The sequence below is a fragment of the Macaca fascicularis genome, chromosome 2 (genome assembly GCF_037993035.2).
Source record: "Macaca fascicularis isolate 582-1 chromosome 2, T2T-MFA8v1.1".
NCBI classification, from domain to species: Eukaryota; Metazoa; Chordata; class Mammalia; order Primates; family Cercopithecidae; genus Macaca; species Macaca fascicularis.
In genome coordinates this window covers 92583671-92727849 of record NC_088376.1, presented here as the reverse complement: position 1 = coordinate 92727849, position 144179 = coordinate 92583671, and the positions used below count along the sequence as shown (strand labels likewise).

General features: G+C 39.0%; 1 protein-coding gene, 1 long non-coding RNA gene and 2 pseudogenes across 4 annotated transcripts; all 4 read left to right on the top strand.

The window, feature by feature from the left end:
• Window positions 1–25231: 25231 nt before the first annotated feature.
• On the top strand, window positions 25232–95063 carry LOC135969678 (uncharacterized). 3 transcript variants are annotated; one of them, XR_010585039.1, is made up of 3 exons: window positions 25232–25865; window positions 54070–54184; window positions 94574–95063. It is a non-coding gene; the product is annotated as an uncharacterized lncRNA (long non-coding RNA). The 3 variants fall into 3 exon arrangements; XR_012430873.1 differs by lacking the exon at window positions 94574–95063 and having other exon boundaries at window positions 25232–25614; window positions 25738–25865; window positions 54070–54966; XR_010585038.1 differs by lacking the exon at window positions 94574–95063 and having other exon boundaries at window positions 54070–54966.
• Window positions 38325–50192, top strand: LOC135969677 (uncharacterized). The gene is made up of 3 exons (XM_065540242.2): window positions 38325–38434; window positions 42311–42551; window positions 47921–50192. The coding sequence occupies exons 1-3, from the start codon at window positions 38325–38327 to the stop codon at window positions 48785–48787; spliced, it is 1218 nt and encodes a 405-aa protein (XP_065396314.2). The 3' UTR covers window positions 48788–50192.
• Window positions 72632–75058, top strand: LOC102119439 (FLYWCH-type zinc finger-containing protein 1 pseudogene; annotated as a pseudogene).
• A 36161-nt stretch (window positions 95064–131224) lies between the features above and the next one.
• LOC102136283 (E3 ubiquitin-protein ligase RNF13 pseudogene) lies at window positions 131225–132568 on the top strand (annotated as a pseudogene).
• The last annotated feature ends 11611 nt before the right edge of the window (window positions 132569–144179 follow it).

Genomic DNA, 144179 nt, shown 5'->3' with positions numbered 1-144179 from the left:
TGGTTTGAGAACTTAAAAAAATTATTAATGCATCCAAGTATTCTTGATTTTTTTTTAATAATTTTGTTTTCTGGTGTCACTTATACATGTATTTTATTTCTTTTTCTGATCTTGCATTGTGAAATCTTTTTTTGCCATGGCTAGAAAATAGAAAGTTTCCCTTCTATATTAAGAGTTATAGTTTTAGGGAAAAGAATGTTACTGGTAAGATGACGTTTTTGGAGAATAATACGTAATTTACACTGACGCAAGTGATAACTCTGAATTTCATCTTTTTGATGATCTCTCAAAGACACCAGTTTTATTTTTTCTTTGTTCTTTTTGGCATTGGATTTTTAACCTATAATTTTATAACCAGCCAATCTATCAGTAAAGTATGAAGGTAAAGCAGGTATTTTCAGACTACAGTAACTTGAAATGTATACTTCTGTTAAAGAATAACTCAGAAAAGGTAAAATCATGACTCTCATACATACAGATATAAAATTAACATGTGCTAAATATCTTACTTAACTCATTGTTAATGAGGGAACCAGTAAGATTTTACAGCCAGTTTAAAGGAGAATTCAAAGAAGCACAAATTTATATGGAATAAAGGAATTTTGAAAAAAATTTCCAAATAGATATTAAGCTGTTTTTATTTTTTATTTTTTGTAGAGGTGGGTAGAGGGATGTGAATTGTTTATTGTATGTCTATAAATAAGAATTATTTTGCATTGCTATCAGTTATCCACAATTTACAGAGTTGTAAAACAGCTCAAAGGTAGCGAAACGCACTGAGCTTCTATAATCAGAATCAGGTAACTTGGAAAGGTATGCTCTAAACAATGCATAATTTTTCACTGAAGAACAAAATGCTCCAAGTATGCTCCCAAGTAACTTTTATTAGGACACGGCTAGAGAAATTCTTCATCAAAATGAAGGAGTAAATTTTTAAAAACAGAAGACAAAGAAAAAGAAGAAGAGACAGGAGATCACCCAAACAGGGTATAGGGTATACAACACCCGGGAGTGGTGAGGCTCGGGACTACAGCAGAGCAACAGACCAGAGCCCAGCCAGCCCAGGGTCCAGAAGGAAGGAGACCTCCTAAGAGGGTTCTAGGAAAATAGAAATGGAATTGATGTGCTTGAGCATATGGAAAATATAATTAAAAGGTCTTCAGTAGAGATGTCAAATCTTTTAGAGCACACTAATGATAAATAGTAAAAAAATAAGGTGAATTTAGGCCAGGCGCGGTGGCTCACGCCTATAATCCCAGCACTTTGGGAGGCCGAGGCTGCCGGATCACCTGAGGTCGGGAGTTCGAGACCAGCCTGACCAACATGGGGAAACCCCGTCTCTACTAAAAATACAAAATTAACCGGGCGTAGTGGCACATGCCTGTAATCCCAGCTACCCGGGAGGCTGAGGCAGGAGAATCGCTTGATCCCAGGAGGCGCTTGATCCCAGGAGGCGGAGGTTGCCGTGAAGCAAGATTGCGTCATTGCACTCCGGCCTGGGCAACAAGAGCGAAACTCTGCGTCAAAACAAAACAAAACAAAAAAACAACAAAAAAAGTTGAAGTTAAAAATAAAGCCAGCATTAATTTTAGGATTTCTGGCTGCACAAGAATGGATATGTAATGCTACAGATGGCTCAGGTGTGAACAATACGTGCATAGTCATGTGAAACGGCTACGTTGTCTGGGATATATACCCTGGGGTTTGATGTCTCACATGGAGAAAGAATTCAGGACATGGACACATGTGGATGGGTTAAGGAGTGGAAAGTTTAATAGACAGAAGGAAGGAGAGAGGAGAGCAGCTCTTTGAGATAGAGAGACAGGAGAGAGGAGAAAGGAGAGAGGCAAGAGAAACAGATCTGGGGGAAAAAAGGAGACTTAGTGGAACGCAGCAGATTTTATAGTCCGGTTTGAGGAGGCAGTGTCTGATGTACTTAGGGCTATGACGCTTACATAGCACAAGGGGAAGGCTGGTCCCCGCCCTAATCTTATTATGCAAACGAGCTTTTCAGTTCATGGGGGCCATCTTGTCTGCTCTTTACTGTACACGTGGCTGACAAAGACAAGGGAAGACGGAGCCACCATCTTGAACATGTCTGGTCCCTAGTTCCTGCTGGCATTCACTTGTTCAAGCTCCCAGCTTGCTTGTGTATGTCTGCAGCTAGACTTTACAGACTGCTCTTTTTTTTTTTTTTTTTTTTTTTTTTTTTTTTTGAGACAGAGTCTCTCTCTCTCTGTCATCTAGGCTGGAGTGCAGTGGCTGGAACTCAGCTCACTGCAACCTCTTCTCCCAGGTTCAAGCTATTCTCCCGCCTCAGCCTCCCAAGTAGCTGGGATTACAGGCACCCGCCATCACGCCCAGCTAATTTTTCTGTTTTTGTGGAGACGGGGTTTCACCATGTTGGCCAGGCTGGTCTTGAACTGACCTCAGGTGATCCGCCTGCCTCGGCCTCCCAAAGTGCTGGGATTACAGGCGTGAGCCACTGCGCCCAGCTAACAGGCTGCTCTTTGTTAGAAAATGATTTGGGGCTGCCTCTCATTAAAAAGAAAAGTCTGACTGAGGACTTCTGTATACTCACCATCTGCCTAAGTGATTTCTTCTTAACTCCTATATCAATTATAATGTAAATATTGACTATTCCTCCAAAAAGTGTGATAAAGCTATGTTGGGATGATGGGGGAGGGGAAATGATAGCTATACATGTGGAAAGGTTAGTCATCCATCAAAGTCATTAAGCAATATCTAAAAATGATAAGGCTAGGGCACGGAGCGGTGGCTCACGCCTATAAGCCCAGTACTTTGGGAGGCCGAGATGGGCGGATCACCTGAGGTTGGGAGTTAGAGACCAGCCTGACCAACATGGAGAAACCCCGTCTCTACTAAAAATACAAAAATTAGCTGGGCGTGGTGGCCCCTGCCTGTAATCCCAGCTACTCGGGAGGCTGAGGAGGCAAGAGAATCGTTTAAAAACCTGGGAGGTGGAGGTTGCGGTGAGCCGAGATCGCACCAGTGCACTCCAGCCTGGGCAACAAGAGCGAAACTCCGTCTCAAAAAAAAAAAAAAAAAAAAAAAAAGGCCGGTGGCAGTGGCTAACACCTATAATAATCCCAGCACTTTGGGAATCCGAAGTGGGAGGATCACTAGAGACCAGGAATTGGAGACCTGTCTCAAAATCATGTCTCTACAAACATTTTTTTTTTTTTTTTTGAGACGGGGGAGTCTCCCTCAGTCGCCCAGGCTGGAGTGCAGTGGCACGATCTCGGCTCACTGCAAGTTCTGACTCCCGGGTTCACAACATTCTCCTGCCTCAGCCTCCCGAGTAGCTGGGACTACAGGTGCCCGCCACCACGCCCGGCTAATTTTTTTGTATTTTTGGTAGAGATGGGGTTTCACGGCCGGGCGCGGTGGCTCAAGCCTGTAATCCCAGCACTTTGGGAGGCCGAGGCGGGCGGATCACAAGGTCAGGAGATCGAGACCACAGTGAAACCCCGTCTCTACTAAAAATACAAAAAATTAGCCGGGCGCGGTGGCGGGCGCCTGTAGTCCTAGCTACTCAGGAGGCTGAGGCAGGAGAATGGCGTGAACCGAGGAGGCGGAGCTTGCAGTTAGCCGAGATCGCGCCACTGCACTCCAGCCTGGGCAACAGCGTGAGACTCCGTCTCAAAAAACAACAACAAAAAAACAACAAAAAAAACAACAAAACAAAACAAAACAAACAAAAAAAAAAGAGATGGGGTTTCACTGTGTTAGCCAGGATGGTCTTGATCTCCTGACCTCATGATCCGCCCCCCTCGGCCTCCCAAAGTGCTGGGATTACAGGCGTGAGCCACCCCGCCCGGCTGTCTCTACAAACTTTTAAAAAAAATTAGCCAGCATACGCTGGGCACGGTGGCTCACGCCTGTAATCCCAGCACTTTGGGAGGTCGAGGAGGGCGGATCACTTGAGGTCAGGAGTTTGAGACCAGCTTGGCCAACATGGTGAAACCTCGTCTCTACTAAAAATACAAAAATTAGCCGGGCATGGTGGTGCATGCCTGTAATCCCAGCTACTTGGGAGGCTGAATCAGGTGCATTGCTTGAACCTGGGAGGCAGAGGCTGCAGTGAGCGGAAATGGTGCCACTGCACTGCAGCCTGGGTAACAGAGTGAGATTCTGTCTCAAAAATAAATAAATAAATAAATAAATAGCCAGGCGTGGTGATGTGTGCCTGTAGCACTAGCTAGTCAGGAGACTGAAGTGGGAGGATCACTTGAGCCCAGCAGCTAAGGCTCTAGTGAGCCACGATCATGCCACTGCACTCCAGCCTGGATGACACAGCCACAACCTATTTCAAAAAGAAAAGAGAAAAAATTCGAAAAATGATAAATTAACAAATAGCCATAGAAGCACAGTACTCACAAATGTGGAGATAAATACCAGAGAAAATAGCTAGCAGAGCTGCCAATGACTGCCTGTGGGAAACAGATACCAGTTGTGAGAAAGCTTAGGGCAGAGAATGGCTGTTTTCATTAAAAACTTATATACATAAATTCCCACATACATACCTGTATAATTATACATCTATCTATTAAAAATAAATTTGAAAAAAGGATTATACCTTAAAAATGAGTATATATTACTAAATGCCAGTGGGATATGGGCAATCTCAAACATTTACCAGTGTTTATAAATTGGCATAGCCATTGCTGAAGGTCTAACCTAATGAAATTTTATATTTATTTATTTATTTATTTGACATGGAGTCTTGCTCTGTTGCCCAGGCTGGAGTGCAGTGGGGCAATCTTGGTTCACTGCAACCTCTGTCTCCAGGGTTCAAGCAATTCTCCTGTCTCAGCCTCCCGAGTAGCTAGGATTACAGGCATGCACCACCACATCCGGTTAATTTTTGTATTTTTAGTAGAGACGAGGTTTTGCCATGTTGGTCAGACTGGTCTTGAACTCCTGACCTCAGGTGACCCACCTGTCTTGGTCTCCCAAAGTGTTGGGATTACAGGCATGAGCCACCGTGCCCAGCCTTATGTATGTATGTATTTATTTATTTAGAGACAGGGTCTCACTCTCTCTGAGACTGGACAATCCCAGCTCACTTGAACTGCCCCCCAAGTTCAAGTGATTCTCCCGCCTCAGCCTCCCAAATAGCTGGGACCACAGGCGTGTGCCATCATGCCGGGCTAATTTTTGTATTATTAGTAGAGACGGGGTTTCCCCATGTTGGCCAGGCTGATCTCGAAGTCCTGACCTCAAGCAATCCACCCGCTTGGCCTCCCAAAGTGCTGAGATTACAGGAGTGAGCCACCATATCTGGTCCCTAATGAAATTTTAAATGTATATATTGAGGACCTAACTCTGATTTTTTTTTTCCATCTTGCCCAAATTCCTATCTAAGGGGTCTGGGGAGTAATGCCCTACAAATAATACATTCTTATCAGATAGATTTTATTTAACGCTATATAGCGTGACTTACTTTCCAACCTGATGGCATAACATTACAAGACAAGGAAGAAAATCAAAGTATTTTATCCCAAAACATGTTTCTTTGCCATATTTTGAAATGGCCCTGCAAAGCTGTTCTTTGTGGGGGAAAATTTACATCTGTAAAGATACTCCATTAACATAGCTAAATCTTTTTCTTCTAGACCCTCCCAATCCTAAAGAGATTAACTGAGATCAGAATAGGTAATATTTGTCATCCATCGTCTCTAAGGGCAGCCGCTATAAGACTTCAAAACAACTTTGGTCTCCACAATCTTTATCTTAACCTGAAACTTCTCTTTCTATCACTCCCAGGTCTTTAGACAAACTCAACCAGTTGTCAACCAGAAAATGTTTAAATTCACCTAGAGCCTGGAAGCCCCTGCTTTGAGTTGTCCCGCCTTTCTGGACCAAACCAATGTAGTTCTTAGATGTATTTGATTGATGTCTCATGCCTCTCTAAAATGTATAAAACCGACTGGGCATGGTGACTCATGCCTGTAATCCCAGCACTTTGGGAGGCTGAGGCAAGTGGATCACCTGAGGTCAGGAGTTTGAGACCAGCGTGGCCTACATGATGAAACCTTGTCTCTACTAAAAATACAGAAATTAGCTGGGTGTGGTGGCAGGTGCCCGTAATCCCAGCTACTTGGGAGGTTGAGGAAGGAGAATCACTTGAACCCGGGAGGCGGAGGTTGCAGTGATCTGAGATCGTGCCACTGCACTCCAGCCTGGGTGACAGAGCAAGACTCAGTTTCAAAAAAAAAAAAGAAGTATAAAACGAAGCTGGGTTCCAACCACCTTGGGAACATGTTCTCGAGGGCTCCTGAAGGCTGTGTCGTGGGCACATCACTCATATTTGGCTCAGAATAACTCTTCAAATATTTTACAGAGTGTGACTCTTTTAGTCGACAATACCCTTTGACCCAACAGCCTTTCTTCTTGGCATTTTTCCTCAGAGAATCACTTAGAGGTTTGCTCAAAGAGGCATTCCTAGTGATGTTCCTGGAGTGTTGTTTACAAGGAAAAGAATGATAATGCTTTCCAATGAAGGGAGAATGGCAGTACAACAATAGCAAAACAAAAGTCTGTTTTTTTTTTTTTTTTTTTTTTTTGGAGACGCAGTCTCACTCTGTCACCCAGGCTGGAGTGCAGTGGCATGATCTCAGCTCACTGCAGCTTCCGCCTCCTGGGTTCAAGAGATTCTTCGGCCTCAGCCTCACAAGTAGCTGGGATTACAGGCTCCTACTACCACATCTAGCTAATGTTTGTATTTTTGGTAGAGTGGGGGGTTTTGCCATGTTGGCCAGGCTCGTCTCAAACTTTTGACCTCAAGTAATCTGCCAGCCTCAGCCTCCCAAGATGCTGGTATTACAGGTGTGAGCCACCATGGCTGTACTCACACTTTTAAGAAGAGGAAACATGTTCAGAGATGTTAAGGTATACTTGGGATTCTAACCCCTTGAGTCAATGTATGTGGAGCTCAGGCTTATTTCAAAAAATATATAAATATATAAAATTTGACATAAAAAAGCTTAAACTTGGCCTAGTGTAGTGGCTCACGCCAGTAATTCCAGCACTTTGAGAGGCCGAGTTGGGCGGATCACCTGAGGTCGGGAGTTCGAGATCAGCTTGGCCAACATGGTGAAACCCCATCTAAAAACACACAAAAAAATTCGCTGGTCATGGTGGCACACACCTGCAGTCCCAGCTACTCAGGAGGCTGAAGCAGGAGAATTGCTTGAACCTGGGAGGAGGAGGTTGCAGTGAGCCAGGATCACACCATTGCACTCCAGCCTGGGCAACAAGAGAGAAACTCCATCTCAAAAAAAAAAAAAGAAATAAAAAAGCTTAAGGTTTCTTTACATGTTAATTTAAAAAGAAGAGAACCACGTATATAAAGTGTTCAATTAATCAGAAAATCTCAAGCATACTGACTAAGGCCATGACGATGTATAGATTCATTTCACCATCACTAATCAAAATACATATCCTTTATAAATCATGAACTCCTTTAGAGCAGGGACTATAGTCACATATCTATCTTGAACACCTAACAAAATGCCTGAGATGGCACATAGTATATGATCAATTCTTTTCATTTAATTTAATGGCATTGAACAAATGGTAGTGAGTATTCCATAAATTACAAGATAAATTTTAGTTCATTTACAGACTTACTTTCAAGTAGCACTGCCTTCTTTTTTTTTAGTTGTGCAGATGTCAGGATGGTCAGTATTTTTGTTTGTTTGTTTGTTTGTTTTGAGATGGAGTCTCACTCTGTCCCCCAGGCTGGAGTGGAGTGGCACAATCTCAGCTCACTGCAATCTCTGCCTCCTGGGTTCAAGTGATTCTTCCGCCTCAGTCTTCCGAGTAGCTGGGTCTACAGGCACACGCCACTACCCCTGACTAATTTTTGTATTTTCATTAGAGACCGGGTTTCACCATATTGGCCAGGCTAGTCTTGAACTACTGACCTTGTGATCTGCCCACCTCGGCCTCCCAAAGTGCTGGGTTTATAGGTGTGAGCCACCGTGCCCAGCCGATGGTCAGTATTCATTGAATTATTATATTTTATGTGTTAGGGCTTTCAGTAATGTCTGTTCAATTGAATTGTGGAACTGTTATGCAAAAGGTAAATGAGAGAGTCCTTTCCCTCAAGCAGTATACAATGTAATTGAAAATGTAAAAGTATCATTATGGAGAAGACTAAGAACATTTTCAAAGCAACAAATAAATAAATGTGAGTAGCTCTCAAACTTTAAAAAATCTTAACCCAGAGGAAGAAATACATTTTACATGGCTACCAAGCATATATATACACATAAAAATTAAAACAGGCTGGGCTTAGTGGTCCACGCCTGTAATCCCAGCACTTTGGGAGGCTGAGGCGGGCAGATAACTTGACGTTAGGAGTTTGAGACCAACCTGGCCAACATGGAGAAACCCTGTCTCTACTAAAAATACAAAAATTAGCTGGGTATGGTGGTGGGCCCCTGTAGTCCCAGCTGCTCAGAGGCTGAGGCAGGAGAATTGCTTGAACCTGGGAAGTGGAGGTTGCAGTGAGCCGAGATCATGCCACTGCACTCCAGCCTGGAAGACAGAGCGAGACTCCTTCAAAAAAGAAAACTAAAACTAAAGTTTTATAGTTTTATGAAACAATGTATACTCTTACTACTATTGTTCTTTTCAAAAGATGGAGTCTCACTATGTTGTCCAGACTAGACTCAAACTCCTGGGTTCAAGTAGTCCTCCTGCTTAGCCTCCCGAATACTCTTATTTTATGGTTACTTTTTTTTTTTTTTTTTTTGAGATGGAGTCTCACTCTGTCACCCAAGCTGGAGTGCAGTGGCGTGATCTCGGCTCATTGCAAACTCCGCCTCCTGGGTTCAAGCGATTCTCCTGCCTCAGCGTCCTGAGTAGCTCGGATTACAAGCATTTGCCGCCACACCTGGCTAATTTTTGTATTTTTAGTAGAGATGGGGTTTCACCATGTTGGTCCAGCTGGTCTCAAACTCCTTACCTCGTGATCCGCCCACCTCGGCCTCCCAAAGTCCTGGGATCTCAGGTGTGAGCCACTGAACCCGGTTGGTTACATTCCTTTTTTTTTTTTTTTTTTTTTTTTTAATTATTCTAGTCTATTTCATTGTATTTTGTTTAGCTTAAAAAATTCTATCATCTGCCAATGAAAGTTAGTTTTTGACCTTTCAGGGTTCATTATCTGAAGTTTGGAAAACATTGGTCTTGCTAAATGACTAATAAACCTTTTTATTTATCTATAACAACATGCCTACTATACTTTCACTTTTGGATCCATGAAGGTTATAGACAGTATGGAAAATAAATGTTCACAGGCAATTATCTGTATGAGGCGTGAATTGGCAAGAATAAAGTTGATAAGGCTAAAGGTATCTAAAAAGAATAAACCAGGGCCTTAAGAATGAACTGGGCAAAGTTGACTAGAGAATTGTAGTAATAAGAATGGTGAAGAAAGCATTGTCCTCAGGAGCAGGTAAAATAGTGGCATTAAATGAAACCAGCAGAGCTGTAGACAGAGGGGGAAAGTGGCTGTTTCAGGACACTTGAGATGTGGAATCCATGAAGAGGTGCCAAGGAGAAAGCAAGTTGACCTAAGCTTTTGGTCCCATGGAATGACCCAAAAAATATTTGGCAAAGAATTGTGGAACAAGGGAAATGTAATATTCTACCTACACAGAAAGCAGATTTGATATGAGACCCCGTATTGCAAAGTTGGTTTCTCGACTGTGTTTACTTGCAATTGCTTACTTGGATGTAGTTTCTGCCCTGATGTTTCTTTTTTTTTTTTTTTGGAGACGGAGTCTCGCTCTGTCGCCCAGGCTGGAGTGCAGTGGCTGGATCTCAGCTCACTGCAAGCTCCGCCTCCCAGGTTCACGCCATTCTCCTGCCTCAGCCTCCTGAGTAGCTGGGACTACAGGCGCCCGCCACCGCGCCCAGCTAGTTTTTTGTATTTTTTAGTAGAGACGGGGTTTCACCGTGTTAGCCAGGATGGTCTCGATCTCCTGACCTCGTGATCCGCCCGTCTCGGCCTCCCAAAGTGCTGGGATTACAGGCATGAGCCAACGCGCCCGGCTGCCCTGATGTTTCTGTAAGTGATCTCAAAATCACTTTGAGTTGCTTTTCTAATACTAATTTATGTGAATAGATCTGTTTTCTTACACACAGTTTCTTTATAATAAGCCAATTTGTGTCACACAAAAAGACATTTATTTTTGAGGTAATAATAAAAGCTAAAATTTGTTCAGTGCTTGCTATGTGTTAGACATTGCTCTAATCACTTTGCATCTGTTAATATATCTAGCCCTTAGGATGACCATTTGAGGTAGATGGTACCATTATTCTCTGTTTTATAAATAGTTAATATGGGCAGAAATAATTTACCTAGTATCATAGAGTTAACAAGTAGCAGAATCTAACTTCAGAGCCCTTTAGTTTTTTTTTATTTTTGAAATGGAGTCTCACTCTTGTCGCCCAGGCTGGAGTGCAGTGGTGCGATCTTGGCTCACTGCAACCTCCATCTCCCAGGTTCAAGAGATTCTCCTGCTGCAGCCTCCCAAGTAGCTGGCGTTACAGGCGCGTGCCACCATGCCTGGCTAATTTTTTTTGTACTTTTAGTAGAGATGGGGTTTTCACCATGTTGGTTAGGCTGGTCTCGAACTTCTGACCTCAGGTGATCACCCACCTCAGCCTCCCAAAGTGCTGGGATCACAGGCGTGAGCCATTGCACCTGGCCAGAACCGTTATTTTTAAGCATTGTGAAAAAGAGGCTGCCTGAGGCTAGTAATATAGTCTGGGGACATAGCAACTCTCAACATTGTGTTTCCGAGTACCAGGGCCTAGCCATCTGACGTAGGAGACCATAGGCCTGCCTGTTTCTGTGTTCTAGGAGTGGCATACTCCTATCCACACTACAAAAACTTAGGAACAATTATAGTTGCTATAAAAGATATATGTGATAAATTAGATGCAAACAAAATAGTTAATGTTGTTGCAATTTGTGCAAGGAAGTTACCTGAATTGTGATGGGATTAATCTGAGAGTTATTTCTAATATTAGCAAAAAAGAAAGCTTTTGGGAGACAAAGAAATATCTGCAGTTGGAGTAGTTACACTGCATCTTTTCACAATTTGGGTCTTATGCTGAATATCTTGTTTACCTCTCCAGGTCTTTGTTCCATTCTTCTGCCTGCTCTGTGTTCTGGGAGGCTGACCTGCATAGACTGCATCAACAGGCTCTTTTGTCTTCTGGCCTTAAGTGGGACCAGCCAATGGAGTGCCGCAGCCAGAGATGCTGGATGGGCAGAGAGCTCTTGAAACAGTTTCCACCACCTCTTACTTGTTTGCATCCCTGGACTGGAGATCAGAGTACCTGTCAGATGGCCCCCTCTAAATACCTTTCCCTGTCTTCAGGTTCTGGAGGCCACAACTTCTCTTGGCCTCTAGAGGTGCTATCAGGCCTGTCAGTGGCGACAGAGCCCAACTGGTGCTTCACTCCATCATGTAGTTTCCCTGTGTCCCAATGACATTTTAAAAATTGTACTAGCCGGGCGAGGTGGCGGGCGCCTGTAGTCCCAGGTACTCGGGAGGCTGAGGCAGGAGAATGGCGTAAACCCGGGAGGCGGAGCTTGCAGTGAGCTGAGATGCGGCCACTGTACTCCAGCCTGGGCAGCAGAGCCAGACTCCGTCTCAAAAAAAAAAAAAAAAAAAAAAACTCTCCTGAAATTATCCAATTTGAGGATTCCTTCTATTTCCTACCACTTCTAACTGATAAGACCTTTACGACTCTGCTACTTTTGATCCTTATCCTAAAAAACCTGAAAATAAGTAAGGTAAAATATCTAGTACATCCATAACGTATTTTTCCCAATACAATGAAACAATATTTGTTGTTTTCTTGTGTTTTTCCTTTTGTATAAGAACAGGAAAGAAAGAAGGGAAAATGAGAGAAAAGAAAAAGGATGAAAGTAGAAAACAGTGGCTGGGCGCGGTGGCTAACGTCAGTAATCCCAACACTTTGGGAGACAGAGGTGGGTGGATGACGAGGTCAGGAGTTCGAGACCTGTCTGGTCAACATAGTGAAATTCCATCCCTACTAAAAATACAAAAATTAGCCGGGCATGGTGGGATGCACCTGTAGTCCCAGCTACTCAGGAGGCTGAGGCAGGAGAATCACTTGAACCCAGGAGGTGAAGGTCGCAGTGAGCCGAGATCATGCCACTGCACTCTATCCAGCCTGGGCAACAGAGCGAGACTCCGTCTCAAAAAAAAAAAAAAAAAGAAAAAGAAAACAGTGAACCAGGAGACAGAAAGGAATTAAGACAAGGCAGATGGGTAGCAGATTATAGTTGTTTCTATAATCAGGACTGAGTTTCTGAGAACGCAGATTCTAGGCTGAACCTTACTAACTGTGTGACATTGAGAAAGTTACTTTCCCTCATCTGTAAACTGTTGAAAATAACATTTTGGCCTGGTGCAGTGGCTCATGCCTATAATCCCAGCACTTTGAGAGGCTGAGGCAGGCAGATCACGAGGTCAGGAGTTCAAGACCACCTGCCTAATATGGTGAAAACCTGTCACCACTAAAAATATAAAAATCAGCTGGGCGTGGTGGTGCACACCTGTAGTCCCAGCTACTCAGGAGGCTGAGGCAGGAGAATCACTTGAACCCGGGAGGCGGAGGCTGCAGTGAGCTGAGATTGGGTACGACAGAGCAAGACTCCATCTCAAAAAAAAAAAAAAAAAAGAAAAGAAAAATAATATTTATTACCTCATGGCACTGTTGTATTAATTAAAAAGTTTGTATCAATTCTTGGCAAATGTAGGCCTTCATAATTGCTACTTTTTTTCTTTCTTCCAGCCTTTATTGAAGATTATTGAAACAACATGTAATTTTTCTTCATGTATTTACATTAACATTGAATTTAGAATTTGAAAGAGCATACATAAAAACCTCCTAAAGCCACAAAAAAGGAATTATTCAATCTGCTCCAATTAACCTGTGTTTCATAAATTTAGAGTTTTAGTCATGAATTCACTATACAAAAAATAGAAAAATTAGCCGGGTGTGTTGGTGCGTGTCTGTAGTCCCAGTTACTTAGGAGGATCACTTGAGCAGAGGAGTTTGAGGCTGCAGTGAGCTATGATTGTGCCACTGCACTTTAGTCTGGGCAATGGAGTGACATCCTGTCTCAAACACCAAAAAACGTAAAAACAAAAAAACCAAAAACAATATTAAATATACTAGAAATGTTCATTGCTTTCGATTCATTTTTAAGATATTTTTTTCTCTGCTAGTGTTAGTTCAGTTTTTTTCTTCATTCACTAGTCAAATAGAGAGAAAAATATTTTATATATATATATGTATATATATATATATATATGTGTATATATATATATATATATGTCACAGAGAACACACGTGGGCCAGGCACAGTGGCTCATGCCTGTAATCCCAGGGAGAGGTGACAATGTGCTAGCAGCCCTCACTCTGAGCACCTCCTCAGCCTCCGAGTCCACTCTGGTGGCGCTTGGGGAGCCCTTCAGCCCACCACTGCACTGTGGAAGCCCTTCTCTGGGCTGGCCGAGGCCGGAATCGGCTCCCTCTGCTTGTGGGGAGGTGTGGATGGAGAGGCGCCGGCGGGAATCGGGGCTGCGCTCCGCGCTCACAGTCCAGCGCGAGTTCTGGCGGGAGGGGGCTCCGCGGGCCTCGCACTGGGAGCAGCCGGCTGGCGCCCCCGGCCCAGGGCAACGAGGCGCTTAGCACCCGGGCCAGCAGCTGCGGAGGTTGCGTCAGGTCCCCCAGCACTGCCGGGCCACATGCACTGCGCTCGAATTCTCGCTGGGCCTCAGCTGCCTCCCCGTGGGGCAGGGCTCGGGACCTGAAGCCCGCCATGTCTGAGCCCCCACTCCGCGGTGGGCTCCTGCATGACCCGAGCCTCCCTGACGGGTGCCACCCCCTGCCAGGTTCCATCCACCGCCCAAGGGCTGAAGAGTGCAGGTGTGGCTGGGGACTGGCGGGCAGCCCCACCTGCAGCCCAGGTATGGGATCCCCTAGGTGAAGCCAGCTGGGCTGCAGTCTAGTGGGGACTTGGAGAACTTTTATGTCTAGCCAAGGAATTGTAAACACACCAATCAGCACCCTGTGTCTAGCTCAAGGTTTGTGAATACACCAATCAGTACTCTCTATCTAGCTAACCTAGTGGGGACTTGGAGAACTTTTCTGTCTAGCATTCTGTGTCTAGCTGAAGGATTGTAAACGCACCAGTCAGCACTCTGTGTCTAGCTTAAGGTTTGTAAATACACCAATCAGTACTCTGTATCTAGCTAACCTAGTGGGGACTTGGAGAACTTTTCTGTCTAGCACTCTGTCTAGCTCAGGGATTGTAAATGCACCAATCAGCACTCTGTCAAAACGGACCAATCAGCTGTCTGTAAAATGGACCAATCAGCAAGATGTGGGTGGGGCCAGATAAGGGAATAAAAGCAGGCTGCCTGAGTTTGCCAGTGGCAACGGGTCCTGGTGCTGGTCCCTATTGTGGAGGGGTTGTTGTTTGACTCTTTGCCATGCATTTTGCTGTTGCTCATTGGTTGGGTCCGCACCACCTTTATGAGCTGTAACACTCACTACGAAGGTCTGTAGCTTCGCTCTTGAAGTCACCGAGACCACGAAGTCACCAAGAAGACGGAACAACTCTGGATGCGCTACTTTTAAGAGCTGTAACACTCACTGTCAAGGATTGCAGCTTCAGTCTTGAAGTCAGTGAGATCCTGAACTCACCAGAAGAAACTGGGGACACATCTGAAGGAACAAACTCTGGACATACCATCTTTATGAACTGTAACACTCATTGCAAGGGACCGTGGTTTCATTTTTTAAGTCAGCGAGACCAAGAACCCAATTCCGGACACACTAGCACTTTGGGAGACCAAGGTGGGCGGATCACCTGAAGGTCAGGAGTGTGAGACCAGCCTGGCAAACATGGTGAAACCCATCTCTACTAAAAATACAAAATAATTAGCTGAGCGTGGTGGCAGGTGCCTGTAATTCCAGCTACTCGGGAGAATGAGGCAGAAGAATGGTTTGAACCCAGGAGACAGAGGTTGGCAGGAAGTGGAGATTGCGCCATTGCACTCCAGCTTGGGTGACAGAGCGAGATTCTGTGTCAAAAAAAAAAATGGTATATATGTATTTGTATTTTTATATATTTCAGAATCCAAGATCAGAGTAAAAGTTAAATATATGATAAAGAATTGATCTTCGTATGTGCAATAGCTCTCTGTAGCATAATTTGATGAGAATGTGATTATGTTATGGCTAAGTGCTTAGGTATTAGTTTTTCTGTCAGTATGACTACAAATGTACAAAGTATGATACAGCATTTTCAAAACTTTGTTGCAGCATTCAAAATCGTATTCATATAAAATGCATCATGCAGCAGAGAAAAATTTTAAGTATAAATTTAAAATCAATTGTAAAATTAAATTTGAAACCACATAATAAATGGTATAGCGTACATGTAAATGTCAGAAAGACATTTGAAAAATATGTATGGACCCATAAATGAAAACAAGTATCTTCTAAGAGTGAACAATGTAAGCCACCTTTTTGATAATGGAAAACGTTTAATTAGAAATAGGAGACTGTAGTAACAAAGGAATACTTTTTTTTTTTTTTTTAAAAAACAAAGTCTGACTCTCGCCTGGAGTGTAGCGGTGTGATCTCCACTCACTGCAACTTCCACCTCCCGGGTTCAACCGATTCTCCTGCCTCAGCCTCCTGAGTAGCTGGGATTACAGGTGCCCACCACTATGACTAGCTAATTTTCATATTTTTAGTAGAGATGGTGTTTCACCATGTTGGCCAGGCTGGTCTTGAACTCCTGACCTTGTGATTCGCCTGCCTTTGCCTGACGAAGTGCTGGGATTACAGGCGTGAGCCGTGGTGCCCAGCCAATACGTTTTTAATTAATGGGAGATTTTGAAGCAATCACTTGGACCCTTGGTTCATTCAGTTGCAATGCAGTAAATGCCCCTGCTCTGGAATACTTACAATACCTCCTTCATCAAATTATCTGAACCAGTTGCGTTAAGATTTAAAGGCTAAGACTGTGTTTTGCTATTCTTTCATTTCCTTCATGGGTTTCTTCTCCTTCTGTCATCCTCCTCTTTCTGCTCTAGTTACAAAAATATAAAATCTCTCTCAAATGCACTACAGAAACCATATTCTACTATACACACAAACAAAATATAAAATCTCTCTCAAATGCACTGCAGAAACCATATTCTACTATACATACAAACCATAGGCTGGGCACGGTGGCTCATGCCTGTAATCCCAGCACTTTGGAAGGCCCAGATGGGCGGATCACCGGAGGTCAGGAATTTGAGACCAGCGTGGCCAAAATGGTGAAATGCTGTCTCTACTGAAAACACAAAAATTAGTTGGGTGTGGTGGCACACACCTGTAATCCCAGCTATCTGGGAAGCTGAAGCAGGAAAATTGTTGGAACTTGGGAGACGGAGGTTGCAGTGAGCCGAGATCATGCTGCTGTACTCCAGCTGGGGTGACAGAGTGAGACTCCATCTCAAAAATAAATAAAAATAAATAAATGAATGAATAAATATGAACCATGACCTGTATTCTTGGTTTATTTTAAATTTTATGATTCATGTTGTAATTTTGTGAAATTATAAAACATGGCTACTATCAGAGACAAAAGCAGTTTATATGTTGCTAGATTATTGATGAAATCTGTTTTTGTTTTGCCTCTTTTTCTATCTTTACCTGGGATTTTTGTTCTCCCAATCATTATAAACAAAGAAACGAAGCCACCTTATTGTAACTTGTATTGAGAGAGCAGTTCCCTCTGCTAATTTTTTTCTGCTGCAGTTGTTTGAATTAAGCTTACATTACATTTTCCTCAGCCATTTAAAAAAATCCAGTATAACGAAAGCTGAATGTAATCTTTGTGGCAACAAGAACTTCTGTTTTGTTCACTGATGTATTCTAAAAACAGGGCTGGCACACTGTAGAAGTAAACGACAGACATTTCTTGACTATTATACTTTTTGACTGTAACAAATATAAACAATACAAAAATGTTTAAATTAAAAATGAGCCAGGTAGGGTGGTTCATGCCTGTAATCCCAGCACTTTGGGAGGTCAAGGCTGGTAAATTGTTTGGGTCCAGGAGTTTGAGACCAGCCTAGGTAACATAGTAAAATCCGATTTCTACAAAAGATGTAAAAATTAGCCAAGAGTGGTGGTGTGTGCCTGTGGTCCCACCTACCTGGGAGGCTGAGGTGGGAGGATCATTTGAACCCGGGAAGTTAAGGCTGCAGCGAGCCGGGATCATGCCACTGCACTCCAGCCTGGGTGATAGAGCGAGATCCTGTCTCAAAAAATAAAATAAAAATAAATAAATAAAAATATTTTCTGCCACAATCCTAATTCCCCAAAGCAACTATTATGAAGTAGTGTGTATCGTTGCACAATTTTTTTCTATGTGTATCTACTTTTTTTTAGTTCTTAGGGTGTACATATTTTTTATGTTAATTTGCCATTTATATTTCTTGTTTTGTTTCCTCTTTTTTCCTCTTAGGAAAAATGATAAATATAGCAAGCATCAACACTTCTTTTTTAAAAAAAACTTAATTTTAATAGATTTTTGGGGACAGGTGGTGTTTGGTTACATGAATAAGTTCTTTAGTAGTGATTTCTGAGATTTTGGTTCACACATCACCTGAACAGTGTACACTGCACTCACTGTGTAGTTTTTTATCCCTTACCCCTTCCCATCCTTTCCCTCAAGCCCCCAAAGTCCATTATATCATTCTTGTGCCTCTGCATCTTCATAGCTTAGCTCCCACTTATGAGTGAGAACATACGATATTTGGTTTTCCATTCCTGAGTTACTTCTCTTAGAATAATGGTCTCCAATTCCATCCAAGTTACTGCAAAAGCCATTTTTCTTTCCTTTTTATGACTGAGCAGTATTCCATGGTACATAAACCACAGCTTCTTTATCCACTTGTTGATTGATGGGCTGGTTCCATATTTGTGCTGCTATAAACACGCGTGTGCAAGTATCTTTTTTTGTATAATGATGTCTTTTTCTCTGGGTAGATACCCAGTAGTGGGATTGCTGGATCAAATGGTAGTTATACTTTTAGTTCTTTAAGAAATCTTCACACTGTTTTCCATAGTGATTACTAGTTTACATTCCCGCCAGCAGAGTAACAGTGCTCCCTTTTCACCAAATCCACGCTAACATCTATTTTTTAAAAAAATTTTTTTATTATGGCCATTAGCAAGCATCAACATTTCTGCACTATGGCCTCAACTATAATTCATTCCTATCTTCAGCCACTATATTGGTATTTTAAGACCATTTGGTAGGTTAAGTCACATCCTGAAATTTCCAGAAGACAGATTCTAATTTGTTACTAAAGTGCTCTGTGAGCTTGGGCAAATTATTCAACATCTGTATGCCTTAGATTAGATTTCTGCTCTACAAAATAGAAATAGCCAAGGGGTTGGTGTAAATACTTAGCAAATGTTGGTCACAGAAAATGAGTAATGGATGGATCTTCCACCTGTCAGGATCTGATTTCATATAACCACCGAGCAGGAATCGGATAAAATGCATTTGCTGCAACATTAAGAGCCAATAATAGTCTTTTTAAAAAACCTATTTGATTGGTTAGTAAAAACATTTTAAATACTTCAAAAATCTGAATATTGGAACACTACTTCATGATACAATCAACATATCAGAAAGCACTCATGATTTATAAATCACAAACAGTACAAAATACTTGCAACAGTTACCTAGATTACTTAGAATGAGTCAGAATTAGAATGAAAATCCCTTCTGGATTTACTAGTGCATTGAAGAAAAAAATTCTCCCTAATTTTGTAAGTGTATTTACCGATACAAGTTCAAACTTGATTCTAATTCATTACATTTTAAAAATATCTTCAAAGTATAAAGAGGTTGCTCTGAGTGTTAGTATGAAAATGCTGAGAGTATAATTTAAGATTTTTTTTTTTAAAAGACTGAACTGAAAAACTTAAGCCACTTTTAAATCCTTCTAAGAAATCTATTTACAAAGTCCCTGAAAATTTTCTTTATTCAGTATGGTTAAATTATATTTAACCTGCCAGGAAATTCTGTTTCACAAGTTTCTTAGACCCATACAAGAAATGTTATCCATTGCCTCACTTGACTGATACCTAACCTGCTAATGGATAATGAATAACTTAGTGCTCATTCCTTTGTGGGCTCTTTACTGCCAAATCAAAGAAGCCTTTTACAACTGGCTGCCTAAGAATACCAGGGCACAACAGGAAACATGTTGGAATACTATTGAAAACAATATTGGAATTAAAATTAAAAGGTATCCTTTGTTATAATTTGGGACCCATAGCAGTTTTTCATTATGCTTACTGCCTTACTGGCTTTATGAAGTTTGGAAAACTAGTTACTGAATTTTAATATGTGAAATCCACACCTAAAAAGAGCAGACCATGACCCCATAGAAGTCTAAAAATACCCTCTGATGCCTTCAGACCTTGATTCTGTTACAATATTCTTAGGTTGCCAAATTAAGAATTCCTGCTAATGCAGACTATAATATGTGAGGGAGATTTGGTTTCATTGTTCAGTTTGTCCAACCATGAACCACAGGAATATTTCATGCCTTATGTAAAACTTATCACATTTCTGCTTCCTTTCTGCTGAATGAGAACATCTATTTATAGGCTACATAACATGAAAAGCATGGGAGGGTTTTCTTTCAGGCAGTAAAAATGTAATCTGAGTCTTCCCTTGTAATGAAAAACAAACAGTTTGACAAGTGTAATTCTGTAACTGCTTAAAAGAGAATCACTTATCAAAACAGATCTTGTAGTCTTCTAACAGTGTGTAAATTTGAAACACCTCTTTGTTGTCCATACATAATAATTTTATTTTATTTATTTAGAGATGGAGTCTTGCTCTTGTCACCCAGACTGGAGTGCAATGGCAGATCTTGGCTCACTGCAACCTTTGCCTCCCAGGTTTAAATAATTCTCCTGCCTCAGCCTCCCTAGTAGCTGGGATTACAGGAGCCTGCCACCACATCCAGCTAATTTTTTGTGTTTTTAGTAGAGACGGTGTTTTGCCATGTTGGCCAGGCTGGTCTTGAACTCCTGACCTCAGGTGATCCACCTGCCTCAGCCTCCCAAAGTTCTGGGATTACAGACTTGAGCCACTGTGCCTAGTCCATACATAATAATTACACACTTATGTCTCAATGGGTAATGAGGCACCAAGACTTGAAAGGTGTATTCTAACATATTCAATAAATGGTTAGTGGCCGGGCGTGGTGGCTCACGCCTGTAATCCCAGCACTTTGGAAGGCCAAGGTGGGCGGATCACCTGAGGTTGGGAGTTCAAGACCAGCCTGACCAACATGGAGAAACCCCGTCTCTACTAAAAATACAAAATTAGCCGGGTGTGGTGGCACACGCCTCTAATCCCAGATGCTCGGGAGGCTGAGGCAGGAGACTTGCTTGAACCCAGGAGGCGGAGGTTGCGGTGAGCCGGAGATAACGGTGAGCCGGGGATCGCGCCACTGCACTCCAGCCTGGGCAACAAGAGCGAAACTCTGTCTCAAAAACTAAAAAAAATAAAAATAAATAAATAAATAAATAAATAAATAAATGGTTAGTGATAGCCTAGTGTGAGAGGAAGGAAAAAAGGAAGGATGGAAGGAGGGAAGGAAGAGAAAAAATGAAAAGAAGGGCAAAAAAAAGAATGAAGAAGGAAAGAAAGGCCGGGCGCGGTGGCTCAAGCCTGTAATCCCAGCACTTTGGGAGGCCGAGACGGGCAGATCACGAGGTCAGGAGATCGAGACCATCCTGGTTAATATGGTGAAACCCCGTCTCTACTAAAAAGTACAAAAAACTAGCCGGGCGAGGTGGCGCGCGCCTGTAGTCCCAGCTACTTGGGAGGCTGAGGCAGGAGAATGGCATGAACCCGGGAGGCGGAGCTTGCAGTGAGCTGAGATCCGGCCACTGCACTCCAGCCTGGGCCACAAAGCGAGACTCCGTCTCAAAAAAAAAAAAAAAAAAAAAAGAAGGAAAGAAAGAAGGAAGAAAGGAATAATAAATTCCACCTAAAGTTGGCTTGCATTCTCAATTAGATTGGTCATCTCATGAATTTGTCTATTGCAGTTCCATTTTGAGACACAAGTGACATTTATTAAGGATACTATTTTAGGTTATATTCATGCAGGCAGTACTGTATTTGTTTCAATGGTATATTATTACCAATTAGACCATTCTCTATATGCAACTAAAGTAAAAACTTGAAGCAAGCCTATATGCAGGAGTGGTTAAGAGGATATTATGTCATTCTAGTTGTATACTGTTTCAGTTGATTTTTTCAAATGCTATAGAAACATATGAGTAACAGAATGTTTATTACTCATGTTTATTAACAGAATAGTATTGTTTTTAATAACTAAAAATGGGAAGGAATCTAAATATCCATTAATAGATAAGATTGAATAAATAATATATACACCCTACTATTGAATATTACGCAGTTGCTAAAATGAGCTTGGTACACAGACTTGGAAAATTTTCAAAACAAATTATTAGGCCGGGCGCGGTGGCTCATGCCTGTAATCCCAGCACTTTGGGAAGCCAAGGTAGGTGGATTGCCTGAGCTCAGGAGTTTGAGACCAGCCTGGACAACGTGGTGAAACCCCATTTCTACTAAAATACAAAAATTTAGCCAGGAGTGGTGGTGTGCACCTGTAATCCCAGGTAGTCAGGAGGCTGAGTCAGGAGAATCACTTGAACCCAGGAGGCAGAGGTTGCAGTAAGCTCAGATAGTGCCATTGCACTCCAGCCTGGGCAACAGAGTGAGAGTCCGTCTTAAAAAAAACCAAACCAAAACAAAACAAAGAAACAACAACAAAAAAACCCCCAAATTTTAAAAAATGCAAGTCATAGAACAATACATTTATGATTTCATTTATGTAAAATATTCAAAGCTATGTGTATGTATGCAAATACTTATAAAAAAAGGAAAGGAACTTTCAGATTGCTTGAATCTTTTATAATAGAATATAAGTTACTTATAAATTAAATAGACATCTGAAAGTGGCAGTTACATTTAGGTTCAGATTGGATCATTTTATGTTTAGTATGTAGCTGGGTACAAAATTAGTCTCTTTGTTCTATTTCTTTTGGTTTCTTGTCAGTTTTCAAGGCAGCTATTAATATATTACAGTTACGGGCCGGGCGCGGTGGCTCAAGCCTGTAATCCCAGCACTTTGGGCGAGATGGGCGGATCACGAGGTCAGGAGATCGAGACTATCCTGGCTAACACGGTGAAACCCCGTCTCTACTAAAAAATACAAAAAAAAAGTAGCCGGGTGAGGTGGCGGGCGCCTGTAGTCCCAGCTACTCGGGAGGCTGAGGCAGGAGAATGGCGTAAACCTGGGAGGCGGAGCTTGCAGTGAGCTGAGATCCGGCCACTGCACCCCAGCCTGGGCGGCAGAGCAAGACTCCGTCTCAAAAAAAAAAAAAAAAAAATATATATATATATATATATATTACAGTTACTGCCTAAAACATACCGGCATTCCATCTAATTTCCTAAAACTCTCAGAGAAAGCTCAGTTAGGAAGGTTCAAGGAGAAAAGTCCAGGAACTCTGCCGTTTGCTGGTTTTGGGATAAGATTCTCAAGACCTTAAAAAATAATTCTTTATTATAGTTTTTATTCATAATCATAATCAATTTAACAATTTCCTCAATATTCTTCTTATATAACAAGGCTTTTCTCTGAGGCTCTGAATGAATGAAGCTTAAACCTTCTAAATTAGGACTACTGAAATTTTCTTTTTTTTTTTTTTTTTTTTGAAACAGAGTTTCGCTCTCATTGCCCAGGCTGGAGTGCAATGGCGCCATCTCGGCTCACCGCAAACTCAGCCTTCCAGGTTCAAGCAATTCTGTTCTCCTGGCTCAGCCTCCCAAGTAGCTGGGATTACAGGCATGCACCACCACGTCTGACTAATTTTGTATTTTTAGTAGAGACGCGGTTTCTCCATGTTGGTCAGGCTGGTCTCGAGCTCCCGACCTCAGGTGATCTGCCCACCTTGGCCTCCTCAAGTTCTGGGATTACAGGCGTGAGCCACCACACCTGGACAGGACCACTGAAATTTTCTAAAGAGATATAAAACACACAAACAAATAGCAACTCTCCTCCTATTAAATTAAACAGGACACCGGGAAGATAAAAAATTTATGCATGTTGCTCTACCAGTGAAAATGCCTTTGGCTGCAGATAACCTAAAACAATGACTCGATTCACTTAATGAGGAAAACACATACCTTCACTTAGCAAGAGATTTTTCTAAGATTGCCTGGGAAGACAATGGGTCCCCAACAGAGCTTCTGAGAAGTGGGCTCTTGTTTCCAGCTAAGGGTGGATCAGGAACTATAAGAAAAGAACATTTGGCCCATGTCATAGGAGTTGTAGTTGGAAGGGTCCTGCAGGATAGTGTCCAAAGAATCCATGAAACCATCTTTAAGTATGACTCAGCTTTAAACATCTGCCAAAACCAGAGAGTGCAAAGCCGTCTTAAAATAGTACCAGTCAAGGAAGAACTTTCTGCTTCCCTTTCTTCTCCTCCTTCCTCGTTTTCCAACTAAGAGGGGTCAGCTACAGCAGCTGAGAATGTGAGAAGAGGTGAACAAAAAAAACAATGATTACCACATTCCCTTTTGCAAAGACAGATGGCCTGCCACAATTACACACTAACTGGGTAAACGAGTGAGTGGAGGGAATCCTATTTTTAATGAAGGTTGCAGCTGGGTGCGGTGGCTCATGCCTGTAATCCCAGAATTTCGGGAGGCTGAGGCTGGTGGATCACCTGAGGTCAAGAGTTCAAGACCAGCCTGGCCAACATGGTGAAACCTCGTCTCTACTAAAAACACAAAATTAGCTGGGTGTGGTGCTGCATGCCTGTTATCCCAGCTACGTGGGAGGCTGAGGCAGGACAACTGCTTGAACCCAGGAGGCAGAGGTTGTAGTGAGCCGAGATTGCGCCATTGCACTCCGGCCTGGGCAACAAGAGCATAAAACTCCGTCTCAAAAAAGAAAAAAAAAAGAAGGTTGAACTATTGATTAACATAATGGCCTGTGCATTGGAGTTTCACCTTCTAGTCTGTGTTATGTGGTTTAAAGTGGTGATTCAACTTTGTATTGCCTAAGCATGAAGAGGAAAGTTAATCCTCCAAGGATCCAGAAACAAATTCCTTTATTGAATATAATTTTCTGAGGCGTAGTGGGAAATAATAATTTCGTGAGATGTATTGATTAGAAATGTTCCATTTCTTTTGTGTCTTTAACTGCTCCCTCTATATTGGCTACTCTGCACAAGCATTTAAACATGTTCAAGTCACGTCTATTCTAAAGAAAACACCTCATCTCCACACTCTAGCTATATTGATCTCTTGCTCTCTTCTTCCTTTTAAAGTCAAACTTCCAGAAAACATTAGGTGGGTGGCACGGATGTCTGTCCCAGGACCCTGAATTCCTGATTTCAGCAGTGGGCACATGATTCTGACTCCTCAAATCATAATGAGCTATCTCTATGGGAACAGTGATTGGTCTAAAGAGTAGGTCTGTAACATAAACAGTTTCAGTCAGAGTATGTACTTCCTTGAGATTGCTACTCAGAAGTTGAGAAGCCTGGAGCTCCTGGGAAACCTAGTTGCCTCCACTACCTTACTGATCATGCATTTGCAAGATTAAGTATTTCCAATATTTATTATTTTTATTATTATATTTATTATTTATTTTATTATATTATTATAAACCACATATTATATCTTTATGCTACTATCACTGTAGTATATATTACTAGACCTGGAATAGCTAGACTAAGGTATATGCATATTTTTAAAAAAATTACTTAGATATAATTCATATATCATACAGTTAACTTAAAGTACACAATTTAATAGTTGTTAGTATATTTATAGTTGTGCAACTATCACTGATACAGAACGGCTGGGCTCCCAGCTAAACCCTACCCTTAAGCCTGGAATCACGGCCTTGAAAACAGCTGACCCTGTTTTTCTGCGCAAATGTTGCTTTTTTGGCCTGCCACGCCCCTATCCTGTGGCCATAAAAAAGACTTCAGCCGGCAGATCAACACAAGCGGCTGAGCAGCGAGCAGAGAAGCAGCAACGGAGTGTTGAAGACTAGAGGTAGACGCAGCTAACTTCAGACGGTGCGGCTTCCGGGAAAGATGATCCTCTCTCACCATCTACTTTCCAGTTTCCATCCCACCAGGAGCCACCACTCAATCAAATCCTCCGCATACACTACTCTTCAATCCGTTCATGTGACTTAATTCTTCCTGGACGCCGGACAGGCACCCGGGTGCCGAGAGGGCAGGGCTTGGACGCTGCTGTGAAGCCCGTACAGAGCCTATTCCCGCCAGAGAGGGGTGACTGGCCGGTTCCAGCATTCGTTAGCTCCGGTTCCCGCACTCGCACGCTCTGCAGCCAGGTTCCCGCCCACGAAGGGGGTTAAGGTGAAGGGAACAGTCCTGTCTCATATGGGGGCCTGTCCAGGATATGAAAAAGAGTGAGTTAAAATGAGGAACTGTCGAATTTGTGTCTTTTCCAAGACCCTGCCACCTCTCTCTTTCCTTTAGGTAAAAGGAATGTTGGCTGTTTCCCTTCACCGAGGTCTAGCCGGTCTGAACCAGAGGAGGGATACAGTGATTAAAGAAACCCATTTCAACAGAGCAAGAGACCCTTCCCCCAGGTCCCCCCAACTTAGGTAATTCAAGCTTTTTTTCTTTTCTAAGCGAGAGGATTCTTTTCCTACCTCAACTTTGTTTATGACAGGGAGGCAACAGAGGAGCAACCCCTCCTGGCTGATAATTTGGCGAAGTCCCTCTTGGACTTAAATTTAAATGAATCCATGCAGCCTCTGAAATACCATTTGTGTGTGGGGGGGGGGGGCGGGGGGGAGATCTAAAACTTGTTTCTAAACTTGAGGTTGAGGCCCTAGAAAGGAAAACCAGATCTGAGGGAACAAAAGCCACGCAACAGGCCCAGTGTAAATAACTGGGCAGGACCGATTCCTGCCAATTAACCCCCTGCTTCCTGGAAGGAGGCCATGCTACACGGCATAAATGAGACCAAGGGAGCTCAAAGGTTGTCGACAGTAGGGTAGGTAGAGGCACAGATGAGTGTGGGTAATTCTTATTTTCTAGGCCCTCCCTGCTTCTGGGTGCAAGCCTCATTGGCATGCATGGGTGGCACCTGCCAAGGTTGCCGAGATTCAGACAAAAAGAAGAGAAAGGGGGAATGCCTGCTTTCTTTCTCCCTCACACCCCAAGATTTCACTGAAAGAAGAAAGGGAATGAGAGACACCAAATTCCCTCTCTTTCAGAATGGGCAACCAATAAACTTGACCACCTCCAGTTTAAACTTAGAAAGGCACCCTGGGACCAGGTAGCATTTTAGGGGACCTCCTGAAAGTGGCAGCTTGGTCATTTAGACACAAGAAAGAGGAAGAAGCTTTAATGACCACCATGCAAGCCCACAGACCCCAGAATTCCTAGGGTTCACCTGTTAACTGCCACAGACGTGACAAGAGCAGTTATCTCTCAAAGTTTAACTGCTCTCATACAAGGTTTAATTTCTTTCACCAGGGTGAGAGCTTGGGGTACAATGTTACTAGCATATTTCACTTTTTATTTCTGTAATATTTCACACTAGATTCTTTCCTTCTATAATACATGTTTGATGCATGCATATTTGGCCTTGTAAAGCTTGTTTTTTCTCTCACCTAGAGGCCATCAAAGCTCCAAACAGGCAGGCAGCCAGAGACTCGGACTATGGCTCTCTTTCGCTGGGGATCCTTGGGTGGACTTCTGGGAGGAAAGGAAAGACCGGTCGTTGTCCATATTCTAATGGCAGTTAGATGTGCCTCTTCAGAGGGGTGAAATGATACAGAATGGCTTGGCTCCTGGCTAAACCGCACCCTTAAACCTGGAACCACAGCCCTGTGTGAAAACAGCTGACTCCATTTTTGTACTCAAATGTTGCTTTTTGGCCTGCCATGCCCCTATCCTGTGCGCATATATAAAAGACTTCAGCTGGCAGAGCAACACAAACGGCTGAGCGCCGGGTATATGCGCAGCAAGCGGAGAAGCAGCAACTGAGTGTCAGAGACTACAAATAGGCAACTAACTTCAGATAGTGTGGCTTCAGGCAAAAATCACTTTCTTCCCGCACCATCCCCTTTCCAACTCCCATCCTGCTGAGAGCCATTACCCAATAAAATCTTCCACATAACTACCCTTCAATCCGGTTGGGTGACCTAATTCTTCCTGGAAGAGCTCGGGTGCCAAGAGGACAGGGGCTTGGATGCTGCTGTAGGGCCCGCACAGAGCCTGCTCCCGCCAGAGAGGAGTGACTGGCCAGTTTCAGCGTTCACTCCCTCCAGTTCCCACACTCGCTTGCTCGCGCACACTGTCTCGCAAGGAGTGGCTAGTGGCGGGCTAAGTGAAACGAGCCACTTTCATTCCCACCCACGAAGTGGGTCAAGGGAACTATCGTGTCTCATTTCTATAATCAAGTTTAGAACATTTTTATCACCCCAAAATAATATTCTATGCTCATTAGCAGTCACTCCCCATAGCAGTCAGTCCCCATTCCAACCCCAGTCCTTGGCAACCGCTAATTTACTTTGTCACTATAGATTTATCTATTCCGGACATTTCATATAAACGAAATCATATAATGTGTTTTTTTTGTGGTGGTTTCTTTCACTTAGCATAATGCTTTCAAGGTTGATCTGTGTTGAAGTGTGTATGATAATTTCATCCTTATTGCTAAATAATGTTCTACTGACTGGATCTACGACAGTTTATTAATCCATTCATCAGTTGATGGTCATTTGAATTGTTTCCTTTTTTCTGGCAGTTGTGAATAATGTTGCTCTGAACATTTGTGTACAAGTGTTTGTGTAGATTAATGTTTTCATTTGGCCTGAGTATATACCTAGGATTAGAATAACTGGATCATATAGTAACTCTATGTTTAACCTATTGAGGAAATGCCAGACTATTTTCCAAAGCTGTACCATTTTACATTCCCACCAGCAATGTACAAAAGTCCAAGTTCCTCCACATCCTCACCAACACTTGTTGTTGTCTGTCTTTATATGTATGTGTATGTATATATACACACATACATATATACATATATTGTGCAATCCTAGTAGTTTTGAAATATCTCATTGTGGTTTTGATTTTCATTTCGCTAATGGCTAATGATGTTGAGCACCTTTTCATGTGCTTCTTGGCCATTTATACTTCATGGAAATGTCTATTCAGACAATTTGCCCACTTTTAATTTGTTATTTATCTTTTTATCATTGAGTTGTAACAGTTCCTTATACATTCTGGATACTAGACCCTTACCTGACATATGATTTGCTAGTATTTTCTCCAATTCTGTGGGCTGTCTATTCATTTTCTTGGAAGTATCCTTTGATGAACACAAGTTTTTTATTTTGATGGTATGATTTGTTTAATTTCTCTTTGGTTGCTTATGCTTTTGGTGATGCATCTAAAAAACCATCATTTGAACCAAGGTAAAAATATTTACTCATTTTTCTTCTAACTTTTTTTTATAGCTTTAGCTTTTATATTTATACATATATCTTGTGTTATTTTTTGTATATGGTGTGAAAAAGGGTCTAACTTCCTACATTCTTTTACATGTAGCTATATAGTTGTCTCAGCACCATTTGTGAATATTCTATCCTTTTACTCATTGAATGGTCTTGGCAACTTCATTAAAAAATCAACTGACTGGGCCAGGTGTGGTGGCTCACACCTGTAATCCCAGCACTTTGAGGGGGCGAGGCAGGAGAATAGCTTGAGCCCAGGAGTTTGAGACCAGCCTGGGCAACATAGGGAGACTCTGTCTCTGCAAAAAATAAAAAACAGCAACAAAATAGCCAGGCATGGTGTTGTGTGCTTGTGGTACCACCTGTGGTACTTGGGAGCCTGAGGTGGGAGAATTGCTTAAGCCTGGGAGGTCGAAGCTGCAGCCATGATTGTGCCATTGCACTCCAGGCTGGGCAACAGAGTGAGACCCTGTCTTTTTTTTTTTGAGACGGAGTTTCGCTCTTTTTGCCCACGCTGGAGTGCAATGGTATGATCTCGGCTCACTGCAATCTCCACCTCCCGGGTTCAAGCGATTCTCCTGCCTCAGCCTCCTGAGTAGCTGGGATTACAGGCATGCACCACCATGCCTGGCTAATTTTGTATTTTTAGTAGAGATGGGGTTTCTCCATGTTGGTCAGGCTGGTCTTGAACTCCCGACCTTAGGTGATCCACCCGCCTTGGCCTCCCAAAGTGGTGGGATTACAGGCGTGAGCCACCGTGCCGGGCCGAGACCCTGTCTTAAAAAATAAATAAATAAATTGGCCAGGTGTGGTGACACACATCAGTAGTCCCAGCTACTCAGGAGGCTGAGGCAGGAGGATTGCTTGAGCCTAGGAGATTAAGGCAGCAGCGAGTCATGATTATGCCACTGCACCCTAGCCTGGGCAACAAAGTGAGACCCTGTTTCAAAAAAAAAAAAAAAAAAAACTCACTGTAAACTGAGTGGGATGGCATGTGCCCATAGTCCCAGCTGCTCGGGAGGCTGAGGTGGGAGGAATTCTTGAGCTCAAAGTGTGGTGTTGCAGTGAACTATGACAGTCCCTCTGTACTCCAGCCTGAGTAACAAGGCAAGACACTGTCTTAACAAAAAAATCAACAGACTGTAAATGTAAGGGATTCTTTCTACACTGTTAATTCCATTCTACTGATGTATATATCTGTTCTGTTTCATGACCATACTATCTTTATTACAGTAGCTTTGTAGTAAGTTTCAAATGAGAAAGGGTGAGTCCTCCAATTTAGTTTTTTTCCTGAGTGCTTTGGTTATTCTGAGTTACTTGAATTTCTACATTAATTTTAAGATCAGCTTGTCTATTTCTGCAAAAACTTCAGTGATATTTTGATAAGGATTGTGTTGACTCTATAGATCAGGGGAATATTGTCATCTTAATAATAGTAAATCTTTTAATCCATTATGAAATGTATCTTTATTTAGATCTTCTCTAATTTCTTTCAATAATGTTTTGTAATTTCCTGTGTATGTATCTCAGATTTTTTTTTTTTTTTTTTTTCTGAGGCGGAGTCTCGCTGTCGCCCAGGCTAGAGTGTAGTGGCGCGATCTTGGCTCCCTGCAAGCTCCGCCTCCCGGGTTCACGCCATTTTCCTGCCTCAGCCTCCCGAGTAGCTGGGACTACAGGCACCCGCCACTACGCCCGGCTAATTTTTTGTATTTTTGATAGAGACGGGGTTTCACCGTGTTAGCCAGGATGGTCTTGATATCCTGACCTCGTGATACGCCTGCCTCGGCCTCCCAAAGTGCTGGGATTACAGGCGTAAGCCACCGCGCCCAGCCATGTTGAGTCTTATTTACCTTATCCAAATCTGACAATATCTGCCTTAAAATAACTTTTTAAATTTTTATAGATTTAGCAGGTACACACGCAGTTTTGTTAAGTGGATATATTGCATAGTGATAAAGTCTGGGTTTTTAGTGTACCCATTGCCCAAATAGTGAACATTGTACCTAATAGGTAATTTTTCAACTGTCATGCCTTCTCACCTTTTGGAGTCTCCAGTGTTGATTATTCTATTCCCTATGTCCCTGTGTACCCATTATTTAGCTTCCACTTATATGTAAGAACATGCATTTATTTCAGTTAGGGTCTTGGCCTCCAGTTTTTCTATACACATTGCTGTACAATACATGATTTCATCCTTTTTTTTTATAGCAGAGTAGTATTCCATGGTGTATATATCCTACATTTTCTTTATTCAGTCATCCATTGATGGACATTTAGATTGATTCCATGACTTTGCTATTGTGAACAGTGCTGCGATAAACATTCAAGTGCTGGTGTCTTTTACGTAAGAATTTCTTTTTTTGGGGGCAGACACTAGTAGGATTTCTGGATTATAGGGTAGTTCTACTTTTAACTCTTTGAGAACTCTCCATACTGTTTTTCTTAGAGGCTGTACTGATTTACATTCTTATCAACAGTGTATAGCATTTTCTTTCTCCACCTTCTCACCAACATATATTGTTTTTGACTTTTAGTGATAGCCATTCTGAATGGTATAAGATGGTATCTCACTGTGGTTTAAATTTGCATTTCTATGATGATTAGTAATGGTGAGCATTATTTCATATGTTTGTTGGCTGCTTGTATGTCTTCTTTTGAGAACTGTCTGTCCACATCCTTTGCTCACTTTTTAATAGGGTTATTTGTTTTTTTCTTGTAGACCTGTTTGAGTTCCTTGTAGATTCTGGATATTAGCCCTTTGTTGGATGCATAGTTTATGAATATTCTCTCCCATTTTGTAGGTTGTGTACTCTGTTGATTGTTTATTTTGCTGTGCAGAAGCTTTTTAGTTCAATTAAGTCCCATTTGTCTATTTTTGTTTTTGTTTCATTTGCTTTTGAGGACATAGTCATAAATTATTTGCCTAGGTCAATGTCCAGAAGAGTTTTTCCCAGGTTTTTTTTTTTCTAGGATTTTCATAGTTTCAAGTCCTATGCTTAAGCCTTTAGTCCATCTTGAGTTAATTTTTGTATATGGTAAGATAAACGGGTTCAATTTTATTCTTCTGTATATGGCTATCCAGTTTGCAAGCACCATTTATTAAATAGTGTCATTTCCCCCCAGTGTATGTTTTTGTCAACTTTGTCAAAGATCAGTTGGTTGTAGATATGTGGGCTTATTTCTGGGTTCTCTTTTCTGTTCAATTGATCTATGTGTCTTTTTTAATACCAGTACAATGCTGTTTTGGTTACTATAGCCTTGTAGTATAATTTGAAGTCAAGTAATGTGATGTTTCCAACTTGGTTCTTTTTACTTAGGATAGCTTTGGCTACTTTGTCTTTTTTTGGGTTGCATATGAATTTTGGAATTGTGTTTTCTAAATCTGTGAAAAATGACCTTAGTAAGTTGATAGAAATTGCACTGAATCTATAGATTGCTTTGGGCAGTATGGTCATTTTAATGATACTGATTCTTTCAATCCATGAGCATAAGGTATTTTTCCATTTGTTTCTGTCCTTATGATTTCTTTCATCAATGGTTTATAGTTCTTCTTGTAGAGATGTTTCATTTCCTTGATTAAATGTATTCCTAGGGGTGTGTGTGTGTGTGTGTGTTTTGTAGCTATTGTAAATGGAATTGCCTTCTTGACTTGATTTTCAACTTGATTATTATTGGTGTATAAAAATGCTACTCATTTTTGTTCATTGATTTTTGTATCTTACAACTTTATTAATTTATCAAATCTAAGAGTGTTTTGAAGGAGTCTTTAGGGTTTTCTAGGTATAAGGTCTTATCTGCATCAAACAGATAATTTGACTTCTTCTTTTCCAACTTGAGTGTCTTTTATTTATTTCTTTCTGTTGCCTGACAGCTCTAGCTGGGACTTCCAGTACTATGTTGAATAAAAATGGTAAAAATGGGCTTCCTTGTTCTGTTTCAGTTCTTACATGGAATGCTTTAAAATTTTCCTCGTTCAGTGTAATGTTGGCTGTTGGTCTGTCATAGATGGCTTTTTATTATTTTAAGGTATGTTCTTTCAATGCCTAGTTTGTTGAATTTTTTTAACTATGAATGGATACTAAATTTGATCAAATACTTTTTCTGTACTTATTGAGATGATCATACAGTGTTGGTTTTTAATTCTGTTTAGTGATTCATATTTATTGATTTGCATATGTTGAACTATCATTGCATTCTCGGAATAAAACCCACTTGATCATGGTGTATTAAATCCACTTGATCATGGTGTATCATCTTTCCAATGTGCTGTTGGATTTCGTTTGCTAGTATTTTGGTGAGGATTTTTCCATCTAGGTTCATTAGGGATATAGGTCTGTAGTTGCCTTCCTTCCTTCCTTCCTTTATTCCTCCTCTCCTTCCTCCTCTCCTTCCTCCTCTCCTTCCTCCTCTCCTTCCTCCTCTCCTTCCTCCTCTCCTTCCTCCTCTCCTTCCTTCTCTCCTTCCTTCCTTCTCTCCTTCCTTCCTCCTCTCCTTCCTAACTTCCTTTCTCCTCTCCTTCCCTCTCCTTCCCTGCCTCCCTCTCTCCTTCCCTCTTCTTTCCGTTCTGTTCTTTCTTTCTGTTCTGTTCTTTCTTTTCTTTCTTTCTCCTTTCCTGACTTTGGTATCAGGGCAATCAATATTGTATTCATAGAATGAGCTAGGAAGGATTCTCTCCTTCTCATTTTTTTTGGAACAATTTCAGTAAGATTGGTACCAGTTCTTCTTTGTAGCTCTGGTAGAATTCAGCTATAAATCTATCTGGTCTTGGGCCTTTTTTTAAATTGGGAGATTTTTTTTTAAATTACTGATTTAATTTCATGACTTACTATTCATCTGTTTAGGACTTTTATTTCTTCCTGGTTCAATCTTGGGAGATTGTATGTTTCCAGGATTTTACCCATTTCTTCTAGGTTTTTCAGTTTATTCCTGTAGAGATGCTCATAGTACTTTCTGATGATCTTTTGTAGTTCTGTGATACCAGTTTTAACGTCATCTTTATCATTTCTGATTGTGCTTTATTTGAATTTTATCTTTTTTTCTTGGTTAATCTAATAGCAATCTATCAATTTTGTTTACCTTTTCAAATAACCAGCTTTTGTTTCATTAATCCTTTCTTTTTCTTTTTTCTTTTTTGTTTCTATTTCATTTAGTTCTGCCCTTATCGTTGTTATTTCTTCTGCCAGCTTTGGGTTTGGTTTGTTCTTGTTTTTCTAGTTCCTTGAGGTGTGACATTGGGCTGTAACTTGAGATATTTCTAATCTTTCAATCTGGTTTTGTTTGTTTGTTTGAGATGAAATCTTGGTCTGTCCCCCAGGCTGGAGAGCAGTGGCACGATCTTGGCTCACTGCAATCTCTGCCTCACCACTTCAAGCAATTCTCCTGCTTCAGGCTCCTGAATAGCTGGGATTACAGGCACCTGCCACCAGGCCCAGATAATTTTTGTATTTTTAGTATAGACGGTATTTCACCATGTTGGGCATGCTGGTCTCTAACTCCTGATCTCAAGTGATCCATCTGCCTTGGCTTCCCAAAATGCTGGGATTACAGGTGTAAGCCACTGCATCTGACTTTTCTGCTTAATGTAGGCATTTAACCCCATAAACTTCCCTTTCAGCACTGCTTTTGCTGTATCCCACAGGTTCTGATATGTTGTCTCTATTTTCACTCGTTAAAAATTTTAAAATATTTTCTGCCTTAATTTAATCATTTAACTAAAGATTATTCAAGAATAGGTGTTTTTGTTTAGTTTTGAGAGCACATCTTCATATTGATTTCTATTCTTGCTTCCACTGTTGTCCAAGAAGATATTTGTTATGATTTCAATTTTTAAAAATTTATTGAGACTTACTTTGTGGGTTAGCATATGGTATATTTTGGAGACTGTTCCATGCACAGATAATATTCTGTGGTTGTTAGGTAGACTGTTCTATAAATGTCTGTTCAGTGTATTTGATCTCTCTCTGTCGCCCGGGCTGGAGTGCAGTGGTGTGATCTCGGCTCACTACAACTTCCGCCTCCTGGGTTCAAGTGATTCTCCTACTTCAACCTCCCAAGTAGCTGGGATTACCGGCAGGTGTCACCATGTCTGGCTAGTTTTTGTGTTTTTAGTAGAGATGGAGTATCGCCATGTTGGCCAGGCTGGTCTCGAACTCCTGACCTGAGGTGATCCACCCACCTTGGCCTCCCAAAGTGCTAGTGCTAGGATTATAGGCATGAGCCCGACTAGTCTATTTGATCTTGAGTCCAGTTTAAGTCTAGTGTTACTTTATTGAATTTCTGCCTCAGTGATCTGTCTAGTGCTGTCAGGTGGGGTTTCGACATCCCCCACTGTTATTGTATCGCTATTTTCTTATGTGTAGTAGTATTTGTTTTATGAACTTGGGTGCTCTGGTGTTGGGTGCATATATATTTAGAATTGTTACATCTTGTTTAATCGGTCCCTTTATCATATAATGACTTTTTTTGGTCTTTTTTCACTGTGATTGACTGTTTTACCTGTTATAAAGTCTGTTTTATCTGAGGTACATATAGTTACTCCTGCTTGTTTTTGATTTATGTTTGCATAGAATATATTTCCCACCCCTTTACTTTGAGTCTGTGAATGTTTTTACTCATTAGGTAAGTTTCTTATAAACTGCATAAGGTTGGATTTTTTAAAAAAAATTCATTCCCCCAGACTGTATCTCTTAAGAGGAGAATTTAGTCCATTTAAGTTCAAGGTTAGTATTGATATGTAAGGTTTTGTTCCAGTTATAATGTTGCCCTGTAGTCTCAATTGTGTAATCGCTTTATAAGATCTGTGAGTTTTAAACTTTCATGTGCTTTTATGATGGTAAATGTTACCCTTTCATTTCCATCTTTAGAACTCCTTTGAACATTTCTTGTAGAACCAGTCTGGTGGTGATGGATTCCTTTAGGGTTTGCTTGTCTGGGAAATACTTTATTTCTCCTTCATTTATGAAACTTAGTTTAGCAGGACACGAAATTATTGGCTGGCAGTGTTTTTCTTAAGAAGATAGAAAATAGGGCTCCTATTTCTTCTGGCTTGTAAGGTTTCTTCTGAGAAGTCCGCTGTAAATCTGATGGGATTGTGTGTATATATACACACGTGTGTGTGTGTGTGTGTGTGTGTGTATATATATGTTATTAGATGCTTCTGTCTTGTTGCTTTTAGGATTTTTCCTTTTATAATGAGTTTGGAAAGCCTGATGATTATATACCTTGATGAAGTTCATCTTGCAAAGTATCTCTCAAGTGTTCTTTGAGTTTCTTGTATCTGGATGTCTGAATCTGTAGCAAGACCAGTGAAGGTTTCCTGAATTACTTTCTCATAGGTTTTCCAAGTGCTTTACTTTTTCTTCTTCTCCCTCAAGAATACCTATTACTTTGAGATTTGGTTGATTTACATACTCCCATATTTCTTCAAGTCTTTTTACATTTTTAAAAGTTCTTTGTTCTTTATTTTTGTCTGACAAGGTTAATTTGAAAGAACTGTCTTCAAACTCTGGAATTCTTCTGCTTGGTCTAGTCTATTGTTAAAGCTTTTCAACTGTATTTTGTAATTCCTTCAATGAATTTTTCATTTCCAGAAGTTTTTTTTTTTTTTTTTTTTTTTTTTGTTAAATCTCTTTAGTAAATTTCTCATTTATATTCTGAATTTTTTTTTAAATTTATTTGTATTGGTTTTCTTGAATTTTCTTTCTCTTTCTCTTGAATTTCTTTTCTCTTCTTTTCTTTTTCTTTTTCTTTTCTTTTTCTTTTTTCTTTTTTTCTTTTTTTTTTGAGAAGGAGTCTCACTCTGTCGCCCAGGCTGGAGTGCAGTGGCAAGATCACAGCTCACTGCAAGCTCTGCCTCCTGGGTTCATGCCATTCTCCTGCCTCAGCCTCCCAAGTAGCTGGTACCACAGGCACCCACCACCACGCCTAGCTAATTTTTTGTATTTTTAGTAGAAATGGGGTTTCACCGTGTTAGCTAGGATGGTCCCGATCTCCTGACCTCATGATCCGCCCGCCTCAGTCTCCCAAAGTGCTGGGATTACAGGCATGAGCCACCACACCTGGCCCTCTCTTGGATCTCATTACAATCTATATTTTGAATTCTTTATCTGTTATTTCAGAATTTTCATTTTGGTTAGGATTCATTGCTAGAAAGCTAGTGTGATCCTTTGGGTGGTGTTGAAGCACTCTGCTTTTTAATATTGCCAAAATACTTATGCCGGTTCCTTCTTATCTGGAGAAGCTGTCACTTCTTATTTTTTAATTTACTTTTGCTTGACTGGGACTTTTAAAAAGCATTTTCCCCACTTGAGGGTGTGACTGTAATGTATATTGTGTGGTTGTTTGGCTTTGATTCTGTGTGCTTTCAGGGGCCCAAGTCTTATGAGTTTCTTGGTTATAAATAGCCTTTTTGGCTTTCTCAGATGCTGGTTGTAGTAGTGATATACTGAGCATATAAACACGCTTACTGCACATGGTGGGACTAGAATTGCAGAGGTCTTAAGGAACTTATTTTATTTGCCAGTACTGTGCACTTCTGTCAGCACATTTGATTTTTATTTTTTATTCATCTATTCATTTCTTTTGAGACAGGGTCTCCCTCTGTCACTCAGGCTGGAGTGCAGTGGGATTATGTTGGCTCACTCCAGCCTCAACCTCTTGGGCTCAAGCAATCCTCCCACCTCAGCCTCCTGTGTAGCTGGGACTACAGGTGCGTGCCACCACACCTGGTTACTTTTTGTATTTTTAGCAGAGATGGGGTTTTTGCCATGTTGCCTAGGCTGGTCTTGAACTCCTGGGCCCAAGCAGCGCCCCCACCTTAGCCTTCCAAAGTGCTGGGATTACGGGCATGTGCCACAATGCCTGGCCTCTATCAGCACATTTTAAATAAGATTATGCAGTTCAACCTCCATATCAGTAGGTGGCACTTATGGGTAAGAGCCAATTGTGGCAGAAGCTGACTGGTATGCTTTGATCTTTGTTTTCCGGGAGGGGCACTCTGTTGTCTCAGCTGGTGGGCTGGTCTGTGGAATGCCAGGTGTTCTGAGTTCTCTGCTCACCCCTGAGATGGGGACAAAGCTGGGCAGTACTGCACTGCTAAATTCACCCACAGATACCTCAATGATCCATTCAAGTACCAGACCTAATGGGATTGATGACAGAAGCTGTGGAGGGGAGGGATTCTGCACCAACTCCGTATCCTGAGCAGTCAGGAAAACAACCCACATCCCTATCATACCCCTGTCCAGAGGCCCCTGCTTTCAGTTCAGATAGAATCTGTCATTTATCTCCAGTCTGCAATGTAGCTGAAGGCTGTGGAAGACACCAGTACAAAACCTCTCTGTGTAAATGACTTCAAGGTGGAACCTCTTCCCTCAGACCCAAGCTGACAGTTTTGCAGCTTGCCTAATCTCCACTGCAGGAATGCTGATACTCCCTATAGAGAGGAGGAGGGGTCAGCCATTCATGCAAGCCCAGGCCTGGTGGGCACATCCTCAGTGGAGGTACAGCTGCCCCTAATAACATTGGAATGGTCATCTATAGGCATACCCATGCCAATCTTTTGCCAGAATAGCTGTGGTTGCATCCAGAGCAATGGGTAAGGGGGAAGAAGTCTCCCTCTCCACATCTGTTAGCAAGCACTGGTACCATCTGGCTGCACCCACGTCTCCACTGGGAGAAGAGCAGTCACCTTCAACTCACAAGTGAGGAGCTCTTAGGCACAGGAAAACACACGCTTTGGTGTCCTTAGTCCCAAGGGGTGCTTTGGCACACTGCACTCTTTCTTCCTGTAGGAAGTTTGCACTGAGGGTTAGACCTCTGAGAATCCTGCAGCTCCCTGGGTCCTGCCAGTCCTTTGTGGTTGCCACAGTCCAAGGTGCTGGGAAATGTTTTGCAGAGGGTCCAGTGATGCAGAGACACAGGGACTGAGATGTCCAGGGCGGGACAGAGGCCCACAAAGAGGGCACAACCAGTATGGTGCCTACCATCTCAGCTAAGGTCTGGACTGAGGGCAGTGACCCTGCATGAGCTAGTAGCCTGGTGCTCAGCGCTCAAGAAGTTCCCAAATCACTGCCTACACCAGTGCTAGAGCTTGCAAGTGCAGAGTGGCTGTCCAATAATTCAGGAAAGAGTAGTTTGCTGCAGGAGTGAGGGGAGCAAACAACACCCTCACCTACCTTTTCCATAGGACTCCAAGTTCCTCCGGGTTCAACATCTGCCATAACTTTGCTTCATTTTTCTTTTCTTTCATTTTTTTCTTTTCTTTTTTGTTTTAGAGACAGGGTCTTGCTTGTCACCCAGGCTGGAGTGCCATGGAGCAATCACTGCTCACTGCAACCTTGACCTCCTGGGCTCAAGCAGTCCTCCCACTTCGTCTTCCTAAGTAGCTGGCATGCACCACCACAGCCAGGTAACTTTTTCTCTTTTAGAAGAGATGAGGTCCCTGTATGTTGTCCAGGCTGGTCTCAAACTCCTGAGCTCAAGCACTCCTCCTGCCTTTGCCTTCCAAAGGATTGGGATTACAGACATGATCCACTGCGCCCAACCTCATTTATTTTCTGCATCTCAACTTTTTCTTGTGATTTCTCTAATAGGCCCTTGCACTCTTCTCTCAGTATTTTACTGGGGCCATGATTATTCACCCGTAACCTTGGTTCATTTTTATCTGAGAACGGGCATCCATTGTCTCTAGTGAGCCATTTTGAAAAACCTCTGTTAATTGAGGTGTTTAGATCATATACATTTATATGATACTATGAGTATTGAAATGTTTGGGTTTAAATCTATCATCTTGTAATTTGTTTTGTTCGCACTACTGTTTTTCACTTTTTTTTTCTTTTTCTGCCTCATTTTAGATTAACTGAATATTTTATTCTGTTTTATCTCTGTTGTTAGCTTATCAGCTATGATTCTTCTATGGTTTTTTAGTGGTTACTTTATGGTTTACAGTATACATCTTTAACTTAGCACAGTATATCTTAAAGTGATATTAAATCACTTTTCATATAGTATAACACCTTATAACATTATATTTGCATTTGTTTCCTCCCAGGCTTTGTGCTATTATTGTCACACATTTTACTCTTTCATATGTTATAGACCCCAGAATATATCGTTATTTTTACTTTAAGCAGTCACTTATCTTTTTAAGAGATTTAAACAATAAGAGATAGTATCTCTGTAATTATTCACGTAGTTGCCATTTCTGGTGCTCTTCATTCTTTTGTGTAGATGCAGATTTCTGTCTGGTATCTGGTATCATTTTTCTTCTGATTGAAGAACTTCCTTTAACTTTTTTTTTTTTTAGATGGAGTTTCACTCTTGTTGCCCAGGCTGTAGTGCAATGGTGCGATCTCGGGTCACTGAAATCTCTGCCTTCCAGGTTCAAGTGATTCTCCTGCCTCAGACTCCTGAGTAGCTGGGATTACAGGCTTGTGCCACCAAGCCCGGCTAATTTTGTATTTTTAGTAGACGCGGGGTTTCCTCCATGTTGGTCAGGCTGGTCTCGACCTCCCAACCTCAGGTGATCCACCTGCCTCGACCTCCCAAAGTGCTGGGATTACGGGCGTGAGCCACCTCACCTGGCCCTTTAACATTTTTTATAGTGAAGTTCTGCTTGCTGGTGATGAATTCTTTTAGGTGTGAAAGAGCTTTTGTTTGCCTGCATTTTTAACAGACATTTTTTCTAAGTATAGAGTTCTAGTTCATAGTTTATTTCTTTTAGTATTTTAAATATGTTATTCCACTGTCTTCCAGCTTGGATTGTTTACAATGAAAAATCTGTGCTCTTTTTTATTTTAGTTCCTAAGTACATAGTGTGTTTTTCTCTGCTGCTTTTAAGACTTTTCTCTTTATCAATAATTTTAAGCAATTTGTTAATATGATTTGCTATATTTTTCTTCATGTTTTTTGGCTTATGGTTCATTCATATTTTTAAATATATGAGATTACAGCATTTATAAAATTTGGAAAATTCTTAGATGTTATTTCTTCTAATGTTCTTTTTTGTCTTCTCATCTCTCCACTCCTTTGGAGACCTCAATTATACTTATATTAGACTACCTGAAGCTCTTCTGCAGCTTAAAAATGTTCTGTTAATTTTTTTCATCCTCTTTTCCCCTCTAGATTTTTCATTTTGTATAGTTTCTATTTCTACATTTTTCATTCGCTAATCTTTTCTTCTGCAATGTCTTCCTGTAGTTAATTTCATTCCATATATTTTTCACCTCAGACATTATAGTTTTCACTCATGTTCAATCATTTCTGTAACTTATTGAACATATGGAATATAGTTATATGCTTAAAATATGTGTTTTAATGTCCTCTATTAATTTTATAATCTGTGTCATTTCTGGATTTTGTATTGATTCATTTTTATTCTCATTAAGGGTCATTATTCCTCTGCTTATCTGCATGCCTGGTAATTTTTGACTGTATGTAAGAGATTATAATTTTACTTTGTTGGGTAAAATAAATTACTTTTCTATACCTATGAATATTATTGAATTTTTCCTGGGATATGGTTAAGTTACATGGAAATGATTTGATCTTTCTGGATCACATTTTGTTAGGTAGTACCAGAGTAGCATTTACTCTCAGACTTATTTTACCCTCCTTCTGAGGCAAAATGCTTTCGTGTAATGTACCTTGTATTACACAAATTATGAGATTTTTCCAATCTGAGTGATGAGAACAGGAATGATTTTCAGTCTTGTTGGAGGATTGTACCTCTGAACCATTGAATGTTTCTTTTCCCTGGTGTCTTGTATTTTCCTTACATGTATACATTGATTAGTACTTGGTTGAATATGCTAAAAGCATCCTCTGCAGACGTCTGGAGTTCTCACTCAGTGCAGATTTCTCTCTCTAGCATTCTGCTTTGTGAATTCTACCTGCTTGGCTGGTCTCGAACTCCTGGCCTCATGTGATCTGCCCGCCTCGGCCTCCTAAAATGCTGGAATTACAGGTGTAAGCCACCACACTTGGCCACTTTATCTGTTTCATATTTAATTGTAAAGCTCACCTAATTTCTTTCTTTTCTCTCAGATATGAGTGTCCTTTTTTGTCTAATGTCCAGTGTATTTTAAGCTGTTGTATAAAACTAAAAAGTTTCTACACAGTACAGGAAGCAATCAACAGGATGAAGGGACCACCTATGAAATAGGGGGAAAAATTGTAATCCACATATCTGATAAGGGGCTAATATCTTATAAAACATAAGAAACTCAAAAAATTCAATAGGAAGATGTCCGGAGCTGCACGCCCTGGCCATAGCAAATAATAATTAAAGATTAAACGCCTGAGCTATATTCATTTCCACCCCACACCTTCTCCCTAGATTTACCTTCTTCCCTGTATTAATACCGCCATTAAAAGATGGCGCTCTTCCCGCTTCTTCTTCATTCATTTTTCCCGTGCCCGCGAAAAGACTACCTGACAGCGCAGGCGCAACATGACGTCCGACCGGAGAAACCGAAGCCTATCTGGCCACGCCTTCCTCTTTTAGGTCATTTCCGCCTTAGCCCAACCCCTTCCCCTCCAAATGTATATAAGGCATTGCATTACCACCATTAAACGAGACTTGATCAGAGCACTGTCTTGTCTCCATTTCTCGTGTCTCTTGTTCCCCAAATTCCCACCCCCTCCTCCAGGGCCTACACTGACTGTCCCGCGGGCCGGGATACGTGGCGCCCAACGTGGGGCCTGGAAACGAGGGACTCCGTGAGGAAGAGGACGCCAAAGGATGGTCGACCGCTAACGAAGACAAAAGGAGTCAAACTCTTCCGATCACCGCGGGAACCTGCCACGTCAGAATCGAAGGTAAGTGACGCGTCCGAAATGGGACAAGAATTAAGCCAACATCAAATATATGTAGGACAATTAAAAGAGGCTTTAAAGATACGAGGAGTAAAGGTTAAAGGTAATGATTTGTTTAAATTTTTTGATTTTGTAAAAGACACTTGCCCTTGGTTCCCACAGGAAGGAACTATTGATATTAAAAGATGGCGTAGAGTAGGGGATTGTTTTCAGGACTATTATAATACTTTTGGGCCAGAAAAAATTCCTGTAACCGCCTTCTCTTATTGGAACCTCATTAGAGATTTAATAGATAAGAAGGAGGCCAATCCGCAAGTCATGGCTGTGGTCGCTCAGACAGAGCATATTTTAAAGGTTAGCTCCCGCTCTAACCTCACAAAGCCTTCGCAAGATACGGAGGAAGATCTCATTTCCCTCGAAAGTGATCATGAGGAAATCAAGTCTCCTTCTGTAACAGATAAAGAAATACCACACGAAAACAAACCAAAAAAATACCCAATTTTACAGATGCTTCAAAAGGAGGAGGAAATTAATAAGCCTAATCAATAGGATATAAATTGGGATGATTTAGAGGAAGAGGCGGCTAAATATCACAACCCTGATTTGCCTCCCTGTTCTTCATACCCACCCCCATATAATAAGACACATAATGAGGCTTCTGCGCCCATTGTTATGGCAGCAATAGATCCCAAAGAAGAGTTAAAGCAAAAAATTGCTCAACTAGAAGAACAGATTAAACTTGAAGAGTTACATCAATCATTGATAATTAGGCTCCAAAAGCTAAAAACAGGAAATGAAAAAATACCTAACTCAGACGCTATGGAGGGTTCCTTGCGCCCACTTCAGTGGCCTGGACAACATGTTCCAAGAGGGGGGTTAGTTGCTAGCCGACATAGAGAAGACTCCTCCCCCAAAGACGTTTTTCCGGTCACTGAAACCATAGATGAACAGGGACAGGCTTGGAGGCATCATACTAGATTTGATTTTACTATTATAAAAGAGTTAAAGACTGCTGCCTCTCAGTATGGGGCTACTGCTCCATATACTCTTGCTATAGTGGAATCTGTAGCTGAGAATTGGCTCACTCCTACAGACTGGAATACCTTAGTCAGGGCAGTTCTTTCTGGGGGAGACCACTTAATTTGGAAGTCAGAGTTCTTTGAAAATTGTAGAGATACAGCTAAAAGAAATCAACAGGCAGGAAACGGTTGGGATTTTGATATGTTAACTGGTTCAGGTAATTATGCAGACACTCAGGCCCAAATGCAATATGACCCTGGACTGTTCTCACAAATCCAGGCTGCTGCTACAAAGGCCTGGAGAAAACTTCCCGTTAAAGGAGATCCAGGGGCCTCGCTCACAGCGGTTAAACAAGGACCCGATGAGCCATTTTCAGACTTTGTGCATAGACTTATGACCACGGCAGGTAGAATCTTTGGAAATGCAGAAATGGGTGTAGATTATGTTAAACAGTTAGCTTATGAAAATGCTAACCCCGCCTGCCAAGCGGCAATCAGACCTTATCGAAAGAAAACAGATTTAACAGGATACATTCGCCTTTGTTCAGATATTGGGCCCTCATATCAATAAGGCCTAGCAATGGCCGCCGCTTTTAGAGGCCAAACAGTAAGAGATTTCCTCATTAACAAAGGTAAAGATAAAGGGGGATGTTTTAGATGCGGTAAAAGGGGACACTTTGCAAAAGATTGCTGTGAAAACCAAAATAAGAGTCCAGAAGCAAAAATCCCAGGCCTTTGCCCAAGGTGTAAAAGAGGAAGGCACTGGGCAAACGAATGTAAATCTAAAACTGACAGTCAAGGAAATCTTTTACCCCCCAGGCAGGGAAACGGGATGAGGGGCCAGCCTCAGGCCCCGAAACAAGCATATGGGGCAGTCAGCTTTGTTCCAGCCAGCAACAGCAATCCATTTCAAAACTTAGTAGAGCAACCCCAGGAAGTGCAGGATTGGACCTCAGTTCCACCTCCCACACAATACTAACACCTGAAATGGGACCGCAAACCTTAAATACCGGAATATATGGACCCTTGCCACCTAACACTTTTGGGCTGCTTTTAGGAAGAAGTAGTGTCACCATGAGAGGCTTGCAAGTCCTCCCTGGAGTTATCGATAATGATTATGAAGGAGAAATTAAAATTATGGCCAGAGCTATTGATAGTATTATTACTGTCCCTCAAGGAGTTAGAATAGCTCAGTTACTCCTGCTACCTTTGGTTAAAACAGATAATAATATCCAATACTCTAATAGAAATATAAAAGGTTTCGGATCATCAGATATATATTGGGTGCAACCAATTACAAATCAAAAACCCTCTCTAACCTTATGGTTAGACGGGAAGGCATTCACTGGACTAATAGACGCAGGGGCTGATGTAACTATCCTTAAACAGGAAGATTGGCCCTCTCATTGGTCTACCACAGAAACTTTAACTCACTTGAGAGGAAGTGGACAAAGCAGTAATCCTAAACAAAGTTCTAAATACCTAACATGGACAGATAAAGAAAACAATTCAGGCCTCATTAAGCCATTTGTCATCCCTTACCTACCTGTTAACCTTTGGGGGCGAGATCTACTCTCTCAAATGAAAATTATAATGTGTAGTCCAAATGATATAGTTACTGCACAAATGTTAACTCAAGGATACACCCCTGGTAAAGGTCTTGGAAAAGGAGAGAACGGTATCCCACAGCCTATACTGGTTTCAGGACAACTTGATAAAAAGGGGTTTGGAAATTTTTAGCTCAGGCCACTGACATACCTGCACCCCAAAGGTGCGCTGACCCCATTACTTGGAAGTCAGATGAGCCCGTTTGGGTTGATCAGTGGCCTTTACTCAATGATAAACTAAGTGCTGCCCAACAGTTAGTGCAGGAACAACTAGCAGCAGGACATATTGAGGAAAGTAATTTCCCTTGGAATACACCTATTTTTGTTATTAAAAAGAAGTCTGGTAAATGGAGACTCTTACAAGATTTAAGAGCAGTAAATATCACTATGATCCTTATGGGTGCCTTACAACCAGGATTGCCTTCACCGGTTGCGATTCCTCAAAAATATTTTAAAATCATTATTGACCTTAAAGATTGCTTTTTTACAATTCCCCTTCACCCTGCTGACCAGAAAAGATTTGCCTTTAGTCTTCCATCTACAAATTTTAAACAACCAATGAAGCGCTATCAATGGAAAGTCTTACCTCAGGGTATGGCCAATAGTCCTACCTTGTGTCAAAAATATGTAGCTGCCGCTATAGAGCCAGTCAGAAAAACATGGACACAAATGTATATTATACATTATATGGATGATATTTTAATAGCAGGAGAAGTTGGCGAACAAGTCTTACAGTGCTTCGCCCAACTCAAACAAGAGTTAACAGCAGCCGGACTACAAATAGCCCCAGAAAAAGTACAATTACAAGATCCATACACTTATCTTGGTTTCCAGATTAATGGACCCAAAATCATTAATCAAAAGGCCGTTATACGTCGTGATCATTTAAATACTTTAAATGATTTCCAAAAATTACTGGGAGACATAAATTGGCTTCGACCGTATTTAAAGCTCACCACAGGAGAGTTAAAACCTCTTTTCGATATATTAAAAGGAGACTCTAATCCAAAATCCCCCAGGTCCATTACTAAAGAAGCATTAATAACACTCCAACAGGTAGAACATGCCATTGCAACACAATTTGTTACCGGTATTGATTATTCTCAGCCATTAATATTCCTTATTTTTATCACAACAATAACCCCTACTGGCCTATTTTGGCAGAACAATCCCATTATGTGGGTACACCTGCCCTCCTCCCCTAAAAAGGTTTTGTTGCCTTATTATGATGCCGTAGCTGATCTAATTATCTTGGGAAGAGAAAACAGTAGAAAATACTTTGGAATAGAACCCTCTACCATTATACAGCCCTACACTCAATCACGCATCCATTGGCTGTTACAAAATATGGAAGCCTGGCCAATTGCTTGCGCTTCTTATACTGGCGCGATTGACAACCATTACCCACCTAACAAGCTTATTCAATTTTGTAAACTTCATGCGTTTGTATTTCCCCATATTACCAGTAAAGAACCTCTCAATGACACATTACTAATTTTCACTGATGGATCTTCCACAGGACTTGCTGCTTACACTTACAATAATGTAGTCGTTAAATTCCAGACCACTTATACATCAGCTCAGCTGGTCGAATTGCAAGCTATAATTGCAGCACTATCAGCTTTTCCTTGTCAGCCACTTAACATTTATACAGACAGTGCCTACCTGCCTCATTCAGTACCCCTCTTAGAGACCGTGTCTCAAATTAAACATATTTCAGACACAGCTAACCTATTTTTACAATGTCAACAACTTATCCGAAAAAGGACTACTCCCTTTTTTCTTGGGCATATTAGAGCACATTCAGGATTACCGGGACCTCTAACACAAGGTAACGCAACAGCTGACACGGCAACAAAAACCATAGCCACAGTCACTACAGACAATTTGCAACAAGCGCAAAAAGCACATGCCTTACATCATTTAAACGCCCAAACCTTAAGACTTATGTTTAAACTTACCAGAGAACAAGCTCGACAAATAGTTAAACAATGCGCCAACTGCATAACATATTTACCTGTTCCCCATCTAGGAGTTAACCCCCGAGGACTCATCCCCAACGAAATTTGGCAAATGGACGTTACTCACCACTTAGAACTCGGTCAACTAAAATATATCCATGTATGCATAGACACCTATAGTGGATTCATCAGTGCAACTCTCCAAACAGGAGAGGCCACCAAACATGTCATAGCTCATTTATTACACTGCTTTTCTATTTTAGGAATACCCAAACAAATCAAAACAGATAATGGCCCCGGTTATATAGCCAAAACCTTCTTACAATTTTGTAATACCCTACAAATTAAACATACCACAGGCATTCCCTATAATCCCCAAGGACAAGGTATAGTAGAAAGAGCTCATCTGTCATTAACTATTATCACAAAATTAAAAGGGGGGAGCTGGTACCCCGTGAAGGGTACCCCCAGAAACATAATCATGCCCTGTTTATCCTTAATTTTTTAAATTTGGACAGTCATGGAAAATCGGCTGCTGACCGTTTCTGGCATCCTGAATCTCAAAAACAGTTTGCAATGGTAAAATGGAAAGATCCACTTGATAGTTTATGGCATGGCCCCGATCCAGTTTTAATTTGGGGAAGAGGCTCAGTATGCATCTTCTCACAAAAAAATGATGCAGCCAGATGGCTGCCTGAAAGATTGGTAAGACAAATAAATCATAACCATTGTCAGTCCAGGGAAGATAAATCTCCCTGAGAAGTTCTTTCCTTCTTGTTTTTCAGAAAATGAAGCCTAACATGAAATTCCTTTGGAGAATAATCGCTCTATATAACATAGTGACAGTCTATGCAGGTTTTGGTGACCCTCGTAAGGCAAAAGAATTATTACGAAAACAATACGGCCAGCCTTGTGACTGCAGAGGGGGACAAATATCTGAACCTCCGTCAGATAGAATCACCCAGGTGACCTGCACGGGCAAGACAGCTTACCTAATGCCAAACCAGTTATGGAAATGTAAGTCTACCCCAAGAGATACCTCACCTAGCGGGCCGCTCCTAGAATGCCCTTGTAGCTCTTTCCAATCTTCTGTACATAGTTCCTGTTATACCTCCTATCAACAATGCAAATCAGGCAATAGAACATATTATACGGCCACGTTACTAAAAACACAAACTGGAGGCATCAATGACGTACAAGTATTAGGATCCACTAATAAACTTGTACAATCTCCTTGTAACGGCCAAAAAGGAAAGCCTGTTTGTTGGAGCACTACCGCCCCCATTCACATTTCTGATGGAGGAGGCCCATTAGATATTGCAAGAATTAAAACCGTCCAGAAAAAATTAGAAGAAATTCATAAAGCTCCATATCCTGAACTTCAATATCACCCTTTAGCCCTGCCTGAGCTTAGAGATAATTTTAGGCTCGATGCCCAAACCTTTGATATCCTCAATGCTACTTACAATTTACTTCAAATGTCCAATACAAGCCTGGCCCACGATTGTTGGCTTTGTCTTAAAATGGGCCCCCCTATTCCTCTAGCCATACCTAACCTTTCATTGCCCTATGTCAATTACTCAAATGAATCCTTAGTAAATAATTCCTGTCCTATTCCCCCCCCTCTTAGTTCAACCGATGACGTTTTCTAATTCCTCTTGCCTCTTTTCACCATCATATAATAACACTAAAGAAATTGATTTAGGCTATGTTGTGTTTGGCAACTGTACTTCCATAATCCATGCCACCAACCCTTTGTGTGCTATAAATGGCTCGGTTTTCGTTTGTGGAAACAACATGGCATATACGTATCTACCTACAAATTGGACAGGGCTTTGTGTTCTGGCCACTCTTCTCCCCGACATTGATATCATCCCTGGAGATGAACCTATCCCCATCCCCGCTATTGAACATTTTATTTATAGACCGAAACGAGCCATACAATTTATTCCCTTGTTGGCTGGACTAGGAATCACCACTGCTTTTACTACAGGAGCCACAGGCCTAGGAGTCTCACTAACCCAATATACTAAATTATCCAATCAATTAATCTCAGATGTACGGACCTTATCCAGTACTATACAAGATTTACAAGACCAAGTAGACTCGTTAGCTGAGGTAGTTCTCCAAAATAGAAGAGGCCTAGATTTGTTAGCGGCAGAACAGGGAGGGATATGTTTGGCTTTACAGGAAAAGTGCTGTTTTTACGCCAACAAATCCGGAATCGTCAGAGATAAGATAAAAACTTTGCAAGAAGAACTAGAAAAGCGCAGAAAAGGCCTGGCCGCCAATCCACTATGGACTGGACTCGATGGACTTCTCCCCTATCTCCTGCCATTTCTTGGTCCTTTACTCACTCTTCTACTCTTCCTCACTCTCGGGCCTATAATCCTTAATAAGCTTATGGCATTTGTCAGACAACAAATCGAGGCCTTCCAGGCCAAACCTATACAGGTTCATTATCATCGCCTTGAGATGACTGAAAATGGTGAGTCTTATTTACCTTAATAAGACCACCTCCCCTGTGTGCTGAACTGGACAGTCAATGACGGGTAAGAGGACACTATCTCCATCGGAGCCTAAGACAGGAGGGCCGCCCTTGCTGCTGCCTTATCCCATGACGGGCCTAGAAGGTGGGGGTGAGTTGACCCAACCTAAGACAGGCGCAGTTCCCGAGGGGTTTTCTTATCATAAAAATATAAAAAGGGGGACCTGTCCGGAGCTGCACGCCCCGGCCATAGCGAATAATAATTAAAGATTAAACGCCTGAGCTATATTCATTTCCACCCCACACCTTCTCCCTAGATTTACCTTCTTCCCTGTATTAATACCGACATTAAAAGATGGCGCTCTTCCCGCTTCTTCTTCATTCATTTTTCCCGTGCCCGCGAAAAGACTACCTGACAGCGCAGGCGCAACATGACGTCCGACTGGGGAAACTGAAGCCTATCTGGCCACGCCTTCCTCTTTTAGGTCATTTCCGCCTTAGCCCAACCCCTTCCCCTCCAAATGTATATAAGGCATTGCATTACCACCATTAAACGAGACTTGATCAGAGCACTGTCTTGTCTCCATTTCTCGTGTCTCTTGTTCCCCAAATTCCCACCCCCTCCTCCAGGGCCTACACTGACTGTCCCGCGGGCCGGGATAGGAAGAAACCAAATAACCTGATTAAAACATGGGCAAAGGGTCTGAATAGAAATTTCTAAAAAAAAAAAAGACATCCAAATGGCCAACAGGTGTGTGAAAAAATGCCCAATATCTCTAATCATCAGGGAAATACAAATCAAAACTACAGAGATATTCATACCTATTAGAATAACTATTATCAAAAAGATAAAAGATAACAAGTGTTGGTGAGGATACGGAGAAAAGGAAACACTTGTACACTGTTGGTGGGAATGTAAATTTGTAGAGCCGTTTTAGAAAACAGCATGGGGGTTCCTCAAAAAACTAAAAATAAAATTATGTGATCTAACAGTACTTCTACTGACTATCTATCCAAAGGAATTGAGGCTGGGCGCGGTGGCTTACACCTGTAATCCCAGCATATAGGGAGGCTGAGGCAGGTGGATCACTTGAGCTCAAAAGTTTGAGAGCACCCTGACCATGGTGAAATCCCATCTCTACTAAAAATACAAAAATTAGCCAGGTGTGGTGGCAGGCACCTGTAATCACAGCTACTCAGGAGGCTGAGGCAGGAGAATCTCTTGAGCCCAGGAGGCGGAGGTAGCAGTGAGCCAAGATGGTGCCATTGCACTACAGCCTGGGTGACAGAGCGAAGTGAGACTCTGTCTGAAAAAAAAAAAATTGAAATCTGTATGTCATCAGATATCTGCACTCCCATGTTTGTTGCAGACAAGATGCATAATCAAGCTTAGTGTCTATCAGCACATGAATGGATAAAGAAAATGTGGTACGTGTATACAATGAAATACTACTCAGCCTTAAAAAGGAGGAAATCTTGTCATTCACAGCAACATAGGTAAACCTAGGGGACATTATGCAAAGTGAAATAAACCAGGCACAGAAAGGCAAATATAATCTCTCTCATATGTGGAGAATAAAAAAATTGAACTTGACTGGGCATGGTGGCTCACACCTGTAATCCCAGCACTTTGGGAGGCCGAGGCAGGCAGATCTCCATGTCAGGAGATCGAGACCATCCTGGCTAACACGGTGAAACCCCATGTCCACTAACAATACAAAAAATTAGCTGGGCATAGTGGCGGGTGCCTGTAGTCCCAGCTACTCGGGAGGCTGAGGCGGGAGAATGGTGTGAACCTGGGAGGCGGAGGTTGCAGTGAGCGGAGATCGTGCCTCTGCACTTCAACCTGGGCAACAGAGTGAGACTCCATCTCAAAAAAAAAAAAAAAAAAAAAATTGAACTCATGGAAGCAGTAAGTAGGATGGTGATTGCCTGGTCTGGGAGTCAGGGAGTGGGGCAGCAGAAATGAGATGTTGATCACAGGGTACAAAGTTTCAGTTAGGATGAATAAGTTCTGGGAATTTATTGTACAACATCGTAACTATAATTAATAATTATTATATAATTGAAAATTGCTAAAAGAGTAGGTTTTAAGTGTTATCACCACAAAAATGCTAAGTGAGGTGATGAATATGTTAATTAACTTGATTTAATTCACAATGTATACATATATCAACATGTTATATTATACATTGTAGATCTATATAATTTGTCAATTATACCTTAATAAAGCTGGAAGGAAATAAAAAATCATATTTTAAAACACCGTTATTTGATATATCTTATCTGATTTTTGGTTATTTCTGGTGGGGCAGTATATCTGGTCCCTGGTACTTCACATTGGCCAGAAATAGACATCCCTCATACCATTTATTTAACTGCCTATTTGCCCAATCAAGTGTAAAGCCTCAGCTTCCTACCTTTGTAAATCAGACTACTCAAAATAACTTCAACTCCAAGAATTTCTAACATCTTCCTCCCATCACCTTATTCCTGCTCATTATTTCTTTGTGTCATGTATTAACTGACTTGTTAATAAGCCAGTGTTAATGAATGAATGTTTTCTATCCTATGCATTGATTTTTAAAGAAAATTTAAAAAAATCATTCTTCTGTTTATAATAGTAAAAATGCTCAGTCTAAAGACACTGTGTCAAGAATAATTTAAAAATCACCTGTAATTACACCACTCAGAGAGAAATGCTGTAAATATTCTGTTGTTAGTTTATCTCAGAATTGTTTCTATATACAGATGCTCCTGGACTTTTGATGGGGATATGTCCCAGTAAACCCATTGTAAGTTGAAGATATTGTCAGACAAAAATGCACTAATACATCTAACCTATTGAACATCACAGCTTATCCTGGCCTACCTTAAATGTGCTCAGAACACTTACACTAGCCTACAGTTGGAGAAAATAAACAAAAAGCTTATTTTATAATAAGCTATTGAATATCTCATGTAAGTTATTGAATACTGCATTGAAAGTGAAAAACAATATGTTGTATTGGTACTTGAAGTGTGGTTTCTACTGCATGCATATTGCTTTCACACCATTGTAAAGTCAAAAATTGTAAAGTTGAACCATGGTAAGTCAGAGACCATCTGCATCTATTTTTTTAATGGAATCATATAAATATGCAATCTGCATTCTGCTTTTTTTACTCAATATTTTAATAAACTACTGTATGATTGAAACTTTTTGAGAAGTGATTTAAATGGCTGCAGAGTATTTCACTTCACTATAATCATATTCAAATAATTTCTAATACTATTATATATAACACTATACAAAAATATTTTTTGTACCTCTGATTATTTTTAGAATAGAGTCTTAAAATGGAACTACTAGATCAAACAGCATAAGCTTGTGTAAGGCTCTTAGTGAATATCATTACTTTCTTTTTCTCCTGTGATTTCATACCAATTTTTACTCCTGTCAGTTGTATGGGAAAGTGTCTATCTCATTATCTTACTTTAATTGAATATCAAAAGATCAGGGGCTTCCTAGAGAGAGGGAAAACGTTTATTCACAAGGCATTATTTAAATGTTGGGAATCTTAGGTGCCATTGTTGATAGTAGCTACCAATGCTTCTGAAAGTAGTTGTGCAGTTTGTCCACTGAACAGAAGCACCTAACTAAGGTGGCTAGGGGAGGCTAAAATCCAGCTCATGTTCTGCTTTCCAAGTTGAATTACCCACAGGGCTTTTTCTAATTGAAAAGAACTGGTGGTGGCCCTGATAGCTACTATTTATCCCTGTAATTACTATGTGTCTGATACCAGGCTAAGGATTTTAAACATATTATCACATAATCCTCATAACAACCTTATATGGAAAGTATTATTCTCATTTTAAAAAGGAAAAAACTGAGAATTAGGGAATTTATATTACCTGATTTAAGTCACAGAATTCATATGAATTGTAGTCTAAATTTAAATTTAAATTAGATTTGTCTGATTCTAAACCAACTATGTTATATTGCCAATGATAGATTTTTAGTTAAGTGTTCCTCAAGTTTCCCTATTAGGTTTTATAGCCAGATAAAATAATCATGATTTATCAGTCACTAAGAAAAAATATATAATTGTTTGAAAACCTTTGTACTCTGACTTGGAATGAGAATATCTACTTCGATTACCCAGTGAAAACTTGTTTGTGTAATATGAAGAGAAACAAATTTATAAAATTAGATAATCTTGGAAAAGAATATTGCTGCTTTCTGCCTGTTGTGTTTCATGATGAAACCACTCACAGAATAGTACTTGTTCATACCTCTCACAGAATATTATAACTATATTAATTTTAGTAAAGAGGTATGGGAGAGAGGATTGTGGACAACGTAATGACAAAGTAGGAAAATTATTTATTTAATGTCTTGCTAACCTTTTTTCGAGGATACCTGTACTAGATTATTGCAATAATTTTTTTTTTTTTTTTTGACAGAGTATCACCCCACCTAGGCTGGAGCACAGTGGTGCAACCTCAACTTACTGCAAGCTCCGCCTCCTGGGTTTGAGTGATTCATGTGCCTCAGCCTCCCAAATAGCTGGAATTACAGGTATGCGCCCCAACGCCTGGCTAATTTTTGTATTTTTAGAAGAGACAAGGTTTCACCATGTTGGTCAGGCTGGCCTCAAACTACTAACCTGAAGTGATCTGCCCGCCTCGGCCTCCTAAAGTGCTGGTATTACAGGTGTGAGCCACTGCACCTGGCCTATTGCTATAATCATTAACAAAACTAGTGACAACAAGAGTTATTCATTACAAGGAGATAATTTGGCAGGGTCTACCATGCCTATCTTGTAATTTCCATTAAATCTTGGTTCTGGCTCTTGCTCCATTCAAGAGTGTATGCCTTCCCTACTTAGAGGGAAGCAAGGTCCACCGCAGAATATCATGTTTCCTCACTTGTTATTTGTCTTTCATTAGCTCCATTCTACTCAGGGAAGTGTAACTCAGAAGGTCAGGTTGCTTCTGGCTAAATATTATATTCGTTGATATTTGACCCTTGGGAAATAGGGAGGTTATCCATAGAAGTTCCTCCACATCTAACAAGATTTGGTTATATATATTTTTCCTGCTCCCCTCAGCAATAATAATATCTACCTTTTGGAGGCTCCAAATAATTCTGAAGTAATTATTTTGTGAAAGGTAGAAATCATTGAAATTTTACTTACTAATAGAAAATTAAATATAGAGGAGATGCTAGTTATGATTTGAAAGAAAAAAAGCATGGTTATTTGCTGTAATTAGTTCAGAGAAGATGTTTGTGAATGTGTTGAATTCTGTGTTTGGACTTCTCATGAGTACTATGTCTTAGATAAACATGTTAATCAAAAATGCAGTAAAAAAAAAAAAGACAAAAATCCAATTAAGAGTGACATCACCAAGATAGGAGAGTAGAAGATACCAGTTTTAATCCACCAACTACTTCTAACAAAAACAAATATGGACAGGTATTCCCAAACCAAAAGAGCCCAGGGAGGGCTTGAGAGGCCATTAAATAATCTGCAGCAAAATGGTGGGACCAAAAAACCCCCAGAGAATATCCACATAGGAAAGATCAGTGGTGATTCTGGCATACTGAGATGCCAGAAGATGGCTAGGATCAAAGAACAGGGTGGAGGCTATTAGCCACGCAGTGGGAGCCACTATGGTCCCTGGGGGCCTGTTCCACAGAAAACATCAGGATCTTTTGCTATTTCAGTAACCAACAGCTATTCGAGGGATTCCCAAAGAGGGCAATGTGGCTCTACACCTCTCCCTTACCCAAGAAGTTACTACTGTTGAGGTACTTTAAAAAAAAAAAAAACCTTACTTCTTCCAATCCTGTGTGTGCCCCAACTGTGGAGCAGTGGCTGCTCTGAGTGCCCACACTCTGGACCCAGGCTGTATGGTTTCACTGGGCCTGTCCATATCTCAGACACTGAAGCCATCACCAGAGTAAGCTAGTTCACATTCTGGGCCCTGAAGCCAAACCCTCACTGGGCATGCCCATGTTTCAGGTACTAGAACCCTAACCCCAAAGCTGCTTTAACTCTGTGCACACCTATCTACCCATTCCCAACTTCCCTGACTGCTTCACAAATCTTCATGCCTCACATTCTGTTACCAGCATTACAGAAGAGGTGTCTGTGCTTCAGGCACCAGTGCCATTATCACTGCTGATCCTAGATCTGTAGTTCCTCCATGCATGCTCATGCTTCTGGGTTCAGCTCTGTGGCCACTCCATGGGCACCACTCATCTGATGCTGGCGCCACTATCACTCCAAGCAAGCCCATGAACCAGACCCAGTGCCAAGAGGGATTTCTTCAGACACAGTTTCCCTGGTGGGAAAAAAATGTGGGAGGATTTTAGTAGCCATTGCCACTGAAGACTTCAAAAACCCTCACTACCACTGTGGAAACCCACAGCCTTGACCACTGAGGACACCTGGAATCTTCATCAACACTCTCCCTAGCTGATAGAGCTGCACAGAGACTACACAGCTGGCACATTCATTGGTACACCCCAGTGAGCAAGTGCCCTCATACCCTTCAAAAATATTTCCAAAGTGTAACTAGCCTGTAATGTCTGCAATAGGTGACTGCTCAACCAAATACATGGACATCAATGTAAGACAACAAGAAACATGACAAACCAAGGAGACAGAAAACCACCAAAAGAACACAGCAATCTTCACAGTAGCTGACCCCAAAGAAACAGATATATAAACTGCCTGACAAAGTTGTTTTTTTGTTTTTTTTTTTTCTGTTTGCAGATGGAGTTTCGCTCTTGTTGCCCAGGCTGGAGTACAATGGCACGATTTTGTCTCATTGCAACCTCCACCTCCTGAGTTCAAGTGATTCTCCTGCCTCAGCCACCCAAGTAGCTGGGATTACAGGTACCCGCCACCATGCCCGGTTAATTGTTTTTTGTATTTTTAGTAGAGATAGTGTTTCATAATGTTGGCCAGGCTGGTCTCAAACTCCTGACCTCAGGTGATCCACCCGCTTCGGCCTTCCCAAAGTGCTGGGATTACGGGTGTGAGCCACTGTGCATGGCCAAGAATTTAAAATAAATGTCTTAAGGAAGCTCAGTTAACTTCAAGAAAATATAGAAGAACAATGGAATGATACCAGGAAAATACAAAATGACCAAAAGAAGAAATTTAAAAGAGATTAGAATTACTTTAAAAAAAAAATCCAGAAATTCTAGAGCTGAAATATACAATAAATGAAGTTTAAAATGCAATAGAGAGCATCAACAGGAAAATTGAATAAGCTGAAGAAATCTGTGAACTCAGAGACATGTTATTTAAGAAAATTATCAGAGGGCAAAAAGAATGAAAAGAAAGCTTACAGGATGTATAGGACAGCATCAAAAGAGCAAATATTTAGTTAAAGATATTAAATAAGTCAAAGAGAAAGACAGAGGGTAGAAGGCTTATCTAAAAATAGCAGAAAACTTTCCAAATCTGGGGAGAGATAATATCCATGTACCAGAAGATCACAGATTTCCAATCATATTCAATCCAAACAAGATGACACCAAGGCACATTATACTCAAACTGTCAAAAATCAAAGATAGAAGATAAGCAAGTCACATATAACAGAATTTCACCAACACTAGCAGCATATTTCTCAGAAGAAACCTTATAGGTCTGGATAAGGTGAAATGATATAGTCAAAGCACTGAAGGATATATTCAAAAATTGCAAACCAAGAACACTGTAGCTAGCAAAACTGTCCTTCAAAAATGAAGGAATGACAAAGACTTTCCCAAACAAAAGCTGAGGAAGTTTGTCACCATCAGACCTACTTTAAAATAAATGCTATAGGGACCTCTTTAAACTGAAAGAAAAAGATGCTAATTAGTAACACATATGAAGCTATAAAACTTATTGCAAAAACTAAGTACACAGAATGTTTACTACTGAAATGGTGGTGTGTAAATCGATGATATATTTAGCATGAAGGTTAAAAGACAAAACTATGAACAATAATAGCTACAATAGATTGTTGCAGGATATACAATACAAAAAATTATAAATTGGGACATCAAAAACATACAATGTGTGAGAGATGGAGTAAAGTGTAGAGTTATTTTATGTGATCAAAGTTAAGTTGTTATCAGTTTTGAATATCCCATTATAACTTTAAAATGTTTTGTGTAAGCCTCATGGTAACCACAATAATGTCGATAGTACATATACAAAAGATAAAAAGTAAGGAATCAGGCTGGGCACGGTGGGTCACACTTGTAATCCCAGCACTTTGGAAGACCTAGAAGGGTAGATCACAAGGTCAGGAGTTCGAGACCAGCCTGTTCAATAAAAAAACCCTGTCTCTACTTAAAAGTACAGAAATTAGCTGGATGTGGTGGCACACACCTGTAGTCCCAGCTACTTGGAGGCTGAGACAGGAGAATCATTTGAACCCAGGAGGTGGAGGTTGCAGTGAGCCAAGATTGCATCACTGCACTCCAGCCTGGGCAACAGAGTGAGACTGTCTCAAAAAAAAAAAAAAAAAGAATTGGCCAGGCGGCCAGGCATGGTGGCTCACGCCTGTAATCTCAGCAGCACTTTGGGAGGCCAAGGTGGGTGGATCACCTGAGGTCAGGAGTTTGAGACTAGCCTGGCCAACATGATGAAATCTCATCTCTACTAAAAAAAATTAAAAAATTAAAAAATTAGCTGGGCATGGTGGTGCATACCTGTAATCCCAGCTACATGGGAGGCGGAGGCAGGAGAATCACTTGAATTTGGGAGGCGGAGGTTGCAGTGAGCCAAAATCGTGCCATTTCACTCCAGCCTGGGCAACAAAAGTGAAACTCCCTCTTAAAGAAATCAAAGCATACCGATAAAGAAAATTAATCCCAAAGGAAGGCAGCAAGAGAGAATGAAAGAAATGATCTAAAGAACCACCACAAAATAGTTAACAAAATTGCAGTAGTAAGTCCTTACTTATCAATAATTATCTTGAATATAAATGGATTTTATTATCCAATCAAAAGACAGTGGCTGAATGGATAAAAAACAAGACCCAACTGTATCCTGCCTATAAAAGGTTCAGGTCACCTTTAAGAACACAGATAAATTGAAACTGAGTGGATGAAAATATTCTTTGCAAATGGAAAACAAGGAAAGCAGAGATAGTGATAGTTATATCAGATGAAATAGAGTGTAAGTCAAAACTATAAAATGATAGAAGGGTCATATAATGATAAAGGAGTCAACTCATCCAGAATATACAATTGTACATATACATGCACCAACTTCAGAGCACCTAAATATATAAAGCAAATATTAATAGAGCTGAAGAGAATAATAAACTGTGACCCAATAATGATAGAGGACTTAAATTCTCCACTTTCAACAATGAAAAGATTGTCCAGACTGAAAATTAATAGGGAAACATTAGACTCAAACTACACTTTAGACCAAATGAATGTAACAGACACGTGAAGAACATTTCACCCAATAGCAACAGAATACACATTCTTCTCAAGCACACATGGAACATTGTCCAGGATAAATCACGTGTTAAGACATAAAACAAGTCTTAATAAAATTAAGAAGATTGAAATCATATCAAGTATGTTTTCTAGGCACAATGGTATAAAACTAGAAATCTGTATTAGAAAGAATTTTGGAAAATTCACACATGTGGAGATAAAACAGCATGTTCCAAAACAACTAATGGGATAAAGATGAAGTTAAAAGAAAAACTGAAAGAAATCTTAAGACAAACAAAAGTAAAACACAACATGTAAAAACTTAAGAGATGTAGCAAAAGCAGTTCTAAGAGGGAAGTTTGCCTACATCAAATAAATAAATAAATGCCTACATCAAAAAAGAAGAAAGATTACAGATAAGCAACATGATGTTATACCTCAAGGAACTAGAAAAAGAAGATGGAATGAGCCCAAAGTTAGTAAGAGTAAGGAAATAATAAAGATTAAAGCAGCAATAAATGTAACGGAGACTAAAAAAATAATAGAAAAGGTCAATGAAACTAACAGTTTTGTAAAAAGACAAATTTGAAAAGCCTTTAACCAGGCTAGGAAAAAGGAGATAAGACTCAAATCAGAAATTAGAGAGAGGACGTGACCACTGACAACATGAAAATACAAAGGATCACAAGAAACTACTACATAATTATATGTCAACACATTGGATAACCTAGAAGAAATAGATACATTCCTAGACACCACCTACCAAGATTAAATCTGAAGATATAGAAAATGTGAACAGACTGATAACTGATAAGAGACTGAATCAGTAATAAAAAGTCCCCCTTCAAAGAAAAGCCCAGGACATGATGGTTTCACAGCTGAGTTCTAGTAAACATTTAAAGATAACTAATATAAATATTTCTCAAACTTTTCTAGAAAATTGAAGAGGAGGGAATACATCCAAACTCATTTTGCAAGGATTACACTGGTACCAATGCCAGACAAGGATACCTAAGAAAATAAAATTATAGGCCAGTATCCCTGAAGAACATAGATGCAAAAATCCTCAGCCAAATACTAGTAAACTGAATTCAGCAGCACATTAAAATGATCATTCACTGTAATTGAGTGTGATTTATCCCATGGGATGCAAGGATAGTTCAACATATGCCAATCTATATATGTGATACACCCTATTAACAGAATGAAGGACAAAACCACATGATGATCTCAATGATGCAGAAAAGGCATTTGAAAAAATTTAACATTCCTTTGTTATAAAAACTCTCAAAAAACTAGGTATAGAAGAAATGCATCTCAACATAAAGACCATATGTGACATACCCATCACTAAGCCTTTGTTACTACTTTATTTCTGAAGGACAGTTTTGCTGGGTGTAGTGTTCTTGGTTTATACTTTTTGAAGATACCCTTCAGTGCTTTGAATATATCATCCCTCTTTATCTTGGTCTGTAAGGTTCCTTCTGAGAAATATGCTGCCAGCCTTAATAAAGTTCTGTTACATGTGATTTGCTTATCTTCTCTTGCTGCTTTCAGAATACTCTCTGTCTTTGATTATAAAGATAAAGAAAAGACAAGGACATCCCACTTTCTACTTTTATTCAACATAGTACTAGAAGTCTTAGCCAGAACAATTAGGCAAGAGAAAGAAATAAAAGGCTTCTAGATTGGAAAGGAAGATGTTAAACTGTCTCAGTTTTCAGGCAACATGATCTTATATAGAGAGAACCCTAAAGACTCCACGAAAAATGTTAGAACTAATAAATGAATTTAATAAAGTTGCAGGCTACAAAATCAACACAAAACTAAAAAACAAATTAAGGTAACAATCCCATTTACAATAGCTACAAAAAATATAATACTGAGGAATAAATGTAAGCAAGGAAGTGAAACATTTGTATATTGAAAACTGTAAAACATGGATGAAAGAAATTGAAGATATAACAAATGGAAAGATATTCCCTGTTCATGAATTTACAAATTATTATTAAAATGTTCATATAATCTACAGATCCAATATAATCTCTATCAAAATTCCAATGTCTTTCTTCACAGAAATAGAAAAAACAATCTTAAAATTATATGGAACCCACAAGAGATTCCAAATAGCCAAAGCAATCTTGGTAAGTAGAATGAAGTAGGGGGAATCAAACTACCTGGCTTGAAAATGTACCATAAAACTACAGTACCCAAAGCAGCATAAAACAGACACATAGACCAATAGAACAGAAAGACAGTCCAGAAATAAATCCCTGTATTTATGGTCAATTGATTTTTGACAAGGGTGCCAAGAATACACAATGGGGAAATAACAATCTCTTCAACAAATAGTATTGGCAAAACTGGATATCCACATGCAGAAGAATGAAACTAGATTCTTATCCCAAACCATATACAAAAATCAACTCAAAATGGATTGAAGACTTCAATGTGAGACCAGAAATGGTAAAGCTACTAACAACAACAACAACAAACCATAGGGAAAATGCTCCATGACACTGGTTTGGGCAAAGATTTTTTTTTTTTTTTTTTGAGACGGAGTCTCGCTCTGTCGCCCAGGCTGGAGTGCAGTGGCCGGATCTCAGCTCACTGCAAGCTCCGCCTCCCGGGTTCACGCCATTCTCCTGCCTCAGCCTCCCGAGTAGCTGGGACTACAGGCGCCCGCCACCTCGCCCGGCTAGTTTTTTGTATTTCTTAATAGAGACGGGGGTTTCACGGTGTTAGCCAGGATGGTTTCGATCTCCTGACCTCGTGATCCGCCCGTCTCGGCCTCCCAAAGTGTTGGGATTACAGGCTTGAGCCACCGCGCCCGGCCTAAAGATTTTTAAAATATGATGCCAAAGCACAGGCAACAAAACCGAAAATAGACAAGTGGGATTACATCAAACTAAAAAGCTTCTGCAAAGTAAAGGAAACAATCAGAGTGAAGAAATAACGTAGAGAATGGAAGAATGTATTTGTAAACAATCTCAGAAGGGTTTAATAGCCAAAACATGTAAGGAACTGAAACAACTCAGAGGTAAGAAAACAACCCAATTAAAACATGGGCAAAGGGAACCTAAATAGAAATTTTTCAAAAGAAGATATACAAATGGCCAACAGGTCTATGAAAAAGATCCCAACATCTCTAATAATCAGGGAAACACAAATCAAAAGCACAATGAGATATTACTCCACACCTGTCAGAATGGCTATTCAAAAAGACAAAAGAGAAATACTGGCAAGAATACGGAGAAAAGGGAACCATTATATACTGTTGGTGGGAATGTAAATTTGTAGAGCTATTTTGGAAAACAATATGGAGGTTCCTCACAAAAGTAAAAATAGAATTACTATATGATCTAACCATACCACTACTGGTTATATATCCAAAGGAATTGAAATCCTTGTCAGTCAGATATCTGCACTCTCATGTTTGCTGTAACATTATGCACCATAGCAAGATATGGAACCAACCTTAGTTTTCATTGACAGATGAATAAATACAGAAAATGTATTATATATACACAATGAAATACTATTCAGCTTTAAAAAAGAGAGAAATCCTGTCATAGCAACATGGATAAACCTAGAGGACATTAAGCTAAGTGAAATAAGCCAGGCGCAGAAAGACAAATATTACATGGTCTCACTTATATGTAGAGTGTAAAAGGTTGAACTCAGAGAGAGTGCAATGGTGGTTACAAGAGGCTGGAGGTTGGGGGATTGGGAAGATGTTAGTGAAAGGACACAAAATTTCAGTTAGGAGGAATAATTTAAAGAGATCTATTTTACAGTCCAGTGACTAGAGTTAGTAATAATATATTGTATATTGAAAAGTGCTAAAAGATTTTGTGTTCTCACCACAAAAAAATGTGAAATGGTGCATGTGTTTAGTAGTTTGAATTTATCCATTCCACAGTTGTATATGTATATAAAAACATTGTGTCATATACCATAAATATATATAACTTTTACTTGTTAAGTTAAAAAATCCATTGAACATTTTGTGTGGAATCCTGGTGGAAAGTAAAACTTGGATGTAATATAAACTCAGCATCTTTTTAGTATGTGATATATGTCTTGAGACACTAGATTAATATATTTAAGAATTTGGGGCTTCCAGTTTAGAGTAAATGAAAGTTGGCTTGAAGTATGATAAATACACACACACACACACACACACACACACACACACACACTAAAAATATTTTTTAAAGACAGAATCTCACTCTATCACACAGCCAATCACAGCTCACAGCTCACTGCAGCCTCAATCTCTTAGGCTCAAGTTATCCTCCTGTCTCAGATTCTCAAGTAGCTAGGACTACAGGTACACACCAACACTCGTAGCTAGTTTTAAAATTTTTTGTAGCGACAAGGTCTTGTTATGTTGCTCAGGCTAATCTTGAACTCCTGGGCTCGTGTGATTCTCCTGCCTTGACCTTTATGGACATGAGCCACTGTGCCCATCTTGGCTCACTGCAACCTCCGCCTCCTGAGTTCAAGTGATTATCCTGCCTCAGCCTCTTGAGTAGCTGGGATTACAGGCACCCGCCAACACACCTGGCTAATTTTTGTATTTTTAGTAGAGGTGAGGATTTACCATGTTGGCCAGGCTGGCCTCGAGCTCCTTACCTTAGGTGATCCATCCACCTTGGCCTCCCAAAGTGCTAGGATTACAGGCGTGAGCCACCACGCCCACTTGTAGCGTAATACTTTTAAAGGACATTCATTATTTGGATCTCACGTAACCAGGGCTTATACTTTCATTGATTTATACATAAGTTTTAGACAATTTATAAAACTAAGCAAATTTGGAAATCTTAGAAAGTGATTATTCTTTTTTTAAATTTCCATTTTTATTTTAGATTCTGCAGTTACATGTGTAGGTTTGTTACAAGGGTATATTGTGTGATGCTGAGGTTTTGGGCTTCCATTCATCCTGTCACCTACATAGCCAACATAGTACCCAATAGGAAGTTTTATATCCCTTGTCTTCCTCCCTCCTTCCTTTCTTTCAGAGTCCCCAGTGTTTATTGTTCCTTTCTGTGTCCATGTGCACTCAATGATTAGCTCCCACTTATAAGTGAGAACATAGGGTATTTGGTTTTTGTTCCTGTGTTAATTTGCTTAGGATAATGGCTTCCAGCTGCATCCATGTTCCTGCAAAGGACATGATGTCCTTGTTTACTATGGCTGCATAATATTCCATGGTATATATGTACCACATTTTCTTTATCTCACCCACTGTTGATGGGCACCTAGGCTGATTACATGCCTTTGCTATTGTGAATAGTGCTGCAGTGAACATACAAGTGCATGTGTCTTTTTGGTAGAACAATTTATTTTGGGGGCGTATATACCCAGTAATGGGATTACTGGGTGGAATGGTAGTTCTATTTTTAATTCTTTAAGAAATCTCCAAACTGCTTTTCACAGTAGCTCAACTGTTTTGCCACTTTTAATAGTAAAAACCACAATTACTTTTGCACCAACCTAATACTTTACATTCCTACCAGTAGTGTATAAGCATTCCCTTTTCTCCACAGCCTTGCCAACGTCCGTTATTTTTTGACTTTTTAATAATAGCCATTCTAACTGGTGTGAGATGGTATCTCATGGTGGTTTTGATTTGTCTTTCTTTGATTATTAGTGATGCTGGGAATTTTTTTATGTTTGTTGGCTGCTTGTATGTCTTCTTTTGAGAAGTGCCTATCCATGTTCTTTGTCCACTTTTTAATGTGGTTGTTTGTTTTTTGCTTGTTGATTTAAGTTTTTTATAGTCTGGATATTAGTCCTTTATTGGATGCAGAGTTTGCCAATGTTTTCTCCCATTCTTTAGGTTGTCTGTTTACTCTGTTGATAGTTTATTTTGCTGTGCAGAAGCTCTTTAGTTTAATTAGGCCCTTTTTGCCAATTTTTGTTTTTGTTGCAATTGCTTTTGAGGACTTAGTCATAAATTATTTGCCAAGGCCGATGCCCAGAAAGATATTTTTAGGTTTTCTGCTAAGATTTTTAAGGTTTGAATCTTACATTTAAATCTTTTGTCTTTTTGTATATGGCGAAAGAAAGGAGTCCGGTTTTATTCTTCTGCATACTGTTAACAAGATTTTCCAGTACCATTTATTGAATAGGGAGTCTTTTCCCCATTGCTTGTTAGTGTCAACTTTGTCAAAGATCAATTGGTTGCAGGCATGTGGTTTTATTTCTGAGGTTTTTATTCTGTTCCATTGGTCTATGTGTCTATTTTTGTACTAATATTTTGTTGTTTTTGGTTACTATCATCTTCAAACTGTGTATGAAGTCAGGTAATGTGATGCCTCCGGCTTTGTTCTTTTTGCTTAGGATTGCTGTGGTTGTTTGGCCTCTTTTTTTTTTTTTTTTTTTTTTTTTTTGGTTTCATATGAATTTTAGAATAGTTTTTCAGAATTCCGTGAAAACTGATGTTGCTCATTTGATAGGAATAGTGTTGAATTTGTAGATTGCTTGTGACACTATGGACATTTTAACAATGTTGATTCTTCTAATCCATGAGTATGGAATATTTTTCTATTTGTTTGTGTCATCTATGATTTATTTAATCAGTTTTTTGTAGTTCTCCATGTAGAGATCTTTCATCTCCATGGTTAGATGTATTCCTAGGTGTTTTTTCGTGGCTATAATAAGTGGGATTACCTTCTTGAGTTGGTTGCATGTTAGTGGTATATAGAAGTGCTACTGGGTTTTGAATGTTGATTTTAATATCCTGAAACTTTACTGAAGTTGTTTATCAGGTCTAGGATTCTTTTGGTGGAGTCTTTAGGATTTTCTAGGTATAGAATTATATTGTCAGTGAAGAGAGATAATTTGATTTCCTCTTTTCCTGGTTTAATGTCTTTTTATTTTTTTCTTTCTCTTGCTTGATTGCTCTGACTAGGACTTCCAGTACTATGTTGAATAGGAGCAGTGAGAGTGGGAATCCCTGTTTAATTACAGTTTTCAAGGGGAGTGCTTCCAGCTTTTGCCCATTCAGTATGATGTTGGCTATAGATTTGTCACAGATGCCTTTATTATTTTGAAGTATTGTCTCTTGATGTGTAGTTTCTTGAGGTTTGTTTTTTTTTTCACTCATGAAAGGATTGGATTTCATTGAAATATTTCTCATCTATTGAGATGATCATATGAGTTTGTTTTAATTCTGTTTATGTAGTGAATCATGTTTGTTGATTTGTGTATTGTGAACCAACCTTACATCCCAAGAATAAAGCCCACTTGATCATGGTGAATTAACTTTTCAATGCACTGCTGGATTTGGTTTGCTAGTATTTTATTGAGGATTTTTGCAACTATGTTCATCAGGTTTAATTGGCCTTTGGTTTTATTTTTTCTTGTGTCCTTGCCAGAATTTGGTATTAGGATGATACTGGTTTTGTAAAATGAGTTAGGGAAGAGTTCCTTCTCCTCAGTTTTTTGAAATAGTTTCAGTAGGATTGGTACTAGCTCTTTTTTTTTTTTTTTTTTTTTTTTGAGACGGAGTCTCGCTCTGTCGCCCAGGCTGGAGTGCAGTGGCCGGATCTCGGCTCACTGCAAGCTCCGCCTCCCGGGTTCAGGCCATTCTCCTGCCTCAGCCTCCGGAGTAGCTGGGACTACAGGCGCCCGCCACCTCGCCCGGCTAGTTTTTTGTATTTTTTAGTAGAGATGGGGTTTCACCGTGTTAGCCAGGATGGTCTCGATCTCCTGACCTCGTGATCCACCCGTCTCGGCCTCCCAAAGTGCTGAGATTACAGGCGTGAGCCACCACGCCCGGCCGGTACTAGCTCTTTTTACGTCTGCTAGAATTCAGCTGTGAATCCATCTGGTCCACAGCTTTTTTTGGTTTGTGGATTTTTTTTTTTCAAATTACAGATTCAATTTTGGAACTTGTTATTGGACTGCTCAGGGTTTCAATTTCTTCCTGTCAATCTTGGGAAGTTATGTGTTTCCAGGAATTTATCCATTTCTTCTAGATTTTCTAATTTGTATGCATAGATGTGTTTATAGTAGTCTCTGAGGATCTTTTGTATTTCTGTTGAATCGGTTATAATGCCACCTTTGTCATTTCTGATTGTGTTTATTTGAATTTTCTCACTTTTTTCTTTGTTAATCTAGTTTGCAGTCTATTGGTCTTGTTTATCCTACCAAAGAACCCACTTTTTGTTTTGTTGATTCTTTCTATGTATTTTGGGTCTCAATTGTATTTAGCTCTACTCTGATTTTAATTATTTCTTTTCTTCTGCTTACTTTGGAATTAGTATGTTCTTGTTTTTCTAGTCCCTGTAAGTGGTAGAGTGTTAATCTGAGATCTTTCTAACCTCTTGATGTAAGTATTTAGTACAATAAATTTCCCTCTTAACACTGCGTTGTTGCATCCCAGAGATTTTGTCATGCTGTGTCTCCATTATCATTTGTTTCAAATAATGTTTTGATTTCTGCATTAATTTTACTGTTTACCAAGAAGCCATTCAGGAGCAAGTTATTTAGTTTCCATGTCATTGTGTGGTTTTGAGAGTTCCTCTTGGTTCGATTTCTATTTCCATTCCACTAAGGTCTGACAATATGCTTGGTATGATTTCACTTTTTTTGAATTTGTTGAGACTTGCCTAATGGCTGAGAATGTGGTAGATTTTAGAGTATGTACCATGTGCAGATGAGAAGATACATATCCTGTGGTTATTAGGTGGAGTATTCTGTAGATGTCTATTAGAACCAATTGGCCAAGGGCCAAATTTAAGTCCAGAATTTTTCTGTTAGTTTTCTGCCTTGATAATCTAATACTATCAGTGGGGTGTTCAAGTCTTCCAGTATTATTGTGTAGCTATGTCAAAAATGGATTAATCTTATCAGTTGGCATATCCTGACAATGTTTCTAGCATTTTAAGATTATTATTTATTGACATTATAATATCTTCTGGGGGTTTATTTTAATATTTAGTTTAATGAATAAGATAAAGTAGCTGTGATGAAGGTCTGGAACAGCATCTGCCTAAAAGGCAAATATAGTGATTACTCTTTACATATAACCTAAAATCTGGAACAATATAGCATCTAAGGATAAAAGAATTTAAATTGTAGGTGCATAAGGCTTGCATCCTGATATATCTGAAATGTGTTCCATATTGCCTTGGCTATCAATTTCTCTAATTTTTCTATTTGATTAGAAGTTACTCATTTTGGAGGAAATGATGCAATTCCAATTTGAACTGTCTCATACCTTTTAATCAGAATTTTCCCAAAGCACAAAAGTGAAAATGTAAAAGTTGCTGTGTTTCATTAGTTTCGTTCTTTTGAATGTTGCTACACTGAAAGCTCTGTGTGAAATTATTAGAAGACAAGTTTTCAAATGGTTGTAAAAGAAGATGCATATATGGGGACTCACTCAAAGGGCATTATTTAAAAAAGAAATTTCCAGCCACCCAGATCTCAGGGTAGCTATGTCCATTCAAGGATAGAGAATCCACCATCTGTATGATTATTTTTACTTCTGAACTTTTTTATACACCAGAGAGACTCAAAACTTTCAGGGTCATTTGCCCAGCAGGTAGTGGAATGTCCTGTGCAATAGATTCCAATTAATATGACCATGTTCAATGGCCCTTTACCACCAATGATGTATAACTGCTTTCCACTTGGCTTTATATGGTACTTCTTTGTTACAGCTGCAACCAGGTCTATCGCCCCTTTGATAAAAATTTCAGTTACCCCAGGGAGAAGCTTTCAACTTTATTAAGTATTGAAGTCTGTACATTTGTTCTTCTTTGGAAGAGCAGATCAAAAGCACGCTTTCTAAGTAAGTAATCTGATAAATTAGGATAGCATTTACAGACTTGGGCAAAATGTTTTTCCGTAATTGAAACCTGAGAACCTGTGTCAACTGACTATACTATTATAAACTTCTTAGCATTTAACAAGAGTTTCTTTTATTTTTTGAAAGTAAATAGAATTCCTTGATTTGATTTAACCAATTCTTTAGCATGCTGTTTCCTTTTTGTTGTGGTTAGGAAAACTTCAGTGTAGGTTTAGAGATAGAAAACTGATGATCAAGAAAAAAAAGCAATTAGATGATCAAGTTGTGGTATAGACAAGAGCCCATGTTGTCGTCTTATCTCTGGCATTAATTTACTGTAAAAACTTGAGGAAGCCACTTAATTTTTCTGGGTCACAGTTTCCTTATCTTTAAAAAGGGATGATTGGCTAGATTATGTGTAAGACTTCTGCTGATTCTGAAATTCTCTGATTCTAAGTCTTAGGCAGAATAAGGCTAGAAACAGAATACCTTATATTTGCATGCAGCCATTTTTACTTTGCATCTCCTCCCTGCTGCAATTCCAGGTTGGGTTTGGCAATGGAATAATATGGTGCTATTTTATCTTTGGGTAGGAATGATCACTGGTTAAAACCAGAGTAGTAATACCTTCACAAAGGAGACTAGACAGTTGTATTTCTCCCACTCTACTAGAATGTTGAAAAGGCACCAGATTTATTGAGAAAATTGGCCCTTCTTCGCGTACATTTACAATAAAAATACAAATAAATTCAGATTTCTCCATAGCTGATGGGACAAATTTTGCCTTCTGTGTTAGTCTGAATCTGAGGGTTACCCCTGTTATTAGCATTTTCAAAGACTTAGATTGAGACCTTTGAATTCCAATTTGTGGGATTTGGATGCTTAAAAAGGATAACTTGGGCTGGGCATGGTGGCTCACTCTAATCCCAGCACTTTGGGAGGCCGAGGCAGGCAGATCTTTTAGGTCAGGAGTTCTTGACCAGCCTGGCCAACGTGGTGAAATCCTATCTCTACTAAAAATATAAAAATGAACCACGTGTGGTGGCAGGCACCTGTAATCCCAGCTACTTGGGGAGGCTGATGCAGGAGAATGGCTTGAACTTGGGAGGTGGAGGTTTCAGTGAGCCAAGATCGCGCCACTGTACTGCAGCCTAGGTGACAGAGTGAGACTCCATCTCAAGCAAAAAAAGAAAGGATAACCTGAATCAAAATGTACATCATATGTTGCCAAAGACTAAATATAATTTCTTACAGTATTTTGTCAATGGATGCTTACAATATAAACACTCCATGTAGACATCCTAAAAATGTTTTAGCATTAAAAAGTTGGAAACTATTTTGTAGACCAATTCTTTCTAAATTTTAAGTTCTGATGATTGGGGATCAAGTAAGGGCTATGTTCTTCAGAATCTTAAAAAGGCTAAATACTAATACAGTTGTGATATTAGTAGAAACTTTTCCTGGGAGGTAGGGATTTAAGAGCCAAGTTTCTCATCTCAGATCCTCAGCAATTCGTTTCTGATATTGGGCTATTCACTTGTTCTGTCTGTTACTGTTTTCTCATTTTTAACATTATATCAAACCTGTGCAAGAGGTTCTTTTTCTTTCCTGTCCTGTCCTGTCTTGTCCTGTCCTGTCCTGTCTCGCTCTGTCGTCCAGGCTGGAATGCAATGGAGCGATCTTGGCTCACTGCCACCTCTGCCTCCTGGGTTCAAGCTATTCTCCTGCCTCAGCCTACTGAGTGGCTGGGATTACAGGCACCTGCCACCATGCCCAGCTGATTTTTGTATTTTTTGTAGAGACAGGGTTTCATCATGTCGGCCAGGCTGGTCTCGAACTCCTGACCTCGTGATCTGCCCGCCTCAGCCTCCCAAAGTGCTGGGATTATAGGTGAGAGCCACCATGCCCACCCAAGAGCTAGTTTCTTAAAGGTTAACTGCACTCTCCCAGCACTTTGGGAGGCCGAGACGGGCGGATCACGAGGTCAGGAGATCGAGACCATCCTGGCTAACACAGTGAAACCCCGTCTCTACTAAAAATACAAAAAAAAAACTTAGCCGGGCGAGGTGGCAGGCGCCTGTAGTCCCAGCTACTCGGGAGGCTGAGGCAGGAGAATGGCGTGAACCCGGGAGGCGGAGCTTGCAGTGAGCTGAGATCCGGCCACTGCACTCCAGCCTGGGTGACAGAGCGAGACTCCGTCTCAAAAAAAAAAAAAAAAAAAAGGTTAACTGCACTGTAGAACCTTAAATTATATAAATAAATTTTATGTATGTGGTTGTGTTTAAAATCCTCTTATTTGTTTTGAACTTAGAATGGGTATTTTACTCATGCATGACTTTGTAACATTATTCAATGATAAAAATATTGGTTCACGGACTTATTCAGATTTTCTGAATCTTGACCCATTTCATTTTACAATATCAAAAATTATTTTGTTAATATCACCACTAATCTCATCAGGAAAGCTTGTAAGTATTGAAAAACCACCAAGTTCATAGCAGTAGATTCAAGGTTTCTAAAATTTTAATTTTCTAGCTCACATTTTGATCATAGGCAATAAATACCATCTGTTGTTTTTCTTGAAGTGACAGGCTTACTTTGTCCATTAAAATTAAAATCTGCCAAATAATCTGAAAATTCATTTGTCTGTCAGTCTTCTTTTTCAAGTAAAAATGATGTTGTATGAAAATGTATGCTGGTTCCATTTGTAACTCAGTTGCATGAATTTCTTTTCCTAGAGACAACTATCATATTTCAATATGTGGTAGAAATGCTTCATATGCACTTCCCATTTTGTAATATGGAATATTAATAAGGTGTATACTCAAGGGTTTAGATTTAATAAAGTTAATCATTTTTATTGCTTTATAAAGGACATTATTAAGTGAAACTGACATTTTATTTTTATTGTGAGCATGTGGTGGTGAAGATTGTGCTAACTGCCAGTGTACTTTGGTATCACAGCCTTGATTCTTTCTAAGGAACCTACAGGTTTACCTACCATTGCCTTAGCAACACTGGCAATTACAGCATAATGAAGAAGAAAAATCACATCTTAGTTTTATCATAAAAACAGCTTTGGCCTTGTAGACTTCTTGAAATGGTCTTGGAGATCTCGGGAGTATTTGAATTGCATTTTGAAAATCTCTGAACTAAGCCTGGCCAACATGGCAAAAACCTATCTCTACTAAAAATACAAAAATTAGCTGGGTGTGGTGGCGGGTGCCTGTAATCCCAGCTACTCAGGAGGCTGAGGCAGGAGCACTGCTTGAACCTGGGAGGTGGAGGTTGCAGTGAGCCATGATTGTGCCACTAGACTCCAGCCTGAGAGTCTAGACTGGGCGCAAGAGCACAACTCTGTCAAAAAAAAAAAAAAAAAAAAGCTGACTAGAGTTCAATATTGTTACAGTCTTGAATTTCCCCTTCTGTTGTCAGAAAAATGGGCCAGCTTCTTACTGCTCCATTTCCCATGAAGTTAAAACATCAAAAGTAAGAAACTATTAACACTGAGGCCCACTCATTAAAAGCAGGGACCGGCTTCTTAATGACTAGATTGCCTTGTCTTGCTGAGACAAAATTTAATAGCAGTAGGTGAGAACTTGAACTAATGTAGTCAATACCTGGTAAGCAGTACATAGTTGCTTGCTTCTGACTATACTTGCCTCATTTTCCAAAGTGAAATAATAATAAACAGACCTTTAAGAAATTTTTGGACAGGGCTAGCTCCCAAGGGGCAGTTCGGGACGGAGAGCAGGTGCCGGGGTCGGGGTGGCAGCGGTGGCCTGAGCCTCGAAGTCCACGCCTGCTGCTGCTGCAGAGGCTGAGGGACCTGCCGAAGCGCTGTCGCCGGAGAGTGAGGGCCCTGCTGCCGTGGTGACACCAGCCCAGATAAGTTACAGGACTGTCCCCCAGGTCTCCTGCCCAGCAAGCCAGCGCCGTGACCAGGTGTGGGGGATGATGGTGGCGTCTCTCACTCACTTGTGAAGGCTGGAACCCAGGGAACGCGCGGTGATCTAAGGATTCTCCAGACATCGCCGCAGCCCCACCACGACCAGCCGAGGCAGCAACAGCAACAGCTCGGGCACATGAACGGAACCGCTGGACTCCAGGTTCCTTGCTGGGGGTTGAGCGTGGCCTGAGGGACAGGCCCTGGGTCCCGGGATGCCTCTGACCAAGCCCAGCGAACAGGAGGGTGACAGTGGGAAGGCCGGCCAGGAGCCATCCCCCGAGCCAGGCACTGAAATCGTCCTGGCAGCTCAGGAAGCCCGGGAAGTTCTCCAAACTGGTCCTGCTCACAGCATCCAACCAAGATGAGGATGGGGTGGGCTTCAAGCCCCAGGAAGTGCACTGCGTCCTGTCGCTGGAGATGACTGGCCCGGCCACCTTCGCCAGCACCTTGCAGATCCTGCCAGCTGAGGAGCAGGGAGGGGCGGTCCAGCCAGCCCCCCAGATGCCTAAACAGAAGAGCAGCAAGCTGGACACAGCACCCGCATTCCCTGGAGTTCCTGAGGACACCATTCGGGGGTCGCCTCCTGGTGCTGGAGTCCTTCCTGTACAAGCAGGAGAAGGCTGTGGGGGACAAGGTGTACTGGAAGTGCCACCAGCACCCTGAGCTGGGCTGCCGGGGCCGGGCCATCACCTAAGGTCTGCGGGCCACAGTGTTGCGGGGCCACTGCCACGCGCCCCATGATGAGCAAGGCCTGAAGGCCTGGCGCCAGTGGGAGAAGCCGCCCAGCCTGGCCCTGCCAGAGGGCTTGGGAGATCCCTGGGATCCTGAGGGCCCTGGAAGCTGAGTGCAGGAGCTGCTGGAGGGGGTGGGCCTGTGGCACTGCCCCAAGGAGCCAGAGCCAGAGCCCACCCCTGGGCTGGTGCTGAGCAAGCCAGCCCAGAGGAGGGCGACGGACCCCAAGTCCTGTCGCTGCTGAGCCTGACGCCCAAGAAGTGCTCGATCCTGGGGCTGGGACAGGCCCGGCCCCTTGAGTTCCTGAGGAGGTGCTACGGGGCAGCTTCCTGGTGCACAAGTCATTGCCCTACAAGCAGGAGAAGGCCCTGGGGGAGAAGGTGTATTGGACCTGCTGGGACCATGCGCTGCACAGCTGCCTGAGCCGGGCCATCACTCAGGAACAGCGGGTGACAGTGATGCGTGGCTACTGCTACCCACCTGACGTGGAGGGCCTGGAGGCCCGGCAGCAGCAGAAGGCCATGGAGACTCTGCAGGCTATGCAGGACGGCCCTGGAAGCCAAGTGGACACGCTCCTCCTAGGCGTGAACAGTCTTCTCTACCGCAGAGGCCCCGGACCCCTGACTGTCACCAGGCCCCAGCCTGGAAAGCGAGCGAAGGTCGAAGACCAGGAGCTGCCAACCCATCCCCAAGCCCTGGAAGGATCCCTGGATGAGGACCAGGACATGGATGCAGACCCCGGAAGCCCTGAGTTCCTGTGGTCCCTGCTGGGGGGCAGCTTCCTGGTATACGAGTCCTTCTTCTACAGGCAGATGTATTGGACCTGCTCGCAGCCGCGCCATCACCCAGGGCCAGCGGGTCATGGTCATGCACAGGCACTGCCACCCACTGGACCTGGGTGGCCTGGAGGCCCTGCGGCAGCGGGAGCACTTCTCCATCCTGTCACAGTGGGACTGCCCAGAACCCTTCTGGTCCCTGGAATTCTGAGGACTTCCCTGGGGGGCAGGTTCCTGGTGCCCAAGTCCTTCCTCTACAGGAAGGAGAAGACAGCCAGGAATAAGGTGTACTGGATGTACCAGGATTAGGCTTGGCTGGGCTGCCGCAGCTGCGCCATCACCTGGGGCCAGCGGGTCATGGTCCTTCGCAGCCACTGCCACCAGCCCGACCTGGAGGGCATAGAGGCCTTGAGGCAGTGGGAGCGGCTCCCCAGCATGACCCAGCAGGAGGACCCAGAAAAGATTCAAGTTCAACTGTGCTTCAAGACGTGTTCTCCTGAAAGCCAGCCGATTTATGGGTAATTGTATTAGTTATCTAATGGTGCGTCACCAATTACAACATAACGTAGTGGGCTTAAAACAACAATGACAAAAACAAAAATAAATTTTTGGTACAGGGGTAAGGCCAGATGTGCATCTTGCCTGAGGCCAAAGCCCATGTACTTGGCCACTACTTTATACTGATCTCTAGGCTGCTACCTAGCTCTGAAAGTCAGTGATTCTGGAAGACAAATATCTTTCTAAAGTGGCAAATAGGGCTGTTGGTAGGATTTGCGGTGGAACTGTAAGGATTTCAGCAAATACAACATATAGTTTTTAACCATATGGAATGTATACTGTGGCCTGGTAGTTAAAAGAGCAGGCTTTGAACATAAGCTGTTCAAAGCCCAAAACTATCATTTACCAGCTTTGTGATTTGGGGAAGTTGCTTGACCTCTTTTGCTTCAGAGTACTCATTTGTAAGATGAAATGATGAGGGATAATGATAATAATGCTACCTATTGAGGCTTCAATTAGTGATGGTTTGGTAGGTAGTAGAACACATGGTAAGCATTAGTAAATCTTGGCTTTTATAATTATCTGCTGTGCTGAACACGTGATAGCCATGCAGTACAAATTGGCTATTATTATTTAACACACTTCCTCCTTCTTCTCATTACTGGTGCAAACACAAGCGTCATTTGTTATTCATTTATATGTTCATTTGTCTGTTCTACAGTGATCTTCTGAACCTAGTATATAACAGTCACTGTGCCAGGCGATGACCCTGATCTAGTCCGATAGTTGGCAACTCCAACATAGCTATTATTTTCATTTTACTCTAGTTACTAGGGAAGAAAAGTAGTACATTGCTTTTTCATAGGTTTCCTCAGATCATGCAGTTCGTGTCGCGCATCCCACCATTTTCCTCTATTATTTCAGATTAAAGACAGGTGCTAATAATTGCATCTTGATCTTTAAGCCAACATTTTAAATCAAACAAACATAGATAGGAAAGTGTCTCCCATTTTCTAATATTGTTGTAAAGGTTGTAAAAATTCAAGCCAAAAAAACACTTTATATGGTATATATTTTTTTTTATGAAAGTTAAAACATAAGCTAATATTACATTGATAATTACAAATATATTCTTTGAGAGGAATATCTCTAATCTATTTTTCACCATGTGTGATGCACTTGGTGCTTGAAGATTTCTTAAGAACTGCATATATACAGATGAAAATGAAGTTCTTTACTATTATCCTTATCACAAATAAATTTCTTGAGAATGTAAAGATTCCGCGTGAGAACCCAAAAACATAACTGCTAACAATTTATTCACTGAAACTGAAACTAAGATTTGAAAATTTAAAGAAGATAATCTTTGAATGGTAGGAAAAGCTAATCATTTTCCTTTAATAGTTCTTAAGCGTCATTCTTCCTGAAAATTTAAATTCTTCCTAATCTTAGCAAATACTACAATCAGTAAAAATCATACAGGTGTACAGCAAATGTGTCTTTAAAATTTTATGTCCTACAGATTTGAAAATTAAATTGTATTTTAAATGTATTAAGAGAAATCCCCATATAAGAGAATGCTAGGATGAATCATTTCAGTAAGGAATTCTATTGTTAGCCACAGGAAAATTCTCTCTAAATTATATTTTGAGTGTCTGGATTTGTGTATTTCATGTATTTTAAGGCAAGATATGTTTATAGTAGAAGCTATTACAAAAGCATTTCTTTTCTATTTATCAAGTTAGAATCACACCTTAAGTTATTCTAGTAAAGTATCCTGAAGGAAAATAACAACAACAACAACAAAAAAAAAACAACTAGGAGTCATGAGCTGAGTCTTCTACCAGTAATAGAATTAATTTTAGTATGCATTTTCCTTGACCTCACACCATTCGATACCATTGGTTACTCCCTCTTTCTTGAATGTGCTCTTCTTTTGACTTATGCTGACACTTGTTTAAACTGTTTCTCTCTTACCTCTTTGGCTGCTGCTGCTTCCGAGCCCTTTTCTCTCTTCTCCTTTACTACCATTAGCAATCTCTACCTCTAGATATTAGAGCTATTTAGGTAACAGTCCTGGGCTGTTCTGTTTTTACACAGCTAGACTTCATGGATCCAAATCCTGGTTACAGGGCTTGAACTCACTACAGGCAAGGCTTAAACTCTGTTTGCCTCAGCTTCCTAAAATATAAAAGAGAATAATAATAGTTCCTATTTCATGGGGTTATTTTGAGGATTAAGTAAATACATTTAAAGAATTTAGGCTGGGTGCAGTAGCTAACGCCTGTAATCCCAGCACTTTGGAAGGCCTAGACATGTGGATCACTTGAGATCAGGAGTTCAAGACCAGCCTGGTCAACATGGTGAAACCTGTCTCTACTAAAAATATACAAAAATTAGCTGGGCGTGGTGGTGCATGCCTGTAATCTCAGCTACTCAGAAGGCTGAGACCAGAGAGAATCACTTGAACCTGGGAGGCGAATGTTGCAGTGAGCTGAGATTGCACCACTGCACTCCACCCTGGGCGACAGGATGAGACTCCATTTAAAAAAAAAAAAAAAAAAAAAAAAAAGACCTTAGAACACTGCATTTGGGTTGTTTATTTGGTTTTTGAGATGGAGTCTCACTCTGTCCCCCAGTCTGGAGTACAGTGGCGTGACCTTGGCTAACTACAATCTCCACCTCCTGGTTTCAAGCAATTCTCCTGCCTCAGCCCCTGGAGTAGCTGGGATTACAGGCGCCTGCCACCATGCCCGTTTAATTTTTGTATTTTTAGTGGAGATGGGGTTTCACCATGTTGGCCAGGCTGGTCTTGAACTTCTGACCTCAGATGATCCACCCACCCAGGCCTCCCAAAGGCCTGGGATTACAGGTGTGAGCCACTGCGCCCAACTGGTATTTTTAATTGTTTTTATTCTGTAGCATATTCGTTCTCTATGTAATGCATCAATTCCCATCCACATGTTGACAAATCCTAAATTTATATCTCCAGTTGAGGTCTCTCTGCTGAGGTTCAGACTGTATATATCTGACTACTAGTATCTTCACTTGGATGTCTCTCAGATACATCAAATTATGTTCAGAACTGAAAGTTAAATTATTAATCTTCCTTTTTCTAGATGTCTTCCCCACCCGCAAATTGGTCCTTCTCAAAATATTACAAAGTTAGTAAATAACATCTCTATCCCCTCGGTTCAAACAGAAATAGGACAGGTATTTAAACTTTTTTAAAAAACTTTTTAATATGAAAATTTATGATATCTATAAAAATAGAGAGAATCCCTAGCTTCAACAATTAGCATGGCGAATCTTTTTTCATTTATGTTTCCACCCACTCCACCACGTCCCAAACTAGATTATTTGGAAGTGAATTCTAAATACCATACTATTTTATGCGTATTTAGTTGTGCATGTGTCTCTGAAACAATCCTCTTAAAATATTTATGAAAATATTATAACTTGTCACAAATTTTTCCTTTTATTTCACTGTCAATTTAAATCAGAATCCACACAAAGTCCATAAACGGCAAATGTTGATATATGTCTTACATTTTTTTAATCATTCTCATTCTTATTCACCTCATCCCAAATATATTTGTTGAAGAAATGTTTGCCCTGTAGTTTTTTTTTTTTTTTTGACCCTCTAATTTCCTGTAAATTGGTAGTTTGAGCTGAAGGCTTAACTTGGTTTTGTTCAGGTTTGCTTTTTTATAGGAATAGTTTATGGAAAGTGTTGGGTACTTTCATCAGGAAGCACAGAAAGTCAGATTGTCTCTCCTTTTTGTGTTGTGAACAACTGTTGATGGTTATTGTTTAGAACAGATCCATTATATCATTAGTGGTTACAAATTTTAATATTCTATTTTTAAATCAGTGTTTCATTTATTGGTTGAAATTCTTCTATAAAGATAAACTTCCCCTTACAACTTTTGGTTATCCAGCAGTACCTTTCATATAGGAAAGACAAAATATTCTTCTCCTTTATTCATCAGCTTTCAGTGTGATTAGTTCATTCTGTATCATCTTCCATGAGTGATCAGTGAACTTTTTTTTTTTTTTTGAGACAGAGTCTTGCTCTGTTGCCCAGATTGAAGTGCAGTGGTGTGATCTTGGCTCACTGCAACCTCCACCTCCCGGGTTCAAGCAATTCTCCCACCTCAACCTCCCAAGTAGCTGGGACTACAGGCGCACACCACCACACCCGGTGAATTTTTTGTATTTTTAAGGTAGAGACAGGGTTTCACCATGTTGGCCAGGCTGGTCTGGAACTCCTGGTTCAAGTGATCTCCCCTCCTTGGCCTCCCAAAGTGCTGGTGTTACAAGCATGAGCCACTGTGCCTGGCTGATCAATGAACTTTTAAAAATGTTTTTAAGTGTTTTAGTCCACTGCATTAGTTATTTTTATTGATGCTCAACTTATGCCATCTTTAAAGAGTAGAGGCTTCTTCAGTTTGGCTCCTGAGTCCTTTTGACAAATTCAATTGTACTTAATAGCTTAATGTTTTCAATATTATAAGATATATCAAGATTATCATAGACATCTGCTGTAGTAGAGATATCATCCATTTCTCTAAGGTATTTAGTATTGGGAAATGGTATTTAGAGACCATGGTCTGGGTTTTAGGAGTGCTCATTGTTGCTTCATTGGTCATTGTTTCTACACTTGTTCAGTGAACGTAGCTAAGGAATACATACTTTTTTGTTTGTTTGTTTGTTTGTTTGTTTGTTTCGAGACGGAATCTCACCCTGTCACCCAGGCTGGAGTGCAGTGGCCTGATCTTGGCTCACTGCAAGCTCTGCCTCCTGGGTTCACGCCATTGTCCTGCCTCAGCCTCCTGAGTAGCTGGGACTACAGGTGCCTGCCACCATACCCTGCTAATTTTTTGTATTTTTAGTAGAGATGGGGTTTCACCGTGTTAGCCAGGATGGTCTTGATCTCCTGACCTCGTGATCCACCTGCCTCAGTCTTCCAAACTGCTGGGATTACAGGCTGAGCCACTGCGACCAGCTGGAATACATATATTTTTTTAAGAGAAAATCTGATTTCATAATATTTTAATTTAGTTTAATTATTATTATTTAAATTTGTTTCCTATCAATTTTCATTTTAGGTTAAGGGGGTACATATGCAGGTTTGTTATATGGATAAATTACATGTCATCAGAGTTTGTGTACAGATTATTTCATCATCCAGGTAAGAAGTATAGTACTTAATAGGTAGTTTTTCAGTTCTCACCGTCCTCCCACCCTCTGCCTTTAAGGAGGCCCTGGTGTCTATTGTTTACTTTTTTGTGTCCATATGTACTCAATGGTTAGCTCCCACTTATAAGTGAGAACATGTGATATTTGGATTTTCTGTTCTGCATTGCTTCAATTAGGATAATGGCATCATGCTCCATCCACATTGCTGTAAAGGACATGACTTCATTCTTTTTTTATAGCTGTGTAGTATTCCATGGTATATATATACCACATTTCCTCACCAGTTCACTGCTGATGGGCATCTAGGTTGATTTTGTGTCTTTGCTATTGTGAATATTGCTTTGATAAACATACATGTGCATGCCTTTTGATAGAATGATTTACATTCCTTTGGGTCTATATCCAGTAATGGGATTGCTGGGACAAATGGTAATTCTGTTTTATGTTCTTTGAGAAATCTCCAAACTGCTTTCCATGGTGGTTGAACTTGTTCACATTCCCATCAGCAGTATATGTGTTCCCTTTTCTCCACAACTTTGCCAGCATCTGTTGTTTTTGACTTCTTAATAATAGCCATTCTGACTGGTGTGAGATGGTATCTTATTGTGTTTTTTTTTGTTTCTCTAGTGATTATTGATGTTGAACATTTTTTTCATATGTTTATTATTGACATTGTATAAGTCTTCTTTTGAGAAATTTCCAGTTATATCCTTTACCCATTTTTTAAGAGTAGAGTTTTTTTTTTTAAGGTGTGTACTTTTATTGCACTGGTATCAAGTTAGTGTACAGGGAAGCCCAGGCTGCCTCCACCCTCCACCCACTCCCAGGGAGACCAAAAGCCTTCATACATCTCAAGTTGGGAGACAGAAAACAGGGGTCACAATGCCAATCATTCAAAATAAAACAAAATTAAAAAGTACTAAGGCAAAGATTTAAGAATTGTGCATTACATAATATACATGAAAGCAATGCTGTCACCTTCCTGGACTTGGAAGAGGATTGGACCATTCTCCCTAGAGAGAAATATGGAGGCTTTTTGGAGGGCAAGGGACTTCCTGTAACAATGCATCTCACAATATTTGGAATGACTATTAAAAAAAAGAACAATATACAATCAAAGTCTTCGGCCACATTGTAGAACTTTGAGGGATGCTGGCTCCAGCCGATTGCTGACACTGTCATGGTCTAGTTTTTAAATCCTGAGTCAAACCAAAGACAAAAACAAAAACAAACAAAAAACAAAAACAAACTAATGCGTGCCAGTGTCATCTTGTTTTCTGCACAGGTTTGGTTTTTGTCAAGAAAGAGTGTAACGAAACAAAGGAAACTAAGTGACAGTCTGCCTAGAGGCATCTGCAGTGGACGATGCAGGGGTGGGACTTATGGTACTCCTGCTTGCTGATCCACATCTGCTGGAAGGCTGGCAGCCAGGCCAGGATGGAGCCACGGGACCCATACAGAGTATTTGCACTCAGGAGGACCTATGATCTTTATCTGCATTGTGCTGGAAGCCAGGGTGGTGATCTTCTGCATCCTGTGGGGGATGCCAGGGTACACAGTGGTGCTACTGGACAGTACTGCGTTGGCGTACAGGTCTTTGCAGATGTCCACGTCACACTTCATGGTGGAGTTGAAGGTAGTTTCATGGATGCCACAGGGTTTCATGCCCAGGAAAGAAAGCTGGAAGAGAGCTTTGAGGCAGAGGACCTGCTCGTTGCTGATGGTGCTGACCTGGCCTTCAGGCAGCTTGCAGCTCTTCTCCAGGGAGGAGCTGGAGGCCACAGTGACCATCTCTTGCTGGAAGTCCAGGGTGAGGTAGCACAGCTTCTCCTTGATATCTCATGCTCTCTTGCTCCACGGTGGTGGTGCAGCTGTAGACATACTCCCTGGGGCTCTTCATGAGGTAGTCAGTTAGGTCCAGATGCAGGATGGCACTGGGGAGGGCGTGCCCCTTGCAGATGAGCACAGTGTGGGTGACCCTGCCAGAGTCCATCATGATGCCAGTGGTACAGCCAGAGGCTTACAGGGAAAGCACGGCCTGAATGGCCACATACATGGCTGGGGTATAGAAGGTGTCAAACATGATCTGGGTCATCTCATGGTTGGTCTTGGGGTTCGGAGGGGGGGCCCAGTCAGCAGCACAGGGTGCTCCTGAGGAGCCACATGCAGTTCATTGAAGAAGGTATGGTGCCAGATCTTCTCCATTGGTAACCGTGCCATGCTCGGTGGGGTATTTCAGGGTCAGGATGCTTCTCTTGCTCTGGGCCTCATTGCCCACACAGGACTTCTTCTGACCCATGCCCATCATCACACCCTTGCACCATGGGTGCCTCACGATGGAGGGGCATCGCTGCCTGCTAAGCTGGCCTTGCATATGCCAGAGCCATTGTCCATGATGAGCACAGCGATATCATTATCTCTGGTGAGCTGGCAGTGGGTGTGGACCCATGGCAGAGTGGCGAGGGCAAGACTCTGCTTATGGGGCAGATGCTGTCTCAGAGGTTAATGTAATCGTTCTTGGCTTGTAGATTTGTCTAAGTTGCTTATAGATTCTGAATATTAGACCTTTGTCAGAGGCATAGTTTGCAAATATTCTCTCCTATCAGTTGTCTGTTTACTTTGTTGATAGTTTTATTTGCTGTGCAGAAGCTCTTTAGGTCTCATTTGTCAATTTTTGTTTTTGTTGCAATTGCTTTTGGAGTCTTCATCATGAAATCTTTGCTAGGGTCTATGTCCAGAATGGTATTTCCTACATTTCTTCTAGGGTTTTTATAGCTTTAGGTTTTACATTTAAGTCTTTAATCCATCTTCAGTTGATTTTTGTATATGGTGAAAGGAAGGCCAGGTGGCTCAGGCAGGGCATGGTGGCTCATGCCTGTAATCCCAGCACTTTGGGAGGCTGAGGTGGGCAGATCACGAGGTCAGGAGATCAAGACCATCCTGGCTAACACAGTGAAACCCCATCTCTACTAAAAATACAAAAACATAAAAAATTAGCTGGGTGTGGTGGCGGGCACCTGTGTAGTCCCAGCTACTCGGGAGGCTGAGGTGGGAGAGTGGTGTGAACCCGGGAGGAGGAGCTTGCAGTGAACAGATTGCCACCGCACTCTAGCCTAGCCTGGGCGATGGAGTGAGACTCCGTCTCAGAAAAAAAAAAAAAAAAGCAAGTTTCATTCTTCTGCATATGGCTAGCCAGTTGTTCCAGCACCGTTGTCAACTTTGTCACAGATCAGTTGGTTGCAGTGTATGACTTTATTTCTGAGTTCTATAATCTCTTCTGTTGGTCTGTATATCTCTTTTTCTACCTGTGTCATGCTGTTTTGGTTACTGTAGCCTTGTCATATAGTTTGAAGTCAAGTAGTATGATGCCTCCAGCTTTAATCTTTTTGCTTAGGATTGCCTTGGCTATTTAGGCTCTTTTTTGATTCCATATGAATTTTAGAATAGTTTTTTCTAATTCTGTGAAATATGTCGTTGGTAATTTGATAGGAATAGCATTGAATCTGTACATTGCTTTGGGCAATATGGCCATTTTAACAATATTGATTCTTCCTACCCATGAGCTTGGAGTGTGTTTCTATTTGTTTGTATCATCTCCAATTTCTTTCAGCAGTGTTTTATAATTCCCATTGTTGAGATCTGTCACCTTCCTGGTTAGCTGTATTCCTAGGTATTTTACTCTTTTTGTGGTATTGTGAATGGGATTGCTTCCTTGATTTGGCTCTCAACTTGGATGTTGTTGGTCTATAGAAATCATGATATTTTAATTTTAAATTTAAGATTACAATAGTTTTACTTCTTTGATTTTAAATTCATATTCTCTCTACTATTGTAAAAAAAAATTGGTTCCTAAATGTGTAAATATAATTACTTATTTTCTTTATCCTTTATCTATTTTTCTTCATCCTAGTTTGTATTATAATAGTTTCAGAAAATCATAACCAATGTTGTCACTAACAATATGATTGTTGAAAATTATTCAAGATCTTTTTTTAAATACATTTTATTTATTTATTTTGAGCTTCAGGGTATATCCAAATAGACGAATGAAATTATTGTGTTTTCAATTTATTTGAAATACTTCTTCTATGTATAATTATGCCATCAGCTCATTGCTTAGATTGGTTTCATTTTGCTTAGATTTTTAGGAATTTAAAAAATTTAACTTTAAATTTTAATTACGTAAAATAGTTACAGGACTTAAATGTACCAAACAAGATCTATTGCAAAAAGTCCATCATTTATTCCTATATTCCTTATAGTTTCTTTCCTCTCCCTGTAAGTAGCCATTTAAAAACCTTTTTGCTTTAGCCTTACATTAAAAAAATGTGAAAACATATGTCTTTGTATCCTCCCTCCTTTCATGTTCTTCCTTTGTATCTCTCCTTTCTACCAATAAATGGTAACATGTTACACTCACTTTTCTTCAGCTTACTTTTTTCACTTTCCTAGAGATCACTTTTATATAAAGTATATAAAAATAGCCAGCTCTGCTAAGCTGGCCTTGCACATGCCAGAGCCATTGTCCATGATGAGCGCAGCGATATCATTATCTCTGGTGAGCTGGCAGTGGGTGTGGACTCATGGCAGAACGGTGAGGGCGAGACTCTGCTTATGGGGCAGATGCTGTCTCAGAGGTTAATGTAATCGTTCTTGGCTTGTAGTTTCCTTTTATAGTTACATATTTCTCAATTGAGTGGGTATATCATGGTTTAGTCAACCAGAACCTTTTGGTAGATATTTGCATTATTTCCAGTTGTCTGCTGGTAAATATTTAACTAGATCTCTATAGGGGAAAAAGTCCTGATTTGGAGTTTGCAAATGTCTGTAGTGTCAATACTCCTACCATGGCTGATTTTAAGCTACTAATATAATGTCACTGAATGAGAAGTGATGTACAGTAGCATATCATTATATAGTATTCCCAGCGTTTGGATACAGTACATGTAAATAATCTGAAGAACATAGTTTTGCTTGTTTTTGTTTTTTGTTTTCTAAATTTTGAGACAGGGTCATGCTCTGTTCCCTAGGCTAGATGGTAGTGATATAATCATGGCTTGCTGCAGCCTTGACTTCCCAGCCCAAACAATTCTCCCACCTCAACCCCCCAAGTAGCTGGGACCACAGGTGTGTGCCACCATACCTGGCCAATTTTGTTTGTTTTTTTGTAGAGACAAAGTCTCATTATATTACCTGGGCTGGTCTTGAACTCCTGGACCCAAGTGACCCTCCCATCTAGGCCTCCCCAAATGCTGAGATTACAGGCATGAGCCACTATGCCTGACTTACCTTTGTTTTTAATATAATTTGTTTAATTGTAAGTCTATATAACATAATTTCAACAGTGACTGTGTTTAAAAACTAGCTTGCAAAATTACTGGAAATGTAACAATCAATTTTTGCAAGTGGATACAAGCAAGTTCTAGTATATTCATTGGTTGCTATTACAAATTTTTCTGTGGTGAATAGCATTGTACCTGTGTCAATTTGGATATTTGCTGGTATAATTTTGGAACAGATTTTTAGAAGTGGGGTTATTGAGTCAAAAGATAAATGTTTCTGTTGCTCAGTTGTCTTTGAAAGAGGCTATACCATTTGGTATTTCCACCAGCATTAAATGAGGCTATACCATTTGGTATTTCCACCAGTGTTTGTTTCCCCAAGTCTCATCAACAGAGAATGCTGTCAAGATTTTGGATTTTTTCTTTTTTTCAAAAATAAAGGTGAGAAATGTATCTTGTTGTAGATCTCATTTGCATTTATCTTATTATGGGTGATGTTGACCATCTTTTTGTATCTGTTAGTCATTACTGACAGTTTCTTCCTTCCCTATTCTTCATATCTAACCAATTACCAAGTATGTTTTTCTTTCTCAGTGTTCATTGCAGCTGTATCAGATAAAACTGCAATCTCTTCATCTGGATTAATTTTTGAGGTTCCTATCTTGTCTTCCTGCATACATTTTGCCTTCTCTAATTAATTCTCTACAAATCAGCCAGCGGAATCTTTCCAAGAAAAATGGACTTGTATAACTCACCTTCTCCTGATACTTCAGTGGCTTCCCACTATACTTTAGAAGCCAAATTGCTTAGTCATACCTATAAGGCATTGGAGACAACTTTATCACAAAAGCATACATAGTTATAAAGAAGGCTGGAATTATAGTATGAAAATGAAAGAAAAGATTTTTTTCTCATATTAGCACAAATTAAATATGTAATTAATTAGATAGTGATTAAGTAAGGTTGGAGTTTATTTGAGAAGCTCTCTTAGAGCAGGTGATGAAAATAACCAGGGAAAGAAAGTAGAAGAAGACTATGTACAGGCTGGGTGTGGTGGCTCACACCTATAATCCCAGCACTTTGGGAGGCCAAGGTGGGAGGATTGCTTGAGGCCAGGAGTTCGAGACTACTTAGTCCTGGCCAACATACCAAGACCCCATCTCTATTGAAAAAAAGAAAAATAAGAAGAATGTATGCAAAGGCCATTGGGCCAAAATTAGCAAGAATTTCCTGGTAGTTGGAGGCAAATGGCAGAGGTAAGTAGAGAAGTAACAGCTAAGTAGAGTCTCTGAGAAGTTGAGAAAGACCTAAGCTATTTCCAGTTTTTGAGGCTTCTGACATATTAAAATAGAAATAAATTCCAAAGCAGGTCTGCAAAATTTATGGTATATTTAAAATACATCTATGTGATATTTGAAACACTAGAAAGTATAATGCAATATAATGGTAGCATTCACAAGATGATTACAGGATTTACGAAAAGATTTTAATTCATAATACACAGCAGGGGATGTTGAATTTTGTGTCTCCTGGATCTCTCCCACCCCTGTATTAGGGTTCTCCAGGGAAATGGAACCAATGGGGGTTGGGAGAGAGACAGAGGGAAATTTATTTATTTACTTATTTAGAGATGGAGTTTCACTCTTGTTGCCCAGGCAATGGTGCAATCTCAGCTCACTGCAACCTCTGCCTCCTGGTTTAAGTGATTTTCCTGCCTCAGTCTCCCAAGTAGTCTCCCAAGTAGCTGGGATTACGTGCCTGGCTAATTTTTTGTATTTAGTAGAGACTGGGTTTCACCATGTTAGGCTGGTCTCAAATTCCTGCCTTCAGGTGATCCACCCACCTCGGCCTCCTGAAGTGCTGGGATTACAGGTGTGTGCCACCGCACCAGGCCTGAGAGAAATTTATTATTAGGAATTGGCTCATGCAGTTATGGAGGCTGGCAAGTACACATGTGCAGTGTGGGGCCAGCAGACTGGAGACCCAGGAGAGCTGATGATGCAGATCAAGTATGAAGACAGTTTGCTGATGAATTCCCTTTTGCTAGGGAAGGCTAGTCTTACTGTTCTGTTCAGACCTTCAACTAATTTGATGACGCCAACCCTCATAATGGAGGGCAATATGATTTACACAAAATTTACTGATTTAGATGTTAATCTCATCCAAAACACCCTTCAAGATATACACAACATTAGCCTTCATATACCCAGAGAGAGATGTTGAAGTCCTAAGCCTCAATATCTCAAAATGTGAAGCAACGTTGCTGACACTTCAATTTTAGACTTCCAACCTCCCAAACTGTAAAACGATAAATTTGTATGGCTTAAGCCACGCAGTTTGTGGTACTTTGTGACAGCAGTGCCAGGAAACAAATACAGACTGTATGTATGACTTCAGTTGGAGATAACATCAAAAATGTAAATTTGAAGCCCTTCATTATAAAGTTGACAATTGGATTAAATGTCTTTAGGTCAATTCTAATTCACGATAAGTTCATTTTCTAAAACCTGTCAGGAACAGTTTAATGATAACCATTTCACCACAGTATCAGGGGAAAGACTAAGTTTTGGGAAATAGTTTAATAATTCACCAAACTGGCCTATGTTCACCACTTCAGTCCAACCATCAGTAGACTCTCGGAGCTGCACATGGTTAAGGTTCATATCTTACAAAGCAAGTGTGGTCATTTATGGGAGTGGCTGGTATAAGGTAGCTTTGCTCTACACTAGTCAACAGGCCCCCAACCAGTACCAGAGTGATTGTTGGGTTCAAGAGACCCATCAAATAGTTGAAACAAAGTTTTGGCAAGAAAGATTCTACTTTATTTAGCAAATTAAATTTCCCCTTAGAATGAAAAGAAGCCATTCTCCTAACAGTATGGTCCTAGTACTTTCTTCAGACCTAGATTCCTATGGTTGGTTTAAGTTGTAAAATTCTGTGTCTTTTCTTCTGTTTCTTGGCTGAAGGAATTGTGGCATAACAGATGTGCTTACCAGAGAGCCTGACACCAAGTTGATGCTCACTGGATTTGTTGAGAGAATAATCCACAAGTCTTGGGGTCAGACTAGTCTCCAATTCTAGCTCTGCCACTTTCTAGCTGATTGACCCAGAGTCAGCCATGGAATCTCTCTGACCTCAAATTTCTTCTTCATTAAAACCATAGGGAAAAACTCTCAACTTTCTCTCCTGTTGTTTTTCACAATATATTTGAAGAAATTTATCTTACTTTCAGAACTAGATAAAAATTAACGTGATTTTTAAAAAAAGATAATAATTATTGCTTTGTTTGCTTCACAGAATTGGTATGAAGATTGAAATGATAGTACATATAATAGCACTTGCCAAAACATAAAGTAATATATAGATGTAATAGATTATTATCTTGCTAATAGCATCACCATTCTCAAATTTCTGATTCAATATTGTCAATGCATATGCTCTTTTGAAAGCTTTAGATAAGAAAATTAATACGAATTGTAGTTTGTACAAGTGTATGCATGTGTATATTTTTGTAGGTTTAAGATGATTAATTTGTTTATTTAAAAATATAACATACACAGTATAAACACATAAAACTCCTTTCTAGCATAGTATTGCAGGTCCACAAACTGGTACACTGTATCTGTAATTTCTACATCCAAAAATATCTTAACAAAACTTTTTTTGTAAATAATTTGTAGAAAAATTGGACTTGAACTGATTATTTATAGTCTATTTCAATTAACATGACTATTCATACATTTTATTGTAGAAGTATATGAATCTTCCCTCTCATATAAAGCTTAAGAAAGCCAGACCAACAAAGATGGGGCAATTAAAGAATAGTACAAGTGACATGTTTAAGCTGCATATATTCAAGAGCTGAAGAGTATGGTACAAATAATAAGTCCTGTGTATTGTCAAAAAGGGAATAAAATAATTGTAGACTCTAGATCTACCTTCCAGAAAAGCAAAAACAATTTTATTGAATGATTCCTGGTATATTTGTTTAACATAATCCCTTTAAACAGAAAAGGTAGAGTTTCATTTCAGAAACCCTAATTTGTATTTCAAAAAAAAAAAAAAACAAAACCCTAAGTTCTATTTCAAAACCCTAATTTTTCTTGAACAAAGAAAAGTAGCCCGGATTCTTCAGAACTTTACTTTCATCAGAGTTGAACCATAGAATAACAAAGGCTGTGTGTCCTGGATGCTTACAACCCCTTATCACTCCATGAATTGGCCCCAAGAAGTGTAGGATCATTGTAAATCTTAAGAAATAGATAATTCGATTTCCAGGAGTTGGATTGAACTTAGAATAAGACTCATATAGGGTTCTTGACCTCAATATTTGCTCAGCTATCTTTCATGGCCCTGGCTTGTTCCATCTCATTTTTACAAGGCAGAGCCCTTCCAGCCCTCGGTTTCTACCCTGTCTGGTCAGTTTCACAGCAAGGTCAGAGTGCCCTGCATTAATTCCGGAAGCACAGTCCTTGCTGCCAGTCTCCTCCATAATGTTTTGCTATTTTCTCTCTCTCTCTCTCTGTCTCTAACTCGCTCGCTCGCTCGCTGTCGCTCTCTCTCTTTAAGCTGTATTTAAGCCTTAGACTACAGATATAAGCTCTTGGGTACTTATTTAAAAATCTAAAATACCTTGAATTTTCAATTCATCTGTCCTCCTTCACAAGGTCTTTTTACAATGTGCAATTTATAAAATGAAATAATATTTTTTTCAATAAAATTTATACAACTACCAGAAGATATGATCAAAAGCATTTCCACTGAACAAATGATTATTGTAGGATAGTGGCTAGAAGAAGGAAATTTAGAATGCAAGAAGCTGGATTCAAATTTCAGCTCTACCACACTTACTAGCTTTGTGACTTTGGGCTAGTAACTCAATCTCTTTGCCTCAACTTTCCCATCTGTAAAATGGAGGTAATAATACAGCAATAGACTATTCTGAGAAATAAATATAAAACACTTAGCCAAATTGTTGACATTTCAGAAACTCAAGAAATATTAACTTTTTGCCATTATCAGCAGTGAATAACCCTCCATCATTCCAAAGATTTTAGCTTGCAAAATGCTCCTAAAGGGTGTAACCCCATTTCACTATTGTCTGCTTCAGTGGCTGCCACACACCTCATGTTCTGATCCTAACACGGTCACCTACCTATGGAATCATGACATTCAAAGTCTGCAAGAACTGTGGGGAAATCTCACGCTTCATTTATTCAAATGCCACTGGCAAGTGTGACTGTGACCCAGAGTGTTAGCATCACTCTTTAGCTTATTTTACTTTATTTTTTCAGCTCTCAATTTTAACATTTCTGTTAACTACATTCATGCCGTGTCATTTCACTTGAAACTTTCTTTTTCCACCCCCTAATTAGAGACCAGAGACAGTGCTGGTAAGTTTGGACAGTTTGGACAGAACTGGCAGGAGGCCTACCTAACTACAACCCTTTAAAAACCCTATTTCTATATCTTATTAGTGGACAATGACAGAAGTAAGGCTTGTAAGCATCCAAACACTTGTGAGACAGCATGTCAGCTTTCAAATAGCATGCATTTAGACACACACTCAACTGTATGCACTGGTTCTCACATTCATTCCATTTTTGAGAATATAATACATCATCTAAAGTGAAAACTAACTTTTGAATTTCTCTTATTTACTACCTTCTGTGTGTGAGGCATTTAAAATATTTTTTATTAAGGTATTATTTATGAACAGTAATATTCACTCTGTAAGTTTTAACAAATGTATATAAACGCATCACAACTAAATCATGGAACAGTCCTATCACTCCAGAAAAATTTCCCTGGGCCCTTAAATCAACTCCTTCCCCCACTTGCAGCCCCTGGCAAACACTAGTCTGCTTTTTTCCTCTATAGTGTAGTAATTTTTCACATACGTTATCTCAGTTAATATTACTGATGATCTTCTGAGATAACAATATTACTCTATGTTATATGGCTATTTTATCATTAAAATAATATTTCTCATTTTCAATTATAAAAGTAACTGTTATTATAGAAAGTTTGTTTGGAAATTTTGATTATTTGTAACACAACTGCATACTGCTCTAAAGAATAAAAAAGGCTATTATACAGCTAAAGATATGGCCCTAGTTCCTTTTTATTAAAACTCATTCAATCTTAAAGGAGCACTTATTCAGAATCAATTTACTCTTAAATACCAAAATGGTAGCCCTAAATCCAAATATGTATCTGTGATGATAGTAAGTATAAATTACCTAAACATACCAGTTAAAAAACAGAGATTGTCAGAATGAGGAAAACAATGATATGCTGCCTATGAGAAACCCACTCTAAATATAACAATATGATAGGTTAAAAATGAAAGAATGGAAAATTATATACAATGCAGACACTATGCAACAGAAAACTGAGTAGCTACATTAGTATAAGACAAAGTAGACTTCAGAGAGAGGAAAATTACTAGGGATAAAGAAGGATACTACATAATTATAAAATGATTAATTTACTAAGTAGATTTAGGAAAGATTTATTAAGTAGATAACAATCCTAAATATATATGTGACTTATAACAGAGCTCTAGCAAATACTGATAAAACTGGACAAATAAAAATTATAGTTCGAAACTTCAGCTCAATTTTTCTTGTTCTGTCAACTCAGTAATTGACAAGGCAAGTAGAGAGAAAATTAGCAAAGATGGACTAAAAAACACCATTAACCAACTGAATTTAATTGACATTCACAGACTCTACCCAACAATAGCAGAATACACATTTTCTTCAGGTTGACCAAGAGCATTAACCAAGGTAGACAATATTAAGTATCATAAAACAAAACTCAGCAAATTAAAAAAATGAAAATCATACAAAGTATGTTTTCTGAATATAATAGAATTAAGCTAAACAAACTCAGAAATTCTAAATTTTAGCTGGTAAATGGTACAGTTTAGTAGATAAGAACTTGGGCCCTTGATTCAAATAGAAATGGATTTGATTGTATTACTCACATATTTTGGAAACGTTGACAGTTTAACTCTGGGTTGCTTTATTTTCTAAGTTATAAAATGAGCTTAGTAATTCTACACAGTTTTATAAAGACTAAAGTGATAATACATTTACATTAAGTGCTTAGGACAGTTTCATCACCTGAAGGTATTTAGTATGCATTAGCTCTTATGAGGAGGAAGGAGCCTTTGCTTGAGGCTCTCTTTTTTTTTTTTTTTTTTTTTTTTTTTGAGGTGGAATTTGGCTCTTGTTGCCCAGACTGGAGTGCAATGGTGCAATCTAGGCTCACCGCAACTTCCACCTCCCAGGTTCAAGCAATTCTCTTGCCTCAGCCTACCGAGTAGCTGGGATTACAGGCATGCACCACCATGCCCAGCTAATTTTGTATTTTTAGTAGAGACGGGGTTTCTCCATGTTGAGGCTGGTCTCGAACTCCTGACCTCAGGTGATCCACCCACCTTGGCCTCCCAAAGTGCTAGGATTACAGGTGTCAGCCACTGGGCCTGGCCGAGGCTCTTTATTTTAAAATAATGAAAAGTTTGAAAAATGCCTTTCCATTGATCCAACATAACTTATTTTACTTGAGTATCTTCACTTATCATTGTAAAAACACATACATACTGGGGACTGATTCACGTTCCAGAGACCAAATTTTGACTAACTGATAGACTGTATTTTTTTCAATTTATTCACATAGCCACCCCCTTGACAAGCCCCCTTGACTGATTAATATTTTTATAAAGAGTTAGGGTCTTGCTCTGTCATCCAGGTTGGAATGCAGTGGTGCGACCATAGCTCACTGTAGCCTCAAATTCCTGGGCTCAAGGGATCCTCCCACCTCAGCCTCCCAGGTGCTGGGATTATAGGCATTTGCCAACTTGCCTGGCTCCAATTCTGTTAATAAAAATGGAAACCAGGATTGAGAGAGATGATTCACTCGTTTAATAAGTTACTATTCAGTACCTAATTTGTAGCAGGCTCTATGTTAGATAATGGGGAAATAGCAGAACTTAGGATCCAAAGGGGAAGCAAATATAGTAAATTGTAATTAATTGAGCAATTACAATAAAAGGTACTGAATGCTGTGACTGTTGAAGTATAGTTTAATAGACAAAGAATACTTTCAGTTCAGCTTCCTTTTGCAGTTGCTAATCCATTATCCACCCTGGGAAGCATGAAGGGTAGAGAATAAGAGTACACCAAAACAGTTGGCTGAACTGGTGGATGACAGGCAGGTTGGGGAAGGGAAATACCCCTCAGATGTGTCCTAGTGTGTTCATAATGGTGTCATAAACCCAAAGAAGATTAGAATACATAGTTATAGGCTCACTACCCAGGTCATCTTTGAAGTTTAGAGATGCCAGAAGATTTTAAGATTCCAAAATTAGAATCTTCTTGCTTTCTCCAAGTGAATATGCTTACCAGTATTGCCAATGTGATTTTATGAGTATTTATCAAAAGCTGACCTAAGGGAAGGACTATGCTTGTGAAAAGTAGAAAAAAAATTTTTATAAAGAAGAGGTTTTCAATAACTAAAGATTCTAATGTCATATTACATTGCGGTTTTTCAATAATGTAAAGGAAACAGGTGTCTTAAGCCATTAAAAAAAAAAAAAGAAAAAAAAAAAAGAGCTAGAACTCAACAGGTGAAATGAGGTGAAATCAGATCTCTTGATCAGCATGTTTAAAAGTGGTTTCTCCAGATTAGGGAGGGCATGAGGAGCTAGACTGAGAAAAGAATTCCAATGACTGAAATAACAGACTTTTTGACTATACTAGGGAAAACAGTGACTTTAGTTTTGGATCTTTGGGCAAATAGCTACAGAAAAACCAGGGAGTTAAAATTAGCATGAGCATTTTCATTGGCTATTATGTTGGGCTTAGGACTGTTACAGGGACAATTAAATGCACTAAGAAGCTCGAATCAATTTCACAAAAGGTTTCAAGTAGCAACGTGAAATTCTTTCTTTATGGTAGATTGCAAAAGCTGTAAGAGCAGTGGCCAAACCCCTTAACAGAAACAATGCAACTTTCCTGGGTTGGCAGTGTCTCCCTGGATTGAGTGTGACAGAATAGTAAAGAATGACTTTGTCATCTATAAAGCTATTGGACATTCTTAAAAATTAGAAGATCCCCAAAAGGAGAACTTAAGACCTAATATCTGATCTTAGTTAAAATTGCACTGACCACTAGTATGAAGTTTATAAAGCATGCACAAGTATATTTGCTCAATCCTTATAAGAACTGCTAAGATAGGTTTTTGTTCCTTTTTTTATAGATAATCACCCTGAAGCCCAGAGAGGTTAAGTGACTCACCAAAGCTCAAATTACTGATCAGTGGCAGATTGGAAACTTCTTCCTTTTTGGATTCTTCACCTTTATTGGAATAGGATAATTTGGATATGTGAGTAATCTCTATGAAAATAGTGTTCAAAGATGCAAAAACAATTTTCAGAGATGCCACTCCTATATAAATACCAAGTTATTTTATGTTGAGTGTAGCTCATACCTTAAGATCTTGTTTCTTGGCTTGGCAAATGTAAACAAATGACTAAATTATAAATTCTTGTCAATAGCACTGTAAGATCTCATTTTTGTTTATTTGATTAAGTAATATGATCTTATTGTAGAAAAATTTGAAAATAGAGATAAACCAAAGGAAAGGTTATCCAATCTCCAAATTTTTGGCCAGAAAAATTACTGAATTAGTGTATCTCTTTCCAGTGCTTCATATAAATATATATATATACACATATATAAACTAAACATATGTACAATAAAATACATGTCTATAAAGACAGTTACACATTTAAAAATATGTATACATTTTAAATTTATATACACATATTTGTATATATTCAGTTATAAAGTAAAATAGAGACCATTTTATATATTCTGTTTATATATTGAATATTAAAAACTTGTTATGGACATCTTTATACTAAATAAATATGCTTCTATACCATCTTTTTGTGATATTGTTGGACAATTTCAATTTAGATTGTTATAAAAATACTGTGATGTGGTAAAAGGAATTTGAGGAGATACGGAAAAAAAGAAAAAAATTAGAAAAGAAAAATACTGCGATGAACATACTTGTAGTTATAACCTTGCCTAAATTCTCAGTTATCTCCTTAAGACAAATTTCTAGGAGTAATTTGATGCACATTGACAAATTGTCCTCGAGGAAGTTATACTTCCATCAGCAGTAGATAAAAGCTCTTGTTTTCATACATATTAACATGGAATATTTTCAGTTGATTCGTTGTCATTTATTAAAGTCCCTGTGTGCTTGTAGTTCTGTTCTAAATGGTTGGCGGGTCCTGAGATATATATGGGCAATGGTATGACAAGCAGACCAGTTGGGCTGTAAAGTTTAAATGAGATAATCCATGTACACCATATGTCAGAGTGTCTCTATATGCAGTAAATATTAAGGATATGGTAGCTATTTATTATTGTTGTATTTTAGCTGGGAAACTTCCTCTTCATCTCCATGAAGAAAAGTCTTTTTTTTTCAATATCCAAATAGAATATAATCACCTTTTTGATGCCTTTCTTAATTTCTCAAAGGGATGATTTAGATCCTTTTACTCTGCACTTAGCACACTCTATATATACTTCTGTTGTATGTCATATCACATTGTAACATAATTATTCTTTTATCTCTTTGACTCTCTCAGTACATTGTGAATGCCTGTGAATAAGGACCATGTCTTATCTCTGCCCACAGCACTAAGTACAGGTCCTGACAATTGATAGAAATGCAATAAATGTTTGTGACATGAGTGAACGGATGAAAAAGCAAAAGAATAAAGATTTTGCTCTTCAGATGGGTGACCTGAAACTTCCTCATGACTCCTTATCATAGGATGTAAAGTATGGAGAAAGTGGAGAAGGACTATGGTCCCAGTTCCCTTGGAAGTTGGCAATAGAATTAAGAAACTACAAGGCAGCTGTGCTGAAAACTATGGTTGAGGGTATCATTGGAGGTATCATCACAATACTTCTGATGTGCAGGTAAAAGCTCCTTCTTTTCTGCCTATGTAGTCAGAGTATGTCATTGAAGAGGAGAAGCTTGTCCAGTTCTCTGTGAAGGAGGGAAAGCTAACAAGCAGATTTTGATGAGGCTATCTACCCAGACTACATTCTCATTTCCTAATTCACATGGGTAGACCATTTCATTACTGTTATTCCCTCGCTCCCTGGCCATAACTGACAGAGTTAGGGTGGACACCTAATCCAGGAGGAACCAATCCATTCATTGTACTGAATCAACTGGATTCTGTCTCTTAGAAATTAAGACCCAGAGCCTGGCCAGACTCCATGTACTAAATGTTGGGAGATACCCTTAGATTAATTGCAAATTTTTCATTTTCACTTGTTATTTGAGCATGTTTGTTACTTCTAATTCAAGGAATTTTAACCAAGGCAGTAGGATCATTGATTTTACATGTATAGTAGTACTTTGAAAAATATTCTCTCTCATAGTAGTGCCAGGGTTCTGTCTCAAAATACATGTCAGAAGATGTCCTGCTGGTAGGGTGCCTTAAAGGCACTTCAGCCAAGGGGTTAAGATGGGCCTCAAAAATATTCTGTCTTGACTGATTTGGATGGGTCTTGGGGTATACCCTGGCCCATGCTGACCCTGGTGTAACCATGAGAATCTCAGGATTTCTGGACTAGCCTTGCATCTTAGCATATTAGTAGAGAGAAGGATTGCGATCCTTTGGATTGGAAGCAACCTGCTGATATAAGGACAAAAGTGGCACAACTTGCTAGGGGTAAAAATTTAAAAATATACATGTAGGGTGACTTATTCAGAGTTTTAGAATGAAAGGGGCATTATTCACAGTTATATCAGAACAACAGTTACAAAGTGAAATTGTCCTTGGCAGATAGGGCTATATTGTTACCATATCTCTGGGTGATTTGTAGCAATTTACATTTATTTAATTAATAAGGATAATAAGAACTGGTACTTATTTGGGAGTACTCATTTATTTTTCTTATTTTAAAATCAAATTTTTATTCATTGTGCACAAAAATTATAAAATGTACCTACATAGGAGGAAGGTAATAAAAAAATCCTATCATCCAGCTTTCAAGGATAATGACTTAATACTTTGGCATACCTCTTTCCAGATTTTTCTATTTATTCATATAATACATTTAAATAAAAAAATTAGACCATATTATTTGTATTATTGTATGTATTATTATATTATGTATTATCTCCAGTTTTACTAATTGTGCTTTAAAAGGCCACTCATTCTCCTGCAATATTTTTTCTTGTGAAATAAATGTGAGGAAGTCGGAGTGGTTTGCACACAGGATCGTGCTCTGAAAGATCTCTCAGGTTAGAAATGCGCTGTGAACTGTATACATAAGCCTATTAAAACATTTTAATTAGTCACCAAATCAAATGTCAGTTTTTTTTTCCCCTCTTCTTTCCAAATAGACAAAGGGAAACATTTGGAAGCAGGGCCTGTGCACCCCCTTGTGTCACCAGGGTGGAATGTGCTGCTAGCATTCACATTCCTTCCCTGCGTAAGAACAGACAGGCCTTCCAAATGCTAGAGAGGAAATGAGCTTTGCAAAGGGACACTGTGATGGAAATCAAAATACAAAAAAAGACAATGTAATTTGTCTTTATATCTGAAGGGATTTTCTGTACTCTCAACTGACCTTGACTTTTAAGTACATTATTAATTTTTTTTTTCTTTTGTAGCCTACCTTTGGTAAAATGCCATTTTGTATAAATAAAACAGTAGCATTCTCATTGTAGAAAATATTGAAAAGTGTATAAAAATTATTATAACAAAAGACCTAAAAATTGTTAACATTTTGATTTATTTTCTTCTAGTATTTTTTCTGCATATACACACATATACATATATCCATATATAAACCGTATAGTGGATAGTATGCTCTTATAAGGGCTTGCCTCTTGCTTTCTTTAAGTTGACGTTAAATTATCATAGGAAGGTCAGATTCCGTATCTATCTTGTTCCGGGCTGAATCTCCAGTGCCTAGCAGAATACATGGCATGTCGTAAACCTTTGATAAATGTTCATTTGATTACTGAATCTTACTGTATTTTGTAATTCACTTAACCATTTCCCTGTTGTACCTCATTTTCAGGTTGTTCATTATTATAAATCATACAGTGAGTGATGAACTTCTTTGTGCATAAAGCTTTTTCCACCTTCCTGATTTTTCCCTCAGGTTAAATTTCTTGAATGCAATGCTTAGATAAAGAAAAATTAAAAATTAATGTTCCAATCACATGATGTCAAGCTGCTTTCCAATTCACATAAACATAAGCAGGGCCTATGAGTAAATGACAGAGCTAGAAATCCAACTAAGATCTCCACTCCAGAGCCTGCTTCCTTGACACTATTCTATGCTGCCTCTCCATCTATCTGGTTAAATAATTGATTGGGCAATGATAATCTGAAGGCTCTGGTTAATAAATTGTTATTTATCAGGCCAATAATTCTAGCACAAGGCGGGAAGTTTTAGTTTGGCAGGGCTTTAATTTAGTGAAGCCATTCTGACTCCTGATAACACTGCCACCATTAGTCCAAATAGCACCTTTGTGTAATTTGGAAAAAGATAACCCTTCTCCAAGATATTTTGATGCCCTCTGCAGGAAAATTGTCTTAATAAATACATAAATCTATGAGTATAGAGGCATGAATTGCACCTTCTAGAGCCATAAGGCACAAAACCTGGACAATTCTATTTTCTAAGCTCTCGTGAATTCTGTTTAGACTGGAGTTTTGTGAGGCTATGATGTCAAGAAAAATAAACTATATTTTCAAAAGGAAGTCCCTTTTTGAAAATTATAACTTGCATCCTTCTTTTAATCTCTTGGTTCCTTTCCAGGTCTCTTTGTTTTTAAAATGTTTCCAGTGTTTCTGCAATCTCATCTACAAATTCTCTTGGATCATAAATCCTCACAGTTTAAAGTGTGATGGTGGAAAATGTTGTTTTACAATAAAATTATTTCTTTTTAAATGCTTATAAGCTATAATTTTAATATATTTAAATCCAGTTTCATGTGTATATTTGTATTTGAAATAACTTTAAAAGCATGGTTGTTAGAGAAATGTTAAAGTTTTATTTCTGTAATATATTCACCCAGATAATTTCTGTTATCCCTTCAATTATTTAGCCCTTATAAGATGTTTCCATCAATTTAAAAAGTATATTTGATATTCAAACATGACATCTTAGCCTTCAAGTGTAAATCTGTTAATATAAGCAGTGACTGTTTAAGGAAATATTGTTATAAAAAATTTCTGTAAATATCTTATTATCAGTGTCCTGACAAGATGAACAATTATGAAGACATCTGTACATTGATTTTTAATAATTGAAATACTGTTAAAGTATTTCTATAATGAAAGAAAAATTTTTAGTGGTATATTTTGTTTCTAATAACATTCTGAGATTTTTTTTTACATAGTAGACGAGGAATACATCTCAGTGAGAACAGATTTTTCTCTTCTATTTTGTTCTGCTGCTGCCATCTAGAGTGAAAGTGAAGCAAAGGAAGCAGGCTTCCACCAAGTAGTGCAGATTCTAGATTTAATCAGAAATAGGGAAGAGCTTAAATGATTTTTCTTAATTTTTAATTGATAAATAACAATTGTATATGTTTTGGGGTACAATGTGATGTATTAATGCATGTATACATTGTGGAGAAAGCAAATTAGACCAATTAGCGTATCCATCACCTCACATACTTACCACTTTTTTGTGGTGAGAACATTTAAAATCCACTTTTTTAGAAATTTTTGAAATATACAATACGTTATTACTAACTGAAGTCACCCTACTGTGCAAAACATCACCAGAACTTATTCCTCTTGTCTAACTGGAACTTTATACGCTCACACCAACGTTTCCCCTTTCTCTCTCCACCCTTTTCACCCCACTCAACTTCCGGTAACTATCATTCTACTCTGTGATTTTTTTAGATACCAAATATGAGTGAGACTACATGATATTTGTCTTTCTGTGCCTAGCTTGTTCACTTAACACAACGTCCTCTAGATTGACTCATGTTGGTGCGAACTTTTCTGCTTTTTATGGCTTAGTATTTCATTGTGTGTGTGTGTATATATGTATACATATATATACACATACATATATATATATATATATAACTTTAAATTCATTCGGCCAGGTGCTGTGGCTCACACCTGTAATCTCAGAACTTTGGGAGGCTGAGGTGGGTGAATCACAAGGTCAGGAGTTCGAGACTAGCCTGGCCAACGTGGTGAAACCCATTCTCTACTAAAGATACACAAAAATAACCAGGCGTGGTGGTGCGCACCTGTAATCCCAGCTACTCGGGAGGCTGAGGCAGGAGAATCACTTCAACCCGGGAGGCAGAAGTTGCAGTGAGCTGAGATCATGCCATTGCACTGCAGCCTGGGCAACAGGGCAAGACTCTGTCTCAAAACAAAAAAAATTATGCATCTGTTGCTGGACACTCAGATTGGTTCCATATCTTGGCTATTGTGAATAGTGTGGCAATAAACTTGGGGGTACAGGTATTTCATTTACATATTAATTTCACTTCCTTTAGATATATACCCAGTAGTAGTAATGCTGAATCATATAGTAATTCTATTTTTAGTTTTTGGAGGAACCTCCATACTGTTTCCAAAATGGCTCCATGAATTAACATTCCCACAAAATGTACAAAGGCTCCCTTTCATCCACATCTGCAGCAACACTTATCTATCATCTTTTTGATAACGTCCACTCTAACAGGTACAAGGTGATATCTCATTGTGATTTTGATTTGCATGTCCCTGGTGGTTAGAGATGTTAAGCATTTTTAAAAATTTATTTTTTATTTCAATAGATTTTTGGGGAACAGGTGGTGTTTGATTACACGAATAAGTTCTTTAGTGGCGATTTCTGAGATTTTTGTGCACCCATCACCCGAGCAGTGTACACTGTACCCAATGTGTAATCTTTTATCACTTACCCCACTCCTACCTTTTCCCCCAAGGCCTCAAAGTCCATTGTATCATTCTTATGCCTCTGCATCCTCATAGCTTAGCTCCCACTTATGAGTGAGAACATACGATGTTTGGTTTTCCATTCCTGAGTCACTTCACTTAGAATAATGGTCTCCAATTACTTCCAGGTTACTGTGAATGCCACTATTTTGTTCCTTTTATGGCTAGGCAGTATTCCATGGTACATATATACCACAATTTCTTTAACCAATCATTGACTGATGGGCAATTGGGCTGGTTCCATATTTTTGCAATTGCGAGTTGTGGTGCTATAAACATGCCTGTGCAAGTATCTTTTTTGTGTAATGACTTCTTTTCCTCTGGGTAAATATCCAAAAGTGGGATTGCTGAGTCACATGATAGTTCTACTTTTATTTCTTTGAAGAATCTCCACACTGTTTTCCATAGTGGTTGTACTAGTTTATATTCCCAGCAGCAGTGTAGAAGTGTTCCCTTTTTACCACATCCACACCAACATCTATTATATTTTAATTTTTTGAACATGGCCATTCTTGCAGGAGTAAGGTGGTATTGCACTGTGGTTTTGATTTGCTTTTCCCTGATCATTAGTGATATTGAACATTTTTTCATATGTTTGTTGCCGATTTGTATATTTTCTTTTGAGAATTGTCTATTCATGTCCTTAGCCCACTTTTTGATGGGATTTTTGTTTTGTTTTGTTTTGTTTTTTACTGCTGACTTGTTTGAGTTCCTTGTAGATTCTGGATATTAGTCCTTTGTCAGATGTATAGATTGTGAAGATTTTCTCCCACTCTGTGGGTTGTCTGTGTACTCTGCTGATCATTTCTTTTGCTGTACAAAAGCTTTTTAATTAAGTCCCATCTATTTAATTTTGTTTTTATTGCATTTGCTTTCGGGTTCTTGATCATGAAGTCTTTGCCTAAGCCAGTGTCTAGAAGGGTTTTTCCAAAGTTATCTTCTAAAATTTTTAATGGTTTCAGGTCTTAAATTTAAGTCTTTGATCCATCTTGAGTTGATTTTTGTATAAGGTGAGAGATGAGGATCCGGTTTCATTCTCTTACATGTGGCTTGCCAATTATCCCAGAACCGTTGGTTGAATAGGGTCTCCTTTCCCTATTGTATGTTTTTGTTTGCTTTGTTGAATATCAGTTGGCTGTAAGTATTTGGCTTTATTTCTGTATTCTCTATTCTATTCCGTTGGTCTATGTGCCTATTTTTATACCAGTATCATGCTGTTTTGGTGACCATGGCCTTATAGTATAAAGTCAGGTAATGTGATGCCTCCAGATTTGTTCTTTTTGCTGCTTCTTGCTTTTGCTATGCGGGCTCTTTTTTGGTTCTAAATGAATTTTAGTATGTTTTTTCTAGTTCTGTGAAAAATGATGGCGGTATTTTGATGGGCATTGCATTGAATTTGTAGATTGCTTTTGGCAGTGTGGTCATTTTCACAATATTGATTCTACCCATCATGAGCATGGGATGTGCTTTCGTTTGTTTGTGTCATCTATGATTTCTTTCAGCAGTGTTTTGTAGTTTTCCTTGTAGAGGTCTTTCACCTCCTTGGTTAGGTATTTAATATATTCCTAAGTATTTTAGCTTTTTTTTTTTTTTTTTCAGCTATTGTAAAAGGGATTGAGTTCTTGATTCTCAGCTTAGTCACCATCGGTGGATAGCAGAGCTTCTGATTTGTGTGTATTGATTTTGTATCCTGAAACTTTGCTGAATTCATTTATCAAAAAGGAGCTTTTTGGAGAAGTCTTTAGGATTTTCTAGGTATATAGTCATATCATCAGCAAACAGCAACAGTTTGACTTCCTCTTTATCAATTTGGATGCCCTTTATTTCTTTCTCTTGTCTGTTTGCTCTGGCTAGGAGTTCCGGTACTATGTTGAGTAGAAGTGGTGAGAGTGGGCATCCTTGTCTTACTCCAGTTCGTAGGGGGAATGCTTTCAACTTTTTTGGTTCCCAATGAATTTTAGGATTTTTTTTCTAGTTCTGTGAAGAATGATGGTGGCATTTTAATGGAAATTGCTTGGAATTTATAGATTGCTTTTGGCAGTATGGTCATTTTCACAATATTGGTTTTACTCATCCATGAGCATGTATGGATGAGTAGAATCAATATTCTGTATTGATTCAGGTGCAGAATCATTCAGTATTAGGTTGGCTCTGGGCTTATCATCGATGGCTTTTATTACATTAAGGTATGTCCTTCTGTGCTGACTTTGCTAAGGGTTTTAATCCTAAAGAGATGCTAGATTTTGTCAAATGCTTTTTCTGTGTCAGTTCAGATGATCATGTAATGTTTGTTTTTAATTCTATTTATGTAGTGTATCATATTTATTGACTTGTGTGTGTTAAACCATCCCTGCATCCCTGGTATGAAACCCACTTGATCATGGTAGATTATCTTTTTGATATGCTGTTTGATTCAGTTAGTATTTTGTTAAGTATTTCTGCATCTATATTCATCAGGGATGTTGGTCTGTAGTTTTAGGTGAGGCGGCATTAGGGTGAGACTGACTTCATAGAATCTCTATCTCTATCTGGTGGAATAGTGCCAATAAGACTGGTACTAATTCTTCTTTGAATATCCAGTAGAATTCAGCTGCAAATCCATCTGGTCCCAAACTTGTTTTTGTTGGTAATTTTTAAATTACCATTTCAATCTCACTGCTTATTATTGGTCTGTTCAGAGTTTCTATTTCTTCCTAGTTTAATCTAGGAGGACTGTATATTTCAGGAACTTATGTGTGTCTTCTAGGTTTTCTAGTTTATGCTTGTTCATAGTAGCCTTGAATGATCTTTTGTATTTTTGTGGTATTGGTTGTAATATCTCCCATTTTGTTTCTAATTGAGCTCATTTGGATCTTCCCTCTTCCTTCTTAATCTTGCTAATGGTCTATCAATTTTACTTATCTATTCGAAGAAGCAGCTTTTCATTTCATTTATCTTTTGTATTTATCTTTTTTTTTTTTTTTTTTTTTTTAGTTTCAATTTTATTTAGTGCTGCTCTGATCTTGGTTATTTCTTTTCTACTGCTGGATTTGGGTTTGGTTTGTTTTCGTTTCTCTAGTTGCTTGAGATGTATCCTTAGATTGTCTGTTTGTGCTCTTTCAGACTTTTTGATGTATGGCTATGAACTTTCCTCTTAGCACTGCCTTTGTTGTATCCCACGGGTTTTGATAGGTCATGTCACTATTATTGTTCTGTTGAAAGAATTTTTTATATTTCCATCTTGATTTCATTTTTGACCCAGTGATTTTTCAGGAGCAGATTATTTAAATTCCATGTGTTTGCATGGTTTTGAGGATTCCTTCTGTGGTTAATTTCCAATTTTATTCCACTGTGGTCTGAGATAATACTTCATATAATTTTTATTTTCTTAAATTTGTTGAGACTTGTTTTGTGGCCTATCATATGGCCTGTCTTGAAGAATGTCCCATGTGCTGATTAATAGAATGTATATTCTGCAGTTGTTGGGTAGAATGTTCTGTAATTACTTGTTAAGTCCATTTGTTCTAGGGTATAGTTTAAATCCATTATTTCTTTGTTGACTGTCTTAATGACCTGTCTAGTGCTGTCAGTGGAGTATTGAAGTCCCCCACTTTTCTGTGTCCCTATCTCATTTCTTAGGTCTAGTAGTAATTGTTTTATAAATTTTGGGAGCTCTAGTGTTAGGTGCATATATGTATACAGAACTGTGATATTTTCGTGTTGGACTAGTCCTTTTATCTCAGTATATAATGTCCCTCTTTGTCTTTTTTAACTGCTTTTGCTTTAAAGTTAGTTTTATCTGATGTAAGAATAGCTACTCCTGCTCATTTTTGGTGTCCATTTGCATGGAATATCTTTTCGGTTTACCTTAAGTTTATGTGAGTCCTTATATGTTAGGTGAGTCTCTTGAAGACAGCATATATTTGGTTGGTGAATTCTTATCCATTCTGCCATTTTGCATCTTTTAAGTGGGACACTTAGGCCATTTACATTCAATGTTAGGATTGAGATGTGAGGTACTATTCTATTCATCATGATATTTGTTGCTTGAATACTTTTTTTTTAAAGTTGTGGTTTTGTTTTATAGGTCCTATGAGATTTATGCTTTCAGGAGGTTCTATTTTGGTGTATTTTGAGGACTTGTTTCAAGATTTAGAGCTCCTTTTAGCAGTTCTTATAATGCTGACTTGGTAGTGGTGAATTCTTTCAGCATTTGTTTGTCTGAAAAAGACTGTATCTTTCCCTCATTTATGAAGCTTAGTTTCCCTGGATACAAAATTCTTGACTGATAATTATTTTGTTTAAGGATGCTAACAATAGGGCCTCAATCCTTTCTAGCTTATAGGGTTTCTGCTGAGAAATCTGCTGTTAATGTGATAGGCTTTCCTCTATGGGTTACTTGGTGATTTTGTCTCACAGCTCTTAAGATTCTTTCTTTCCTTCATCTTGACTTTAGATAATCTGATGACTATAAACCTAGATGATGATCATTTTGTGAAATTTCCCAGGTGTTCTTTGAGCTTCTTGTATTTGAATGTCTAGATCTCTAGCAAGGCCAGGGATGTTTTCCTCGATTATTCTCTCAAATAAATTTTCCAAACTTTTAGATTTCTCTTCTTCCTCAGGAACACTAATTATTCTTAGGTTTGGTCATTTAACATAATCCCAGACTCTTGGAGGCTTTGTTCATTTTTTAAAATTATTTTTTCTTTGTGTTTGTTCAATTGGGTTAATTTGAAAACCTGGTCTTTGAGCTCTGAAGTTATTTCTTTTGTTTGTTTGGTTCCATTACGGAGAATTAATAGTGTATTTTGCATTTCTCAAGTGTATCCTTCATTTCCAGAAACTGTGATTGTTTTTTATTGATGCCATCTAATTTCACTGAAGGGCTTTCCCTTTATATCTTGTATCATTTTCTTTCTTTTTTTTTTAATTTCATTAAGTTGAATTTCACCTTTCTCTAGTGCCTCCTTGATTAGCTTAATTAATAATCGACCTTCTGAATTCTTTTTCTGGCAATTCAGGGATTTCTTCTTGGTTTGGATCCATTGCTCATGAGCTAGTGTGATCTTTTGGGAGTAGTAAAGAATCTTGTTTTGTCATATTACCAGAATTGTTTTTCTAGTTCCTTCTCATTTGGGCGGACTATGTCAGAGGGAAGATCTGGGACTCAAGGGCTGCTATTCAGATTCTTTTGTTCCACGGGTGCTTCCTTGATGTATTGCTCCTCCCCTTCCCCTAGAGATGTGGCTTCCTGAGAGCCAAACTGCAGTGATTGTTCATACAGCAGAGCTACCAAGCTCCAGGCTAGTACAGGGGAGGGTCTGCACAGAGTCCTGTGATGAAAGTCCCATCTTCAAATCTATGAAAAACAATGATAGCTATAGCAATCTGTTGAGATAGGTAATATAAAAATAATATAAACTCAGGCAACTAAAACCAAAATGTAGGGGGATAGAGTATAGAAATTTTTCTTTTTTAAAAATTTGTTTCTATTCCTTTCTTTTGATCTAAGATAAGTTGTCATCTCTTTAAAATAACTTGTTATATACATAAGATATTTTATGTAAGCCTCATGGTAACCACAATATAAAAACCTATAATAGATTCACTAAAAATAAAAAGCAACAAATTAAAACATACTACTAGAGAAAAATCACTTAACCACAAAAGAAGACAGTTAAAATGGAAGAGACGAGTTAAAAAACAACCAAAAACCAAGCAACAAAACAGCAGTAGTAGGTACTTACTTATCAAGAATGACATTAAATGTAAATGAATTCAGTTTTCTAATTAAAAGGCATACTATGGTTGAAAAATAAACAAGTTTCAAGTATATGCTGCCTACAAAAAACCCACCTCACCTATAAAGGCATAAATAGTCTGAAAGCAAAAGGGTAGAAAAAGATATTCTATGCAACTGGAAACCAAAAAGGAGCAGAAGTAGATAGACTAAAAATCAAAGACTGTTAAAAGAAACAAGGTCATTGTAAGATGATAAAGGGGTAAACTCAGCAAAGGATATAACAATTACAAATATTTATCCATCTAACACTGGAGCTCCAAGTATATAAAGTGAACATTAATAGATATAAAGAGAGAGATTGCAAAACGGTAATTGTAGATTTCAGCATCCCACTTTCAGCAATGGACAGATCATCCAGACAGAAAAATCAGCAAAGAAACATTGGAGTGAAACTACACACTAGACCTAATAGGCCTAATTGACATATACAGAACATTTAACCCAACTGCTGTAGAATACACATTTTTCTCATCAGTTCATGGAACATTCTGCAGAATAGATCATATATTAGGCTACAAAACATTTCTCAAGGAATTCAAAAAAGTAGAACTCATATTAAGTATTTTTTTCTGAACAATAATTGAATTAAACTAGAAATCAATAACAAGAGGAATGTTGGAAACTACACAAATTAGGCAAAATGCTCCTGGGCAACCAATGGGACAATGAAGAAATTAAGAAGGAAATTTAAAAATTTATTGAAACAAAAGAAACTGGAAATACAACATACCAAAACTTATGGAGTATGACAAAAGCAGTTCTATGAGGGAAATTTATAACAATAAATGCTTAAATTTATAATAAATAACTTAACAATGTACCACAAGGAGCTAGAAAAGCAAGAACCAGCCAAACCCATAATTAGTAGAAGGAATGAAATAATAAAGATGAGAGCAGAAATAAATAAAATTGAGACTAAAACAAAAAAAGTACAGATGATCAACAAAATGAAAAGTTGGGCCTTTTTTTAAAAAAAAAAAAATGAAGATACACAAAATTAACAAACTTTTAGCTAAACTAGGGAAAAAAAGAGAAAAGACTCAAATAAATAAAACAGAAAACAACTGAGACCATAGAAATACAAAGCATGGGGTGGGTGCGGTCACTCATGCCTATAATGCCAGTACTTTAGGAAGCCGAGGCAGGTGGATCACTTGAGGTCAGGAGTTCAAGACCAGCCTTCCCAACATGGCGAAACCGTCTCTACTAAAAGTACAAAAATTAGCTGGGCATGGTGGCACATGCCTGTAGTCCCAACTGCTTGGGAGGCTGAGCCACAACAATCACCTGAACCTGGGAGATGGAGGTTGCAATGAGCCAAGATTGTGCCACTGCACTCCAGCCTGGGCAACAGAGCTAGACACTGTCCCTTGTCTCAACAACAACAACAACAACAAAATAGAAAACAGCAACAACAACAACAAAGAATGATGAGAGACTATTATTGTATTAGTTTGTTTCCATTCTGCTGATAAAGGTATACCCAAGGCTGGGTGCGGTGGCTCACACCTGTAATCCCAGCACTTTGGGAGGTTTAGGTGGGTGGATCACTTGAGGTCAGGAGTTCGAGACCAACCTGGCTAACATGGTGAAACCCCTTCTCTACAAAAAATACAAACAAACAAAAAAAAACATACTCGAGACTGGGCAATTTACGAAAGAAAGAGGTTTATTGGACTTACCACTCCACGTGGTTTGGGAGGCCTCACAATCATGGCAGCAGGTAAAAGGCCCATCTCATATGGTGGCAGACAAGACAAGAGAGCTTGTGCAGGAAACTCCCGTTTTTCAAAACCATCAGATCTCATGAGGCTTATTCACTCTCACAAGAACAGCACAGGAAATACCCACCACCATAATTCAATTGCTTCCCACCAGGTTCCTCCCATGACACATGGGAATTGTGGGTGTTACAGTTCAAGATTGTATTGGGTGGGGAAGCCAAACCATAGCAATTATGAACAACTATACACACAAAAAATTGGAAAACCTAGAAGAAATGAATAAATTTTTCGACACATACAAACTATCACCATTGAACCATAAATAAATAGAAAACTTCAACAAACCAATAATGAATAGTGAGATTAAAACCGTAACAAGAAGTCATCCACTAGTGAAAAGACAATGATCTGATGGCTACACTGCTGAATTTTATCAAATATTTAAAGAACTAATAACAATCCTTCTCAAAATCTTCCAAAAAATTGAAAAGAACACTTCCAAACTCCTTCTATGAGGCCAGCACTATTTAGATTTCAAAACCCAGCACACAACAAAAGAAAACTATAGGCCAGGACAACATCACTGATGCACACAGATGAAAAAATAATCAGCAAAACACTAACAAAGTGAATTTAACAATACATTAAAAAGATCATTCACCATGATAAAGTGGGATTCATCCCAGGGATGTGAGGATGGCTTAAAACATATGCAAATCAATAAATACGATACATCACATTAACAGAAACAAGAACAAAAAACCATATGATTATTTCAATAGATGAGAGAAAAGCATTTAATAAAATTCAACATCCTGTTATGATACAAACCCTCAACAAACCATGTATAGAAGGAACATACCTCAAAATAAGAAAGACCATATTTGACAGACTCATAGCTAACATCATACTAAATAGGGAAAAAATGAAGGCCTTTCCTCTAAGATCTGGAACAAGACAAGGATGCCCACTTTCATCACTTTTATTTGACACAATACTGGAAGCCCCGGCTAGAGTAGTTAAAAGGAAGAAAAAAAATGACATTCCAATTGAAAAAGTGGAGTCAAATTAGCCTTGTTCACAGATAACATGATCTTATACTTAGAAAAACCTAAAGACTCCACCAAAAAAATGGTTAAAATTTATAAATGAGGCCGGGCGCGGTGGCTCAAGCCTGTAATCCCAGCACTTTGGGAGGCCGAGGCGGGCGGATCACGAGGTCAGGAGATCGAGACCATCCTGGCTAACACGGTGAAACCCCGTCTCTACTAAAAATACAAAAAAAAAAAACACTAGCCGGGCGCGTTGGCGGGCGCCTGTAGTCCCAGCTACTCGGGAGGCTGAGGCAGGAGAATGGCGTGAACCCGGGAGGCGGAGCTTGCAGTGAGCTGAGATCCGGCCACTGCACTCCAGCCTGGGTGACAGAGCAAGACTCCGTCTCAAAAAAAAAAAAAAAAAAATTTATAAATGAATTCAGTAAAGTTGTAGGATACAAAATCACCGTACAAATATCAGTAGCATTTATATATGCCAACAGCAAATAATCTGAAAGAGAAAGCCATCTCATTTACAATAGCTACAAAGAATATTAAAAAACTAGGAATCAATTTAACCAAAATGAAAGATCTATACAAGGAAAACTGTATTAGTCCATTCTCACATTACTATAATGAACTACCTAAGCCAGGCATGGTGGCTTATGCCAGTAATGCCAGCACTTTGGGAGGCTGAGGCGGGTGGATGAGGAGGTCAGGAGTTCGAGAGCAGCCTGGTGAAACCCTGTCTCTACTAAAAATACAAAAAAATTTAGCTTAGCATGGTGGCACACGCCTGTAATATCAGCTACTTGGGAGGCTGAGGCAAGAGAATTGCTTAAACCTGGGAGGCAGAGGTTTCAGTGAGCCGAGATCGCACCACTGCACTCCAGGCTGGGTGACAGAGCAAGACTCCGTCTCAAAAAAAACAAACAACAACAACAAAAAAGAACTACCTGAGACCATGTAATTTATAAAGAAAACAGGTTTAATTGATTCACAGTTCCACAGGCTATACAGGAAGCATGGCTTCAGGAAATTTACAATCATGGTGGAAGGTGAAGAGGAAGGAGTCATGTCCTACATGGCTGGAGAAGGAGGAAGAGAGAGTGGAGGGGAAAGTGCTAAACACTTTTAAATAACCAGATCTCGTGAGAACTCACTCACTATCACAAGAACAGCAAAGGGGAAGTCTACCCCTATGATTAAATCACCTCCCACCAGGCCCCTCCTCCAACACTAGGAATAAAAATTCAGTGAGATTTAGGTGGGGATACAGAGCTAAACTATATCAAAAACTATAAAACAATGATGGAAGAAATTGAAGAGGACATAAAAAAAAAGATACTCCATGCTCATGGATTGGAAGAATTAATATTGTTAAAATGACATTACTACTCAAATCAATTTATAGATTCAATGCAATCACTATCAAAATACCAATGAAATTCTTCATAGAAATAGAAAATAAATTCAAAAATTTATATGAAACTGCAAGAGACCCTGGATTGCCAAAGCAATCCTGAGCAAAAAGAACAAAACTGGAGGCATTACACTACCTGACTTCAAAACCTACTACTATAGTAACCAAATCAGCATGGTACTGGCATTAAAACAGACATGTAGACTAGTGAACCAGATATAAATCCATGTATTTACAGCCAATTTATCTTTGACAGAGGTGCCAAGAACATACAATGGGAAAAGGACAGTCTCTCCAGTAGACAGGATTTTATAATTTTCAAATAGACTATATATATATACATATATAAATTTGTATGCTGTCTGTCTACTTTTCAAATGTTTTGAGATTTTCTAACTGGCCTATATATGATCATGTATTTTCATTTTTGGCTGTCAAACGTTTTATATGAAACTATTAGTGCAAACTACTAGTGATATAACACAAATTTTTAAATATCTTTATTTATTTTCCATCAACCTGATCTGTAGACTTTAAGAGAATCATATTAAATGCCTCCTTGCATCTCCTTTCTCTTTTTATTACTGAATATTTCAAATATATACAATAGCACAGAGAAAAATATAAGACACCTGAGTACCCATCATCCTTCCTTTTCATATCTTAACATTTGTCACATATACTTCTGAAAGTATTGCTTTTATTTTAGCTGTTTATTATGAGTTACACTTACCAAGAGAGTAGGGAGTATGAATGTACAGTTTAAATGGTATTAGCTATTAAATGAATACATATGTAATTATGACTTTCCTGCAGAAATAGAAAATTACCAACGTCTGTGAAGCCTTTTGGGTATCCCTCCTCAATTGAGCCCTCTCTTTTTTCCCTGAGGTACAACTACCCTGGGTTTTGTCTTCATCATTACCTAACTTTTTTTGAAGGTTTATTGCACATGTATGAATAATAAACATTATACGGTTAAGTTTTGCCTGTTTTTGCACTTCATATAAATGGAGGGTACTTTTTGCACTCTTCTGACTTTTTTTTTTTTTTTTTTGAGACAGAGTCTTGCTCTGCTCTGTCACCCAGGCTGGAATGCAGTGGTGCAATCTCGGCTCACTGCCTTCTGGGTTCAAGTGATTCTGCTGCCTTAGCCTCTTGAGTAGCTGGGATTAAAGGTATGTGTCACCACACCCAACTAATTTTTGTATTTTTAGTAGAGACATGGTTTCACCATGTTGGCCAGGCTGGTATCGAACTCCTGACTTCAAGTGATCCACCCGCCTGGGCTTCCCAAAGTGCTGGGATTACAGGCATGAGCCACTGCGCCTGGCCCTGACTTGCCTTTTTCCTCATATGTTTTTGAGATTCTTCCACATCAATGTGTGTAGCTGTAATTAATTCATTTTCATTGCTGTATAATATTACAAATATTTATCATGATATATTTTCCACATAATTATTGATAAACATTGGAGTTGTTTTCTGAGTTTTTCTTTCAATTGGAGAATTTAGTCCTTTTAGATTTATTGGAATTATCAATATATTTGATTTTTTTTTTAATGGACCAAAGGGTGAGTTGGTAAGTCCTGGCAGTTTGCGCTCCAGAATTTCTCTGCCAATATACTTTCATCATTAGTGTGTATGGATCGCCATTTTCCCACATCTTTAACAACATTTGATCTTATCTGAATTTCTAATATTTGCCATTATTTTGGGTATAAAGTCATATGTTGTTTTAATTTGCATTTCTAAGATAACTGGGAAGGTTGAACACCAATATTGTACTTGTTTTAAGAAATACAGCTGATGTTGTGTGGATGTGTATATGTAGTTATTTTCTGAACTACTTGAGAGTAGGCTGCATATATATCATACCTCTTTACCATCTTAAACTGTCTGTGTATTTACTGTGAATGACAATATCTATTTATATGACAGCAGGATAGCTATCAAATTATGGGAATTTAACATTGACATAATACTTTAATCTACTGTCTATATTACAGTTTTGTCAATTGTCTCAATGTTGTTTTTTATAACATTTTTTTTTTTCCCAGGAAAGCATTCGGTCCAGGATTGCATATTGCATTTGGTTGTCACATCTCCTTGAATTTGAAATAGTTCACCAGCCTTTCTTCGTCTTTGTTGACATTAATATTTTTGAAGAATATGGGCTAGTTATTTATAGTAGAATGCCTCAATTTGAATTTGTGTGAGTCATCCCTTTTTAACTGAGTTTCCTCAGGAGAACTAAGCCCTGGAGCATACATTGTATAGAATGAATTAACCTCTCTCCTACGCATCTAGGATGAAAAATTGAGAAAACAGTCACTCAAGTCATTTTCTGTAAGGCTTACATTTGTCACGAAACACTGGGCGAGAACGTTTCATGGTTTCTTCTAAATTTAGTTCAGATTATACATCACAGACCAGACTACTGAATAAGGGGCATTGCATCCTTCTCAAAATATCACATCTGGGCCAGGCATGGTGGCTTATGCTTGTAATCCGAGCGGTTTGGGAGGCTGAATTTGGCAGGAGAATTGCTTCAGCCCAAGAGTTCGAGACAAGCCTGGGCAAGTGAGACCTCATCTCTATGAAAAAGTTAAAAAATAAAGTGGGATGATTGCTTGAGCCTGGAAGGTCAAGGCTGCAATGAGCCGTGGTTACTCCACTGCACTTCTGCCTGGGGGATGGGAGTGAGACTCTGTCTCAAAAAAATCACATCTGGTGGCACAAAATGTAATTAGTTCCTCATTGATGTTAATTTTGATCATGCAATCGAGTGTTTTCTAGTTTCTCCACAATATAGTTACTGCTTTCCCCTTTGCGACTAATACATAGACTTGAGAGAAACTTTTTGAGTTCATACAATTATTCAGTTTCCCCTCAAACTTTCCTTTTTTCTAGTCATTCATGAAGGATCCACATTCATTAATAATTGCCCAAACCAGTGATTACTGTGATGGTTGCAAAATGGCAAAATATGAAGAAATTACATGCAATACAGCACAGAAAGACAGTGATGTAGAAAATAGAAAATATCTGGAAGGTAGCATGTGATCTATCATGTATCCAGTCAGAATTCCTGAAGGAGAGAATAGGGAGGAGGAAGGAAAAGTAATACTAGGAGAGAGAATGGCTAAGAGTATTTCAAAATGCATGAAAGACACTTGTCTCAGATTTAGGAAGTCTAAGAATATCAACTAAGACAAATAAAGAGATATCCACAGCCAGACACATCATAGTTAAATTACAAACTTCAAACAGAAAGAGAGCATCTTAACAAGAGCCAGATAGGAAAGATACGTGTCAGCACCAATTCCAGGCCTATGGAGGCTCTAGAGGTAAATGCTATTCTGCTTTTTGAGATAATAAATTCTTTGCTTTCAAAAATGTACTTATAGTTTTATTATGTACATTAGTTTCCCAGGATTGTCTTAACAAATACCAGAAACAAAATAATTTTATTTTCTCATAATTTTGGGTCTGAAATTTAGGTGTTGGCCGAACCATGATATATCTGAAGCATCTAAGGATGCTTTTCTTGACTTGTGGCACTTCTTGACTTCTGGCAGCATAACTCCAATCCCTGCTTTCATCATAACCTGTTCATCTTTCTTATGTGTTTGTCTTTTCCTTTTCTAATAAAGACATAAGTTGTATGGGGTTACAGTCCACCCTGATGACCTCGTCTTAACTTGATTACATCTGCAAATGCCCCATTTCCAAATAAGGTTGCATTCACAGATGCTGCAACACATATGTTAGGGGAGCAAAATTCAACTCATAACATCATCCTAAGCACTATAGTCTGGTTTTGCCTATTTTTGAACTTTTGATTTCACATAAATAGAATCATATTTTGGACTTGTATTCTTTTGGACTTGTTTTATGTCAATATTAGGTTTTGTGATCTATTCACATGGTAGTGTGGGGTTCAGTTGTATTCATTTTCATTGTGTTGTAGTATAGTTGTATCACTATGCCACAACTTATTTAGTCATCAATATTTGATAAGATTTGGGTTGTTTTACAGTTTTTTACTCTTACAGTCAATGTTGCTAAGAATATTCTGTACCACTATGCTGGTGCACATATACAAGAATTTCTTTAAAAGATGTATGTAGAAGAAAAACTGCTGGGGCATAGAGTTTGCATACCTTTAACTTTACTAAAATGCTAAACTAACTTTCAAACTTTTGTACACAATTCACAGACCATCAGCGATGTGTAGAATTTCCTTTGTTTCACATCTTTGCCAACCTTTGATATTGTCAGAATTTTTATTTTCGTCAATTTGATGGGTACTCAAAGCTACTTCATACTGGTTTTAATTTGCATTTCCTTGATGACTACTGACCGTTAATATTTTGTCATATGTTTATTGATCATTTGGAGTTTCCACTTTGTGAAGTTCTAGACTTTTTCCCATTTTAAAAATTTGTATTTCATTTTTTTCTTACTAATTTTTAGGAGTTCCTTATGTTTTCTGAATAGAAGTACTTTTTAGTTAGTTACATGTGTTGCAAATATCTTATCCTACTCTGTAGCTTGTATTTTCACTTTTATAGTGGCAGATGATGAACTTAAGTTTTTAATTTTAACGTAGTCTTACTTATTAATACTCAAAAAATACTTAGTTCTCTTTGTGTCTTGGTTATGAAAACTTTCCCCATTCCAAAAATCATGAAGGCATTCTCCTCACTTCTTAGAGCTTTTTAGTTTGTCATTTATGATTGAGTCTTTATTACTCCTGCAGCTGGTGTTTGTGTTTGGTACAAGATAGAGATGCAATTTTACTTTTTTCCATGGTACTCAGTGGGCTCACCACCAAATATCTGTAGAGTGTGTTTTCAAATATCTGTAGAGTGTGTTTGGGCTCTGTTCTGTTAATCAATCTACTTATCCTTTCCTACACCAATACTTAACATTGCTTTAACTACAGTCATTTTGTAATAAATAAGTCCTGCTATTGGGTAAAGCAAATCTTTCCTCTTTTATAAAGTGTTTGGCTATTCTTGATCCTATATATTTTTTCATTAATTTTAGAATTAGCTTGTCAAGATTCACAAAAAATAAATTGAGATCATATATATATACATGTGTGTGTGTGTGTGTGTGTGTATATATATATATATATATATATATATATATATTTTTTTTTTTTTTTTTTTTTTTTTTTTAGACAGAGACTTACTCTGTTGCCCAGGCTGAAGTGCAGTGGCATGATCTTGGCTCACTGCAACTCTGCCTCCTAGGTTCAAGTGATTCTCCTGCCTCAGCCTCCCAAGTAGCTGGGATTACAGGTGTGTACCACCATGCCTGGCTAAGTTTTGTATTTTTAGTGGAGACAGGGTTTCGCCATGTTGGCCAGGCTGGTCTTGAACTCCTGACCTCAGGTGATCTGCCCACCTTGGCCTCTGAAAGTGCTGGGATTGCAGGTGTGAGCTGCTGCATCCCGCAGAGATTCTATATATTTTTACATTAATCTTAAAATTAACTTGTCAAGATTCACAAAAACAAGTTGAGAGTATTGGCTTTTAATTGAGTCTAAATTAAATTAATTGGAGAACATCTACGTATTTAAATATTGAGTGTTCTGCTTAATGAGATGATATTACCTTTTCATTTATTTAGGACTTATAACCATTAATAAAATAAGTTATGTATAATAAATTATTATATCCATTAATAAAATTGTATAGTTTTCTCCATCAATGTCTCAAAAATTCTTTGTAAGATTTGTTTTTAGGTATTCTGTATGCTTAATGCTATTATAAATAATTTTTTTTTTTTTTGAGACGGAATCTCGCTCTGTTGCCCAGACTGGAGTGCAGTGGCGCGATCTTGGCTCACTGCATCTCTGTCTCCTGGGTTCACGCCATTCTCCTGCCTCAGCCTCCCGAGTAGCTGGGACTACAGGTGCCCACCACCACACCTGGCTAATTTTTTTGTCTTTTTTAGTAGAGACGGGGTTTCACCATGTTAGCCAAGATGGTCTCGATCTCCTGACCTCGTGGTCCGCCTGCCTCAGCCTCCCAAAGTGCTGGGATTACAGGCATGAGCCACTGCTCCCGGCCAATAACTATTTGTTCAAGGTATATAGAAATATAGCCATTTATTTCTGTAAACTGATTTTATTTCCAGTAATTCTACTAAACTCTCCTACTTATTTTAAAATTATCTGTAGATAGTTTTAGAATTTTTACATCACAATTATATCACGTCTAGGTATCAAGTTTAGTTTCTTCCTTCCAGAACATTAACGCTTTTTTGTGCTTTATTATGCTAGCTAAAATCCTTATACAATGTGGAATTGTAGTGGTGACAGTGGGTAACTTAGTCCATTTGTGTTGCTATACAGGAATATCTGATGCTGGATAATTTATAAATAAAAGAGATTTATTTGGCTTATGGTTTTTCAGACTGTACAAGAAGCATGGTATCAGCATTTGTTTGTGGTGAGGGTCTCAGGAAGCTTCCACTCATGGAAGGCAAAGGGGAGTGGGGATCTCATGGTCAAAGAGGAATAAAGAGAGAGGGAAGGGAGGTGCTTGGCTCTTTTTAACAATCAGTTATGGTCGTAATGAATAGTGACAACTTACCCCTTCGAGAATGACATCAAGCCATTAATGAGGAATCTGCTCCCGGAATCCAAATACCCTCCACCAGGCCCCACCTCTAACATTCGAGGCCAAATTTCAACATGAGATCTGATGAGATGTCAAACATCCAAACTACATCAGTAGTCATATTTCTTTTGTTCTTGATTTCAAAGAGAAAGCTTTCAAGAGTTTTATTATGCATAATTTTGCAGCAGCTTTTTGTTTATTTATTTGTAAACATCCATTCCTAGGTGTATTAGTTAGGGTTCTCTAGAGGGACAGGACTAATAGGATAAATTCATATATGAAAGGGAGTTTAGCTGGGTGCAGTGGCTCACGTGTAATCCCAGCACTTTGAGAGGCTGAGGCGGGTGGATCACAAGGTCAGGAGATCGAGACTATCCTGGCTAACATGGTGAAACCCCGTCTCTACTAAAAATACAAAAAATTAGCCAGGTGTGGTGGTGGGCACCTGTAGTCCCAGCTTCTCGGGAGGCTGAGGCAGGAGAATGGCGTGAACCCAGGAGGCGGACCTTGCAGTGAGCGGAGATCAAGGCACTGCACTCCAGCCTGGGTGACAGAGCGAGACTCTGGCTAAAAAAAAAAACAAAAAACAAACAAACAAACAAAAAAGATAGGGAGTTTATTAAGGAGTATCGACTCACATGATCACAAGGTGAAGTCCCACAATAGGCTGTCTGCAAGCTGAGGAGCAGTCTGAGTCCAAAAAACTCAAAAGTAGGGAAGCTGACAGTGCAGTGTTTGGTCTGTTATCATAGGCCTGAGGGCTCCTGGCAAACCACTGGTGTAGGTCCAAAAACTGAAGAACTTGGAGTCTGATGTTTGAGGGCAGAAAGCATCCAGATTGGGAGAAAGATGGATGCCAGAAGACTTAGCCAGTCTAGTCCTTCCACGTTCCTCTGCCTGCTTTTATCCTAGCAGTACTGGCAACTGTGCCCACCCAGATTGAGGGTGGGTCCGCCTCTCCCAGTCCACTGATTCAAATGTTAATCTCCTTTGGAAACACCCTCATAGACACTCCCAGAAACAATAGTTTGCATCCTTCAATCCAATCAAGTTGACACTCAGTATTAACCATCACACTAGGTTAAAGAGATTCTGTTCTATTCTTAGTCAGCATGAGTATTATCATGCCTGAATGTTAGATTTTCCGAAGAGCCTTTTTTCTTCACTTAGGTAGAAGATCAAATGCTTTTTCTCTTTTAATCTGCTAATAGGGTGAATTATATTAATTGATTTCTTAAGTTAAAACAATCTTGCATTTTTGGAATTAAAGCCAACTTAGATATAATATGTTTTTCATATATTAATGGATATAGTTTGCTAATATTTAAGTTATGGCTTTTATATCTATTTTATGTTATATAAGATGTCATTATTTTATATGTCACTGTGAAAGAACAAAAATACTATCAATGAAACTATGACACAATACTTTGTCACCTTGATTTTTAATTTTATGTTTATGGAAATAATTTTTGACTTATTTCAAGATAGGTTTTATTACATATCACTCTTATACACAGAAAAATATGTAAGTAAGGAAAATTGGTTGAGATATTCCTAAAACATCTTCACAGCACCCATCATAACTATATTACATTAAATTTAAAATTACACCTTAGTCTAGGTCAACTGCTGTATTTCAACAAATTGAAGGCTCCACCAATTGCCTCAGGTGAAGACATACTCCTCTAATGGGAATTTGCTGTAGCATCTGTCATTGTGAAGACTAAAATTATTTTCTCAAATTCTTATTTTATTTTATTTTATTTTATTGAGACAGAGTCTTGCCCTGTCGCCCAGGCTGGAGTGCAATGGCGCAATCTCAGCTCACTGCAACCTCCGCCTCCTGAGTTCAAGTGATTCTCCTGCCTCAACCTCCTGAGTAGCTGGTGGTGCACACCACCACACCCGGCTAATTTTTTGTATCTTTAGTAGAGAGGGGGTTCACCATGTTGGCAAGGCTGGGCTCAAACTCCTGACCTCATGATCTGCCTGCCTCAGCCTCCCAAAGTGCTGGGATTACAGGTGTGAGCCAACGTGCCTGGCCCTCAAATTCTTAATGTACACATATTTTTAGAATCTTATTTTAGATTCTCTCTTGTTCTATGTATGAATGTGTGTATTTCTTTTTCAAACTTTAACTTACCTCTAACGATTGTTGGGGAGAGGTGGTATGGGCTCTAGAGTGAGTGAGATATTCTAGGAATGGTGGCTCATCATAACTTCAGAGAGTTTCCATCTATACTGGGCACTAACCTGTCTCGCAGGACTAAAGAGGCTTCATACTTATTGCTTTGGTTTGGGACCTAAGTCCTCTGCTGCTCAGCATTAGGTAAATGGGCTGCTCAGCATTAGATAAACTGTCTGCGCTTTCTGTGGATTCCCCAAAATCACCTTGCTCTTTTCTACAGACCTCCTCCAGCTCCCCATGTATGCTACCTTTGACTTGAAGTACCTTTCAAGCTACTTCTGCACATCTATTAATTTGGAGCTCTGATTTCCTCCTTCAGTAAGCTCCCTTGCCTCCTATATTTCAGAGATTTTTTACGCTTTTGAGACTGACACAATTCTAGGCTTTTGTGGATTTATTAATAGTATTTTTCTATTTATAGAAATCTGGGTGGGATGTGGAGTTAGAATGTACATTCATGTTTTAGTACTTCTAACAGCATTCAACAATGTTTATGTCAGGGTAATTTTAAATTTATATTTGGTGTATTTTTAAACTTTTCTATAATATATATACATTAATTAATTATATTTTTAACTATAAAAGTAAATAAAGTATTCTTGTATAAAATCAAAAATGAACCTTTCTCTTTTGACCCCTACTTGCAATCCCACTTCTCAGAGTTAACCACTGTGTAGATGATAATTTCACAATCATGGTACTATTGACATATAAGCCAGATAATTCTTTGTTATGGGGAGCTGTCCTATCCATTGTGAGATGTTTAGCATCATCCCTGACCCCACACCAACTAGATATTATTAGCAACTGCCAAGTTGTGACAAACAAACATATCTTCAGACATCATCAAGTGTCCCTGGGGGGCAAGATGATCTGTGGTTGGAAACTACTGGTCTAGATTTATTTCTATGAACTTGTAAACAAACAAACATGTACATAGAATAAAAGTTAAATAGGAAAATAACTCATTATACTGAAATAGTACATAATAAAACCTGCTGGCTTATGAGACTTTAAAGTCAGCATTTCCAAAAGTATAGTCTTTGAACACTAGCTTGATGCCAAAGTGTTACATAAAAAAACAATGTGGTCAGGTAAACTTGGGTAACACTGAGTTAACAAAATTAAGCTGTGTTCTTTCTTATATGACTACTCTGAAACTTTAACTTTCTACCTTGCCTTGTGAATCTCCAGAAGGGAGATATAGTTGTACTGTTTCCCAAGTTTATATGGCTACAGAATCTTTATTTCATGGAGCATTTCATAGGACTAATGTTTTGTGGAAATCCATTGGGCACTGGGAGACTTTACACTGATCCTTTAAATGTAAGAAAGTCCATGGCAGTTTTTAACCAAATATAAAGTTGAAACAATAAACCACCACCAACAAAAACCAGAACTATGTAAAGCAGGTTTTAAAACAAATATAAAGCTGAAACAATAAAAAACAACACAGAAGGATTTTGTGTTCCCAGTATTCTTCTATCTCCCTACTCTGTCCTAACCACACTAAGGAAAATCAAACCATATGGTTTAACAGATGAATGAGACAGAAGCAAACAGACTGGCAGGCCCACTTGTCATACAGAAGGTATATGACTGTTTTACTGGTGGGCCAGTTATTTAAGGAATGCCACAGGCTGTTGCCAAAGGATTAAAGGATACTAATAACATTTTAGAAGAGGCTTATCTCATGAGAGGCCATAATAGTTCATACTTCCCCCTCCTCAAGATTCCAGGCCACCTATCTTTTTCTCTGTCTTTGTTTGGAAGAGGTGGATAAAGTTACTATTAACATCTTCATCAAAATTATAATGGTGCAAATGGTAATTTTATAACCTTCATTGTCTTTCCAATCATTCAATGGAATTTTTTAAATATTAAAAGAAGAATCTTTATTAGAGAAAGACAAATAAATAAAAATCTTTTATAATGTTTCCATCAGAATTGTAGCCACTGTTCATTTGTGGTAGCTCTGAGGCATTTGTTGTTGTTGTTGCTAGACCAGACTCAGACTGGACTACAGGGAGTGGGGGAGAGGTGCATTGCAAATAGACGCTATGTATTCATATGAGGGTAGCCTGAGGTCAGTGGGTGTTCTGCAGTATGAAAGGAAGTAGGGATATAAATAAGCACATTTATGTCTTCCTGTCCTTTCCTTTCCTCATGAAGGAAATAAAAAGATGAAAGTAGGCTGAAAAAAACCCCAAAAGCTGAAGATATAAGATGTACAAGGGAATATTCTTGGTATTGCTGCATAATTTCCAAGCTGATTATTCAATGTTTAGAATTATGAGAAATAGAAACCAATGGAAAAGAGGCAAATATATAAATTCACATGTTTCATTCCGTGGAAGGAGGCCAGGAAGAGTGAAGTCAGTTTCATTTTTATCTAAATAATCTCAATTTCCATTTTCTAAAGAAAAGCAGCATTATGAGAAGAGGAGCCTGTGTTACACATATTTATTCTTATATATATTGTCACCAGAGGGCACTAGTAAATGTTTATGAAAGCAAAAACTCCAAAATTTACGGGAGATAGAGTGCAAAGCTGTAAGTATAAATCCTAGTTGTCTATTAGCCACTCTATACTTTTTATTTTTGTATCTATAAATTGAAATACTTACAACTATCCCTAAATGGAGGTCTACAAACTGAAAATGTTGTAACTACTCTAAATGAAGGATTCAATTTTCTAATCAAAACTATGTTTTAAATTCAGAGTAATCAAAAAGAGGAGCCAACTAGACACAGCCAGGAAGAGCTTCCCCCACTGGGGGACCAGACCAGCAAGAAAACTGGCACACTCCAAGCAGGTTATTGAAAGGAAGGCATTGAATGTGGACAGAGGACGATGCGGATGGTAGACTGAAGGATGAAGAAGCTGGGAACCCTGCATTGGGTTGCTGAGCACTAGATCTCGTTTCTGATCCCGAGTAGCTCCTGGGGAAAATGTGAGTTAAATAGGTATGGAGTTGGCCCATTCTTACCAAAGACCTCTGGAATCCTAGCTGCAGGAGACTTTATGGCCCCGTGGACATTTGAGCTGGCAGGGAGAGCTGCTTGGAGAGTTGGCAGGAACAGGAGTCCAGCCTGCATGGAGCTCACATAGTTTGGCTCAGGAATAGCTGCAGTAGAGCATGGACAGGGACACCCATCCCCCAAGGCTTGCCATGCTCCTTCAGGTAGCTTTGGCCTTTGTTGATTGTTGGACCTGGACAGAACAGGTCTATCTTGCCACATGGGACAGAGCCAGTCTGATTTGGGTGTCCCTTGTCTGCTGGTCTCTCTCAGGGTTCATGCAAGGCTGCACTCACTTATAGCACAGCCTCAGATGCCTAACTGGGGTGCTTCTCAGTGGCCACCACCATAGCTTGTTTGCTGGTAGACACTGCCTAACCATGAGAGAGCTTTTGCAGATGGACCCAGCCAGTGCGCATCTGCTTGCAGCCTTCCCCCAACACTTTGCTGGTGTATGCACATGTGTGTGTGAACTGCACTGCTGCTGTCCTACAACTAGCACATGCATGTTCACAGTCCACCACCCTGCTGCTGCTCTGCTGTTGTCTGCATGTGCTTTGACCTTATTGCCATCCCCCGATAATGAAGTGCTTTTGCAGGCACCTCCCACATCAGAGTGGTGTTGCCAGCAGCAACATTTCAGATCTTTTAGCACAGAAGGTACTCAACCTCAAGGAGCCAGGAAAAAAAGCTGTGGGCCTGGTCTCAGCCCCTAGGGTTGGAGCACACAGCCTACGAATGCTGAGCTGAGCCTTGGCCCACTGAAATTATTAAGAAATAAAGTCAGTGAACTAAACCCAACTGATACCACAGTCAAACCCTCAAAGGCATCAAAGGATATAAGAGCAAAAAGCCCCACTGGAAGAATGTCAACTTCAAAGATTAAGGAAACATCAGCTCACACAGATGAGAGGGAACCAGCACAAGATCTCTGGAAACTCAAAAAGCCAGTGTCTTCTTACCTCCAAATGACTGCACTAGCTTCCCAGCAATGGTTCTTAACCAGAATTAAATGGCTGAAATGACAGACATAGAATTCAAAATCTGGATGGCAATGAAGATCGTCGAAATTCAGGAGAAAATTGAAACCCAATCTAAGGAATCTAAGAAATACAGTAAAAGGATTCAAGAGCTGAAAGACAAAATAGCCATTTTAGGAAATAATCAAATTGATTTGATAGAGCTGAAAAACTCACTACAATAATTTCTTAATACAATTAGAAGTATTAGTTGGTGCAAAAGTAATTGCAGTTTTTGTCATTACTTTTATATGGCAAAAACCACAATTACTTTTGCACCAACCTAATACTAACAGCAGAATAGACTAAGCTGAGGGAAGAATCCCATAGCCTGAATACCAGTTCTTTGAATCAACTCAGTCATTTAAAAACACAGAAAAAATAATTTTAAGAAATGACCACAATCTCTGAGAAATATGAGATTTTGTAAAGAGACCAAACATATGACTTATTGGCATCCCTGAAAGAGAAGGAGAGAGAGCAAGCAATTTGGAAAACATACTTAAGAATATTAACCATGAAAATTTCCCCAGCCTTGCTAGATATGTTGACATTCAAATTCAGGAAATTCAGAGAACCCATCAAGATACTATCCAAGATGACGATCCCCAAGGAAATGGTCATCAGATTCTACAAGGTCAAAGTAAAAGGAAAAATATTAAAGGCAGCTAGAGAGAGGGGGCAGATCACCTTCAAAGAGAATCCCATCAGACTAACAGCAGACTTTTAGCAGAAACTCTACAAGCCATAAAAGATTGGGGATGTATATTTAGCATCCTTAAGGATAATCAATTCCAACCAAGAATTTCATATCCAGCCAAACTAAGGAGAAATAAAATAATTTTCAGACAAGCAAATGCTAAGGGAATTCATCACCCCTAAACTTGCCTTATAAGAGGTTCTTAAAGGAATGCTAAACATGGAAACAAAAAGACCATTACTGCCAGCACAAAAAGAAACTTAAGTACATAGACCATTGACACTATAAAGCAACTATAATCAAGTCTACATAGAAACCAAAACCAACATAATAGGATCAAATCCACATCATGTCAATATTAACCTTAATTGTAAACAGGACAAATGTCCCACTTAAAAGGCACAGAGTGGCAAGTTGGATGAAGCAGCACGGACCAACTGTATGCTGTCTTCAAGAGACCCATCTCACATGCAATGACACCCATAGGCTCAAAGTAAAGAGATGGAGGAAGATCTATCAAGCAAATGAAAACAGAAAAGATCAGGAGTTGCTATTTTTATTTCAGACAAATAGACTTTAAACCAATAATAAAAAAAAAGGACAAAGAAGGGCATAGCATAATGATAAAAGTTTCAACTCAACAAGAAGACTTAACTATCTTAAGTATATATGCATCCAACACTGGAGCATCCAGATTCATAAATCAAGTTCTTAGAGACCTATGAAGAGATTTAGATAACCACACAATAATAGTAGGAGACTTAATCACCTCAGTGACAGTATTAGATAAGTGAGGCAGAAAATTATCAAAGACATTTGAGATCTAAAACAGATATATTAGGACCTAAACTCATCTGTTGTAAACAGAGTTAAGAGGAAAGTTTACAGCACTAATCACCTAATCACCCACATCAAAAAAGGAAGATCCCAAATTAACAACCTAGCATCACCTAGAGGAACTAGAAAAACAAGAGCAAACCAATCCCAAAGCTAGGAGGAGAAAAGAAATAACCAAAATCAGAGCTGAACTGAATGAAATGGAGACATAAAAATCCATACAAAGACCAATGAAACCAACAGTTGGTTCTTGAAAGCATAAGATTGATAGACTACTAGCTAGAATAATGAAAAACAGGTAAGATCCAAATAAATGCAATCAGAAATGACAAAGGGAACATTACCACTGACCCTATAGAAGCAAAAAAACCCTTGGAAACTATTAGGAACACCTCTATGCACATAAACTAGAAAACCTAGAAGAAATGAATAAATTCCTAGAAATGTACAGCCTCCTAAGATTGAACCAAGAAGAAATTGAAACCCTGGACAGATCAATAAGGCATTATGAAATTGAATCAGTAATAAAAATCCTACCAACCAGAAAAGGTCCTAGACTAGAAGGATTCACAGCTGAATTCTACCAGACATAGAAAGAAGAGCTGGTACCAATTCAGCTGAAACTATTCCAAATAATTGAGGAGGAGGGTTCCCTCCCTAACGCATTCTATTAGGCCAGCATCATGCTGATACCAAAGCCTGGTAGAGACACAGCAAAAAAAGAAAACTTTAGGCCAGTATTCCTGATAAACATAGATGCAGACATTCTCAACAAAATACTAGTAAACCAAGTCCAGCAGCACATCAAAAAGCTAGTCCACCATGATCAAACAGGCTTTATTCCTGGAATGCAAGGTTGGTTTAACATACCCAAATCAATAAATGTGATTAATCACATAAACAGAACTAAAAACAAAAAAAAGATCATCTTAGTAAATGCAGAAATGGCTTTTGATAAAATTCAATATTCTTTCATGTTAAAAATCCTCAATAACTAGGTATACCTCAAAATGAGCCATCTATGACCAACCCACAACTGACATCATACTGAATGGGCAAAATCTAGAAACATTCTCTTTGAGAACTGGAACAAGGCAGAGATGCCCACTTTCACTATTCTTATTCAGCATAGTACCAGATTCCTAGCTAGAGCAATCAGGCAAGAAAAAGAAATAAAAGGCATCCAAACAGGAAGAGAGAAAGCCAAACTATTTTTGTTTACAGGTGATATGATTCTATACCTAGAAAACACCATAGCCTCTGCCCTAAGGCTCCTAAGGTCTGACAAACAACTTCAGCAAAGTTTCAAGATACAAAGTCATGATACAAAAATCTGTAGCATTTCTATACATGAATAACATCCCAACTGAGTGCCAAGTAAAGAACACAATCCTATTAACAATGGCCACAAAAAGAATAAAATACTTAGAAATATAGCTAGCCAGAGAAGTGAAGTATCTCTACAATGAGAATTACTAAACACTGCTGAAAGAAATCAGAGACAACACAAACAAATAAAAAAAATTCCATATCATGGACAGGAAGATTCAATATTGTTAAAATGGTTATACTTCCTGATATAGTTTGGCTGTGTCCCCGCCCAAATCTCATCTTGAATTGTAGCTTGCTTAATTCCCATGTGTTGCGGGAGGAACCTGGTGAGAGATAATTAAATCATGGGGGCAGTTTCTCTCAGACTGTTCTCATGGTAGTGAATAAGTCTCATGAGATCTGATGGTTTTATAAGGGATTTCCCCTTTCACATGGCTCTCATTCACTCTTGCCTGTTGTGTGTGAGATATGCCTTTTGCTTTCCACTGGGATTATAAGGCCTCCCCAGCCACATGGAACTGTGAGTCCATTGAACCTCTTTTTCTTTGTAAATTACCCAGTCTCAGGTAAGTCTTTATCAGCAGCATGAAAATGAACTAATACAGTAAATTGGTACCAGGAGTGGAGTGCTGCTGTAAAGATACCTGAAAATGTGAGAGTGACTTTGGAACTGGGTGACAGGGAGAGGTTGGAACAGTGTAAGGGGCTCAGAAGAAGACAAGAAAATGTGGGAAAGTTTGGAACTCCCTAGAGACTTGTTGAATGGCTTTGACCAAAATGCTGATAATGACATGGACAATGAAAGCCAGGCTGAGATAGTCTCAGATGGTGATGAGGAACTTGTTGGGAACTGGAGTAAAGGTGACTCTTGCTATGTTTTAGCAGTGACCTTTTGCACCTGCCTTAGAGATTTGTGAAACTTTGAACTTAAGGGAGATGATTTAGGGTATCTGGTGGAAGAAATTTCTAAGCAGTAAAACATTCAAGAGGTGATTTGAGTGCTGTGAAAAGCATTCAGTTTTAAAAGGGAAACAGATCATACAAGTTTGGAAAATTTGTAGCCTGATGATGTGGAGGAAAAGAAAAACCCATTTTCTGAGGAGAAATTCAAGCCAGCTATAGAAATTTGCATAGGTAACGAGGAGCCAAATGTCAATCACCAAGACAATGGGGAAAATGTCTCCAGGGCATGTCATAGGGCATTCATGGTCTGCCCTATCATCATAGGCCTGGAGGCCTAGGAGGATAAAATGGTTTCCTTGGCCAAGCCGAGGGCCCCCCCGGTATGTGCAGCCTAGGGACTTCATGCCCTGCATCCCAGCCACTCTAGCCATGCCTAAAAGGGGCTAAGGTACAGCTCGGTCTGTGGCTTCAGAGGACGCAAGCCCCAAGTCTTGGCAGCTTCCATGTGGTGTTGAGCCTGTGGGTGCACAGAGGTCGAGAATTGAGATTTGGGAATCTCTGCCTAGATTTCAGAGGATGTATAGAAATGCTTGGATGTCCAGGCAGAAGTTTGCTGCAGGGGCGGGGCCCTCATGGAGAACCTCTGCTAGGGCAATGCAGAAAGGAAATGTGAGCTTGAAGCCCCCACACAGAGTCCCCACTAGGGTACTGGCTAGCAGAGCTGTGAGAAGAGGGCCACCATCCTCCAGACTCCAGAATGGTAGATCCACTGACAGCTTGCATCATGCACCTGGAAAAGCCACTGACACTCGACATCAGCCCATAAAAGCAACTGTACCCTGCAAAGCCACAGGGGCAGAGCTGCCCAAGACCATGGGAACCCACCTCTTATATCTGCATGACCCAGATGTGAGACATGGAGTCAAAGGAGATCATTCTGGACTTTAAGATTTTATTGCCCCACTGAATTTCAGACTGCATGAGGCCTTTAACCCCTTTGTTTTGGCCAATTTCTCCCATTTGGAATGAGTGTATTTATTCAATGCCTGTACCCCCATTTTATCTAGGAAGTAACTGAACTTGCTTTTGGTTTTATAGGCTCACAGGTGGAAGGGACTTGCCTTGTTTCAGATGAGACTTTGGACTGTGGACTTTTGAGTTAATACTGAAATGAGTTAAGGCTTTGGGGGACTGTTGGGAAGGCATGATGGGCTTTGAAATGTGAGGGCATGAGATTTAGGAGGGGCCAGCAGTGGAATGATATGGTTTAGTTGTGTACCCACCCAAATCTCATCTTGAATTGTAGCTCCCATAATTCCCATGTGTTGTGGGAGGGACTCAGTGATAGATAATTGAATCGTGGGGGCAGTTTTTTCCATACTGTTCTTGTGGTAGTGAATAAGTCTCAAAAGATCTAACAGTTTTATAACTGGTTTCCCCCTTTGCTTGGCTCTCATTTTCTCTTGCTGCTGCCATGTAAGACTTATCTTTGGCCTTCTCCCATAATTGTGAGGCCTCTCTAGCCATGTAGAACTCTGAGTCCATTAAACCTCTTTTTCTTTATAAATTACTCAGTCTCAGATATGTCTTTATCAGTAGAATGAAAATAGACTAATACATTGTCCAAAGCAATGTACAGTTCAATGCTATTCCTGTTAGACTACCAATGACATTTTTTACAGAATTAGAAAAAACTATTCCAAAATACACATAGAACCAAAAAAGAGCCTGAATAGCCAAAGCAATTCCAAGGAAAAAAAAAAAAAAAAAAAAAAAACCACGAAAAACCAAAAAACAAAACTAAAACCAAAGGCATCACACTCCCTGATATCAAAGTATACTATAAAGCTACAGTAATCAGAACAGCATGGTAATGGTACAAAAACAGAGGCATAGACCAAAGAAACAAGTGTGAGGACCTGGAAATAAAGCTATGTACCTACAATGATCTGATCTTCGACAGAAGTGACAACAATAAGCAATGGAGAAAGGAGTTCCTGGTCAATAAATGCTGGGATAACAGGCTAGCCATATGCAGAAGATAAAAATGGGACACCTTCCTTACGTTATATATAAAAATTAAATCAAGATGGATTAAAGACTTAAATGTAAAACATAAAGCTGTGAAAATTCTGGAAGAAAACCTAGGAAATACCATTCTGGACATAGATCCTTGCAAAGATTTCATGATAAAGACTCCAAAAGCAATTGCAACAAAACCAAAAATTGACACGTGGGACCTAATTAAACTAAAGAGTTTTTGTACAGCAAAAGAAACTATTAATAAAATAAACAGATAACCTACAGAATGGGAGAAAATATTTGCAAACTATTCCTCTGACAAAGGTATAATATTCAGAATCCATAAGGAACTTAAACAAATCAACAAGCCAAAAAACAGTCGTGTTAAAAAATGGGGCCAGGCACTGCAGCTCACGCCTGTAATCCCAGCACTTTGGGAGGCCAAGGCAGGCAGATCACAAGGTCAGGAGGTCGAGACCATCCTGACTAACATGGTGAAACCCCATCTCTACTAAAAATACAAAAAATTAGCCTGGCATGGTGGCATGCGCCTGTAGTCCCAGCTACTTGGGAGGCTGAGGAAGGAGAATGGCATGAACCTGGGAGGCGGAGCTTGCAATGAGCCGAGATTGCACCACTGCACTCCACCCTGGCAGAACGAGACTCCATCTCAAAAAAAAAAAAAAAAATGGGCAAAGGACATGGACAGACACTTCTCAAAAGACATACATGTGGCCAACCATATGAAAAAATGCTCAACATCACTAATCATCAGAGAAATGAAAATCAGAACCACAGTGAGATACCATCTTACACCAGTCAGAATGGCTATTACTAAAAAGTCAAAAAATTACAGATGTTGGTGAGTTTGCAGTGAAATGGGAAAGTTTATACACTACTAGTGAGAATGTAAATTAGTTCCTAGCTACTTTGGAAAACAGTTTGGTGAATTTTCAAAGAGCTCAAAGCAGAATTACCATTTGACCCAACTATCCAATATTTGGGTATATACCCAAAGGAATATAAACTGTTCTACCAAAAAGACACAGGCATGTGCTTATTGCAGCACTATGCACAAAAGCACAGGCATGGAATCCACCTAGATGCCCATCAGTGGGGGACTGGATAAAGAAAATGTGGTACATAAGCACCATGGAATGCTACACAGCCATAAAAAAGAACAAAATCATGTCATTTGCAAGATGCAGCTAGAGGCCATTATTCCTAACAAATTAACACAAGAAGTGTTGTCATCCCTGCTCCTACTCCGGGCTGTGGGGTCAGTGCAGATATTCAGTCATGAAGTCAAGGTAGGGACTTCTCCTGCAACGTGGCCGGCAAGACTGTTTGTGTTGCGAGGGCTGGACTTCCAGGTGATTTTACAACAAGATGCTGCTCTCCACAGGGATGCTTATGTTGTCAGTCACACAAGTCTACACCATCTTGACTGTCCAGCTCTTTGCATTCTTAAACCTACTGCCTGTAGAAGCAGACATTTTAGCATATAACTTTGAAAATACATCTGACATTTGATGACCTTCCTGCAAGATTTGGTTATAGACTTCCAGCTGAAAGTTTAAAGGGTTTTTTGATTAACTCAAAACCAGAGAATGCGTGTAAACCCATAGTGCCTCCACCAGTAAAAGATAATTCATCTGGCACTTTCATTGTGTTAATCAGAAGACTTGATTATAATTTTGATACAAAGATTTTAAATGCACAGAGAGCAGAATACAAAGCAGCCATAGTTCATGATGTTGATTCTGTTGACCTCATTAGCATGGAATCCAACGACATTGAGGTACTAAAGACAACTGACATTCCATCTGTCTTTATTGGTGAATCATCAGCTAATTCTCTGAAAGATGAATTCACATATGAAAAAGGGGGCCACCTTATCTTAATTCCAGAATTTAGTCTTCCCTTGGAATGCTACCTAATTGCCTTCCTTACCATAGTAGGCATCTGTCTCATCTTTATAGTCATTTTCATGTTTTTGGCTATTACAAATAAAGCTGACATGGACATTTGTTTTATGGAAATATGCTTTCATTTCTATTGGATCACAAATTTTTTCCAGGATAGACATAGAGCTAGAAGAAACAGACTTCATAAAGATCAACTTAAGAAACTCCCTATACATAAATTCAAGAAAGGAGATGAGTACGATGTATGTGCCATTTGTTCAGATGAGCAGGAAGAGGGACACAAGCTCAGAATCCTTCCCTGTTCCCATGCTTATCACTGCAAGTGTGTAGACCCTTGACTAACTAAAAACCAAAAAAACCTGTCCAGTGTGCAAGCAAAAAGTTCCTTCTCAAGGCAATTCAGACTCTGACACAGATGGTAGTCAAGAATAAAATGAAGTGACAGAACATACTCCTTTAGTTAGACTTTTAGCTTCTGTCAGTGCCCAGTCATTTGGGGCTTTGTCAGAATCCCGCTCGCATCAGAACATGACCAAATCTGTAGACTATGAGGAAGATGACAATGAAGATACCAACAATAGTGATGAAGAAAACGAAACTAATGAACATAATGTTGTGGTCCAGTTGCAGCCTAATAGTGAATGGGATTACAACATAGCAAATACTGTTTGACTTTCAGAAGATGATTGGTTTATTTCCCTTTAAAATGTTTAGGTATATACTTTAGTTTGATTTTTTTACTCCCTTCAAAGATTTCCATAGAAATAACTTATTTTTTAGTATTCTACAATTTAATAAAATTGCTGAAAAAGGACTTTTGATCTGGTGTTTATCTGCAAGAGTGTACTTCTTCACTGATAATAATAGACTGGTGCTGTAACTCAAGCATCATTTCAGCTCTTCTTTTGGAATGAAAGTATAGCCAAAACAACAACAACAACAAAAAGTCTTCAGTATAGCTTTCAATTAAGACCTAGATCACAGTATTTAAGTGTTTTGCATTTTGTACGTGAGGTCAGTGCTACAGCTACCTAGCATGAAATAACGCAGCTTCTACCTCCATAAAGTTACCTAGAGTTTTTGAGTTGGAATATGTTCTGGCATTTACCCGACCTTCCATCATTAGTGAGAGGCAACAAAGTAATTCAGTGTCTTTCCTCCTATCGGCACATTGAAGCTCAAAGCAGTCTTTTCCCTTTCTGTTCCAGAGTCTTATCCTGACAGGAGCAGTCTATACCAGTGCAGATTTCAACACTTTTTTTTTTTTTTTAAAACGTTTTAATTACTATAGTGTTATGTGGAGATTTGATTCAATAACTAAAGTAATGTCTCTGAACTTTACTTACTAAATTTCAGTATCCTTAAGAGTTTTGTGGTATTGTTATCAAAGCAAAAAGAAAATGCTGCATAAAAATACCAAACTTCAGCAACTGTTAACGCTCAGATCATGTGGCTCTTAATAAATGGCATCTTATGCTAATTAGCCCTGCTAAACTATGCACAGAGGAAATTATTCAAGTATTGGATTTGAAAGTAAGTGACTTATGTTTAACAGAACTAATGATGTCTTGAAACAATGTATTATGAAAAGCTAAATTGTATTATACATCATTGTAATTATGTAGAAAATGTAGACTAATGTATAATCAAAATACTTACATAATTTTTATATGGCCTTGTATGAGGGGAGTTTGAATGTTAATAAACGTGTTTTCCACTCTACAATCCAGTTAAAAAAAATTAACGCAAGAACAGAAAACCAAATACTCCATGTTCTCACTTATTAGTGGGACCTAAACATTGAGTGCACATGGACACAAAGAAAGGAACAGTAGACACCAGAGCCTACCTGAGGGTGGAGGATGGGAGGTGGAAGAGAATTGAAAAGCTACCTATTTGGTATTGTGCTCACTACCTGGGTGACAAAGTAATTTGTACACTAGACCAGAGACATGCAACTTACTCATATAACAAACCTGCACATGTATCCTAGAACCTAAAATAAAAGCTGGAAAGAAAAATAAAATCATGTCATTTAGCAATAAGTATACTTAACAAAAACATAAAATTATTTGTTCATGAAGACTACAACACAATGGTCAAAGATTTTTCTATCACATGACCAATGGCCCCTGAAATTCAAGAAGGTACATTCAACAAAATGAACTAATAAAATTTCATGCAAAAACTTTGCTTGTAAAAAACCATAAGCCTCGGATTGTTTTTGGTGAAATGTGCTATCACTTCAACTGCAAATTCCTAGTATCAGCATTCTAAAGTAATTGAGTTATGAAATTAAATTGGATTAAAAAAGAAATAAGTAAAATAATTCAAATAGCTTTTGATATAATTATTTATAACATAATAATTGTTATGGAAATCTTAATTTAAAAAAGAAGTCTTATTTTTGAGGGTCACTGGTGGTCCCTGTGTTAATCTTATGGTGCCATGTTTCTGGAGCCTCTTACTTATGTTCCTCATCTATCAGCTTTATGGTATATCCAGATTTCTTTGATGTATCCAAAGACAATGTGGCTATTTGGAGAGAAAAAGGTAGAGTGGGGTGAGGTTCAGAGGGTTGAGAATGTAAAGCAATATAATATCCTTTGGACAATAAATATCAAAAGAAAGATTTACCCTCCATCAAAATAAAAAAGGAAAGCGTAGATATAATTGAAGTTATATAACACATGTTTCAAAGGAATATATACCTGTGTGTTTTATAACATACTAGATATATGTTATCTAGTATATATTTATTATGTATTATATATAATTATATAATCTAGTATATATCTTTGTAATCATTTTGTACAAAACTAGAGTTAATAAAAATGTTTATTTTGAAATATTAAAAGTATAGTTTGCCTAAACATTAATTGTAAATTTACTAAAGTTACTGATATGATTTGGCTGTGTCCCCACCCAAATCTCATCTTGAATTCCCATGTGTTGTGGCAGGGACCTGGTGGGAGGTAATTGAATCATGAGGGCAGGTTTTTCCCATGCTGTTCTCATGATAGTAGGTCTCACAAGATCTGATGGTTATTATAAGCGGGAGTTTTCCTGCACAAGCTCTCTCTTTGCCTGCAGCCATCCATGTAAGATGTGACTTGCGACCGGGCGCGGTGGCTCACGCCTGTAATCCCAGCACTTTGGAAGGCCGAGGCGGGCGGATCACAAGGTCAGGAGATTGAGACCATGGTGAAACCCGTCTCTACTAAAAATAGAAAAAAATTAGCCGGGCACAGTGGCGGGCGCCTGTAGTCCCAGCTACTCAGGAGGCTGAGGCCGGAGAATGGCGTGAACCCGGGAGGCGGAGCTTGCAGTGAGCCGAGATTGCGCCACTGCACTCCAGCCTGGGCGACAGAGCGAGACTCCGTCTCAAAAAAAAAAAAAAAAAAAAAAAAAAAAAAGATGTGACTTGCTTCTCCTCACCTTCTGCCATGATTGTGAGGCTCCCCCAGCCATGTGGAACTGTAAGTCCAATTAAACCTCTTTCTTTTGTAAATTGCCCAGTCTCAGGTGTGTCTTTATCGGCAGCATGAAAACGGACTAATACAATTACACATAACTTTATGTATTTATTTATGTTTACAAATGAAGCAAGAAAAAAACTTTAGCATTAAAGGTGCTAACAGTATTTTAATAAAACAGAAGAAAGTAATTCTGTGTTCAAGACTTGGTGTCAAGCAGATTTGGAGAGGACTTGCTTTCCAGAAATGAAGTGAATGTGAGGGGGAAAAAAGAAAAATAACTAAAATTGAAAACAAAATCTGTTGCATGTACACTTTGTCTCAACCGTCTTCACTGTAGTTAACACTCTTAGCAATTCCTCCTATCTCTAATTTTTCATTTTTATCATCACAATAGACATTAGAATACTATTAAGGCATTCCCTGAAATGAGTAAAACCTCTCTACTTTTATTTCTCTGATAAAATAAACCTGATATAAAAGGGGATAAAAGACTATAGCTTTTCAAAATGGTCATTCTCTTCAGAATTATGCGTGCTGAAAATGCCAGGCCAATTCAGCAACCTTAGACTTGAAGATCTTTTTGATCTGAGACATTGAAACAAAAGCAGGATATTGACTAACCATGTTAATGTGCATAAACTAACTCTGTTTTAGTCAGGAGCTAACCTTAATGCATCCACAAGAAATCCAAAAGAGCCAATGCCAATGAGACATTTGCTTTTATTCCTGAAGATTTTTGGGGATACAAAATAAAGTTTTACCCACAAAAACTCAGAATTTCTCCAGAAAAAGCTTCATGAACCATCTCTTCTCCGAAGAACCTTCTTTCAGCCTCTAGTCATCAGGTATCTCTTCTTTTCCATCTGCCCTCCTGCCCTGATCTGTGTCTAAGAAACTCTTAATTTGTCTTTTTCTCTCCCCACCTCTGTTTTATTTTTCAAATTTATTCCAACATTACAAAGGTTATTCTAGCCTTTGTCTTTTTAAAAATTTTAACAGATTTTTATCGTTAAAAATTTCCTCATGCCTCTTTGCACAATCCCCTCTTTTTACCCCCAGCTTCCATGAATCTCATTTCTCTCTATATGCTGTTGTCTTTCCAGAATGTCATATAATTGGCAATAAAGTATGTAGCCTTTTGTGTCTGGCTTCTTTCAGTTAACACAGTGCTTTAAAATTCATACATGTTACATGTATTCGTGGGTTGTTCGTTTTTACTGGTGAGTAGTGTTGCATTGCATGGATGTACTACAATTTGTTTCTTCATTTACCAGTATGTTTATATGTTGCTGTTTTTAGTTTTTGGCTATTATGAATAAAGCTGTCATAAACATTTCCACATAGGTCTTTGTGTGGTCACATATTGTTATTTATTTTGGATGGTTACAAATGAGATTGCTGGTTCATATAATATATTTAACTTTATAGGTACTGTTAAACTATTTTTCACATGAACTATATTATTTTGCATTCTCACTCATAATGTTTGAGATATCCAGTTGCTCTACATCCCTGTCTTGACTTGATACTGTCATTCTTTTGAATTGTAGCAATTCTAGCAAATGTATAGTATGTCTTTGTGGTTTTAATTTACATTTTCTCAATGATTAATGATGTCTAACATCTTGTCATGTACTTATTTGCCCTCTGTGTATCTTCTTTATTTTCGTTTTTAATTTGCAAATTTAACACCAAGCCTGGATAATTTTTGTAATTTTTTTTTTGTAGAGATAGGGTTTTGCCATGTTGCCCAGATTGGTCTTGAACTTCTGGGCTCAAATGATCTGCCCTTGTTGGCCTCCTAAAGTGCTGGGATTACAGGTGTGAGCTACTGTGCCTGGGCTATATCCCTTCTTTAATGAAGTATTATTCAAATGGCTTTTAAAATTAGGTTGTGTTTTTATTGTTGAGTCATGAGAGTTCTTTTATTCTAAATATTTTTCTAAAATGTTTAAAGTTTTTTTTGTTTGTTTCTTAGGAATATCTCTATTACAGTAATGTTGCAAGTATTTTTTCCTAGTTTGTCAGTTGTCTTTTTAAAATTTAATTTAATTTTTTTTTTTTTTTTTTTGCTGGGAAGAGAAAGTCTCCAGTGTGGACTGAAGGTACCCTTTCTTCCCCTAGTTTATTGTTTGTCTTTGATGTTACTAATGGTATTTCTTGCAATAAAAAGGTTTATTTTTAAATATTTATTTATTTATTTGTTTCTTTGTTTATTTAGAGATGGAGCCCTGCTCTGTCACCCAGGCTGGAGCGCAGTGACACAATCTCAGCTCACTGCAACCTCCACCTCCCAGGCTCAAGCAATTCTCCTGCCTCAGCCTCCTGAGTAGCTGGGATTACAGGCACCCACTACCATGCCCAGCTAATTTTTGTATTTTTTTTTTTTTTTTTTTTTTTGAGACTGAGTCTGGCTCTGTCGCCCAGGCTGGAGTGCAGTGGCCGGATCTCAGCTCACTGCAAGCTCCGCCTCCCGGGTTCCCGCCATTCTCCTGCCTCAGCCTCCGGAGTAGCTGGGACCACAGGCGCCCGCCACCTCGCCCGGCTAGTTTTTTGTATTTTTTAGTAGAGACGGGGTTTCACCGTGTTAGCCAGGATGGTCTCGATCTCCTGACCTTAAGTGATCTGGCTGCCTTTGCCGAGACCAGCTCGGTGGTGGAGACCCTAACCCAGCAGTGCAAGAGGAATTAAAGACACACACACACAGAAATATAGAGTGTGGAGTGGGAATCAGGGGGCTGACAGCCTTCAGAGCTGAGAGCCATGAACAGAGTTTTACCCACATATTTATTGACAGTAAGCCAGTGATAAGCATTGTTTCTGTAGATTATTGATTAACTAAAACGGGAAACAAAGGCATGGGTCTGGCTAGTTATCTGCAGCAGGAACATGTCCTTAAGGCACAGATCACTCCTGCTATTGTTTGTGGTTCAGGAATGCCTTAAGCCAGTTTTCTGCCCTGGATGGGCCAGGTATTCCTTGCCCTCATTCTGGTAAACCAACAACCTTCAGCATAGGCGTCATAGCCATCACGAGCATGTCACAGTGCTGCAGAGATTCTGCTTATGTCCAGTTTTGGGGCCTGTGTATAGCCAGATTTGAGGGCCTGTCCCCAACACACCTTGGCCTCCCAAAGTGCTGGAATTACAGGCGTGAGCCACTATGCCTGGCAAAAAATGTTTATTTTTAAATCTGTACTCAAATTCTCAATGTAAAAAATTGCCACTGGATTTTGAGTCATAGGAACCTCTCTTAACAATAAGATTTAAAGAGGAATTCACGCATGCTTTCTTCTAGTGAATTCCATTTCTTCTGTCTAATTATATTTTAAAATATTTATATTTCATAATTTGTGAATTTTATTCTTGTATTTGATGTGAAGTCTGCATCTAATTTTATTTTTTCCACAGGATTCATCAGTTGACCCAGCACTATTTATTAAATCTTTGTTCCAGTGATTTGAGATGACATCTTTATCATATATTTAATTTCTACATATATTTGTGTCTTCTCCTGGGCTTTCTATTTAATTTCTGTTAGACTATGCATCAGTACCACATTGCTTTAAATATATGTAGTCTATAGTATGTTTTAATGTAGGATTAAGTCTAAACAGGATTAGTATCCCTTGTAGATTTGTTTTTAGTGTTTTCCTGACAATTTTTGCATATTTGTTTTTTCATATGAACCTTTTTTTTTTTTTTTTTTTTTTTTTGAGATGGAGTTTCGCTCTTTTTGCCCAGGCTGGAGTGCAATGGCACAATCTCAGCTCACCGCAACCTCTGCTTCCTGGGTTCAAGCGATTCTACTACCTCAGCCTCTCGAGTAGCTGGGATTACAGGCATGCGCCACCATGCCTGGCTAATTTTTGTATTTTTAGTAGAGATGGGGTTTCTCCATGTTGGTCAGGCTGGTCTTGAACTCCCGACCTCAGGTGATCCACCCGCCTCGGCCTCCTAAAGTGTTGGGATTACAGGCGTGAGCCACCGCGCCTGGCCATATGAACTTTTTAAAGATAAACTTTTTATTTTAGAGTAGTTTTAGACTTATAAAAAATTTCAAAAATAGTGCAGAAAATTCCCGATATACTCCACACAGTTTCCCTTTATTATTAACATCTTAAAATAGGATAGTATATTTGTCATGATAATTGCACCAATAATAATAAGGTATTATTGTTATTGGTAATTAACTGAAGTTCATACTTTATTCATATTTCTTTGGTTTTGACCTAATGTTCGTTTTCTGTCCTAGGATTGCATCCTGGATATCACATTATATTTATTTGTCATATCTTCTTAGGCTCCACTTGGCCGTGGTAGTTTTTCAGAGTTTCCTTGTTTTTTTGGTGACCTTGACAGTTTTTAAGAATATTTGGTCAGGTATTTTATAGAAGATCTCACAATTGGGATTTGTTTGATGCTTTCCTCATGATTATATTGGGTTTGGGTTTGAGGGAGGAAAACCAAAGATGGAAAGTGACATACTTACCATATATTGTCAACATGACATCACTGTTGATGCGAACATTGAACACTTGGCAGAGGTAGTTTTTGTCATGTTTCTCCACTGTGAGGTTACCGTTTCCATACTACGCTTGATAAGGAAGTCACTATATATAGACGACAGTTAAATATTGGGGAGTTATGCTCCTCTTCCATGAAGATCGAGTATCTACATAAATTATTTGAAATTCTGCTCTAAAGATTTATCTATTCTTCCCCATATATTTATTCAATTTTTTAAATATCAGGATAGACTCATGGAAATTTATTCTATATTTTGGGCTATAATCTGATATTTCTTTATTTTGCTGCTGAAATTGTTTCAACTTTGGCCCCTGAGGACTCTTTCAGTTGGCTCCTGTGTCCAGTTGACATACCCCTATCATTATGATTTTGTTTGATAATTTTCTTTTATTCCTATACTACATGTATTTTACACCTTTTTGAACTGTCCCACAGTTCTTGCATATTCTGTTTTTATGCTTTTTCTTTCCTCTTTTCTCTTTGCATTTAAATTTGGGAAGTTTCTATTGACCTATCTGCAAGCTCACTGATACTTTCCTTGGTTGTGTCCAGTCTCCTGATGTGCCCATCCAAGATGCTCTTCACTTCTGTTACAGTGCTTTTTACTTTTAACCTTTCCCTTTGAGTCTGAGAGTTTCCATTCCTTTGCTTAAATAACCCATCTTTTCTTGAATGTTGTCTCCCAAGAGTGCATAACATATTAATCATAATTATTTTAAATTCCCTGTCTGATAATTCCAACATCTGTGTCATATCTGAGTCTGGTTCTTATGCTTGCTTTGTCTCTTCAGACTGATTATTTTCTTGCCTTTTGCCTTTCTTTGCCTTGTCATGTCTTAAAAGCTGGACATGTTGTATCAGATAATACGAACTGAGGTAAATGGGCCTTTAATGTGAGGATTTATGTTAACCTGCCTAGGAGTGGGTCTATGTTTATGTTTCCTATAGCTATAGTTATCAGAGGCTTCAAATATGTCCCTTGTTTTTGTTTTTTCTCCCTTCTTGATTTTGGGACTTCCTAAGTACTTTTCAGAGTCTGTATCTTGCTGCTCCATTAGCTATAATCCAATTGTAATTGTACTGTAATCTTGTTTGTGTGGTGGTATGGTGGTAAGGTGTGGAGGGATGGGAGCATTCTATAATATTCCAATTAAATCTCAGTGTTTTAGTGGTCCTCTCTTTTGGGGCTATGACCTTCACCTGTTTTTCTCTCCTTTCATCCCTGCTCCCTTCTTTAGCTATGACATTCCCAGTTCATTGCCTGTAGTTCAATGCCTGACACCTTTTAACATTATTTTAAACCCCTTTAGATGAGACAGAAAAGCCAGAGGCTACTGGAGTGGGAGGAATGCTGTACTGATAGGAACCTCACAGGTTATCACAGATTAGACCAAGAAAGATTTCATCATGACTCTGGCAATGTTTTTTTCCTTCAAGTAAACCTTTGTTACAAAGAAAGCTCTGGGCATATTTCTGTATTTCACAATGATTACTCTTCCCTCCCCGTGTCAGAGTCATGAGGGTGTCTTTCTCAGTCTTGTCTTTGAGAACCTGATAAAGTTCCTAAAAGGAAAGCTCACAGAATTCAAGACCCCCAGACTACTGTCCCCAGGAGTTTCTCATTCTAATTGGAGTTCATAGTTACTCTCCTGCAGTTAATCAAAACTACCGTTTGAAAGTTCCTGCTAGTTTATGGACCCAGAGACTTCTGTTCCAGGTAAGTAGATCTCAGCTGTGTCTCTCTAGATGAACTTGCTTCTCCAGATTTGGGGGTAGCAGTTTGCCTTACAACCTCAGTTTTCTAATGGGTTAAAGAAAAATAATTGATTTTTCAGTTTGTACAGCTTTTTCTTGTAAACACAGTGTGACAATCTCCAAGCTCTTTACAAGTCAGATTTGAAACTGAAAGTATCCCTATCAACCTTTTTGTCAGCTTATCTAGCTTCATAAATAAGCTATTACTATATTTAATGGAATTTCATCAAATTAATAAATTCACTTTGAGAGAACTGACAGCTTTATGCTGCTGCATTGTAATATCCAACAAGAGGAAATGCCTTTTTGTTCATCTATTTTTGTGACTTTCAGGATTGATTTTAAACTTTCCTCACAAATCTTGCACATTTCTTAAGTTTATTTCTAAATATGTAATTTTCTCCATTGGTGTCATTATTGGAATTTTGTCTACTATTATTTTCTCCAACTGGTTATTATTTGTGTAGATGAAGACTGTTGATTATTCAATGTTAATTTTATGTCCTGATTTATTCATTCTTTCATTGTTGGGCCAGTTTTACCTTTAAATTTCTGGGGGTTTTTATGTGTACTGGCATATCATCTACTTAATAGAGGTAGTTTTACTTGTCTTTAACAATTCTAATGCCTTCAGTTGATTCATCTTGTTTATGTGCATTGACTAATACCTCTACTACAAAGTTGAATAGTAATGGAGATATTTGGCCTTCTTGCCTGTTCCTGAATCTTAGTGAAAATGCCTCAAGTGCTTCCTCATTAAGACATTTTTAAGGCTAAGGTGTACATATTTTAGGTAGTTAAGAAAATATCCACCAATTTTTATTCTCTGGAGTAACTTTCTTGTCAGAAATGAGTGTTGAATTTGTCAAAGTTTTTCTTCAGTATTTATAAAAATAAACACATTTTTCCCTCAGATCTAGTAAGATAGCTTGTTATATTGGTGAACTTAATAATGTGGAATACACCTTGTATTTCTGAGGTAAATCTTACTTGATCATGGTGTGTTATTTTCTTCCTTAGGTTTGGACACTGCTGGCCAACATTTTACTTAGCACTTTCGCATGGATATTCACTGGTCTTTAGTTTTCATTTGTTAGTACTTTTAGATATAATTATCAATATTCTACTTCTTTCTTTAAAAGAAGTAAGTAGGTTAGCTCATTTTCAATGCTCTGGAACAGTAGTCCCCAACAGTTTTGGCACCAGGGACTGATTTCGTGGAAGACAATTTTTCCACACTAGGCATTGGGAGTTGAAGGAGATGGTTTCCAGATGAACCTGTTCCACCTCAGATCATCAGGCATTAGATTATCATGAGGAGAACAACCTATATCCCTCACATGTGGAGTTCACATAGGGTTTGTACTCCTATGAGAAGTGAATGCTGCTGATGATCTGACAGAAGGCGAAGTTCAGGCAGTAATGCTCACTCGCCTGTCATTCACCTCCTGCTGTGTGGCCCAGTTCCTAACAGGCCATGGGTCAATACTGGTCCACGGCTTGGAGGTTGGGGACCCCTACTCTGGAACAATATATGGAGCACTAGTAGTCTCTGTTCTCTAAAGGTTTGGTAAAAAATCCCTGTGAAACTGTCTTAGCCCAGTGCTTTTGGCGGGATAGTTCCTTGATAACATTATTTTGTTTAAAGAAATCGTTTTATTCAAGCCTTTACTCTCTCTGCTGGGATCAGTTTTGGTTATGTATATTGCTCTAGCAATTATCATTCCTTTCTAGGTTTTTAAATTTATTTGCATACAGGTCTGCAAATTAACATCTTAATGAGTTTTTTTTTTTATTTATTTAAATAGTTATTTCCTCCTTGTAATTTTTTTTTTTCCAGATGGAGTCTCACTGTGTCACCTAGACTGGAGTGCAGTGGCATGATCCCATCTCACTGCAACCTCCACCTCCCAGGTTCAAGCAACTTTCCTGTCTCAGTCTCCTAAGTAGCTGGGATTACAGACACCCATCACCATGCTCTACTGATTTTTGATTTTTAGTAGACAGGGTTTCACCATGTTGGCCAGGTTGGTCTCAAACTCCTGACCTCAAGTGATCCGCCTGCCTTGGCCTCCCAAAGTGCTGGGATTACAGGCATGAGCCACTGTGCCTGGCCCCTCATTGTAATTTCTTATACTGTATATTTATATATGATTTTTCTCTACCATGAGAACTAGCAATTTGTTTTGTTCATTTTTTCTCAAGAGGCAGGATTTGGATATATTAATTAGTTCTACTGTTTTTCTATTCTCCACCTAGGAATTTTTGCATACCTTCCTGATTTTCCTGTTTATAAATTCTTTTGGTTTATTTTGTTGCTTTTTCTACCTCATTTGTGAGTTGGAAATATAACTTACTTATTTTCATTCTTCTATTCTTAAGTGTTTAGTGCTATGAATTCCTCTGGTTGCTACTGTAAATGTGTTCAAACAAATTATGCTATGAAGTGTTTTCGTTTTTATTATTTTTTTAGACATTCTGTAATTTGGATTATATTTTCTCTTTTACCCAAGAGTTGCT

Bases quoted from the DNA above. Each gene is read 5' to 3' on its own strand.
- LOC135969677 (XM_065540242.2), top strand. From the start codon at position 38,325: ATGGGTAAGGGGGAAGAAGTCTCCCTCTCCACATCTGTTAGCAAGCAC. The intron at 38,435-42,310 runs GTGAGGAGCTCT...CCATTAAACGAG, and splicing joins CAGTCACCTTCAACTCACAA to ACTTGATCAGAGCACTGTCT. The intron at 42,552-47,920 runs GTAAGTGACGCG...CTTGTTTTTCAG, and splicing joins CTGCCACGTCAGAATCGAAG to AAAATGAAGCCTAACATGAA.